At 38.6% G+C, this 144,179-nt stretch overlaps 3 protein-coding genes across 11 annotated transcripts in view; 2 read left to right on the top strand and 1 right to left on the bottom strand.

Moving 5' to 3' along the window:
* SMC1B (structural maintenance of chromosomes 1B) overlaps positions 1–6,319 on the bottom strand; it is a 34,304-nt gene extending 27,985 nt beyond the window's left edge. For all 5 annotated transcript variants that reach the window (XM_065672826.1, XM_065672836.1, XM_065672842.1 and 2 more), the window contains exons 1-6: positions 6,141–6,319; positions 4,229–4,417; positions 3,606–3,718; positions 2,398–2,601; positions 1,793–2,031; positions 1,034–1,289 (exon numbers count right to left, since the gene is read on the bottom strand). In XM_065672826.1, the coding sequence (XP_065528898.1) occupies positions 1,034–1,289; positions 1,793–2,031; positions 2,398–2,601; positions 3,606–3,718; positions 4,229–4,417; positions 6,141–6,249 (1,110 nt within the window). In that variant the 5' untranslated portion in view covers positions 6,250–6,319. The remainder of the gene's footprint in view (positions 1–1,033; positions 1,290–1,792; positions 2,032–2,397; positions 2,602–3,605; positions 3,719–4,228; positions 4,418–6,140) is intronic.
* Positions 6,320–6,369: 50 nt separating this feature from the next.
* RIBC2 (RIB43A domain with coiled-coils 2) lies at positions 6,370–26,163 on the top strand. Its single transcript, XM_065672847.1, has 7 exons — positions 6,370–6,665; positions 10,411–10,492; positions 11,945–12,289; positions 12,951–13,069; positions 20,954–21,181; positions 22,718–22,884; positions 23,844–26,163. Exons 1-7 carry the CDS (start codon positions 6,549–6,551, stop codon positions 23,923–23,925), a joined length of 1,140 nt encoding a protein of 379 aa, XP_065528919.1. The 5' UTR covers positions 6,370–6,548; the 3' UTR covers positions 23,926–26,163.
* A 30,516-nt stretch (positions 26,164–56,679) lies between these two features.
* FBLN1 (fibulin 1) lies at positions 56,680–137,567 on the top strand. Of its 5 annotated transcripts, none has more exons than XM_065672811.1 (18): positions 56,680–56,750; positions 57,417–57,619; positions 73,341–73,440; positions 81,409–81,544; positions 87,442–87,604; positions 89,603–89,662; positions 91,818–91,919; positions 92,789–92,926; positions 94,767–94,904; positions 97,158–97,301; positions 97,863–97,991; positions 98,461–98,586; positions 99,149–99,268; positions 100,131–100,262; positions 100,835–100,958; positions 113,498–113,640; positions 115,630–115,761; positions 136,359–137,567. In XM_065672811.1, exons 2-18 carry the CDS (start codon positions 57,544–57,546, stop codon positions 136,496–136,498), a joined length of 2,103 nt encoding a protein of 700 aa, XP_065528883.1. In that variant the 5' UTR covers positions 56,680–56,750; positions 57,417–57,543; the 3' UTR covers positions 136,499–137,567. The 5 variants fall into 5 exon arrangements, with proteins under 5 accessions (XP_065528883.1, XP_065528878.1, XP_065528887.1 ...); XM_065672806.1 differs by lacking the exon at positions 56,680–56,750 and adding an exon at positions 56,849–57,057; XM_065672802.1 differs by lacking the exon at positions 56,680–56,750 and having other exon boundaries at positions 57,225–57,619.
* The last annotated feature ends 6,612 nt before the right edge of the window (positions 137,568–144,179 follow it).

Here is a 144,179-nt window from a genome sequence, read left to right as displayed (position 1 = left end):
TGGTATTATAAATACCAATTTTCATGTTACATCTAGCTAGCTAGCTAGCTAGCTACTTTTTTTTCTTTTAAGGTAACTATAAATAGTTTAAGCAATCCTGCAAAGATATTTCTAGATAACCAAATATCTCTAAAATTGAAAGTGAGAAGATTAACAAAGACAACCCTGTGGGGTTCTCCCTTGATTGATCAGAAACAATCTTAAGGAAGAGGCAGTGGAAAAAAGCTAGCACTTAGTTTTAAAAGTGTTTCTGGCCACATGGTTGCAAAAACAGCTTTTTCAAATGTGAATGCACTGCAAAGTGATGCAGTCCTTTCCTTCTAAAGTAACTTAAAACAGCTCACTTCTCGATTCTGATTCAGAGTAGATGCTATGTACATTACAAAGTCTTGTTTGCAATTTCGGTGTCTTCTTTTTCCCTAATTGAAGATATATTTCTGTACCCCAGCTGACAAGCCATTACTCAAATATTGCATCAAATATTTCTCTGAAGAAGGGGAAAACAAATCAGACAGAACAACTTAACCACGGATAATCACATGTAGCTACAACCCAAATCCACAGATGACAGTCCCCGCATACAATCCTGAAATTTCCCTCAAACCCTTCTCAACTTCCTGTTCACTAAGAATTCACTACTTCCTCCAATATGGCATCTTCTCACATTGTTTAGCAGACATTCTTCACACCCTAGGAGAGATGCTTACCATTTGCAATCTCACAATGGTGAATTTCTAAATATCTATGCATCTTACATTTACTTCCCAGAAGTGTTCCAGATTTGGAACTTCTGTGAGATCTGACTTCACCTCCCAAAAGGGGACAGCCCACTCCCCCAAGAGGCTGCATCATCATTTCTCTTCCATTGATGAAACAGTCCCTAAATAAAAGTTATCATTTGCTTTTTGTTTGAGCTTAACAACAAAAGGATCATTAGAAATTACAGGTTACTGGTCAAACAACAATTTCTCTGTCTTAAGTAGAGATTTTTGGCCTTCACTAGTAAACAGTACTTTTTGGTCTTCCAATTCACCTGACTTTCTCCTAGCTCAACATCTGCTGCTCTCTGCAATATTTCTTCAGCTTTCTTCTCAAATGCTCTCCACGCCTTCTCAGTATCATTTAATTCTGTCTCTAGTTCTTTTATGTTCTGCTTTTCCTTATCACAGGATTTCTCCTTGTCCCTTAGCAATTTTTTTGACATCTCTACTTTCTTGATTTGGTAGGAAGTGTTTTCCTTTGCTTTTATATAGAGGGGTCTCTGCTGAATCAGCGATGCTTCCAGAGTCCTAAAAAAATAAACAACAAACAAACAACAAACAACAAAACCAACAACTAAACCACAAAACCAGAATAAAAAAAAAAAAAACAACTAACTACCACAAAACACATCCAAACCAACAAAAGCACAATAAAAAAAGAAATGGAATAACCCCCTTCCAACCACACAAACAAATTATCAGTTGTCACTGCAGAGTTACATACCCACAGTTGACTTTTTTTTTTCAATATCCACTGAAAATAGAAATTTAAGTAATGAAATAAAACCTTCTAAAAAGTCAATAGAAAACAAGTATTTATATGATGAAATTACTGACAACCTGGGCATGGTGGTGGAAGAAAAAAATTAAATCAGTGTCTAGATATTACTTTAGTAAACTGCTACAAACTGAATTCCGTAACATTGGGATATCACCCAACTGCTGTAACAGGAAATGCACACCTGTCAAACTATTCCCACTGCAAATTATGCTTTAGCTCAACTGTCAGAGAATCTGATCAGAAAACCTACTTCAGTTCTCTTTCCATGTGCTGCTGATCTCTGTTTAGTACACCAAGCCTTTTCTTCTTGGCTCTAAATGCATCCTCTGCTGTAGAAAGAGACTCTTTTTTGAGACTAGCCTCCATGTTCTTTTCATCCAAACTTTTTTTCAGAAAGTAAATGTTTTTTTCATTGTGATAAAGCCGGAAAAGCTGCAACTCTATCTTTTCTTCATCCAGTTCCTTGATAAGTGTCTGGTAATGCTCTGCCTACCAACATAAAAATTTTATTTGTGGTTTATAAATAGGATTTTTAATCATCAGCAGTTTAATTTCAAGTCTAAAGTAATATAAGATGATGTACCAGTAACTGTATTCCACTAATGTGCACTAATCATAAAAATTACATAAGTCAACAATTAAATTAATTAGACTGGAAAACCTACACTTTCATTTACTTCATATTTTATTTTATATTAATTATATTACCCTACCCTTTCATACCTATTATACCATACTGAAACAAATACTAGCTGAAAAACAACACAGGATTTTTGGTTTTAAGAAAACCTATATTTAAATTCATAAAAGATGTAAAATCCAATAACATGCAAAAAGGGAACAACTTTGAGCTACCTCCTCTTTCTCTATCTTGGCTTGCTTGCGTTCTGCTGCAACGCTTTTCTTCTTGTTGTAATTAAACTGTGCATCCTCTTCTGCTTGCTGCATTTTTTTCTTTTTCCGTTCATAGTCTTCAGCATATTCCCATGAATTACTGATCTGTTCAAAAAGTTGAGTTCTCTCCCTCGGCTTCTTCATCGCAATCGATTCTACTGTTCCCTAAAATCAAATTGAAAAAAAAAAAAAAGCAGCACTGTTTAAAACTGTTTTAGAATGTCACTAGAGGTCTTAGAAGAGGCTGCGGAAGAGAGGCTTTAGAAGGTCTATGAAAAACACCTTAAAACTAAATCAACCTGCACATATCAATATACAGAATGACAAGATTAAATCTTCTTAGACTCTTCTAAAGAACTGAATCTCATTTTCAATGAAAAATAAACTAACACCCTCCCAGTATTTCAAAAGCCAGCTGAAATTAATGCACTATAAGATTACATAACTGTCAAAGTTATAGCGCAGATTTCCCCATGCATGAGCTACTCAAATCTTCACTGATCTGAAGGAGTCACTATTTTCAATGAAGTACAGGAAATAGGGTTTGTGATTTTTATCCTACTTGTACAGTGGGCAAATGCCGTCATCATAGAAACCATTATCACAGTAGGAATCCGTATAGAGGGTTTTCTGTAAAAGCAAAAAAACCCCAGTTCTTCCTTGGGAATTTTCCTCAGCAACTATAAGGAAGACAGTCATGTGAAATATATCCATTTACAGTATATGGCATTTCTGACCTATATTGTTAAATACTTGTGAACTAACCCAGCAGGATTTTCAGTCCTTACGAAAATTACTATAAATTTTCATATATCTTAACTAACAGGAGTGGTTTAAGATACAATTATTTTTTCCTATTTATAATACTCTGAAAATTGAATATACCAAACATTTATAAATAGAGCGCCACATTTTCTTATATACTCTGGATAACATAAGTACTTAATTTCTTCCAGACTAGCTTCTTTCTTACCAGTGTGCTCATGTACACACAAACTCCCATTATTTCCACTTTGTAGTCTTGTAATCTTGGCCAAGGTCAGGAAAAATTGTATTGGCTTGAAATTAGCTAAGGCTGCCCTTTTTTTCTGTCAAAAAGGTAACTGGGTATTCCTATGAAAAAATCTCAGAAGCTTTTCTTTTCTTTACAAAGTACCTTAAATGCTTACCTGAAAAATCAGGCAATTCCTAGCTTTGACAAGTATGCCTATTTTTTCAAGTTCAGATATGTAAGCAGATCGGCTGATAGACTTATTATTGAAAAGAAATTCAGAACAATTACCTAAAGGTGGAAAGAAAAAAAAAAATTACTACAAAATGAATACAACATAAAATCCATAGGAAATGAACTAAACTAGTAAACTAGTACAATTTCCTCAAAGAACAGAAGAGATTTCAGTTACTCTCTTAGTCATGTCAATAAAAAATTCTAATTGCATACTTCCAAAAGTAAGTGCTCGTGCCTCCAGCAAGGTGTCAGATCCCATTTTCTAAAGCCTATACCATCTACATAATTTCAAGTGAATATCAACAGATCAAAGTATGGAGCAAAGAACTAAAATTAATCATTTGTTTAATTTTTTAACCTTGCCTCAGTATGTTTTTTCAATTATAACACTTGGCTATCAAAATGCTATTGAAGGACTATAAGAAGTATCATGATACTCACCGGCTTCATCAACCCAAATACACAACAATATCAGTCATCTGAAATTCGAAGTTGAATATTCTTGGTCTCCATTTCTTATACATCAGACAAAAGAAAATATGTGCAACAGAATCTACTACCTACCACGGATAACTCTTGAAAATGTTTTTTCTTCCCCATCTTCTTCACAATACACCATCTGCACACTAGCAGTAGAAGAAACTGGTCTTCCAACATGTGCTCCATGAATAAGTTCTCGAACACTTTTAACTCGCAAATTAGATATCTTTTCACATATCACAAAACTAACAGCATCCATTATGTTAGATTTACCTAAAAAAATAATAACTAATAAATAAAAATTTAAATTGCTTTGACATGACAGAAATTAAAGCAGACATCTGGTTAACAATCAACTAAAAATCACATACATAAATGCAAAAGTCTTTACTAATTAATGTAATGTTAATATTACACATAATAAAAAATACATTTCTAAGATATAACACACTGGCAGCAGATAAGCCTGACTGTAATAAAAATAATCACAAAACTGATCTGTTATTTGTCCAGCCTTGTTGAACAAACTTTTCTTACACAGGCATCTATCTCTAGAGGTTTTTACTTAAACTGCGTGATCAACATCATAATCCTGATTTTCTATTTTCCTTTATGCAGTGCAGTCACTGAAGTTTGCTGCATAAGCTATCACAACAATTTTTCCAACATAACGCCAGTGTTCTAGAGAACACAAATACTTTCCCAGATCAATTCACCACAGCAACAAAGTTCTCTGATGATACTCCTTGGCAAAAAATTCTCTTCACTGAATTCTCTTTTTGTTTCCCCCCCTTTAGTCTTGAGCATTTCTGTTGAGAACTTATTTCCTGCTTTCAGCCTTGCTACTTGGCAACATTTTCACTTAATTCTCAAAAATGTCATAAAAGGAAGAATACTAAGGGAAAAATACATACATAAAATACACAATTCAGGGATAGCACAACATTCACAATTTTTCACCCAGACTCATCTATGAAACATTTAGATTTACCAGGAAGTGTACCTGGAAAAGTACCTCTAATTTTGAGACTTTCCACTATGGAACAGTGAGAATAGGATGATAAACAATATGATATGAATTCTAAATAACAGTTACATTTATAGGTCTGACTTCAACTAGGTAAGTGAAAAAACAACAGTATCTAGACAGCTAACTCATAAAATAATATTTCATTAACAGACTGGAGAAAGTAAGACCAAATGCTAATCCCATTTCTGCTCTCTGTTAGGAAAATGTTCACCTCCTACTGTACCGCTCTCTGGAAAGCATAATATAAAACCCCGTAACGATCTGGAATGACACGCCGAAACTAGGGCTTTTGTGGGTTAAACTACAAAGCAGCTACCATCTTACAAAGCTATTATCGCTTTCCCAGAGGCATTTACTCACATGGCAAAAACCACAGACTCAAATAAAGCAGCACCTTTCCACTGCTACAGTTTACAACCTAGAGCATTTAAGTAAACCATCTTTAAGGGGCCTTAGTAAGGCAAACTACAATTTGGAGTGGCAAAGGCATGGGGCACTGCTTGCAAACAGCTCAGTCTACAAGGGCTGAAAAGAGAAGACAACTAAAACCTAAAATTCCTGTAACCAAAATTCCTCTAACCACTCCACCTCTGTCCCTCCACGCTGGAATAAAAGTCTGTAATTCCAGTTGAAGAAGCAATGGCAAATCAAAAGCCTTCAAAATTCTGATTGGGCTGCCACCCCCTTGGGTGCATGTGAAGGGATTTTAAGCAGGCCCATGAGCCTTTACTTCTCCTCCACCAAGCCCTGCAACTCCATTCCTCAACAGGCAAGCTGTAACCACCCCCAGCCATTCAGTGCAGCCATGCTGGCCCTATTCCTGTGCCGGCACATGAACTCTTACTGTTTTCTCCCCATGAGGCCTGTGGTATTCACAGAAGGGCCCTGGTAAGAGCCCCAGACTGAAACCTCAGTCCTGACGGCTACAATGGAGAAACAGCCCCCCAGAGAGACACACAGTGCTACCTGATCCATTTGGCCCGATAATGCAGTTGAACTTCATGAAGGGGCCGATAACCTGCTGCCCCCGCCAGGACTTGAAATCCTTCATCACCAGCAGCTTGAGGTAACCCATCCCTGCAGCGGCAGGTGGCGAGGAGCTGACACCCTTAGCTCCAGCACTTTTCTACACCACCCCCAAGACTTAAACACTCAACCAGTGCCTTTTACTGGTTTATCTTCCGGGGGAAGGGAAGGCCCCTCCGCGGGCACTCAGCCCCCAACTCCCGAACCTCCCCTCCCTCAGCCGGCGCCGCCGACGCCGCGCCCTCAGCGCCTCGTGCTCGCAGGCTCGAGGGGGCGGGGCCGCCGTTCCCATCGCGACGCCGTGTGTTGTTCTCCCGGCCGCGCTTCCGTCCTGGCCGTGCGGGCACCATGAGCAAGCTGGTGCTGCAGCGAGAACGGCAGGAGGCCGCTGCCCTAGAGCGGCGGCGGCAGCGGGAGCTGCAGCGGCAGAGCCGCATCTTCAACGCTCGAGTCCGGACCATAGGGGTGAGGGCGCTGTCCCGACCGCGGCACGGCGGGGAGGGATGGCTCTGAGAAGGGCGGTCTAAGGCGGGGGTAAACCCTGGGGCAGGGCAAAGGAGGGGGCAGCATAGGGAGTGGGGACCCCGGCTCCGGCCGGGGGCGCGAAGCGGTCGCCCCAACGGGTGGCGGCAGCGCGCGGCCCCTCAGCGCCTCGGAAGCGTCCCCGAGCACGCGTGGTGCCAGATAGGGAGGAAAACGGGGAGCAAACGGCTCTTTGCGACTTTTAGAGGGCTGAGGTTCTTGTAAAAAGTCGCTGGTGAAAGCGAGATGTTGTCCTCTAGGTGTCGTCGGCAGTTATTTTTGACAGCTGTCGCTGTGTGTGTGAGAGTGCGTGTCTGAATATGTGAAGACAGACCTGGATGAAGGGCTGAAGTGTACCCTCAGCAAGTTTGCTGATCATACAAAGCCGGGAGAAGTGGCTGATACACCTGAGGGCTGTGCTGCCATTTAGCAGGACCTTGTTCGGCTGGAGAATCGGGTGGAGAGAAACCTGAAGAGGTTCAACAAGGGCAGGTGTAGGGTGCTGCACCTGGGGAGGAAGAACCCCAAGAACCAGTACAGGTTGGGGGCTGACCTACTAGAGAGCAGTTCAGCTGAGAAGGACCTGGAGGTATTGGTGGATGATGATAAATTGACTATAAGCCAGCAGTGTGCCTTTGCAGCCAGGAGGGACAATAGCACCCTGGGGTGCACTGGGAGGAGTGGGCCTCAGGTTGAGGGAGCTGATTCTCCCCCTCTACTTGACTCTGGTGATGCCACATCTGGAATGCTGTGTCCAGTGCTGGGCTCCTCAGTACAAGAAAGACAAGGAGCTACTGGAGAGGGTCCAGTGGAGGACTACAAGGATGATCAGGGGTCTGGAGCATCTCTTATGAGGAAAGATTGGGGGAGCTGGGCCTGTTTAGTCTGGAGAAGAGCAAACTGAGAGGGGATCTCATTAGTGCAGATCAATATCTCAAAGGTGGGTGCCAGGAGGATGGTGCAAGACTCTGTTCAGTGGTGCCCAGTGGCAGGATGAGGAGCAATGGCTGTAAAACTAAACCACCAGAAGTTTCTCCTCAGCATGAGGAAGAGCTTCTTTATGTTGAGGCACTGGAACAGGCTGCCCAGGAGGGTTGTCTCCCTCTCTGGAGACATTCAGAACCCCCCTGGATACATTTGTGTGTAACCTGCTCTAGGTGACCCTGCCTTGGCAGAGCTGTTGGACTAGATGCTCTCCAGAGATCCCTTCCAACCCTAATGATTCTGTGATTCTGTCTGTAGAATTAAGTAGCATATAACCAAATGTAGAACTGGTGAAAATTAGTCTGTTGGCTTCTTTGGACTGGTAGAATTACAGCAGATGTCATTTTGATCCATCTTCTCTCAGGTATGGAAATGTGTCTCAAATCAGTGGAAAGATATCTTCACTTATCTCTGACAGCACCTTGGATTTGTACTTGTCATGCTTGTGCTAGCATCGTCGTAGTTTCAGAGCAATATAGCAGTTACTAGTTAACAAATAGGACACGTCCATCTGGTGCAGCGTCCTGACATATGTATATAAACAATAAATGGAAGGAGCTAATAACCTTTCTTTAAGTACTGTGAGAGGAATATAGTAAGATAGTTCAAATATCATCATCAGGAAACACATGTTTCTGGTATTTCTGTTTTTTCTAGAGCTTTAAAAACTAAATTTAAACCATAAAATCTTAGCTAACGGAATAGCTGAGAATGAAATAGTGTATGCTGGTGTATTGAGCAATGCTGAAGTACGCCATCTGAAGACTTTCCTAAAGGTTTTCACAGAACTAATGTATCAGACAGGTTTTGATAGATCCATTTACATGACACAAATATCTGAAATCAAGGAGAGCCCATTGGAAAAAATTAGTAAATATTTTTATTAACATCATTTGATGTACCTTATTCATTGGCTGAACAATGACTGCTGACAGAAGAGCTTATACTTGTTCTTTGAAGTCAGGCCAAGTCCAAAGTATGAAAAGTCAACAAGATCATCTGGAGATATGTTGTTTTAGTATTTCCAGTGTGGTTTTAGCTTCTTTGCTTTCTCTTTCTCACAAGTTTAGCTGAGTGGCTGTCTCTGACAAAATTAAAAAATCGAAAAGATAGTTGACTTTGACACTACAAATCCGTAAGCAAGGATTGAGTAGTTTAAAAGCATGAGATGATATATTGAATGGAAAAGAGAATGGGAACCGGGATATTAGGGTTTTTTTCTTGATTATTGCTAGTTTTATTACCTTGACCTCTGTATCTGTTTCCTCATCTGAGTAATATAAAAGTAAGGCGTCACTTTCAGATTTAATAATTTATCCTCAATCTATCACTCATTTCCTCAAAGAGTTCAGATGAGTAGTCCAAGTGAAAATTTACTTTCCATTTATAGATGAACAATTATACATAAATACAAGTACTCTAGAAATTAGCTGCTTCAATCTGTTCGTAGTAAGGGATTAGTTATTATAATGTTTAAAAGTTAAACCTGTAGATTTATGTGACTAGGAATGGTTGTTTTAGGGTTGTGTTCTTGCTAAGTGAAAGCTGTTCAAATGGGAGAGAGCTGACGACGTAGCTAAACTTGCACACAGAAGTCAATACATTGACTTCCTGCACATTGCCAGAAACTACTAATGAAGTCAGATTGAATTTCTCTTCACGTTTCCTGTAGTTGTACTGAAAGCTTAGTTTCTGAAATTAGACCTCTAAATGAGTTGATACTTAATACCTACTTCACCATTGGTTTGGAACAATGATATTGTGTAGAATTCTTTTCCTAACTGGTATCATCAGTAGTCCTTTACAGCATTAACAATGTGCATTTTCAGCCATAATCTGGTTGGGCCTTACTGTCTTGATCTGAACAGTTTTAGGCAAAGACTATCAAAATAGTTTACCAGATTCTTGGAGAATTGTCATTGTTTGTTGACAAAAGGTGACTTGACCAGTTAAAAAAAAAAAAAAAACCAAAAACTAAAATCCAGGTTTTTGCTTATGAATTTACCACCTTTGTCAAGAAATACAGAACCTGATTCTTTTGCCTAAAATGTAGATGGCTGCTACCATTTGATGATATGATTTAGAGTATTATGCTTTGTTCCAGGTGCAGCTCTCCAGGGATGTGAATATTCTGTACCCTACCTATTGGGTCATTGTAGATGCCTGCATGTATCTGAAATGGCACCCGGTGGTACATTTTGGAAACTACAGGAAACTACATGGCAGTCTATCAAATTAGAAAATTTCTTTTCCGTTCCCCATTATTTTTCCAATGTGCTTTTAGTGAACCACCTGTATTTTTTTCAAATCTGAACTATTACACCTTCCTGTCATCTTGACTGTCAAAATGCTTACCCGCTTTATAATCAAAAGCAGAACAACAAGAAAAAGTAAAAATCCCAGTTATAATGGGGAAAACATATTCTCTGTAATGCAGCTTAAAATGCTTATAGATCTATGTATCATGTAAATATGGTATTTAATTCTCATTTGGTGCAAGAATATGCCTGTCATTGTTAAAGTGAAGCAAGCAAACAGTGTGTTTTCTTTTTGTCACTCACATTAAATAGTGATGTGTATATGCTCCGTTGGTAGTGCCTTTGTATCTGTCTTGTGCAACTGAATCAGTGTAGCTTGACAGTGCTTGTGATTGTTCAATCCCAGTATCTCTTTCAGAGCTGCTTTTTTTTTTTCATTTTAATAGGTTGATAAAGATGCACTGGATACCCAGGTTAAGGAGAGGAAAATTCAAGAAGAAGCTGAAAAAGCACGAAATGAAGAACTTGGTATATTCATAGATACAGTGATATTTCTGTGAATTGATAAATGTAGTATAACATCTGTTTCCTGCCTTCTTTTTGCCTTCATATATTTCCAGCTGCCATATTTATTTACAAATGGAGCCTCTCTCCTTGTATCTTGCTGTATCAATCAAGATAGATAGATATACATATATATATATATATATAAAGGCAATTTTGTGGGCTTTTCTCTAAATTCAGACATACAAAGGGAATTCTATAATGTGTAGTCCTATTTAAGTTCATATATTTGTATTGGTAAAGCATATGTTTTCCTCAGTATCTTGAGATTTATATTGAGATGATTAAACTGGTATATGTTTCCTCATAGGCTGGAATTTTCAGTGTTTTCTTTGCTATTTGACAATCACTAGTATTTTAATTGTTTAGAGACCTGAAGACATGGGAGGATTAAAAAAAAAGCCTTACTACTCTTCTCAGAGCAGTAGTGGCAAATCTGTTTGATTGCTTTCTTGTAGAGTAAGTCTGTGTTCTGTCTGGCCTTTCTTCAGTAGAATATACAGATTCTATAGAATCCTCTATAGATTATTCTTACTAGAAGTCATGTACAACAGAGCTGTACGTAGGAACCTTAGCTAAGTCAGAACACACAGATGTGTCCCCTGACCTCAAAATGCTTTGGGGCCCTCTGTGTTTGGAATGTTTTCCTGGGATATCATGTGAAAAGGTCCCACAGACTGAGGTCTCTGTGGGTTCCAAGAAGAGCTAGAATGGAGCTGCCAATTTCCATGCTGTACTTCAAGGGCTGCTTGTGATTTTCCTGACGGAATACCTGTCAGACAGACTCCTAGGAAACTGCCAGAAGCAATGTGTAGTCTGTCAACAGAGGAAATGATCTTCTCTTGTGAATTATATTTAAATGGCTAAAATGGGTAGTTTGGGGTAGGGTTAGGGTTCGGGTTATGTTGGTTAAATGAGCAAGAGCTATTAAGCTGTTCAAAAACTGTTAGTGCCTGCTAATTATTTTAGTGCTATGTTAGAAAAATGATTTGAACTATGAAACAACTATCTGTATTCCTTTTATTGGGAGCCCAAAAATGTTATCTCAGTTGTGACCATAAACGTAAAGTAAATGGGAAGAATTACTATACAGTCCATTTCATGAGTTACTACAAGTTTTATTCAAATGAAACCTCACGGTTCTAGAAGTACTTATTGTTGTCTTTGCTTCACACACGTATATTTCATTGTAGAATTAATAAGAGAATTGATACCTAAAAAACTGAAAGTATGTTAAAAGTAGATGTTACTAACATGAGAGTGTTTGCTGGGGTGGTACTCATAGATGAAATACTCTTTCCTAAGGTATAAAAGTTTGAAGACTTAGATACTATTTATTCCTCTTCAAAATTTTATTTTCCATTTTACATGTACACTTTGAAGAGTTGTGTTTTCATTGTGTTTGTTATTCTCTAGCTAATGAAATGAAGCAAAATTACAAGATCATGTGTATGTTAGAAGAACGACATAAAAATGATATCAGAAACATAAATAAGGCTGTCAGTGAGTTTCAGAAGAATTTGCAGAAGCCAGAAACGAGGCGTGAATTTGACCTGAATGATCCTCAAGCCCTAAAGAAGGACAGACCTGCTCGAGTTTCAGATGATGATCCTCGATGTACTGTATCTGGCTTGCAGAAGTTTTTGGGTGAAGATTTAAACTATGATCAGAGGATGAAATTTCAAAAGGACCAGTTAAGAGAGTGGTCTCTTCAGCAACAGAAAGACTTGAAGAATGCATTAGCTGATCAAAAATTTGCAGGTAACAAAGGAAGATAATGAGGTTTTAAACTCCTTTTTCTGAAATTCTGATGTAGCTGACAAAAATATCGTATAGCCCATTGTGTCAGTCTGCCATAGCAGTATTTTAGTGTATTCAGTATTTAACTTTTAGAAATACTGCAGCAGTTTTTACTTCACAAGCTGTAATGTATTCAGTTATCTCACTTAAGAAATCTATATTTAATAACATGTGATTGTAATATTACCTGGGTTTCATTTCTGTTTCATGCCTCAAATGATGTGTTGGAGCATGCTGAAAAATCATCTGTATTTTGCATGCTAGATGGTATGTTTACTTCATCAGACCAAATTGTCCAGTCTTTACTGTTCTATATCAGACCAAATAATACCAACTTCTTTTCTAGCTTGTCATGAAACATTTTTTTCTGCAGTACTTACCATACTTTTTCATTTTAACCTCTATACTGTTAAGACAAAAGGGGTTAAATAATGATTTAATGAGTCATCTGAAATTCCAAGATGGAAAGCTTTGGTGGTAGGATTTGGAAATCCTATGTAATTCAGGCTACAATGCCTGGAACTCCCCTGTCTGTCTGTCTCCCCCTCTCTCTTATATTGGCTTACTTCTCAAGCACATTATGTCCAAGAATATTGACTAAATTTAATTCTAATCAATTCAGATGATCTTCATGACAAATACAGGATTGCACTTGACCAAAAGACTATGGAGCAACAACAAAAAGAAGAAGAAAACAGGCGTGCTGTTTGTGCAGCTACTAAAGATTTCAACAGAAGCCAGGTAAATTAGTGTTGGGTTGGCTGGTTTGTTTTGTTGGGGGTTTTTTTAAGTGGAGACAGAAGTAAAATAAGATGTGCAAGAGTACAATGAGTAATGGTGTTTTCACAGAGGTTCTTAGCAGCTAACTACCAAGGTTGTTGCAGTAACTGGAAGATAGATTGTATTTGCTTTGTCCCCTCGAAGGATCTAGCTATTGTCTGTCTACTTACCCTCTGTCAAAATGCACGCTCCAAGGTCTCAGCTTGCTGACTAGAAGGCAGCAGTAACTCCCCAATCTTTCAGGGACTACCAGTCTGTAAACTGAGCAAAAGAGCAAAAGCCTCCCATCTTTCCTTCTCGTTTTATATCAGTTGTCAGATAATCTTAGCTTTGTCTGCCTGCTTTTCTTTCTGCTTGGAACCATTGCTAGCAGTAGGGGATTTGTCTTTATTGAAGTCAATTCACCTCAGTCACTGTTTTTGGCACTTTGATTTCTTCCTTGGTATTTGTGCACATCTCTTGCTTGTTTACCAAGCATGTTTTGGAACCTGTTGAAACAGGACATGAACCTTTATCTGTCTTAGTATCATTACCTGTCATGCCTCAGTTCTTTTCCTTACTGCAAAGACTTATTGTATTTTTTTATGTGCAGCTTATACGCACAGCTCAAAGGGCTACATGGAGGCTATTAATTTGGTTAAACTGTATTCGGTGTGAATTAGCTTTAAATGTATTTGGTCACGTCAAAATAAGCCAATTACCCACATCAACTACAGTATCTTTTTGTTTAAGTATATAAGCATGCAAGTGTGTAAGTGTTGCTTGAGCCTCTCAGGGAACATTTGGCATATGGTAATTGAAAAGGCTTTTGCTGCTTGAAGTCGTGGCTACTGAACAGTATTTTATATGAATAGCCGCAAAAGTACCCTAAGTGGCTGGTACATATAGGGTAACAGTAGTATGCCAAATAATTGTTGTCACATAAATTGATCCCATGGAAAAATTCCTGAATTTGTGATAGGGTCTGGAGATAGGGTGGTAGGTTTGTGTGTGGTATGGGTTTTAATATATGGGCATATACATTCTATACAACTGGTGTGCATTTTAAATATATTCAACAGTCTTGGTCTTGTTTTTTTTCTAGTATGAGGGCATGATAGTGGAGGTTAGGGCAACAGTCTCCTGTTAGTTCTCATTAAAACATGAAAACCAGAGGTTTCAGGTTGCCAGGCCTTTCAGTGATGTGGACTTTAAAAGAAAGCTATGTTACAAAGGGATTTTCTGTGCATCTTTTTCCCATAAGAGGAAACTAAGGCATTCAGCCTGAGGATGCGCTTCACAGGATAAATCTCTGTATCTGACCTCAAATTTGTTGAACGGGAGTCTTCAGCAGTTTCAGCTTTCTGAGCAGCCAGTTTGAAGACCTTAACCTCTTGAGGGTGCAGTCTCAGACTGCATTTTGCTCTACACATATCTGCCTTAGCTGTTGGTGGCTGCCAAGAGAGGAACTCCTTTTTCCTGTTCCCTGAGTTTCATTCATTTTTTTTCTTCTCTGTCTCTTCCAGTTGATCTAAAAAAAGGCAAAACAAACAAAAAATAAACCCCAGCAAGTGATGTACACCAGGAGAAACATGTTTTAGCCAGTCTGCTAGTCAGTTAGTGAAAAATCCCAGCAGATGGGTGAAGTTACCTCAGTTCTTCACAGCCTGCTTCAGTACAAGATTTGATGTTGCTGCCCCCTGTGACAGTGGTTCGGCTTCCATACATAACACCACTGCCAGTGACTTTATTGCTAAGAAGCTTAATGGTTCTTTTTGTTCTTCTTGAATTAATTAGTAGGACTATTAATTGATATGTTTGATGCCGTATTTTCCAGTAGTGAAGGATCCTGTACTGTGAACATTTTAAATGTGTGTGGTTTCTGGAAAATTAATGTTATCCTTCCTCTCAGGTTTTCTGTCATCTAAGTATCTATTAACCAGGACACCAATAATGCTTTTGTCCTTGGTATATGAGACAACTTTTACTAGCTTAAACTGTCAGTTATTCCTGCCGAAATTATTCATAAGATGTAGTAATCATTTTAATTTGGGAAGCCAGGTAACAGAAATGAAGACCACCTGAAGTCCTGACTAGAACACGTATTTTTCACTGCCTTTGATGTGATTCCATAGCAGAATCTTACCACTGCAGAAAGAATTTCTTAAGAAAGGGTAGTAACACTTGGAAATGCCCAGTTTAGCAGTACAGTGATAGATACACTGATTGTGTTCTTGAAATCAGAGTCGTCTTGCTTTATATAGCACAGGATTTGAATCCTTTCCAAGGCACTTTGTAGATAATGCTAAGAAAATGAGAGGATATTATTATAGAGGATCTCTAACTTAATGACCTTGTATTTATAGACTTGTTAACAATCTTACAGACCATATGTCCTTAGAATTTATTCCTGGGCATACCACAATAGCTTAATAGTTTTATCATAATGTTGTTATTACAGGCATTTGATGGGATTATTCTGGTTTCATATATACTCAACATTACGCTGTTACTAACACATTCAGAGCCAGCAGCCACTTCAGGGAAACATTTGTTTTTGGGGGTTTTTTTCAGGCTTTGAGTAAATTATGTATTTGCATTAACTCTAGAGTATTTTTTCAGTTGAAATTGAGTATTTGAATGCCTAAACAGAGAATAAGAATGGGAACTTCTTTTCGTTCTTTGGAGTGTGGTGTGCAAATATCTTTTATCCCTTTTATCCTATTCTTTATAGTCACTGTCTAGAATCATCATTATTTCAACTTTTATCACATTTTCAGGCATGAGGGAACATAATGCACATACTGATTTTTAACAGCAAAATTCCTAGGTTGAATGTGCTGGATGTGCAATTTGCTGCTATGAGATAAGTATCTCATGTAATATGTCTGTGCCATGTATAGTATGTCATGTCTGTGTATAGTAAATACAAAGGAATTGAATTTACTACACAGATTAATAATACTCTTTTACAAGTTCCTAAGATCCTGGAGAGGACACTCTGTTCATCTGTGAGCTTTGTGCTTCTCCTTTCTGGAAATATTCAAAATGTACCTGGACACCGTCCTGTGTAACCTGCTGTAGGTGGCCCTGCCTTGGCAGGGCGCTTGGACTGGATGGTCTCCCGAAGTCCCTTCCAACCCTAATGATTCTGTGAAAAGCACTTCAGAAGCTGTGTGTTCCTTTAGTCCTGCGTTGGCAGCAGTTAATTCTTCACACAATTGGGACTGAGGTTGGGCAGAGAACAGATTCAGAGGAGCCCTGCGAAGAAGGTCTTGGGGGTGTTGGTTGATGAGAAGCTTAACATGAGCCGTCAGTGTGCGCTCACAGCCCACAAAGCCAACCATAACCTGGGCTGCATCAGGAGCGTGACCAGCAGGTCGAGGGAGGTGATTCTGCCCTTCTACTCTGCTCTCATGAGACCTCACTTGGAGTATTGTGTGCAGTTCTGGTGTCCTCAACATAAAAAGGACGTGAAACTGTCAGAACAAGTCCAGAGGAGGGCTATGAGGATGATCAGGGGACTGGAGCACCTCTTGTATGAAGATAGGCTGAGAAAGTTGGGGCTGTTCAGCCTGGAAAAGAGAAGGCTGCATGGAGATCTCATAGCAGCCTTCCAGCATCTGAAGGGGACCTAAAAGGATGCTGAGCAGGGAATCTTCAGTAGTAACTGTAGTGATAGGACAAGGGGTAATGGGTTAAAATTTAAACAGCGGGAGTTTAGAATGGATATAAGGAAGAAGTTCTTTACTGTGAGGGTGCTGAGGCACTGGAATGGGTTGCCCAAGAAGTTGTGAATGCTCCAACCCTGGTGGTGTTCAAGGCCAGACTGGACAGAGCCTTGGGTGACGTGGTTTAGTTTGAGGTGTCCCTGCCCATGGCAGAGGGATTGGAACTAGATGATCTTAAGGTCCTTTCCAACCCCAGCTATTCTATGATTCTATGACTTGGTGTTGTTACAAGCATATGAATTCCTGTCCTCTTAATTCATCTATGTGCATTTCTTCTTTACTTTATGACTTGAATCAACAGCAAAAGGAAGTGTTTAGTAGCGGGGAAGATGTATAATGTTGGGTCATAAATTAAAATAAATAAGGGAGTGTGTATTTGTGCATCTATTTGGTTTTGTTTTGTTTTCTTCCTGTGCTACGCCAATGGATTATATTTTATTAGGGATTTCACTTGGTAAGTGAAATCTGATGCATTTTCTGAGTTTAAAATCTTTTGTTTGTGGTGTCATGGCTATATGTACAGCTGGGAGTTTCCTCCAGTAAGATTCCCAGGCAGTTCAGAAATTTTAGGCTCTTCCTCTTACTGAGAAGGTTAGGCTTACAATGTCTAAATGTTTTTTTTTTGGACCTATTGCTAGATCAAAGTGCAGTGACATTAATGAAGTGATTTAAATAAAAATTATACATTTTTAAGTTTCAGGGTCAGTAATTCTGTAAGGTCCATCCAAAATTACTTTAAGTCTGATTTACTCTGGAGTGTTTTCAGAACTAAAAATAGTTGCTTGATTCATAGTATTAATAAGCTACAAGTACATACCCATATGTTCTGGTTTCATGTTCCCAAAATATTGGACGATTGAAAATCTTTGAGGGTTTTTTGTTTTTTTCTTGGAAGCTGTAATGTTGTAGTTCCTCTCAAGTTATTATCGACTCTTCTGGAGGAAAAACCCAACTTCAGGGAAACACATTTTGGTTTAAAAGTATAGCTTTAAAGTTCTGGTAAAAAAATGTACTCGCTGACTTCAATGACACGAAAACATGGCCTTTAGTTTCCAAGGTATTATTCCATGTTATGATGGCAGAGCCAGTAATTACTAGATCTGAAGTTGATGCTTTGCCACTTGAAATTGTATTTGCTTGTTTTTCCACTTGTCTAGAAGTAGACATTTTATTTTCCTGCTCCAAAGTGTATGTTCCTATTAGATGGCTGTTAAGTATTTTTAAGTATGAGGTTTTCTGCATCATCAAAGTTGCAGTTGTGGTTTAGGTAATTTATACTTCTAAAGATAATAAATGTGTCTTTTATTAGTTTCTTTGTGCATCAAATACTTTTGTTATTTTAATGGAAACCACAAGGCTGTTTTCAGCCATCAAATTTATTAATCTAGGATACAGTTCTTGGTGTTATTTGTTATTTCTTCTTCTGTACGGTCCCTGACAGGTTGGTGTGCATGTTGGCATGGAACAAATAGAAGTCACACTTTGAATCTTCAGGCTTGATGCCTGGGACAACTCGAAGTCCATAAACATAAATGTAGAGAGAAAGCCAGGTCAGCAGTCTCCTCTGGTGGCATAGATCACTGTGCTTGCTGAGAATTCTACTCCATAATGTTTGTTTGTTTCTTCTAGTTACTCTGCCTACTAATTTTCAACTTCATCTATATGCCACAGAACACTATTTTTACCTGCTATGATTTCTTGGTGCCTAAGCCTTAGTTTTTCATTTGTCTTCATCCACTTCCTAAGAGTGTATGCCAAAAAATGAACTACTAATTGGCAAGAAAAGTGGACAGCTGTTGTATTTAACTCATACAGTGAATATTCTCAAGCCAGTGATTTTTTTTTTTTTAACAGAGCATGAGATAATCTTGGGCAAACTTGGAGAGATAGGTATTCACTGATCTGTTGCAGTCAAGGTAAATGCGTAAAGCTACGTATGTGAGACACAGGTCTGGTAACCTGGCTTTTTCAGCCCTAACAAAGAGGAGATTAGCTGTCTGCTGTCCAGATGGAAGCCAGCACCATACATTTTTCCAGATGGTTTAGTTCATGCATTACAGAAGAATGAGACATGATTAGAAATGGATGATGCATATATATTGTCACTGTACTTCAAATTGGTTTGCTTAGTCTAATTCTTCTTTGGAAGGTAATTTAAAGTAAAATCACCATATTTGGTGTCTGGAGTTTTGCCAAGGGGAAAACTTCCTCTGAATAGGAGGCTATGAACTCATAGTGGTCATTAGGGACAGTGTTTTCCATAGGAAGTGCGTATTGTGATTTCTGGTACTACAGATCATCATTCAAGTTTGCATTTTGTATCAGCAAAGAGAACAGATTCAAGGCTGCCTCTTCAGGCTTAACATAGGCACCACTTGTCTGGATGTTGTGAGTGCTTAACCATACTCTTCACATAGATTTTATATCTAATACAGAATCATAGAATAGTTAGGGTGGGAAAGGACCTTAAGATCATCTAGTTCCAATCCCCCTGCCATGGGCAGGGACACCTCAAACTAAACCACGTCACCCAAGGCTCTGTCCAGTCTGGCCTTGAACACCACCAGGGTTGGAGCATTCACAACTTCTTGGGCAACCCATTCCAGTGCCTCAGCACCCTCACAGTAAAGAACTTCTTCCTTATATCCATTCTAAACTCCCGCTGTTTAAATTTTAACCCATTACCCCTTGTCCTATCACTACAGTTACTACTGAAGATTCCCTGCTCAGCTTCCTTTTAGGTCTCCTTCAGATGCTGGAAGGCTGCTATGAGATCTCCATGCAGCCTTCTCTTTTCCATGCTGAACAGCCCCAACTTTCTCAGCCTATCTTCATACAAGAGGTGCTCCAGTCCCCTGATCATCCTCATAGCCCTCCTCTGGACTTGTTCTGACAGTTTCACGTCCTTTTTATGTTGAGGACACCAGAACTGCACACAATACTCCAAGTGAGGTCTCATGAGAGCAGAGTAGAGGGGCAGGATCACCTCCTTTGACCTGCTGGTCACGCTTCTTCTGATGCAGCCCAGGATATGGCTGGCTCTGTGGGCTGTGAGCGCACACTGACGGCTCATGTTAAGCTTCTCATCAACGAACACCCCCAAGTCCTTCTCTGCAGGGCTCCTCTGAATCTCTTCTCTGCCCAACCTGTAGCTGTGCCTGGGATTGCTCTGACCCAGGTGTAGGACCTTGTAGTTGGTGTGGTTAAACTTAATAAGATTGTCATCAGCCCACCTCACAAGCATGTCAAGGTCCCTCTGGATGGCATTTCTTCCCTCCAGCATATCAACCAGACCACAGAGCTTGGTGTCATTGGCAAACTTGCTGAGGGCGCACTCAATCCCACTGTCCATGTCATCGACAAAGATGTTGAACAAGACTGGTCCCGACACCAGTCCCTGAGGGACACCAGTCGTTACTGGTCTCCGTCTGGACATTGAGCCATTGACCACAACTCTTTGCGTGTGGCCATCCAGCCAGTTCTTTGTCCACCAAGTAGTCCGTCTATCAAATTCATGTCTCCCCAATTTAGAGACAAGGATGTCGTGTGGGACAGTGTCACTTGCACAAGTCCAGGTAGATGACATCAACTGCTCTACTCCCGTCCATCGGTTCCTTAGCCCCATCATAGAAGGCCACCACATTGGTCAGGCAGGATTTCCCCTTAGTGAAGCCATGCTGGCTGTCACCAAGCACCTTGTTTCTCATGTGCCTTAGCATGCCTTTCAGGAGAATCTGCTTCAAGATTTTGCCAGGCACAGAGGTGAGACTCTCAAGGCCACTGATTCAAGATTGTAAACTTTTATCATAAATTTCTTCCATATTGTGTCTGGCCTTCAAATATCCAAACTGGTATTTGTTTGTCAATAAATGTGAAATTATTTTTTATCTATCCTGTCTTTTCTTAAAAATCAAAATTATTTCTCCCCAAATTACTTGCTATATGTGATATGACAATACTGAAGAAATGTATGCCATTAGATTTTTTGATCTTAGCCAGTAGTACCATGATCATAGTGATGCTACTGACAACTGTATGCAAGTTGGAAAGAAACCTGTTATGATGTGCTGACTTTGTTGATCCCTTTGTTTTCCTCTTGGAAAAACTCGTAGTTCTCTCCTTTCACTCACTTTAGGCTGCTGAACTAGCTGAGAAAAAGAAGTTGGAAAAGTATCAAAAAATGAAAGATGACATGAATGAAATTTCCAGCCTCCTTCAAGGAGACCTACTTTCTGAAAACCCTGACCAAGCAATCAGTTCCTTTGGTACACATCGTGTGATCACAGATCGATGGAAGGGAATGAATCAGGATCAGCTGAGGGCAATCCGTGATATTCAACAGGAACAAGTTCGGGAGAAACTGGTTGGTATTCAAGCTTACTTGCACATTCTGTATTCCTGGTTGTAATAATAGACAATGTTTGTAGAAGAAAATATTATTGCTTGCCCTGTGTGTCCCATTGTAAGACTATTTTCCTTTGAGCTGAGTTTTACCCAAATGAAACTGAACACAGTGTCTCTGAAGTAGCTGGGAAATGTCATGGAGCATCAGAAGTGGGCTGGAGCCTTGGAGTTGTGCTGGGAGGAAGGTTGCTGTGCAGCCCAGAGTGAAGGTACGGGGATCTTAGGACATGTTCCGTGGTGGCTTAGCTGAGGAGAAAATTCTTGCACAGCCCGAGACTAGGCTTCATGGTGCAGCTCAGGACTTGAGACTGCATGAGCTGCCTACAAGTAATGAGAGGAGTGGGCTGCTCCATAGGTGAAGAGCCATGAGCAGCAGGTGACGGCAGGGCAGACCACAGCAATATTCTCATGCTCAGGGGCTCAGGGGTGCTCAAGCAAGACAAATAGAGCAGGTCCAATGATACTGCTCATGTACGTTTCAGTCTTAAAAGTTCATAAATGGGACAGAACTTCTTTTTTACTGTCCCACACAACTGTGAGCCATTCTCTGGGATATAATTACTATAGAAAAACTAAATATTGCCAAAAAATTGCTGCTCTAAAGGTGAATGGAAGCAGGCAGTCAAAATGGAGAAAGCTATTGTTCCTGTGCAGATATGAGCATACAGGCCTAGGTATTGTGAACTAGGAAGCTACTGCTAGATAAGACATTGAGTGCAGAGGCTGGATTCATAACAGCTAATATGTAGCTGTTGATTTTTGATTTCTTAATTTGTAAAGTGCTCTAGTGCTGTAGTTAAAGCTGAAGATAAGGGAGCTGTTTTCCTGGCTTTCCTGTGACCCTAAAGTAAGCCCATTCAAATAGTTAAGCTGGCAGAAAATGAGCCCCTCCAAGAAAAAGATGTTTTTTGCAGCCTGGTTTCTTGAATCAGTTCAGTATGATGTCAGACAAGAAGTGAGGAAGTGATAGTGTAACAGGGGCAGAGGAAAACAGTTTGGGTCTACTCACCTGGCGTCGGTGGCTCAGTTATTACACCACATTAGATGTATTACAAGCCATACTGATGTCTACTAACTTCTGACCTCAAGAAGTTACAACTCTTGCGAATAAAAACTTAAAAAACCCCACAAACCAACCTGTGTTGCTGCTCTGGGTTTTTCAAGAGACGTAATACATTAGAGAGGAATACTGATTAACTTCTGCTAGGCAGCAGACCCTAATTTTGTTGTGCTGAGGTAGGAGTCTATCTTGCTCCCTAGAAAAGGATGGCTTTCTCATCTGCAGTATCCTACTTCTGCCTAATGTATGAGATCCTGCCTAGTTTGGAAGTGCTTACTTTTTCTCCCTTTTTCTCCCTATTTCAAATGCTACCCTTAGTGTTCAGTAAAGGCAAGCAAGTTTGTAAGGAATTTACCAATCAGCCTTTATATATATTGTTTCATCTTTGAGCAAAGAGAAAATTAAGCTTTTTTTTTTTTTTTTTCATTCCTGAAGAGACAAAACCAGGAAGAACGCCAAGTTGATGCTGAATGGGACAGACAAAGAATACACACTGCAAGAGCGCAGCTGATTTTAGAGCGGCATCTACAACGACAGAATCGGGAACAGCGCCGAGTTTTAGATCACATGAACGCAGACATGTCTCAGGAGCAGAAATCAAAGTAAGTACCAGAGGAGTTTTCTTCTTTTCAAATAAAATTCTTTACGATTAACACTTTACCTTGGCTTTCAAAGAGCTTTTTCACTCGTATTGATTGTAACTTTTTAAATACACTTGTTGCACGTTTATACTTGAAAGAAAAAAAAGAACAATTCAGCTTAAGTGTGGTTTTCAGTACTATTTAAATAATCTTCAAAGAGTAGCTTATGATTTTTACTGACTTACATGTATGAATTAATAGTTGGAATTCTCAAAAGTGTTCCACTGACAACAGACGGTTTATGTAGATAGCAAAATAGAGAATAAATACAGTTATCTATGTAGGAAATTATATTTATCAGGTGTAAAACAGTATATATTTCTTAAATTTGCCTTAGTTTTCTGAAACAAAAAAGGATGGGCATCAGTAGAACTGGCAGTTTTTGATAGCTTGGAACACAAATGGAGCTTTTCCATTTGTGTATGACAAAACTGTGTGATTCTTTAGCTAAGAGCTGGACATGTCTTGGTGGACAGGTCTTGTGTTTGCTGTGATGGGAAAGAAGGAAGATAATATGTGAAGGAAAAAAAAAAACCCAGGTGGTTCAGTGTTCTCTGTTTTTGATTTCGTTTGTGTTTTTTTTTTCCCCATCATGCATGCATACATTGGTTTTACAGAAGAATTTCCAATACCCGCTGCTTTCTTCTTATGAAAGCAAAATTCGTAATTGTGTTAATTTATTTTTTCACTCTGAGATTTTTCAAAGGTTATTTTAGGATTGAAAGAAGAAGTTTCCTATATTAAGATGTGGCATAAATTTTGGAGGGAAAGACCTAGTTTATTGAATTCCGTTATTAATTCTGAATTTTATGAGCATTTATGAGTGTTTATGCATAACATCTTCAGGTTTCTCAGGTTACCTCTATATATCACAATAAGAAAAAATTTACTAACTGCATTTTTTTTTTATTTATTGCCAGGAACATTTATCTTAAAGAAGAAGAATATTCAAATTATCCAACAGACGAGTATTTTGCACAGTTTAATACAAGTAGCCGATGACATTCTGGGTAAATCAACCTGAAATATAGAGAAGTATGTAGACGTATTAAAATTGTTAATTGAGCAATCCCATGTTTTTTTATTTTTAACTGTTTCCTACCCTGTGCAAACAGTGCACTCAAACTAAAGGAGAGTCTGCTAGGCCACATGTGTTCTAAGAAGAGGAAAACACTCATAATTTTTAAACTTGATCGTTTTTCTAACAAAGTGCTAGTACTTCAGTAGTAGGTGGTTTGACTGTTGTGTCTCTGGCTTAACTGTGAGGTTTCCATTATCCATGCCTTTAGAAATCCATTTCTGTAAAGGAATCCCAGTTCAAAATGTGATGCTATGTCATGCACTTGGGCAGAGGGGAATGCTGCCTGACATGGATCACAAGTGGTGCACGCTTAGCAGATTCTATGGGAGGGAAGAAAGATAACCTAGGCAGAAAGTTTTGGGGTTGTTTGCTTGGGGGCTTTTTGTTTTGATTTTCTTTTTAGGTTTTGGTGGGGTTTTTTGGTTTTGGTTGGTTGGTTCATTTGGTTTGGGTTTTGGATTTGTTTTTTTTTAAAGTAAAAAAAAACCCAGCTAGACACAAAAGCAAGCAAAGAGAAAGAAATGGAGAAGTTGGTCAGAAATACTGCTTTTATTTCCTGAATATTAGGAGTAAGAAGAGAAGACTTTGACAATTACCCTGGTGGTTATAGCAGGGGCATGGCACAGAAATGGAATGTGGGTAACAGTAAGTAGGGAAAAGAATGAGGGAAAGTATTGCTGCATACACTGGCACTCATTAGAAGTAACAGAGAAAATTTAAGGGCAGGGTGCCTCTGAGGGAGAGTGTAGGAAGAATTTACATATGTGATGGAAGGGGGTGGGCACGAAAGGAATCAGGCATGCACCAAACAAAATCAAGGAGAAAAATCTCAGCTTGTGCACAGTAATTCAGGGAAAAAGTTTCCTTCCTAACTTCTTGGTTACAGAATTTATTTAGCAATGGAAGAGGCAGTCAATGGTATTTGAAAAATGAGCAAATGAAGCCCATGTGAAGCAAATATGGAGAAGCAATGTAAGAAACTAACTGCACAAAAGAAATGGATGATGGAGATAACCAGAAAATGAAATCCCGAAAGGAAAGCGATGACATACAGGGGACTGGAAGAAAGATTAGAAGACTTAGTGATCTAAAACAGAAAAAAGAATGAGAGAGATGAGAGATTCAGCTAAACATCCAGAACCTCTAGGACTGTCAACCCTTAATAAAAATAGAGAGGCCACATATGAGAATAAATCTTAAAGTAAGTCTGTGTAGCTTTCCAGAATCTGGAATGTAAACTTGGGGTAAAAACATCCTGTTGACCTTGGCATACAGTCTGCTGCTTTTCTTTGCATCAGGATAAGTGGTAACTGAATTTTGGTGAAACAGGTTGAAGATGACTACACCAAGCTAAGTAGAAAAGGCATTTAAAAAAACAGAGGCTGAGGTAAACTCTAATGAGTTATTCTTATCTTTGTGAAAATAATGAAGACCGTATGGTTCTCAAGATTGTTAGGAGGATTTTGAGATGTTTGAAGGAAGAATTCCTTGAAAGGGGGCTGTTCGAACAGGTCTGTTTACTTTCCTTGAAAGGGGGCTCTTTCAAAAGAGGTCTGCTTGCTCAGCTGAAATAGTGGCCCTGTGGGATCAGGCTGATAGGACTAATTACCATTTTGCCAGGTGATAACAACAGGAGTTTGGAAAAGACCATCGTTAATTCCTCTAAATGGAGAGGAGGAAGAAAATCAAGGAAAACATGAAAAGGGATAAAAAAGTGTCTTGGGACAGGATAATCTATAGCAAAAACGTATGTCCCAATTTTACTATATTAATACAACTGGAAGTAATTGCAGTATAGATAGAAATAGGTAGAAAAGCAGCATTGCCGGAGAACAGAAACTGAAGAATGTGCTATTCAGAAAAGCTGGAAGATAAAGCCGAGAGAGGATCACACTTGCATTGTTAATGATGAGCCAGACTACAAAGAAGTAAGAAGGGATCGTATTCAAGAGATGTTAGCATTTGAAGATCCATTTATTTGTCAGACTGGGATTCACAGATGGCTGGATGTGTTTGTAGTATTAACAAATACTGTATTGAATTGGTAATCTCAGTTCAACTACAAGTTGGTTTGTATCTGCATTGAATATTTCAGGCTCTGATTTATTTGGTTTTTTTTTTTAAGTAACAGAAAAACTAATAAAGTGTTGAAAAATTCATGAAGTTGTCTTCGTTTGTCCACCTTTATATGAGTATGTGTTTACAGCTGTACAGTTTATCATACTGCTGGACCTAGTCAGATGACATTTTTATTCCTTAAGGAAGGACTGTATGATTAAAGCCTTTTTATATTTACCTACTTGCTAGCATAAAAGCTTTTTCTATGAAGTTACAAAAATGATAAATTTCTCAGTTGAACTACAAATAGGCCTTAGATAGAAATTCAAGTAAGGAGGCTCTGCCAATTCAATAATTGGGTGGGATCAGCCATCACTAAATTCCTTGGAAAACTTTTAGCATAATCAGTCATATTTGCAAGAATAACCATGCTATATTCTACATGTTTCAGAATGCAAAACCTGAAATTTATTTTTAATGTTAACAAAAAAAACACAGTCAAGTTGTAGAAAACGTGCCTAAAGTAAAGTGAAAAAGGTCAGATTGTTGTTGATATTTTATGCCAACTTGTTTTATTTTGCATGGAAACAATTTGTATTTTCAGTAGACGTATCTCAACATAGTAGGTGATAACAAGGGGGTGCAGGAACTTCTCAAACCTGTATGGTTCTATAGCAACAAAGATGTGGACTGGTATTTTCAGCTTTTGAAATGTCACACTGATGAATACTGAAATAGGTAGACAAGATGTATCAGAGAAGCATTAACAGATAGTAGGTGCTGTTTAGAAATGTTTGTTGGTTTCCATTACTGAGGTATCCCTTTTTTTTTTTTTTTTTTTTTTTGTGGTATCTGTTACATAATCACAAATTTAATTTGCAGATCAACATGGCAAATTACTCATAAAGGGACACATAGATTTTAAAACTGGAAAAAAATAGTTTCTAAATCAGGAAAAAATTCAGTTTCTGAAAGAATAAACTGCACGTTACTAAGTTTTCCTAATTTTCCTGCTGCAAAGACAAATTTTATTTACAGCTATTAGTGAAAAACTACTAGTATTTTCTTCTTATCTAATGTTACTTTAGTAATGCAAATAAACAAAAAGAAAAGCATTTAGTGAAGGGATGTTCATTCCTGGCCCTGTAACACAACAAAACTGTACTTCGCATTCTTGAAGCAAGAAAATAATCTGTATGAATTAGGGAAAAATCTACTGTTCATTCTGTTCCAGTAAATTGTATGTGTGGTTTCTGTCATACAGTGTTGCAGTTATTAATGGAGTGAAATGCTTTTCAGATAACAGCACATGGAAGCAGGAAAAATTGAGTATCTGGTAGACATTCTACTCAATGAAAGGCTGATGATGAGGAGTACTTCAGGTGATTGTTTAATCAGGATAGATACTGCTCTTTGGAAGCAGAATTTTATGTAAATATGAATTTAAAGGTTATTTTAGCTTATTTTTAGTTTATTGAATAGATTATTGCTACTCTTCTGTAAATTTCTGTTGCTACAGATCTATAGCTGTGCCTATTGCATGAATCTTTGAATAATTTTTCAGTACTTTTTTTTTTTATTACTATAGTTATTACATGGGACTTCAATGCACAGCCAGACACCTTACTGATGTACTATGTACTATCCGTGTTCTATGCAGTTGACTTCAGAAAGATACTTTTTATTGCAGTTTAAAGCCATAGCTCTTCTTGATTACCTGTCAGCCAGGAGAATTGATCAAAATATGTACAGGAGACTAGTTACGAAAAGTGAGTACCGTTTGAATGTATATTTGTCCCAGGTCTAGAGAAATATGCACTAATTACTTCACTTACGTATGAGTATGGCAAGAGTATTTGCCAGGCAGGAAAGGAAGAATTACTGTTAGAATTTTTTTTGCTATTGATACTCTTAACTCAGAAATGCAGTGCCGCTTAACAAAATTATAGTGAACTCTCACCCTGAGAAATCCAATTCCTGTGGCTTCTTATTAGCAATCCTCATTCTTCACAGAAGAAACCACAAAAATGTTGCCTGTAAAATAAACCACAGAAAATAAACAGCAGCCAGTAGACGTCATAGTAAAAGTTGCACAATTGCAGTTAACACAGCAAAAAATACTCATGCTAAGCTCTAGAACCTAATAGCACCCTTCTTTCTATCTGTAGAAAAGATGGATAAGGGTAAGTAATTCTTTTGTAATAATATGTGATCTAATCTAATTATGCCATTTTGCAATAACCCAAGAGAGTGGAAATACTGAGGATACAGATACATCACCATCACTGAAACTTGAAAGAAAACAGGACTCCAGTATGTGCTCTGGCTTTCTTAAGAGTATTTGCTGTTACAGTGCTGCTGTTTGAAATATGTTAAAAGAGTACTGTAAGTACTAGCTATCTATGACACAGCATATAAAAAGGAAAAATTGCTTTGAGATTTATCAAATTTTATGTGACCTTTTTCCATCAGTATAATTTAAGAGTTAGTTCCTATCACTTCCTTAATTGAAAATGTTAGGAACGAGGATTGGAAAATACTGTATATACAGGAAAAATTGACAGAAAGAAATGGCCAACTACATAAAGATACTACCATTTTTTTTAAAGCAAAACATTTCTTTGGTAATATTAAAATATTAGTTACAATTTTAATGCCTGTCACTGGCAATTAAATGATATTAAAATAGATGTCATGAAAATCAGTTCAAATACTTAAAAGCAATGACACTGCTTTGGAGTCAGGATGAGCGAGGACATTAGTGAAAAGATAGAGGTGAAAACAGTAAAACTCGTGAACAGTTTAATCACAGAATCACAGAATCCCAAGGGTTGGAAGGGACCTAAAAAGATCATCTAGTCCAACCCCCCTGCAAGAGCAGGGTAACCTACAGTACATCACACAGGAACTTGTCCAGGCGGGCCTTGAATATCTCCAGTGTAGGAGACTCCACAACCCCCCTGGGCAACCTGTTCCAGTGCTCTGTCACTCTTACAGTAAAGAAGTTCTTCCTGATGTTAACGTGGAACTTCCTATGCTCTAGTTTATACCCATTGCCCCTTGTCCTATCACTGGATATCACTGAAAAAAGCCTAGCTCCATCATCCTGACACCTACCCTTTACATATTTGTAAACATTGATGAGGTAATACCGTAGTATATGAGAAAACTCAGGTAAAAGAAACTGTGCAGATACGTAATGATTGGAGTTTGATTATTTTACCCATTTGCCACTCTATTCAGCAGTTTCCAGCAAACCATCTAGCTGGAAAATGCTGTCTGACCTACCACATGCAGAAGGATCTATTGTCATTTCCCAGGTTCATGCTTCTGCTGGGAAGAGTCAAGTCAAGCAATGAACAGTTTGAGTTGTAAGTTCTTGGGAGATTCAGGTCTTCCTGTATCTGTAGTTATCTGAGTCCAGCTGAGAGACGCGAGTACTAAGTCTAGACTCACGATGACTGAAATTGCAGTGGATCAAGGATTTTAGCCTACTACTGTATATATGAGTTTGTAATGTATAAGTGTAGATGCACGCACATACACATAAATGAAAGTGAAATTTTCAAAGCCATCTGTTTAGCTCGTGCTGACTTAAAAAAACCCCAACAAATAAAATACCATGCTTCCAGCAGGATGGCCAGCAACACAGTTCGTTCCAACAAAAATCATAAGCTTTTTTTCTACAAAGAAAATGTTTTTCATTGGAAGCTTAAATGACTGAAGAATGAGATTCTTCCAAGAGTAGCCAAGTGTTAAACAGCTGCTGCAGAGCTGGAAAATAGCTTATTTCAGCTACGAACTGCATTAAGGCATGGTCTAAAGGCTCTTAGGTTTTCTATTTTTGAGACCTTAGTAATGTATAACATTTCTTACAAACCTGAGTGTATTAATCATGTATGACTCAAATAAGTGATCTCTGGCGGCATATACCTATGTATGTTTAAAAAGTATATATAATATGTGAAAACCTAACCTCTGAGTGGAACCAAAATTTCATCCAGTATCTTTTCCTGTTATTTTTCACTTTGTTCCCCCCCTCTCCTCAATAAGCTCTATATAAGGCCTTCAGTAGGTATATTTTATGTAAACAAAAAAGAGATGGCATTGCAAGAACCTCATGTGTTAGATTATCCATATCAAATGATGAAAGAAAATGTGAAGAGTTAAACACACAAACAGAAGAAAAAGGTTGTAGATGCTTTGCTTTCCAGACCTGTGTTGCATTCTAAGATCTAGAAAGAATAGGCAACAGACCTAAACAATCAGCAAATGGCAGTACAGTAAAAATGCAAGAAGCTCTTTTAACAGATTTGAAAAGTAAATGAAAAATCTCCACAGCTTTCAAAAAGCCATTAAATTAACATGAGCACTAATATTGTTAATAGGAAAAAGCTTGTCGTATAATGTATATTTCAATTTTAAAAGCTGAAGAACACTTTGTTCTCATTTAAATATGTTTGCTTGCTGCACGTTTTTAGTTAGCAAAATTGTGTGTGGATGTGAAAATTATAGATAAAGGACTTGTGCTTCCTGAAAAATATTAACACATCTTGTGGAGTTAACAAAACAGCAGGCTTTTTTCATTCCTACTTGCCACTCAGTACTAGCATGGTAAGCCATTGTTAGCATCATATGTAGAATATAACTACAGTTTTCTGTAAGATGATGGGCTAGAATTTCACTGAGACAAGGATTAGTGGCAAGGTTTGTAAAAGACAAGGGAAAACAGATTCCATGCTAGTTAACTAAATCATCTATATATTCAGATATCTAACCAAGAAACAGAATGGAAAAAAAAATAGAAAAATAATTAAGTAAATAATAAATTATGAAAAATCAGAAACAGCAAAGCATGGCTGTGTGAAAGTTGGAGTAAGTTATGAAAGTAAAAATCAATACTTCTAAGTTTGAGCCTCTTCAAATACGACTTACAAGATACAGTTTTTACCCTCTTCAGATATAATTTATGAACAAAATAGACCAGAGATCACTGAGGTTCTGGTTGTGATTATGGACACTGTTGGCTGCAGCCAGGATCTGAGAGAGAAAATGTACAGTACATTTTCATGCGTACAGTAGTTAATACAGTAATGTGCAGTTATGTGACCACTCTCCCAAAGCATGAGAAGCAGCATGTACCAAAGTCAAGGCATTGAAAGGCGGCAGTATCTGTAATTTCTCTTTCACTCTGAAGCGTGTCCCTGTTATTCTGTAGTTTCCAAGGTGCATTGATTCACTAGTATTCTGCAAAGATGTCATGGTTTACCACACACCTCTGTTACTCTTTTCCTTGCTCATTTCTGATTTAGTGGTTTATACCTTGCAGTTTGACAAGAAATTACATGTTCTGCACAGGCTTAACACAGCTAACACAGGAGCAGGCTGGAAAGATTTAATCCTCTTACGATCTGGATACTTTTTTGAGACATTGAACAGAAATCTTCAGGTTTCTTTCTGCACAATTATATTCAAGACCTAGGTTGTGTAGAGATGGAAAAATCACAGGCTATGAAATGGACCTGTATTTCAAATTACATTCCACGTATGAAGCCTTGTGTGGGATGGTTTAGTGTGAGGTGTCCCTGCCCATGGCAGGGGGGTTGGAACTAGATGATCTTGAGGTCCTTTCCAACCCTAACTATTCTATGATTCTATGATTCTATAAATGAAGCACAAAAAATGAATAGTATAGAAAAAGAGAGGATCTCATAGCACTGTTCTCCTGACTTGAATTTTCTTTCCTCCCTTGATGATAAAATTCAAGTTTTGAATTGTATACCTTGAGGAAGCAAAGGATTTTGCATCCTCACTGAAGAAAAAGCCCTTGTTATATTAAGTCTGGAATACATCAGCTTTAAATTTAACCTGTCTATAAATAAGCTACAGAGCTGTAAAATAATTCAGTTTTTGAAGAAATGTATCAGAATGGAGCAGAAAAACCCCGTCAGTCATAAGTAAGGATGAAAAGATTTTAAAGGAAAATTCCCCTTTTTTCTCATCTGGAAATGTGATTTGTGCTAAAGAAAATACATTTTGAATTTCTGTTAGATAAAACTCTTATGCCCTGAAGTTATAATCTGTAGCTCAACATACTGAAGGTTTAGGAAAAAAGAAAGGCCTCAATTTCCTCCTTCAGTGCTATAAGACTCTTTTATTGTTACATTTCAGTATAAAAGAATAGCTTATTAGAAAAAGCTAATGAACACTAAAAACATACCTAGTTTGACCAACACACAAATAAGTTCTCTCTAGTTATTCTAGATTATTTTTTAGTAAAATGGGCTGTTAAGGATGCTCATATAACAATCATTGTCCCAGGGTTTATTGACCTGCCTTACTACAAATTTAAATGTTTGTTTGGTTGCATTGTGCGTATTAATTCATATGCTTCAGTTTAGTGGAAAACTTCGTAGTTTATAACTAGCTATTCTAGAATTAAATACGGGATTGTTGATATTTTCTTGAAGGTAAATATCAAAAGAAAGTATTTGAGTAATGCTCACATCTCCATTTAAAAATCAGTTCTTACAATAGGTCTCCAGCATATGAGACTTCCTGTACTTTGATAGAATGGCACAACAATATAAAAGACTTCACTGATAAATGAAATAATGGGATTTAAATTTATCCTATGATGATGCAATTTTGTGATAAAACTCCTACTTTTCCTCCTATGCCACATAACCACAAGCAGCATGGTTTACTCAGACCTACAAGTGTGCTGGCTACACTGAATTACAAAGCTACACTGAATGGCAGTGTGTAATTTCTGCTGCATCCTTTCTCTAAATGAGACAACTGGCTTTGTTCTTTCTTATTCTCCAAGCTCAACTTGTGAAATTCGAAGGAATTAATGTTTGAAAACTTTACCTCCTTTTATTTTGGTTGAAACTGGCAAGAGATTCAATGTGTTACTGGGAAAAGAAAGCAGGAATGCAAGATAGATGATGTGGGCTCTGTGACTGCACAAGTCTTATTTCCATAGGAAAAAAGCAAGTCATAGAATCATAAGATGGTTTGGGTTGGAAGGGACCTTCGAGATCATCTAGTTCCAATCCATCTACTGTGGGCAGGGACACCTTCCACTAGACCAGGTTGCTCCAAGCCCTGTCCAACATGGCCTTGAACACTGCCAGGGATGAGGCACACACAGCTTCTCTGGGCAACCTGTGCCAGTGCCTCACCACCCTCATAGTGAAGAATTTCTTCCTAATGTCTAATCTAAATCTACCTTCTTCAGCTTAAAGCTATTCTTCTGTAACAGTGATAACATAAATGCTGCATCTTCTCTAGCCCAGGTCTCTGAAAACATAAGATGCATTAGGAGGCACTTTTGTATAATAGTAAATACATAGACCACTTGCTTGATAAAGTCAGTAAGGAGCATGATAATATGTTAAACCTAGTGAAAGACAACAGATGCTATAAATAATGACAACTACCAAGTAGAAATTGTAGCCACTGAAGAAAAAGAGCAGAGAGAAGTATAGACTCATGGGGGAAAGATTATAGCAGTTGACACTGCCCCAAAAATCAGATTAAGAAATTATGTAACTGAGCAACATAGGATTCAATACCTTATGCTTGGTTCTTATTGTCCTCTATCAAAAAATTCAGAGAGGGGAATTTTTGAGATGAGAGAGAGAGAGACTAAAAAAAAAAAAAGTTTTAATCTAATGAGAAAAATAGTTTGTGGAATAATTTAAAACAGTGGAGACCATGATTACATATCCATGGTCTGACACATGTTTTATGTCTGACCACAAAAGCATTCTTCAAGCTTTCTCCACTTTAATTTCCAGCCTGCAAAAGGAGAATAATTCTATAGCAAATAATATAAACAAACAGATTAGATCTACTTTCTGTGCTCACTTGAAATCTGAAAATGCTATTTCACAGCACTACTGTGAAATGATAAAATTAAATAATTGCACCAAACTATAAAGACAACTAAAGCAGAAAACTGACTGTAACAAGATAAATGCACTAGATATTTTGTGTCACCATCAAAAGATATAAATATATGTAAGCTAACTTGATAGGTACAATGGACTTCAGGTTGTAATGGGCAACTGGTAGGCCTAGGTATCTCAGCTAATACACACACTAATTAAGCTATTGCAGGTCTCATATCATTTTGACTTACTAGTTCTGTAGTTCTTGTGAGTATCATCAGGTTTGCAGAGACTTATTAACTGCCTTATGTGCCATGTGATAACACCAACTGCTTCTGAGATGCAGCCGACCTTGAAAATAGAGCAATTGCGTTCATACAGAATTGCAATCTAAATTAGGCCTGGTTTGGGTTAGCTCTGGTGTCTCCAGTCACTCAAGCTTTCTACAAATAGTATAGACAAAGTGAATGAGCCATATTGTTTATTCCCTGATAACAGAATACTATGAAAATGGAAGGCAATAGAGTTAAAAATGTAGAAGGAAATGTTTGAAAGCAACACATAATGTAAGGAAATAGAGTCTTTGAGATGGTTTAATGAAATCTAAAATAGTTTCTTTGTATGGTTAATGAGAATCTATTGAACTCCTTTTGGCATGGTGTGAAAATTATTATGCAAGCAGTCATGTTTTGGGGCTTAAGGCAATTGTTAAGACCAGAATCTGATAAATTACTAACGTATGTTAAAAATATGCATGGTTTCCTTCAAGGTGATGGAGCTATTTATGCTTAAAGATAGTATTCACTTCAGTGCTTTACCTGGCTCAGGAGCCAATAGTTCAGTTGTAGAAAGGTGATATAACTATGGACAGGTTCTTCAGAAGGTGTCTATTATGTCTTTCCTTTATTTTCCCCTAAAACGAATAGTGTTAAGTTACTGTCAAAAGCAGGATATTATGATAGATGGACAACTGGTCTGATCCATTTGGCAGTTCACATTCATGTATTTCCTTGTAACTAGCAAATTTCGGTGCTAGTTTTGATTTTCTTTTTTCTGTGATGTACAGAGGAGAAAAGAATTATGGGCCCTATCTTCTGTATGATCTGTTTGATCTCTAAAAATAGAAGAGGTATATGCACTAGGAAATGTAAATTTCTAGAAATGTGCATACTAAGAACAGACAGTAGAGATTACCTTTTTTAAACTTTATATAGCATCCAGGTTTTTTTAAGTGAATGGGAAAAACATTTAATTCTTCAGCAATGATGTCACTAAGCTTGTATCCCAAATGCTGTTCTCATTCTTGCCAAGTAACATTAAGCAAATGTATGGTTTTCAAATGCTGCTCAGATTCAGTAAAAAGCATTTAGGCAAACAAAAACTGTTGTGTCTAGAAAATGTTGTTTATCTTTAGGATGGAGCCATGTTAATAGTTTTAATCTGCTAAAATATGAGGTCCTAAATGAACAGCATAATCAAATTCTGATCATTTGACTAAATAGCACTGTCATACTATGATCTGAATTAAGACTATGTGCAAGAGAATATTTGAATGCTGAAGCCTCAGGCTCTGTGTAAATTGTACTCAAATTGGATACTATTCAGGTTTTTTATTCTTACTTTCCATGGAAAATATGGTTGTGTTTCTAATTTTTAGCTGTATTTTTTGGTGTAGAGAAAATATGTGTATAATACATGTAATAGTTGTTATGCTACATCAATAGTCAAGTTTACTGATTTGACGAAACTGGTATCTGTCTTTCCTTGAATCTTGAAGGAGATGTACATTGAAGAAACACTGTGAGTTTTGGTTCAAAGGGAGTAGTGTCCACATCTAAAATCATTAAAGTCACTAGTGGGATCTCTGTGCTTTCACTGTCCCCTGTTTTCTGATGGGTGCTTATAATTTTATCAAAGGACATGATGGTATTGAGTATGAATAGAGTTATCTTCCTATCTACTTTAGAGAGAATAAACATGGACTGAAGCTTTTTGAGTATAGTATCTATAATAGTAGACACAAATATACGAACAGATGAAGTAGAACAAGCAGAGTATTCTTGTGATGATTTACGTGACTGCCAACAAGAATTTTCAGGTTTAGTGTTTCTGTTCTTAAATATTTCATTATAAACCAATGTAGAGTGCCATTTTTGCACAGGGCTGTCCTTTCGTACTTGGGATGGAGGACATTCCTGTGAGGATGACAGAATACTGGAACAGCTTGCCCAGAGTGGCAAAAACTTCAATGGAGTAAAATTCTTCTGTGCAAAACTGAAAGTTTTTATCCCTTCTGGGAACAGTTCAGTGTTCCAAAACTTGGTATTGTTTTCAAAATTTATTCAGTAGTTTTCTTGTGGATAGAGTTAATTCTGTCTTCATAATGAATCCACCCATATGCACACATGATGTGAAGGTTTTCCAAAGACTCAGAAATTATATGATCTCATATAGTTTGTTGCAGGGAATCAGAACCAATATTCTTCTATGATTTAAATAGGAAAAGGCACTCCAAGCTGCATAAATAGTACCAATAGACTGCAACTGAAGAAGCCCTTTAAGACAGAGAAGGAAAGGTATGATTTTTTCAGAGACAGAAAGGGTGGTTCTTTGTCCTCTGCTGCTATGAGGCATTGCTCTCTTCTAGTTGAGGTAGAATAGTCCAGGTTATTTTGAATATGAAGAGCAAATCTGTGACTCAGTGAATTCCCGTCTTTTCAATTTGAGACAGTCCTGTAGTTGTGTAGATGCCACACAACTTGCCATTTAAAATTATGGGGGGAAAAAAATGAAAAAAGGTAATTCCATCTTTCTTCCATCTTTTCAAATGACATATTTTTTCTTACTCAATGACATAATCCAAGACCTAGTTGCTTATTTTTAGTTGTTACAGCAGGTCTATTACCTACAGAATTGTATACTTGCCAGTGTCACATTCCAGTCACAGACTCACTCCCAGCGATTAGGGATTAATAAACTTCCCTACAGTGTGATAGAAAATCTGTAATGCATTCTTCCTCACATAAAAGTAAAATTAAGCACTCTATGGATTATATTTTCCATTTTTGAGAGTCTGTGTATGTGTGAGTCTCATGTATGATCATTTTGCAGTTTGCTATGCCAGTTAATAATTTGTCACTAATACTTTCCATAAAATTATGTCCAAAATAACTAATGATGCTTGCTTCATGTGTATTTGTGTTTCAAATTCAGAGTCTAAGAATGTCTAAATGCTGATTTAGCTTTGCCCAGGGTCGAGAAATCTGTACGTACTTTTTGTTATCTCTTACCCCCCATGTAATAATTCTCCAGCATCTACTCAAGCAGTGACCTAGGATCAGATAAGGTCATTCTTTATCCAAGTGCCTATTGTCACAAGCCATAATGGAAGTTAATAAAATTTCACATTTATATGTCTATTGAATATGGCCCAGGCTGTCAAAGTAAAGTACAAGAGACAGAAGTATGAACACACTAGGAAAACATAAGAGCAATTTAATTTAGTTTCTAAAAAGAACTTTAGACAATCTAACCTCCTTTGTGCCTCCATTTCCTTTTTGTTTTAGCATTTGATATTTGCCCTAGAAGACTTATTTACAAAGACTATACCAGCTCAACTAGAAATCACTTGGGAGAGTTGAATGAAAAGGAAATTGCAATAATACAGTTGGAGTAACACAGAGCAAAAATCAGCTTCAGGCAGGAAATTTTAACATACTGAGGTAAAAATAGTTTTGCAAGTTTGCCAGTGTGCTGAATAGGCCAGTCTAATAGATCGTGACCTTATGTTAGCTCCCTAAGATGTAACGCAGCCCAAGTGTACCCAGGGAAGCAGCAGTTCACGGTGGAAAGTATTTGCTATTCATTGGTAAGACAAGCCATGACCATTTATGTAAGCTTTTTTGGTGCTGTATAGAATAGTATTTATCTAACACTGAGGTGCAGTCACAGTGTCTGGGTAGAGAAAGGAGGGATTTTTAATGGGATTCTTTACTTTTACAAATTTTATTCTTAGGAAGATTCTTGTCTTTTGGAAAATTCTTAAATCTCACCTTATGTGATGGACCGAAGCAGCAGGTAAATTGAATTTCAAATGTTAACTGGAGATACACCTCCCTTACAAGGGACAGCTAAGGATTCCTAACAGTTTGGCTAGAATCATAACTATAGGTGCAGAGTTGTAGCTTACACTTTGTGTCCATAGGAGTGTTAAAAGCTAAGGATTTCCTTTCCACCATCCAGTTCATAAACCTAGGATTCTATGATTCTATTCTATTTATCGGATCCTGAATGTCTACTTGCTCTGCAGTAGACTGAGTGAGGAACAGACATCGGCCTGGCTACTTGAATTATTTGAAAGAAGTTGAATGGATGTTGGATTTTGCTGCTATTTTAGACAAAAAAATGTATTTGTGAAAAAGGCGTATTTTGTTTGAGATGCCCTGCAAACAAATCAAAGCCACGGCTCATTGCAGTCTCAAACGACTACAGTGCACTGTAAGTTTGAAAAGTAAAAAACCCCAAACCGCAACAAACCCACAGTTCTTTTTTTTTTTCTATTCAATAGTGTATAATTGTAACTATCATTATTATAACCACTGAAGGTCAAAAAGTTCTTCATGCATAGTTTCTATTGCAGAAGACCCAGCAATTGCCCCTAAAATATTCTGATTTTCCTCGCGTTGCTATAGCTGCCTCTTTCATCCATGACAGCAAAGCTTGCGGTAAGAATGTTGTAACATGCTCCTTGCTGTCTTAAGTAATTTTTACAGCAGTACTGTCAGAGTGTTTGTGAAGCTTACCATATGGTTTCCACACTTCAGTGCTGACTAGACTTTGGCTATAGACATGAACAACACATCTTCAGGAACTCACATTCTTCACTCCTTGCATCTTGCATCAGTTCATTTTTGCAAAAGATCTGTAATAAACTAGTCTTCATTAAAACAGGAGAATCTGAAATGAATTATTCTCTAAATGTAAAGCTGCTTCTCATACATGAGTCACTAATCTGTGGCTGCTTAGCGCTGTTGCTCCTTGTATACCTCTTGAATTTATTTTTTAGTTAATTTAATAAATTACATATTATTGATAAAAGTTAAAAGGCTGAAAATACTGAGGGTGCCAAGCAGGTCAACTATTATCACAAACAAGACAACTAATTAATGTGAACACTGACATCTTCCTATTAGCCTGTTCTCCATTTGTGTGTTCAGCTCTCACTGTAGTTTTCTGCCCTTGGTTTTAATAAGGAATATTTTGGCACACATGTGCTTTTGTTTGACCTCTAAAAAGAATTCTGTTTTCCGTTTTGTCCTTCATGGACATGGAGTTTTCAATATAAAAACTTCAATGGAGTTTTAAATATATTTAGGTGCTAGTTCGTGTTATATTCATACACAATTAAATGCCTTAACAAATACTTTTAGAAATGTAGCCACCCTTAATATAAATATTAATTAAAAGTGTATACACTACCTTGGGAATGTTATGATCCAGACGATTTTTTTTCACTCATCTTTGATTTTGCACTGTAGGGAGTTTTCATTGATGGACCTCAGAGACTAGTCATCCTCCAGACAGTAGAAAAAGAAAATATATCTATTTAGATTGTGCATTCTAAGCATTACAAGTCAATGTGGTATATAGAAGATAGAGGTAGTGTAGCTGGCTGTGGAAAACTGGCTGTGGGGTATCACTTAAAGTAACTTTAGTTAATACAGTTATTTTCATAGTTAAATGCTGAATTTTTCTCTTAAGATTTTCCTATGTACCTTAAGTAACCTTTCATCTGGCTTGAAAGGGTTCAAATAATAACTATGGAAGTTTGTTTCCCAGATAATTTTAGCCTTCCAGGTTTCTATGTTTTCACAATTGGTTGTTTAGTTCTTTTTCTTCTCATGAATTACAGAAAAAGAATTAATCATCTGACTTTACATTTTTTGTAAAACCTGTGATTTGGCTTAGAGAAGGGTACATGCAACCTGATCTAGTTGAAGATGTCCCTGCTCATTGCAGGGTGTTGGACTAGATAACTTTTGAAAGTCCCTTCCAACACAAACCGTTCTGAGAGTCTATGACTCCAGTGAAAGTAAAAGTGAAGTAATCCAGTTTACCATTTATATAAATCAGTACAGCTTCATCAGTTACTGCTTTTGCATACTAACAAATCTATTTTAGCAGCTTAAAGACTAGAAATACCATGGCTACGTCCACTGCTGAGGTTACAGTAGTGTAGACAGAAGATAGCAGAGCCATTTCTCCACCCTGAAAGATGTTAATGTTTCTTGTTTGAGCTAACTCTGCAGGTTCCAGAAGCACAGAATGGCAGGTTCTGGTTTTGTGAACCTTGCTCACTGAGTAACAAGGTCTCTTTCATGTGTTCTCAAACCTGAATGGAGGTTCAGAAGATAACAATTCATCTGCACATCTGTGCAAAGCAGTTAAGAGCAGTAAGACCATTCCACATCTTTCTCAGTTTGGGATTTGACAAGCAAAAGAAAAAGGTGCAACATACTGATTTGCTTTCCTTCCAGACCAGGCAGCCTGGACATAAGTGAGGAGGATTAAGCACAGCTTTGGTGAGCTACTTGAGGAGCTCAGCTACTATTAGTACATGACAATACCAATTTACAGCTAGTATAGCCATAAATCGGTTTGTATTCCTCAGAGGTGCCAAGATAGCAATAAAGAATTTCTGATTTTCTGGACCATAATCATTTCCCCAGCAGTCATTCTGGCAGGACCTCATCCTTATTCGTTGGGCCACTGGAAGGATGTCAAGGATGCATCATCTGACACTCCTTAAGTCACTGCCCTGCTTTCTTTGCCTCATTGCCCCCATATTTGTAAATCCATTACCTGTTTGGCTTTGGAAATACTTTGTTAGCATTTGTAATGTGTAGTCATCTGTTCCATGCAGAATTCTGTTATCAATTCATCGTGAAGATTAAAATGAGTGTAAACCTAACTAAGTATGATCTACATAAGAAACTCAATATGCCTTCTATAAAGAAAAGCTCTGCCTTACAGACCTCTGGGTCATCTTTCAGAGGATCAACACGTTTGTGTACGATATTGTTCCAAACAATATAGTCTGTGTAAATATGTAATGCATTTAATGAAGTCCCTCACTGAAAGCTTTTAATAAAATTAATCAGCCATGCGACTAAAAGGAAGCTCCCTGCATAGCTAAACAGTTGGCTAAAATTTTGGCTAAGCAGGATAAGTGTATAAAAGTCAGGTTTACAATGGACTGGTCATTTGCAAAGTTCAGTAGTGGTCTGTGCCAGGATCTACTTTATTCAGCATATTCATAAATAACCTCAAGCAGAGGTGAACATTTAGATTCAAAATCTGTAGAAGATACTAAGTTATTCAGGGTAGAAAGAAGAAGAGAAGACTGTGAAAAAGAACTTCTAAAACTGAGGGACTGGGCAATAAAATGGCAGTTGAGATTCAGCATAGATAGATGTGAAGTGATACACATGGTGAAATCGAGTTGAGTCATATGTAAAATGGAACCAGCTGTTACCACTCAAGAGCAAAATTCTGAGGTTATGATCTCTGGTTTCATAAAATATTGATTCATTGCTCAGTGACAGCCAAAAAAACAGGTCAACTGTTAGGCATTTTCAGGATTGATAATGATAGAACACCATTATGCCACACCATTATGCAATCATGTACATTTCATTCAAAATGTAGTTCAACTATTCGAATATGGTGCACAATCTGATCCCTTGATCTCAAAAGGAGATTGCAACTGAAAAATGTTCAGAGAAATCAAAAAAAGTAATGAAAGGATGGGGTTTCGATAGAAGGGATGCTAGGCATGCTAGGCATTTTTAACTGAGAAAAGGGTGATTTAGAGGGCTCATGGCAGATCCGCAGAATCCTGGCTTTCATGTGGACAGCTGATGTGGATCAGCTATCCACTGTCTCCTCTCATACAAAAACTAAGGACTGCCAAATGAAGCTGGCTAAGCCAACTTCCAAAAGTATAATATGGTAGTTTTTTATGTGAAAGATATAAGACCCACCAAACTGCTCACCAAAAGGCACTAAAGATGCTAATATTTATGTGTATTTTAGGGGAGAGTGGACAAGCGCTTAGAAAAGAAAACCACTGAAGATTAGTAAACAGAAAGACTCCATTAAGCTCAGGAAATTATGAGAGCTGAATATAACTGCAGACTGAAGGACTATTGAAGGGAAGTCAGGTCTGTTTTTTCTCTGTTGCTGTTTGCTGAGTATCCACTTACAGCTACTATTGGAAAACATACTAGACTAAATGGACCGCTGGTTTGAATTCAAAGATGCAGTTCTGATCTTATATGAGCCTTATTTATTTTGTTCAGCTGCTGATACTGAGCACTCATGCTGAGAATATAAGAAGTGCAAATAATGTGTTTATGTTTTAAAAATGATAAAGACTGAAGTCACCTAGTTAGAGAATGTTGGGCATGTGTTTTCTGTTATTAGGCTATTGAGATATCTAAGTAAGAATTTTGATCTAATATTTTCATAACACATGAAGGGAGTCTGGCTTCCAAATTTGACTGAATTGCAGTCTAGTTTAGATATTTAATTGGTTTTATTCTTGAAAACTGGGACATAACATATAGGCAATATTAGAGAGTAATGATTCTGGTTAAAATTCTGTTGACTTTTGCGCTTTAGTTAAGGATTCATCTCTTATTCTTTAAGATTAAGCTACTATACATACTTTCAATACGTGGTGAGAAGAAACTCATGTTTCTGTTTTTTCATCTCCAAAACAAAAACAAAAAACACCAGAGTTCAAAATCAAGCTGATGTTAATAATGATTTTCTAGGAACATGACTGTTCCATAAATGTATCTGTTGTTCATTCAAGCAGAATACTGCGCTCTGCATTTGCTGATTCACTGAGGCTCCTGTAACACTCCAGAATGTGTAACCCTTTAGAATATCTTCTGAAGAATCAGCTTTTCAGCTAAGACTCAACAAAAAATTATGTGGTTCCTTAATGCATATGTTTCTTAAAACCTCAAACTAAACATTTTAAGATCTAGAAGAATATTGCTGCCCAAGATTATATTAATACTTTCATATATTTCAGCTGAGAATTTATGTATGAATGGAAGTTCCCGAGGCATTTGCATTAGATTAAGATTCAGTCCACCACAGCTACAATGTATAACTTTTTCTTTAATGAATTCCAGGCATTTAAGAAGAGTATATTTTACATTATTAACTTCAGCTTAATGCTATTAACAGCAATTAATCCTGTTATTTGTTCAACTTCATGAGATTTGGGCAAGTTTAGGATTTTTAAAAGAATATATTAGCATAAAACTATTAATGAAAAGATAAATAGTGAAATCACTGTTTATTCACTGTCTACCCAGATGCTACCACACTGTCCATTATTAACATGCCTACTCAGTCTGCAGTTAAGTCTACTAGTTAGCACACTAGGACTCTGAATTCCACCTAAAGACATGGCTGATTAGAAATTTAATATATTTGTGTGTATACTTATATCTCCCTATGTATGGGGATATATATGTGTATACAGTATACCTAGCAATCTATTATAAGATTTCTGATAAAATTGGGACTTTTCTTCCTACATTAAAGCTTTTGCTTATATTATTTGTTGTTTGCAGTGTATATTAACCCTCAATAATTGTAATCTTCTGTAAGGTTAGCATATCACTTTAGTTCTTAATGTCAGGATAATATGCAATAAAACATCAGGTAGTAAACAACATCCTGTTTCTTGGTCTGCAAAGCTAATAAATATTGAAGTGTATCAGTTCCTGTGTGTTGGGCCTTCATTTGGGAAGATGCTTAACGTAGGTTGTCACTTCAAGTACTTAACAGTTCCACTGCTGTTTAAATTCCTTGTTTCATAGGGGATTTGTTTCTTAAAGTAATGTTTGCCATTTTCAACCTAACTAAACAATTTCCATCTTGCCAATACATGATCATGTGTTTAGATTCAGGCAAATTGCAAAAAGGCTCCACTATATTATTTTTCTCATATTGTTAAAAATTGCCACTAGTATATCAGAGGGTCTAGTACAGGCAAATCTGTTTGAAATTCAGATTCTAAAGTGGTTGCAAATGGCTAGTTTAGGAGCAATGAAAATTTTAGTCTACAGCAGCAGTTGCATTACCTGGTTTTCTTTAGATCTTTAGGACAGATCTGAGACCTGTGCCAGTGTGGACTGAATGTAGTCTGAAAATTATAGTTCCAATCAGTATAGCAGATTTATTTTCCTGTTTCTCACAGGGAAGCCAAACTGTTTTTTTCGAAAGGAGACACAGCAGGTATGAGCAAAAATATTTGCTTTTAAATTATCTTGTGTTGTTACAGTCTCTTTCTTCTTCTCTTAGTACTTCTAGAAGATTAAAAGAATTGTAAAAATGCTTTTTATTTTTATTCTCACAGTAATCTTGGTGTTTGTATTTAATTACAGTAGTCAATTTAATGTACAACTCAGAACTAAGTAATTACCAGTAATGCTTTCAGCACACTGTGGACATCATAAAACCAGAAATAGCATTTGTACTTTTTGCCTGCAACTACCATTTTTCATTCTGACCCCTCCAAAGTCCATGATAAAATCATGTTCCACTTCTGCTACTTCTTCAAGTGAGAGCCTGTTAGACCCTTACAGACTTGATACAGCCACAGAGCCAGAAGGTAAGGCCTCAGATTTTAGTGTAGCAGAGCAAGTACTTTAATGAGTTGCTCCTTTGTATGCCTGCATTACTAGTTGTAAGACAGCCTCTGGTTATGATGGATATGTCTCACTATCCCTTCAAACAGCTGTACTTCATGATGTGATTTCTTCTGTCCCAGTCTTGTGTGGAGGTGTATGGCTACATAACATAATACAAGGCAGATATGGTGATTCCTGTCGTCTTCCTTATCTTCCCTCCACCAGCCAAAGTTGCCACTCCTGCCATTTGTTCAGGGCAGATACTGTTTTATTTCCTTACTAAATGTTGAAGATAAGACATTCTGAGCTTGCAAGAGTAGTCTGAATGCTTCCTTCAAGATCTTGAAATATCCTGTAAGACAAATTGTTCATTACTTCCTTGTGGCCTTTACTTGCCTATTTAACACAATTGTTGTAAGAAGAGGACAGTTTTCATTTCCCCATTTCACCTACATGGATAAGCATACTGAGCTCTTCTGTTTGGAGACTTTGTACGAACCCACTGAAGAAACCAGGGATTAAATGATCAGTAAATTACAGAATCTTTTTAATCCAATGGGAAGGTGACTCTGTGTTAGAATTCAGGTGCAGCTGCCAGTTGCACTAAATGAAAAATTTACACCAATTTGCTTTTAAGTGAAAAACTTACTTATTTTTTTGTTGAAATTCAATTTTAAGTTGCATCTCCGCTTTTCCTGAGCTGAAGCTCCCAAAAGGGATACACCTTCCGCAATGTCCAGTGGTTGCCTGGCTCCCGCAGTAGAACACTGTATGTCAAAGACTACTACAGGAAAGGAAGTCAGACTCTCTAGTATTGCATATCAGAGTAATTATAATGAGCTATGAATCCAGCAATGAAAACTAGTCTTGAAAAAGAAAATTGGATCTTGCTATTTAAAACCTTTCTTTTCAGAACCAGTGTATCTCAACTGCAGTATTGAAGTGCAAATCTTAATACTTACAAATTAAGAGTAAAAAGAGTTTATACCTTAATAAATGACAGCCTAGAATAACGAATATATGGCTAATTAGTATATGTGTACATACCAACTGCATGCTATTTTTCATTTTATTTGAAGGACAGAGTATGTCTGAAGTCATCTCCACAATGTAAAATGTTTCACATAACTTGGATTGGATCCTATTTCCTATGAAGTAAAGTAAATTTTGCCATAGGTTTCAATGGACCAAATCGCCCAGATGCTTGTACAGTCATTTGAGATAAAGCAAAGAAAACAAAAAAACTTGAGACACAGGACAATGGATAATCAGGCTCATAAAATACTGCAATTTGGAGCATGCCAGAATTTATATGTTTAATTACATTGTCACACTGTATCATAGGAAAAAGAAGTCATATAAATACTAATTCAATTTTTTAATTGAGCACAAGTGTTAGTATCTCTCTCAGTTAAATAATTAGCAGATAGTAGGCTGTTAAATATCGGCAATCTTAAGTAGTTGGAACTGGTTAATAATTGTTAGCTGACTTCATTAGTCTTTGGACCAAGCTTGCATGTAAATATACAAAACTGTCTTGGTTATTTGCAATTAGATGTTTTTATTTTTTTAAAGACTAGCTTTCAAATAAAGCATGGCATATGTCAACCCTCTGGGCAGTAACTATTTCCATTGATTTGTTTAGTGCAACTGTAGTGTAGTTAGATTGATCCTTCTGCCCTTGAAATTAATAGCAAAATTCCTGCTGATTCCAGCAGCAAAACCAAATCTACACCATAGCTAACCACAATTCCCCTACTCCTCTTTCCCTCACCAAATATCATTAGAGAAAATTAATTTTAAAATGTTCTTTAATAATCTCCTGAAATACATTTACTCTTTCAATTAAAATGTACTTTTTAAGTGTCAGAAGCTAAGAAATAGGTTGCTTGATATGAGAAATAAAATATTTTGAACAATGGATTTCTTTTCAACCTGTGCTTATGCCAAACCTCTGGATAGAAAGGAGACATGTACATGGTATATAGTATATTGCAAGCACTAATAGCATTTAGAAAGATCAGTATTAATGCAATTTTCCTGCTTAAATGTATCCTTTGTGTTTTAAGTGGTACTAGTTAAAGCTTATTATTATGCAAACTAAATGAAAGAGCCTAGTGAAATAGGCTGTTGTCAGATCCCACATGATGTATTGTAACTTCAGGCATCTCTGTTTAAATCTCTCTGCTAACCTGTTCCCAATTAGTGACATCTGGGACCAGATTTTCTTTCATTTGAAGCAGAGGCTTTAGGAAGTTTCAACTCTCGGGGAAAAAAAAAAAAAAAAGAAAAGAGGAAAAAAAAAGAACACATTAAAAAAAGGAGACAGGAAATGTAATAACAGAAAAAACTTTAACTCCAAGTCCTATATATGATTTTACAAGCAGTGTCAGAATATTTTTAAGTATTACAGCTAAGTGTAGTGCTTTATACCATGATGTGTTAAAGTTCTGATTTTACAGTGACTGGTATTTTTCCAAGTCTGTTTCAAAACTTTGGTTAGGATTTTTTTAAAAGCTATTTTTTTTCTTTTTCTACTTTTAAAAATAAAGATATGAATTAGAATATCTTTGAAGAAACACTAGTAAAAATCCTATTCTACATATAGAAATACAGAAATACAAAGGATACTACACCTTCTTATTTTTCCAAGAGTTAGAAATCCTCTTCTGTTGTAAATTAGCATGGTTTTGTTGAAATCAGTGGAGCCATGAGGATTTACACATTTGAGAACTTTGACATATATATATTTACTTCCTTTGCATTTTTGGTTATGACATGACTTCTGTTTTTCTTCATGCCATGGGTGACTTTTTAGATTATGTATCTGTTCAGTCTTTCCCTGAAACTACGGCTAGAGTGCAGGAGTCCTGAGGCAAAACATCTAACTTGCTGAAATGTACAAATGGTCTTTTAAACAAGAATTCTTCATTTTGAGAGACGTTGAACATTAACCTCACATGTATTTCAGCTGGAACTGGGCATGTGTTGATCCAAACCCTAGGCCAGCATAAAAATGCATGCATATATACATAAATACACAAACAAGCAAAGAAATACATACTCAAACTTCATATTTATGTGGTGTCTCACAAATAATTATAAGTGCTTTTCGTATGCATTAGGGTCAAAAGAGAGGGTGGTAATTTAAGTAATTTTTTTGTCTCCCAGAAAATACATATCCTGTTCTCTTGATAACTAAGACTACCTAAACAATTCATTGCACGAATGTGCTATAGTATAAATGTACATAATTCATTGTATAAATGTGCTATAATGACAGCTCCAGTCCCACATTGCAAAGAAAATGTCAGCCCACTGTCCTATGTACAATGGAAAACAGATGGTTTGTTTACTTTTATTTGAGTCCTCTGAAGCACAGAGGAATCTCCAAATAAAATACAACCTGTGTGGTAAATGGGAATGCCAAAGCCAAAAGTAGCACAAACTGAGTAAAATATGAGCCAGACAAACTCACACTGGCTGATGAGCATTTTCTACAAAAAACAAACCAACAAAAAACACCACCACCAAATTTTGAACATTATCACATCAGTCAGAGATAAGACACAAAACATTCTTTGTGCATTCTGGTTCTCAAGTAGTACATAGCCTTTGCAATCATAACGTATAACTTAAAACTGCTGAAGGCTGCTGTACGTGTTGCTCAACTGTGCCTGTTAATAAGAAAGAGATTGTAACAAACCCCTTTTATATTACTCTAAACAGAACAAAGGAACTTTAAAGTGACTTTATTAATCAGTGTGTCACAGAAGCAGAGTACCTGTGGACTACAATGGTTCCAGGACAGCCATAGCGATCATCAGAATAACACTGTTTTTTACTGAAAGTGCATATACCATTTTTGCTAATTTTTTACTGAAAGTACATATACCATTATTACTATTATTAGTTACTGTTTATACCAAGGCAGTATATTAGAGTGTCTTTCCAAATGGGATATCACAGTGCTAATGTCCGTGTAATCAAATAAAAGAGTGATTCTACCATGTATAGCTGTGCCTGAAACAGATTCTATTTAGCTAACACAATGAGCAACACTCACGATGATGTGACAGTATATTTGCCTGTAGTCTACTGAAAGTCCCTACTACTGTGTCGTCACTCCTGATTAAAGTGCATATGGGATATGCTTTCCTGAGATACAAACACACTTTCATGTGTGTTCTTCAAGAAAGTAATTTCTGAAGAAAAATTCAGTAACAATCTATTTAGCTTTTTAAAATGAGAACAGTCATTGCCTCTTTCACAGAAGAAATATACTCAGTATATAGGAGAAGCAGACTGTTCCACTTTTTCAACAACTATGGTTAATTTTAGATGTAAAAAAGCAATGCTGATGTTATTGTTCATGTCCATTTCCCCAATATTGAGTTGAGCAGAAAACCAGCAGTGAAAACTGTAGGAGCTCCAGCATGAATTTTGTTACTAGAAGCGGAACAGCAAAACAGAGGAGAATTTATGAACATTTCTTGTATGGTGGCTTTTCTAAAAAAGGAAATATAAACATTGTACCAACATTGTAATAACATTTGTGACAACAAATTAGGGCAAAAGGACCTCAAACTGTGTGAGCTGTCAGAATATACAGAAGGAGGCAGGAGTAGCATGTATGTGAAAAAGATTCTTTGACCCATGATAGAGTCTGGCACAGGTTAGCTTTTAAATAGCACTTGAGAAATGGTAGTGAAAGACTACAATTCCCAACATATGCTTTGTAAAATGAAAAGCATGAGTGAGCTTTTCTGTTTAGGACACTATATATAACACAGTTCAGCAAAGAATTTAAGGGCATTAAGGTGTGTGAGTAATCCCACTGATTAATGAGTCTATTAAAAAATGATGAACTGTTCTGCTATATTGAAATCAGACTACATACCATCTCATGGGATCAAGGCTCACAGCACTCCAATAGAAATATTACCATCTCCTTCAGTGGCAGTTACTTGCAAAGTTAAAGCTATTATTAGCTTTGCTGGTTCAGAGCAAACAGTCAAATTTCTTTCACTTAGGAATAGAACAACGGTAGTTTAACATGCATTGCAAATTTTCCCAGAGTTCAAAAGAAAAATGCTTCTAAATGGCTAGAGATACTTACCAAGGGGACATAGAAATATAATCAGTGACCACTAACATGTATCTGCATTCAGCATGTTTATCAAAGCACTTTAAATGTGGAAGATTATCAGTGTATCATAGAGAACTTCCTATGGTTGGATTTTTAGAGGTTTTCTTGCACTATGACAATGTTGCTGAACTTTCTGTTACATATTGAAGGCAGTTTCTTGTGACACTTCAAGACCTGGCTTTCAATACTTTTGTAGTGGTCAGGAAATGGGCAGAATTAAGTTACACACAATGCATCATATAAAATAAAATAAAACCAAACCGCTCATGATTGCAATGTATAACTAAGCAGTAGACTATGCAATATAAGGTCGAATTATGATTGATATTAATGAAACAAACAAAACAGTGCTGGCTTTTGGTATTGTTACTGCTAGGTGGAATAGATTGGAGGAGCAAGGCACATTATTACTAAATGAGTGTAGAAAAGTCAGTAGATTACTAAAGTAGATTGCTTAGTGTTTGATGGAAAGTGCAGAAGTGTTATCTGTGTGTCTACGTACTTCTTTGTGCATATATCTCCTTTACGTTTAATTTGGTTTTTTCTACTCATAAAGTCATCTTTATCTTTTGATGGGAACAAGCAATCTGAACAGTCTGCTGTAATGAATGCCATGCTGTAAACGTATCTTTAAATGATCGTTAATTCTGATAGCTTCAGGACATGGATACAGAATAATATAGTAATATTTCACGTAATTTTGTATATTTTAGTGCATTTATAGTGTAATGTCAGACCTGAAGGTAAAACATTTCACCAGTGTTCATTTAAGAAACATGAGTTTCTTTCCAAAACTGAGAATGAATTTTTTTAATTTCTATAAAAGCAAAACTGTCAGTGAAACCATTGGAAGATGTAAGTCTGCATAGGTGCTTTTGTTTATAAAGTGAGGAGGTTTGTTTCACTGCAGGGTAAAAGTTTGGGGCTAATTTATGGTGCTAGCTTTGTCTTAAGGTTTTGGCAAATTTTCAAGAACAACAGCCTTAGTAATTGTGCAAGGTCAGTTCAACTTGTACGCAGTCCAGATCACAGTCATAACAGAGGCAGGCCAGTTTCTTAGGCAATCTGGATTTTCCTTGTAGGGAAGAGTTAACAGCAGAATTGGCCCCACTGAAGTCAGTGGGACTTTTGCCAGTGATTTCCATAGAGCCAAGATTTCGCTCGTCTTTAGCAAAGCTATTAAATGCAGTATATTGCATAAATGGAGGGAAAAAGTGAAAGCTACAGATAAAGAAACTTCTTATTCTGGATTCATGTTAATGATTCTGCAAATGCTTTTCTTACTAGCTGTCTGAATATACAGAGAATATACTCCTGAATATACAGAGAATATACCTATTTAATGGGAAATCTGAAATCTTGAAAGAATCCTGTTTTCTGGCTGGGAATGAAGCTAATAGTTACATGCACAAGTTAGATCCTCATAATGACTAGCCTGTATGTTTGTGGAAAGTTTCAAAAATAAAGTACGAATTATGGAATAACTATCAAAGCAAATGTATAGGTCTACTATTCAGCTGGAAATTTGCCTGTCTATACATTTCTAAGTATATAGAAAGTTATATGAGAGCTATTCTGAATACTAACGTTATTTTAATGTAGACGATTATATAGGATGCTGCTTTTAAATGGGTGAAATAGAAGTTGAGCTAAAATTGCCTCAAATTACTTCATGCCACATTCATGAAAAGTTAATGGCTCAAGGTTGCTAGTTTATAACTACTAACTCTTATGTATGTAGCTTGTTTAATTTTATGGAGCTCAAACCACTTTACAAATCAGGTTATTCTTATAGATAAAATGAGGCACAGAGAGGTAAAGTATCTTGCCAAAAAATATCTCATAAGCCAGAGGGAGAGCTGGAAACAGACCCTCTCTTAAAGTCTCTCAAACTTGCTGTTTAGCAGGCCACATTTCTCACAGATAATCAATTCCTAAATAATTAGAACTTGCATTAAGTCGGGGGGTCATTTCTGAGAGCAGACTGAACGTTTTTTCTCCCTCCTGTTGGTACGACTTTCTGCTGTCTCTATGTCACATCCTCTTTTTTATGCATTGCACTAGTGACTATTCTTCCCTCTCATAAGAATATCTCATTGACCCAGTCCCAAACTCTATAACCAAAGAACAGTTGTGAAATCACAGTTGAAAGAAATAAGAGTGGGAAGAAAGGGTTTTCTGGAGTAAAATTGGCAGTACAGGGTGGTTGGTTTGATTTTTTTTATATGGAACCTAAATTCTGTTGCTAGCTCTGCTTCCTAAGCTCAGCCAGGAGCTAAGAGTAGTCCCCGACAGGCAGAAAGCTCAATTATTATGCAAAACTGGAAGTACACTACAGCTTTTCTCCAAAGACTCTGAGCTAGTCGCTTCATCTATGTAGTCTGTGGCTAATGATGTAGTATATAAAAATGAAAATGTCTGCCCTGAGACCCAGGAGCCACAGGGTACATGCAGCATGGAACAGCTTAACCCATTAAGTTCATTTAATATGGCTAATCTGTTTACTTTTCCTTTTGCAGCTGTTCAAAGATATTCTGATCCATTCACTCATCCAGTTAAAAGCCAGTGTCCATCAACTTTGCATATGCCACACATCAGCCAGTTTCTATAGAACTGTGCCAGAAAATATGGTAAGTTTATAATATTTTTCTTCCCAACAGCTTGCTACACAATAACTTTTCAGTTAATTTGTATTAGGTGCCCTCCCATAGCCACCACTCAGAACTGTGTAAGCATTGTGTAAATGCAAGGCCCACTCCCTGTGTATATTATTAACATGTGTTTGTAGAATCAGGCCACCAAGGATGATCTTGGGTTCCTGGGACAAAGATATTACAGCCAAAGGCTGTAAAGTCTAAAAGATGTGGTACATCAAATAATGTTTGGGAACCTCTTTAAAAGAAACTAAGACTGAGGAAAAGAAGCAGAAGCTGTCTATGAGGCTGAGGGAAAAGGAGGAAACCCAGTATACATGAATTTGTTGTAGAGCTTTATCAGTGTTCATACTCCTTCCACTGACTGTCTGCTTATACTGTGTTTAAACTGCAGTTTCTATTGGTAAAGTTAATTTTTTTTTCTGCAGGCTGGGAATGTTTGTAGATGGATAGGATGGCTTCTTTCTTTATTAGTCTTGTGAAAAACTTTTGTAAATAATACAGCAAATTCATTAAACAATTATGAAATAGCTGAATGAAGCAGATTTTAAGTGATCATAAGGGAATGCAGAAGACTGTGTGCTCCTGATTTTAAGCTGGTAGATAGAACAAACTCTGGAATTTTATTTATGCAAACCTGTAATGTCTTATATTCACTTGTGTATTTTCTGTTTCCCAAAAATCATTTGGTCACATACTTGGATATTATTTTTGTTTGACAGGGATGGAGCTCAGATTTATCAGGGATGTCAGGAATTGAAATGGTGTTTTGCCAGAATTGCCATTTACTTTATTGATGGCTTTTCCCCACCCTTCATAATGAGATTTTATGTTTGTTTGAACACTGAAAATAGCCATTGCTACAGATGCTGATTAACAAAATTAAGTCACCCTCTGTGTGGTTGCAGCTAAAGTATTGACTGATCCCTGCTATTGTTTGTTAGATTTGTGAAGGCCCCAAGCAAAGTCTAAGGCATATGCCATTGTCCCCTCCAAACCGTGTGTATATGACTCAGACTGTCTCCAGCTTATCCAAAAGGAGGTCAGCCTTCCTAGGCCTTGGATCCTGGAAAATGCCTTGCCTATTCACACATAAGACTAGCTCTGCCTGCAGCAACATGAGTCTAGAAGGGGAAAGAAAATTTATGGGAAGGGGGAGATCTGAGAGACTGGGAGGATGTATCTCTACAAGGAGAGGCAGGAAATGCCCCATGAATGTCAGATTGAGTTATTCCTGATTTCTACAACTAATGCCACAAGGGAAATGACATGGATCATCAAAGCATTCCTTTATACCCCAATAAACTCCTTCTTGTCTTAGAAGCAGACCCTACACATATTAATAGAAAACTAGTGTGTGTTTCGAGTATCCAAGATAACTACATAAATTTTGCTTCATCAGACAAGAAAGAAAATGTATGCAACACTTATAGAATAGATACAAACTCTAAAATGGGTAAAAACTCAAAATGCTTAGAAGCAGTGCTGTTGAATAGGGCTCAGGGTTATGAGTCCCAGCCTGGAATATTTAACTGATTCATGCAAAGAGGAAAAAAAAATTGTTCAGAAATTAATCTAGCAGTGAAGGGTTTGTCTGTACAAGAAAAGCTCTATGAAGTAAGCCAAGCCTCTTCTAACAGTCTTTAGGTATTTGAAACATAGAGCACAAATAGCCTGGTTTGGATACAAGCATCTGTATTGCTACCCATATGGTAGCAATATGGTACCCATATGGTATATGTGGCTTGGGCTCTTGGCATCCACATAAGTATATATATGCATATATGTAATATTACTTATATAGGTACTACATATATAAGTAGGTATTATATAGGTGTTATACATAGTAAGTATTATCATATAGGTATAAATATTATATTATGTATATAAAGAACAGTCCAAATTTTGGATGATTATAAATGTCATCAGACATTGCAATTATTCTGGAAGAAGTCCTGAACCAGTCCTGCCTGACTTTAGAGATGCCATCATAAGCCATATAGCATAAATGTGGTGGCTATGTCAGCCTTCTTGGCTAGACTTGGAGGCATAGTTTCATCCATGGTAGGGAAACAGGAGGGTCTTGAGTCCTCCCACCTTCCTTTGCTTACCTAGAGCCTGTAAGTAAGCAAAGGACTCAGGCTGGTATCCATTTGGTGTGGATAGTCAGCAGTTTGAGATTTGAGAATGAAGATTCTCAGTAAATCATCTTGCATGCATCTGTAGCACTCAGTGATGTATCCTTCCTATTAAGGAAAAGAGGCCTTTTTATGCATCTTTAGTGTGGCACATTTCCATAACAAGAATCAGTACTTTTTATGCCATAGGGCCCAAGAAGAGAAACTTCTTGAGCCCTATGGCAATGGAAATTAAATCTAACTACAGTTAGATTTCATTTCTCTTTTCTCCCTTGCAACATTCTTCCTGAAAACAGAGAAGACACAGCAATTTCCTTTCCTCTCTTTTGCTCAACTTCTGGGACAGATGGGTGGAGGAGAAAAAATCAGGATATATTTTACTCTACAGTAAGAGAGAGGAACTGGAAGACAGAACAGCTGGGACAAGGCAGAGGTTGATGTCCTTACATAGGCTTATTCAGGCCATCTCAAGAATTCCTGTTCCTATGAAACTAAGTAGCCAAATGACAACTGTGAACTTGCTACCATAGATGGTTAGATTTGTTAGAGTAGTTATAAATTCTTTGTCAGGCTACTTGTATGTATCTACTCCCAACAAGACCCTTGGAAATGACTTGCGCAATAATTTGTTACGCTGTCATTACTCATTAATCTGAGCTTCTGCAAATGATTTTTATTCTTCTGAAGTAAAAATAAAATCCTCATTAAAGAATTTGTTTGTTTTAAAAGCTACACAAAGGATTACAGGGCTTTTGCAAACAGATGTCAGAAAAAATGTGGTTATGCAAAATGTTCTCTCACATAGGCCCTTACTTTCTACTTACTTCCAGGACTTTTGAATTGACGCCCGAAGTGCATGGCTTAGCTCTCTACAAAGCCTGGGGTCAGTAATTGGAGTCACATGTACTCAAGGCCACTAAATCTGATTGTAGGTGAGAGTGACAATTTATACTGGAAATGTGTATTAATATTATGCAAAAAATCCCACCCCAAATCAAGGAAAAACCTACTATCAGATCTGCAGATGACCATAGCCATGATGGTTTCTAGAAATATTTCTTAAACTGTTCCTTGAATTTGCTTTATTTCTGGTAAACAGGTTGTGGTGGCAAACTAAACAGGAGCAAGGACTTCACTCTCGAGTAAGAATGTCCACACATGGTGTTAATCAGGGTAACTTGTGTGGACAAGCTATTATGTGTGACTTCACACGGTTTTTATCAGTTGAGTTGGAAGGCACCATGAGAGGGTTAGTGAAACCAGGTTCAAAAGCAACAAAAGGAAATGGCCCCTCACACAGTCACTGGTCTATCATTGCAACCTGTTGCAAAGCATATTTTGGATGATAAAAGTTTTCAAGAGCTCATGGGGATACAGGATAAATAAGTGGAAGAGGAATCCACTGGAGGCTCCTAAGTACACAGAAACCACATGCCACTGAGGAAATGCTCCAAACTCAAAGCAGCTGAAGGCTGGGACAGCAGTTGGGAGAATTATCATGTGTGTTTCCCTTGTTCATACTCTTCCTTTGGAGACCATTTAGGATCATTGCTGAAAACGGGCTATTGGGATAGTTGAATGCTTGGCCGTATGGCTATTTTTATCACAGAATAGTAAAAAGATCTGGGCCAGAAAAGACCTTACAGATCATGTAGTTCCAACCCCCCCAGCCATGAGCAGGGACACCTTCCACTAAACCACATTGCTCAAAGTCCCATCCAGCCCCATTTATGCTCTTGAGTAAGAAAAGGGAAGAGCAAGTAACCTGGTGGTGAACAAAACATGCACACTTTCAACTCTTACTGCCTTAAATACTTTTCCCAGTTGGACATTTTGAAAAGAGATACTCAAAAATTGCATTACTGAGCAGCTGCAAGAGGAACAGTCTAACCAGAGTCCATGTGTCACAACGACCAAACACACACTGATTTCCAACTGTTTGAGTAAAACTGAGGGCAAAGTATAAAAGGTGATGAACTCTCCATTTGTTTCCATGCACGTTTGCCTGTAAATATTATCCCCCTCATTATCTTACAAGATCTTTGCAACAGCATAGCCAACTGGGCGCTTTCAACTCCAGCTCTTCCTTTGACCGCTATCAATGTTTGTGTTCCTGTTTAAATAAGATAAGGAGGTTTGTTTGGTTTGTGGGTTTTTTTTTTTTTTTGTTTTTTTTTAAAGGGGGGGCTAAGATGGGGGAGGGAGGAGAGAGTAGCGCTGACTGCCGCATTTGGGTTGAAATTCTCATCCTGACTTTTTAAGGAACGGGGAAGGAGGGATTTCCCCACCCCCCAATGAATTTCATTGAAAGATTCTAGAATATCCCTCCTTTATAAAATCCTTTTTTATTGACAAAAGTTGTGTTGGAGCAAAATCCACGGAAAGACCAAGAATGGCGATTGAAAATCTCTCCAGAGGTTAAACCTTTCCTTCTCTGCTAGGTGGCTTCTTTTGTTTTGTTTTGCCTTTGTTTGTGGCTTTCTCCTCCTTGGCACCGAGAGAAGTCGCTGCGCTTCTCCTTCACAGAACCAGTCACGCCGGCCCTAGACTCACGCTGAGGATCTGTAAAGTTTTCCGAGCTAAAGGGAGTCACTTTTACAGCGGGGGGTGTGTGCGTGGGGTGGCGGGGAAGAGAGGTAGGGTATCAGCAGCAACGGGGCTCTGCCGCCGAGTTGTAGTGGCAGCTCTGTTCTGCTGAGCACTTGCAGGCGGTATAATTAACCAGGCAGGCAGTGAATTAAATCTTTGTAAAGCCCACCGAGTGGGGGGTTCCTGCAAACTCTTTTCCAACCGGTCTCAGGCGGCTGGGATAACATCAGAAACAGCAGGAGCAACAAGCGAAAAGGAAGGAGCCCGCTGGACGCTGCAGGAGAGCCAAGTCAAGCTCGGTGTGAGTGCTCCCGCTGACGGGCAGCTGCGGGCGGCCGATGGACAACCTCCGCGGGGCCCGGCAGCTGCGGCTGCTCTTGCTCCTGGCGCTGGTGCCTTCGCTCCGGAGCCAAGGTAAGTGCGGGGATCGGCACGAAGCCCAGCCGCGGGCGTCCGCCGGACTGCTCTGCGCTTAGCTCCCCCTTCTCTCGCCGCCTCCCCGGTGCCCGTGGGCCCGGCTCTGGAGCCGGGGCTAGCGGCGGGGGAGACTGTGGGCGACTGTGGGCGACGGGACGCCTCACTGCCCCAGTGGTACCCGCTCCGGTGGGAGCGGGCGGCCGCGCCCCGGACAGCGAGCTGTGAGCTGCGGATTCGTAGGGCAGTTGGTCCTCTGATCTTCCCCTGGTGTTCCCCTCCACCCCCACCTTTCCCGTACCCTTGGGCGTCCAGGGCAGGCTTTAAAGCGCCTCTGCCACGTTCAAGTGAGCTGAAAGGCGTGGCGTGCACCGGTTCCGCTGCAGCTACCCACTGCTGTCGGCTCCTGCTGCCCCCCGGGATCGCCGCCCCCGGAGCGCTTTAGTTGTGCTCTGGAGGGTCGATGCGAGGCTGCGCCGAGACGGACTTGGCCAGCAGGAATTGGTGAGTGGGTCCTTTGCGAGGCCGAACAGCGCTGTCCTCCCGGAGAACCAGCCGGCCGGGCACCCGCGGGCGGCCACGGGGCTCTTGCAAGCCGATGTTCCAATAGCGTCACAAATGTCCCATGTCGGAGTGCTGGCGCTGTCGCACGGTGCCCCTCTGCAACGAAAGGTGCCCGGTGCATATGGGGTTCGGGTGAAATTGCGCACCGTGATGTCTCCCAAAACGGGTGGTCAAGGGAAGTGTCAGATCTGATCTGCAGGGGACCAAATTACATCCCCCCAAAAATGGAAACAGGAGCAGGAGTTACTTGAAATCTCAGTGGAGCAGGAGGAACAAAGGATGCAGACTTTTTGAAGATAAAATGTGAAACATTTATGAATTACGGTGTGTGATGTAGCTGCTTTTGAAAGCAGGGATCTGTGTCCAGGCCATGGCTCCCTTCCCATACTACACACTTTCCCCCTGTTGTCTCAATACTGTATAAAAAAAGGATATTCAGTTAATTTAATTCAGTGTAGCAATCCAGTGCAAATAGAACTGGTAAGATATGACAAAGAAACTACTTCTCATATGGTGATAATGCATTTATCATAGCTAACAGGTAAGTGACTTTTTCTATTAGAGGAAGCCCGAGGGGGCCATTCAGACTTGAGGCTTGATTGTGCTGTAGTCCAGGCAAACATTTAGAAACATATGGTCTCTGGCATAGGCCTAACAATGGCAGACAAAAGACAGTGAAGTAAGTTGTTACTATCATAGTGTTTTGGCTCTTCAATTTTCATATAGAAGATATCACAGATATCCTTCAGAATATTTGCTTTTTGATAGGAAGATGTTAGCCACTCCTTTTAAAGAAGGAGGGAAAAATAAAGGTTGGAAAAGCAACATTTAGAGCCAGAATCCTCAGATCACTCCTAATTTCTCTCAGACAACAGTACATCACCAAAAATGTGGCTTTGATGTATCACAGTGATCAGACATAGTAATTTTAAGCATTCTGCGTTATGGTAAAACGTGGAAGAATTTAATCTTGTAATCTCTGCACATTTAACCTTAATTACTGGACTACTTCTTAGAAAAAGGGTAAGTAAGTAGATATATAAGTTCAGGTTTTCACAGTTTTGTTTTTTCTTAACACAAAATATATCCAAATTTGTCTGTAAAAGGTATACCAGGATTTTATTTTCCAATAGAAATCAGTACTCTAATTTGCTGAGAATTTCTACATCTATAGAATTTTGAATGCAATACACTAGATGAAATTAGATTTAAGTGTCTAAAACCAGATGACAGTCCTTGCTTAGGACACTACATTTTGAAGGGTAGATTTCACTCAGGTGAAATAGTTGTTGGTAATTGTAATTGCTGTAAGAAAGATGCTTTTTTTTCTGCATTATTTCACATGGCCGTCTGTGTTTTGCAGGCAAATGAAGTAATTACCTTCTGAGATCATGTTGTTTAAGTGCAGGCTCTTTGGGAGAGTGCCTCCATTCCTCTGTGTGAAGAGAATAAGGGGTTTGGGGCAAAGACAAGCTCCTTAGTGCTTTAGTAATACAATTGCCAAGTTACTAGGGCAATATATTTCTGAAACAGCTTCCTCCTAAGCTTTTTACCATCAGGTTTCTTGATTGCTTTTCATTACTAATGAATCACCAAATCATCAGTATCTATTACTTAAAGTCCTCATTCTGAAAAAAAACTCCAAGGGACTGCTGCCTTCAGTGGAACTGTCCAGTGCATGTGAATATGAATACACACATCATTCTTTGCAAGCGTGAGGGTCTTAAAAACCTTCTAAATTTTATAATGCAAACTTATTTTATTGCAAAATTTGCATTTTTTAAAACCATTTTGTTTGTTGTTGTTGTTTTCCTTATAATATAAACTGCCATCTACTGAAGAATATGAATTGTTCACATCATGTCCAGTCACTGTCTGAATAGTTCATCCTCAAGCTGCACCTTTGGCACGTCTTGGTACTACAGGCACAGACAGTTTAACTCACTAAACATCTGGAAACATGTCGATTCAGGGTGAGCTTAGAGTTTGTAATAAAAAAAATGTTCCACTGACTTTGTGGAATGAGTTTTATTTTAAGATTATGATTTTTACATGTGCATTTATAGCAATAAATTTGTAAGAAGTGTATGGGTGGAGGCAGAACTTACAAAAGGCTAAATCTGTGCTTTCTTGCCTTCTATCATAGATAAAATCTCCTCCCACAATCACATAGTACCAAAAAAATACAATTCTAAAACATGACTGCTATCTCTGAATTAGTTTTAAGTTGAGGTTTTTTGTAATAGTCCATTTTCAGACATGACATTTTACTGCAGTTGGGGAAGAGCAAAATGTTAAAACTCTTGGTTTTCATCTGTGTAATTGAAAGCAGACTTGTTAGTGAAATCCAAGATGAAAATCCATAAACTAGCTTATCAAGTTACTGCAGTATACTTATACCATTCTGTCAGATTTCAGGCACTACCTGATAGCAGGTCAATGCATTTTCGAAAGTTATTTATTTATTGTTGCACTTTAGCCCATTCTGCAAGTTTCATATCAACTTTACATGTGTTTTTAATAGATAGTTGTATTGAGACCAACTTGTTCTATAATACTTTTATTAACATTTTCTGAAGGATGTGTGTTAGCCCTCTGGGAGTTGACAGAAATAGAATTACCTGGGACCATGAAAGAATTTAAGTTTGGTTTTGTGAGTTATGGATAGATCTAAAGAAGTAGGTGACAAAATCAATTCAGTAAACAGAGGACATGGATTTACTAGATCTAGTAAAATATCTGTAGAGAATAAAAGGGGATGAGACAGAGAAGATCAAGAAAGAGAGCTGAAATCCAAATAAAAAACCATCAGAGCATAGTCAGGAATTTTAATGGTAGCATAGAGTGGTTTAGGATGAAAGAGATAAATGAACAAAAGCTTTTCTGAAAAAGGTAGCAAAAAGTGATGGTTGGCAGTGACAGGGAGTAAGGAAAATGAGCAAAGTTAAGAAAGAACAAATTAAGAAGGTCATTTTAGCCAGAATGGGCAAAAGTTCTTGTAAAGCACTCAGAAAATATCAGGCACATGTATTTATGTGTCTATTTGATGGAAAGAAGTAGGCCAGCTGTTGAGATTTCAATAGTCATCACATATAATTAAACTGGGAGGGTGGATAACAGTGCTCCAAGCTATAGAGGTGAGGGTGCAGTATTGAGAAGATTGCAGGCTGAGAAAGGATGGGAAAGTTGTCCACAAAGAAGTCCATGAAGGAGTTGTCAGGAGAAAAGGGAATACAGAGGAATAGGGCACAAGAAACAAAACAAGAATATATAGGAGAGAAAGGGTCATTACAGATCAGTGAAGAGCCCTAGAAAAATGTAAAGAATTTCTGGCCATAATATTTTGCGAGTACAAATTAGTTTAAAAATGCTCTGAATAATGTCAAGCAAGTGGAGGAGTAATCAAAGTAGTACTTACAAAGATGATGTGCTGGGTAATTTACAGTGACAGGGAGAGCGTGTACAGTAACTGTGACAGAAAACTGCCTGTTTATACACTTGGTGAGGATTTTTATCCTGCTGAATTAATTTCTGGCAAGTCACTGGAACAGTCCAGTAAAAGTTGGAAAAGTCTTTTCTGATCAACTGCATTCACCAGTCCTAAAGAAGGATCTCCAGTGCTAATGCTTTCCTGAATTCATAGATTTGTATTTGTAATAGACCAGGTTGGATGTGGCTTTGAGCAACCTGGTCTAGTGGCAGGTGTCCCTGCCTGTGGCAGGGGGTTTGGAACTAGATTATCTTCAGGGTCCCTTCCAATCCAAACCATTCCATGATTATATTTGACTAGATATTTAATTAAGTGTCTTGCCTTCACTTATTTAAACAAGTAGCACTTTTTTCCCCCCAGCTCTCATGAATACTTTTTGTCTGCTTTGTGCTTGTATAACCTACTTAAAAGTTTTGACAAATTGCCCTTTTGATTTCATGTGCTGTTGGATCTTAAGAAGATACCGGATTTCTAGATTCTCACAAATTCTCATTAGAATTCTTTTCACTAAATCAAATTAGTGGAAAATTTTCATTCAAAAGTAGCTGAATGATATCTGGGATGAGGTTTTGAGTATGTACTACACAAGTCTAGGAAGTATGTTGTTTTCTGGATTATGGTAGCACCCATAAGTGACCCATGCTAGACAAGGATGTAAGATGTTCCCTGCTAAAGGGTTCACTTCTGAGTCTAGTCAAAATCTGGATTGAGACCTTAAGCTTAGTAATAAAGCAGTACCTAAAAAAATCTTCTGTATCAATGCCAAAGTAAGGGTATGGATATTGAAATACTTTGCCAGATATATTCCAGCTTTTCAAGGTATTTCCAAGGATTTAGTAAACACTGGAAGGATATACTGTACAAATGCTACCAGCAGTACATCAGTTCAAAATACTACAATCCTCCAGCTTTGAAGTTCTTATCACTGAATAAATTTCAAGTATTGAGTACTTCTAATATCAATACTTTGGCAGAAAATCTGGAAGAGCTAGATACCAGTTTGCAGCTCAGTATACATAATTTAAAAAATGAGGAAAATCTCATGTAGGAAAAAGTTTTAGTAATGTTTTCTCCAAAACAAAACCTTCTCCAAATCATTGCATATAATTACGTGCAAAAATTGGATCTTTTGTTTTCTTCATGCTGTCTAAAGTTTGTGGTTCCCTCCATACTTGAACCTTGTCCCACTGTGGGTAAAGTTTATCCCATCTACTTAATGTTTCCAGACTATTCTTTAAATATGGCAGTAGTAGAATATAAGAATCCTTCATCATTGTCCATTATTTTTTTTAAATATATATATTCAGCAATAAACATGCCTACAGAGTAGATCTATTTCACTTAAGCAGTATATAAAAGGATAGTTATTCTTGCTCATTTTCTGATTAGATGAACATAGAGAAATCCCAGTGTGAAAATGTTTTCCCTGTGACCATTTTTCATGAGAAAATACAGGAGTGCTTAAGCATATGTATGTTTGATACTCTGAAACGTGCTGCTTTGTCATATTCTCAGATCCTTCCTATTTCAGTTGCTTTAATTTGAAAATATATGTATATATATTTGGGCTTAATTCAAAGCTCTTTAAGATTTATCTAAAGTCTGTCGCTTACTTCAGTATGTTTTGGATTAAGCTCGTTATACAAATGAAAGGGACTAACAACAGCTTAATTGTTACCTCTTATATAAAACTTTCTAAACACATGTTTTTTCAAGATTTGAAATGAAAAATCAAGAGAAGATGGAAAGTTTTTCTTAAATGAGAAAGAAAATGCTTCTTCAAGGTATCAACATTTTGTGAAGTAATTTCATTATTTGCATGATATTTTTCATACAGGGAAGAGTGAAGAACAAAATTTAGCATGTGCTTGTCCAAAAGAGCAGTTGCTGTTGTTCTTCCAATTATGAATCTTTTTCATAGATTCACCTTGTCATCTTGGTGAGACTGGGTTCTTTAGGCCACCTGTGTCTGTCAGAGCTGTAAATGCACTCTTTTTTCATGTTTTTGTGGATATGTAAAGTCTAGGATAGACATTATACTAAGCTGTTTACATGATGCTGACTTGGTGGGCTGTAGTGTTAAGTTTCTCTCAATATCTTCATGTCTTCTAGAAGTCTTCAGAACATACGTCAGTCTTCTACTTTCAGTATCTTTCGAACTCCAGCATCCTCACAGAAGTCCCCAGAATAATCTACCTGGAAAGATGAAAAAATTCAAGTCAATTTCTTTACAGAAAAGTCATCCATCCACATGAAGTAGCAATCTTCAGACACATAGAAAGCTGTTGAAGTGTGTAGGAGCCTGTGTGTAAGAAATAGTAACAAAAAAAATAGGTTTCAATAGGCTTTTGAAGTGGACAGTGAGGTAATGTATTATTAAAAATTCTCTGTCACTGCCTAGAGCAGCCTAGAGAGGGGATCAGCCCCACTTGATATTGTTTTGAACAACTAGATAAGAATCTGCCTAAAACTGACCATATTTTATCAGTTTTGCCTGAGATTAGTGGGTAAGAGAAGACAACCTCTTGAGGGCTCCGACATCCCTATCTTTTATGGTATTTTGATATATATTCAAAATGCCTTATAGTCTTCCTGCAATGGATGGAGTCACCTTTTCTAGTTTTTTAGTAGCCAGTTGTCTACTTTATTGAAAAAAATTCTTACTAGGGCTGAAACAAAATAAAAAAAGCCACAGAAAAGAACTTACTTTCCCCACCAGCAAAAATATAAGGCATGATGCAACATAACATTGCCTCCCTTAGGACTGCCCTTATCACCAAACACAGCAGCTACCTCATCACCAGCTATTGCCATGAATGATTTTAAGAGCTGCTTTTATAAATCGCAAACAGACATCTCAAAAGGAGGTTTGGTCATATCTGAAAAATCCCCCTAATTGTGTGATGGCCACTGCTGGTGCTACCAGAGCCACATTCCCCATAAATGAGTGTTCTCCAGACCTAAGAAAATTTCCAGTAAAATGTTGGCTGTTTTAAAACCAACCACAAAACACACTAACATACCAGGCATTTCCTTTAGGATGCTGCTGCTTTAGTTTAGTGTGCTAACTGGGTTTCTTCAATGATTTCAGCTATTCTGAAATAATCACACTTAGCTGGGAATACATCTGAAGTTAAAGGTTCAAACACTTAAAGCCTATTCAGGTCGTATTTCTTAGCACATGAACTGTAAGCGATTGCCAGTCCTTAAAGATCCAGTATGACCTCCACACTTGGAAGAGAGAAGCGCTATTATAATAGGATCTCTTTGAGGGCACACAGTAGAGAGACAGCTTTGTGGGCTGCAACAGATGCACTAGAAATGGCTTCCTGGCTTGTGCTGTTGTGTGTATTACAAGAAAGGGCATCTTGGCTCCAAGTTTTGTGTTAGGAAAGTTTAGATTGGTATATTCTTTAAGGGAATATGTAAGAACAATCTAGTGTGGAAGGACTAAGAACAGCTTACTGTTGAAAGGTGACTAATGCCACAGCTCAGCTGTGTCTATTCGTCTTACCCTATTGGTGTATTGGCATATTTGATGTGCAGTCTTGAGGTAAACTAGAACATCTCTGAAGAAAAAGAGAAGCTCCTATTCATTTTAGTTCTTTCTCTGCATATGAAATGGAGGAGATACATTTTCATGCCAACTCCAGCCTGAAGAGATGCAGCAAATATATCATCTCAGATGGAGAATGGTAATGGTTTCCTGTATCACATCATTACTCCAATTCAAACCATTTGTTTCAGGGAATCATGAGGCCCGATTTTCTGGTTTTTGTCTTTCTCTTTCACAGTTTCAGGTGTCCTTCACCCTTTCCGCTACTCTGTGTGCCTAATCCCTAGGTTTATACATAAGATCAAGATGTAACAAGGCTGTACTTATCCTGTTAGTCTATTACCAGTTGGACCTTTGAAGTCAGCTGGCTTCTCTCTTGTCTAAACATATCTTTGGGTCTATTTGATGCTTTCAGTGACCAGCCAGAGTGGTTTTTGCATTGCCAGAAACAGCATTTCCACAATTTGTTGTAAGGACAGCCAAAAACTCGAGATTACAAATCCCAGCTGGCAGCACTTGACTGTCGTCCCTGCTACAAAAGCAACTGCCTTGTCCACCTAATATTAGCCAGGTGTCATTGTTCCAAGGATGATTGCTTTGGCATACCAGATCAGGTCAAGTACTCTTTGTCTGCCCTGAACCTATAGCACAGTTGAGCCTTGGCCAAAGGGGTGTGCAGTCACTCTGGGCTTTTTTGTCAGGAGACTACAGATGTAAAGCGAGATTGTAAAACAATGTGACTCTGAATAATACAGGTGACCAATGAGTTATTTTGAGGATCAAAATCCATATGTAGACTTGAGGGTTTTTTCAGCTGACAGATGGATGAGCATCACTAGTAAGAGATTTCCTCGACAGGACAAGAAAAGTTTCCTCAGAAAGGTATGCTGTGAAAGTTGTAAGTATTTTTCGTACTGGAAATCTAAACGAATGCATGCCTGTTGTAATCATGAGTTCCAAAAATTCTGGATGACATACTGTTACTGAAGCATGTTGGAATAGTGCTGAACTTTCACAGAGTCCATCTGCTGCCTGTGTCTGCGTATGCTGAGAAGTGATAATCATGTTCTGTTTTCTCACATTCCATAGTGCTGAGACCCTGACAGAGTAAATTGAGTGAAGCGAAAAACCTACACCACATTTGCAAATGTTATCAATTTATGTCCTTAAAAGATTAAAAACATCTAAATAAGGAGGTGTGACTTTGACCCCTTGACCTGCGCTCACTTCCAAATCCATACCCAGCTATAGCTGGTTATGTGAGCTGGGAAGTTGATGGTCACATCACTTATTGCACTGAAGAACTGGAAAGCTTTATTAACACTAGCTTGTTAAACCCACCTAGGCTCAGGTGTAGCATTCGTTTGGTGTTATCATTAGCTTTATAAATGTTCCATAGTTCAACACCGAGTAATGAACAGCTGTCTAATCCTGGACTGTACATAGGATTTTCCATCAGCATCTGCTGTACAGAATAGCTGCTGTTACAGATTGTTACTTTAAAAATCTGTCCCTTTTTGATCTAGATGGAATGCTACTGCCATGAAAATTATCCAGTCCTTTTTACTTCTGCTTATTTTTTTTGCACAATTCCCAGAAACTATTCAGGGTTTCGCATTCCAGGAATCATGCTTTTGGGTAGCATTCTTCAGCTTATCTTTCTTTTGCAGAAAATATTCACTGTAGCAGCTGAATAAGCAATTATTACATCATAGAAGTCTAAGGTTATACAGATTTTAACCACATTCCTTGCTTTGAACTCCCACGCAGTATGGCAATCCTGTTAAGATTAGCAGACTACCCTTTTTTAAAACCAGCCATATGCCTGTACGCATTTTGCTGATGCAAGCATAGTTCATTGCTAGCTCATGGATGCATCATCTACGCAAGAAAAGATTTGAAAGTATTTGAATTTGTGTGACCTCTAATCACTTCTTATCTGATAGGTCTTCTTTGTCACAGGTTTTGTAAAAATAGAGGTTGGAGTTCCAGATGTTTCTACTGTCCTCTTGAGAGACTCCTGAAATCTCTCTCACAGTACTACATGTAGCACCTTGACATGAGGACAGGCATCCTCATTTTTTACCATACTAACACAACTCAAATTCTTTTGGATGGCCTGCTGCACATACTTATTTACAGGGACGAAGTAGTGACAAAGCTGCATTTGATTTTACCTAATATAGACTTGGATTTTCTCAAATAGTCAATTATCATGCACAGTTACTGTATCTGAGTGGAAAGGAAGTAAACATGCTACCATCTTAGCAGACCTCTGTTTTATCTTCATACTTCTTTGTCTTGTGATGCCAGAAAGCTGAACAGTTTCTTCACAAACTCACAAAATGTACCAGGTAGTGTATTCCCACACTTTACAACTTTCCTGTGGGGTTTCTCCCTCCAGATAAAAGGGCACATTTCAGCTGAACACTGACAATATCATCAGCCTTTCCTAGAAGTGTTTCGTCTCTCAGATGCCTGAGATTTCCCTGGCTCATTTGCAAGAAACGTTATGCACTTGGCAAAACAATAAGGAGCACCAGGTTCAGCAGAACAGTACTGTAATTTCTGTTTGATCATCTTTAGCACTCCAGCTCTGAGGGGTGCCATGAGCAATAAAAGACACATGGTCACATTCAGAGAAAAGAAACCACATCACTTTCTGCACAGTAAGTGACATTCTCTGAGATGTCGTAATCAGTGTAGTTTCTACCATCTGCTTCCTGCCTCCCTTTCCTTTCAGATATCCTGCATTACAAACCTCTAGTTATGAGAAACTGAAGAGAGGCCATGACCCCCCATGCTGTTGGTCCCCTGAAGAGGGTGTAAGGAGGCACAAATGGCCTCAGTATGAACTGCTTGCCCAAAGGCTTCCAACTGGGAGCCACATGAATATGCACATGTAAGGTTGAATCCACAACAGTGGAAAAATACAGTTACAAGACGGTAAGCCTGTCCTGGTTCTGAATACTCATTAACAACTCTTCATGCCAAAGTAGTCACAGTCGATTCCAATGCAATCAGGAATTGACACCTGAAGTGTGAGACATGCACTTTCTCAGATTTTGAAAGAGTAGAGATTTGTCCACAAATGACCATTTCTAAAAGCAAACTTCAAGGCCAGCATAGAGAAAATGTTTTTCACTGGTTTATTGTTATGTTTTAGAAGAATGGCCTTGAGGGTGGAGTCCTTTTTTTACTGCTTGTTTTTCACTTCCCTCTATTCTCAAGAGATTTTTGGCAGAATCTTTGAAGGATATGAATTGTGATGTCACCAAAACAATGAGTCTGGACCACAGTTCTTCCTCAGAAAACTAACTGAAATCCTTCTTTGCCTGGATGCAGTCCTACAGGCGAGCTTAGCTTGGTCTGCTTTGAATTCTTGAGTTATTTGGTTGCAGTAGAGGTGTGTTGCCAGAGCTGGGAAGGAAGAACTGGTGTCCAGAGCCAGGGATTGTCCTTCTGGGGAGGAACTTGGCTAAAGACCCATTTGTACAAAGCCTTGCAAAAACCTGCAGCCAGCTCTGCACTTGAGTTAAATGTGTATCATTTTTCAACACAGTTAAGATTGATTGCAGACAACAGCACTAAAAATATGGTTATTTATAACACATTGTATGAAATTTGGTGCATATAGCATTTGTTAGCAATACACTGGCAGACCGAGCACATGAGACAGTGTCCCTATTCCCAGAGAAGAGATCAGACACAAATTCACATCTTTCAGCACAGGCAGATATTTATTAACAAGACTAATTTTCTCTGTGTCATTATGAACTGCAGTTGGCTTTCAGACACTGGCATGAATTCTGGACACACTGAGGAATTCAAGAGAAATATTGCTTTGACTTTGTAATGACAGAATTGTGACCATTATTTTGGGTATGCAAGTAAGACTAGAAGGGTGACCTGGGTCATGGAGTACAGAACTCTGTTATATACTGACATTAAAAGTAATTTTGTTTGTAAGTATAATGATTTTCTTATTAAAACACATTTGGTTTATTTGATCCCATAATTCTGATTATTGTTTACTACTGTAATATTTGTTGACAGGAACCACATCCTTTAATAAGGTTCACTTATCTAGGCTTAAAATGGTCTATTTCTTCCAATTTTTCCTCGTAGAATAGGTCTTTGATTCCTCTGACCATCTTTCTTGTCTTTCTTTACACATTTTTCCATTTTGATGTAATCTTTTCTGAAGAGGGATGGCCATAATTCTGCTTAATACTGCAGAGCTTTGTACTGTAGATCAGATAATTACCTTACAAGTACCTACCTCAAGATGAATGATGCATCCTAAAATCTCATTTAACTCTTTCCATTTTGCTTTGAATTGTTGGATTATAATCACTAGTCAGGATATATATGTTGTTCCCTGCAAGCAACTGAGTTACCTGAGGGAATTATCTCTACTTGCTTGTTTGTCCTTTCCCACATATGAAGGTCTGCCCTTTGAAGTACTCATGTAAACTCTGATGTGTGTCAAAGCAAGTGTGATCATGAACAGATTTAATATTTCCGCTTATTTTGATAACTGCAACAGGTTAGTGTTAGGGTACATGAAGAGATGGAAAGAGGCTGTAAAACTCATTCTACATCAGGAGCACCAGGGAATGATGGTTTTGTAACTGGTGTAGGGAGAGTCAGAGGACACAGATGCTTGTCCTTACTAGGCTCTGCAGGAAGTAATTTGTGAAGATGGATAGTCTTGAATATAATGCTTCTGCTTACTGAATTTTGCTCCTTTTAGATATGCTTGGAGCAAAACTAAGAATGACACAATCATGTGAGGCATTTTATGATCCAGTAGAGAGATGGTCTGGGAATGACCCATTGTGCACTCCCCGTTTTGCCACCCACTTGCTGTGTAATGTGGCCAAGTAATTTCATCAATCTTTACTTCAGCTTCTCCATCAAAAAGAAGTGAGATTTGCCTTTCTCTGTGCAGCACAGCAACCTACAGATGAATGGGTCTTACTTATTTTTCGTTAAGTAATTAGTCAAAAATCATTGAGGTTGGAAGAGACCTCTTGAGATCATACAGTGTCTGAACTCTCACAGTAAAGAAGAGTTTTGTTGTATTCAGATGGAACTTCATATGGTATAATTTGTGTCAATTGCCTCTTGTCCTGTCAGTGGACATTTTAGAGAATTCTGGCTCCATTTTCTTCATCTGCTCCTGGCAGGTATTTATAAACATCGATCAGATTTCTCCTGAACCATTTTTTTCTCCAGGCTTAACAGTTCCAGCTCTCTGTCTCTCTTCATGTGAAAGATACTTCAGTGCATAAATCATCTTGGTGGCCCTGCACTGGACTCACTCCAGTAAGTCCATATCTTTGTTGAAATAGGGAACCCAGGACTGGACACAGCACTCCAGATGATGCTGAGTCCAGTCAGCATCATGATGCTCCAGATGATGCTGAGCACACAGCACTTCATTGATGCTGAGCAAAGGAGAAGAATAACCTCCCTCAACTCACTGCGAATGTGCTGTCTAATGCAGCCCAAGATGGTGCTGGAAAAGAGAGAATTTGTGTCTGATCTCTACTCTGCCAATAGGGACACTGTCTCATGTACTCTGCCAGTCTATATGCATCAAATTTCATACAATGTGTTACGAGTCACCATATTTTTAGTGCTGTTGTCTGCAGTCAGTCTTAACTGTGTTGAAAAATGTACACATTTAACTCAAGTGCAGAGCTGGTTGCAGGTTGCTGGCTTTGTGAGTGTGTGTTGCTGGCAGTGACCACCAGGACACCTAAGTCCTTCTTTGAAGAGCTGCTTTTCAGCTGGTCAGTCCTCAGTGCGTACTGGTGCATAGGGCTTATTCCTCCTCAGATGCAGGACTTTGCATTTCCCTTTGCTGAACTTTGTGAGTTTCCTGCCAGCCCATTTTTCCAGTCTGTTGAAGTCCCTCTGGATGGCAGCACAACTCCCTGGTGCATCAACATCATGGATTTGTATCAGCTGTGAACTTGTTGAGGGTGTACTCCTTCCCAGTGTCCATTTCACTGTCCACTTACCTAACTTTGTCAGCTTGTCTTTGACAATGTTATGGGAGACAGGGGTAAAACCCATACTTGTGTCAAGGTAAACAACATCCACTGCTCTCCCCTCATCGACCAAGCTAGACACCTCATTGTAGAAGGTCGTTAGCTAAGCATGGTATACCTTTCATAAATCTAAGCTGACTTCTCCTGATCACCTTCTTGTCTTTCACGTGTGTGGGCATTGTTATCAGGAGGACTTTTTCCATCACCTTCACAGACAATGAGGAGAGGTTGGCCAGCCTGTAGCTTCCCAGATCTTCCCTCTTGAAGATAAGGGAAACTATGTCTTCCTTGAAAATGGTGGGAAATTTGTTCTCTTCCATTCTTCAGGAACTTCTCTTGTTCACCATGACCTCTCAAAGATAGTTGCGAGTAGCCTGGCAGTGACATCAGCCAACTTCCTCAGCACTCAAAGGTGCATTCTGTCAGGGCCATCAAGTAAAAAACTTATGAAAAAAGAGAAAACATTAGAAAGCTGTCCCTCTTGATAATCAGATTTAATTTTTTTTAATTTTACACAGAGCGCATATTTGTTATACAAGGAACTGTTCAGTATCTGCACTACAAGATAATTAATAGGAAAATGTGACTCATGTTTATTCCAAGTTTTGATACACCTGCTGTGCAGTGAACTTTTGCACTTGGAATATGAAGCAAATCTGTAGTGCTTGTCAGTTCATTAACAGTATTTAGATTTATTAAATTAGAGACTTTTGCAAAAATATCCTCTGAACAAATAATTACCTTCATTATGCTTTCCCTTAGTTTCAGGGTTGTTATAAGTTGGTATCTGTATTAATTTTTCTTTCATATGTTATCAAAATACTGTCTCTCCGTACGATACTCCTGCATTTACAGGCATGCTTTTGAGTAAAACATTAATTGAAAAATAACCTCAGGAAAAAAATAGTTCTGCAAACTAACTTGTCATGAGATTAATCTATCTTCCATATCAGATAGTTACTTGATCTCATGGAATCATAGGATGGTTTGCATCTGAAGGGACCTTAAAGATCATCTAGTTCCAACCCCAATAACATCATTAATACTGTATTTTTCAGAATTTCAAAAGATTGCTTATTGCTACTGATGTTTTTGTTAATAAAGGAGTGCAATCTGACAGATCCTTTTATTTTGCAGTACTCTTATCTATATGAACTTTTTTCTGCTAGAGTATCAGACTCTAGGCTGTGTCTTTACGTGGCAGGTAAAGAGAAACTGCAATTTGCATTACCAAGGAAGGAATACCTCCAGCATCTGGGCTTATTGCAAGGTGCTAACAGATGCTTCATTTGGCCATGGCTGCCTTATGGATGGGTGCACTATTGTGTGTGTAGATTAGTGTCCTGGGTTCAGCAGTAGCAGTCATTTTTCTCCTTCTTAGTAGCTAGTGCAGTGCTATGTTTTGCTTTTTTGGCCTGGGAACAGTGCTGATAACGCCGATGTTTTCAGTTGCTGCTCAAATGTTTGGTCTGGCCAAGGACTTTCTGAGCCTCATGCTCTGCCAGGGAGGAGGGGAAGCTGGGAGGAAGCAGAGACAGGACACCTGACCCAAACTGACCAAAGAGGTATTCCATACCACAGCACGTCATGCCCAGGATGTAACGGAGAGTTACCCCGGAAGGGTTGGGGACTGCAGGGTTGGACGAGGTATTGGTCGGTGCTCGGCTGGGGGGAGTGGGGCGAGTTATTGGTCGGATGGTGTTGAGGTGTTGTATTCTTTCCTCTTGTTATTTCCTTTATCATTATTATCATTGGTGGTAGCAGCAGTGGTTTGTGTTATACCTTAGTTACTAAACTGTTCTTATCTCAACCTGTGGGAGTTGCATTCTTTTCGATTCTCCTCTCTGTCCCTCCAGGAGCAGGGGGAGGGCAAGAAGGAGGGGGGGGGGGGTGAGTGAATGAGGTTTCTGGTTGGGTTTAAACCATGACAATTAGGGAAAATGAATGGATTCTTGTTTTGTTGGTTTGTTTTTAACTGGCAGATGCAGTACCATTTACTAAGGTTATATTAAATATATTGTCTTTTTCTTTCTTTCTTCATTTCTGCAGATCTTTCAATGGAAGAATGCTGTGACAAGGGCATTGAATGGGCAAATAAAAACAGAATATGTGCTTCTCTACCCTTAATATCTGAGTCCAGAGAATGCAGGTATATAGTTAAGTATTGTATGTTAAACTACAGTTTGTATTTGCATATAAAACCATGGTAATGGCAGGTATGAAAGCTGATTTAGAAGATAAAGCACCCAGCTCCTAAATTCAAGTTTTTCAAATCCACCTTTAGCCTTGGGGAGTACCTACTGAGTCCCTACTTTTCTTCCATTATGTCCTTTAAATTTTTGCTGTTCTAGTATAGAGTCATCCAGCTCTATCTGTTTGACATGTACTGTCTCTTGGGCAGAAGAGTACTATACTCAGAGGGCTTGGATTTTGCCTACAGTCAAGACATCTCAGTGTGACACCACTAACGTCAGCAAAGCTTCTTCAGTTTATAAGGATTGTGGATCTAGCTCAGCAATGGTCCAAATTCTTGAACAAAATTGTATCAAGAAACGTGACAGATCCTGTGTACATGAATAATCTATGGATTGAATACATACATATGTATTTATGTAAGACAGCCTTTTAAAACTGTTTCTTCTGTGTAGTGCCACACAGGTAATTATCCTGCAGGTCTTAGCTGAATTGCTGTGTGTGGCAACTTACAGCTTAAGTCAAGGAGATCAGTGGTTATGTAGAGTGTCTGACTTTGGTCAAATGTATTTGACCACAGACAATAGTAACCTTTAGTTTATAAATACGTTTCTTAAACCTACTGACATTTAATATGATCCTAATTTTTATTATGTAATCTAACAAATGAAATAATCAAAAGGTTAAAATTATTTGAACAGTAATATTTTGTTTATACTGAATATCTTATATGGTTGGGAAATTCTTATTTTTTATGTCAGTGATAGTTTATGTTATTTTTGCTGTTAAATGCACCTGTTGCATATAATTTGTGGAGTAAACAGTTTGTGATCAGTAATCTGAGGGGCAGCTTCACAGAGGACTTTGTATTTAAGACATGTTGCATTGCTCCCATCTTTTCAAATGCATTGCAAAGTGATTTAACCTCAGTAACTGTAGATGTGTTGGATTGATCTTTATTATGGAAAGAATGTGTCTTGCAGGCAAGTCTGTCCATGTTCTCTGACTTTTGCATTTATCTTGGCATTGAAAGCAGTCTCTTACGCAGAAGAATTGACAGATAGGACTTAAATCCCAATTTAGAAAATACCTTGAAGAGTCAGAAGAGTTAGAGACAAAACAGAGGCAGCAAAACCAGGAAACCAAGTTTACTGAACAATCTGGGAGTGAGAATCTCGATGATTTAATGTTAATTTGATTAATGTGGGTTGTGATTCTGCTGTAAATGTAATGTATTCTTTTAAAGACTGCCATTTTAGAGAGACTTTAGGACTTAATAGGAACTGAAAAAGGCTTACTAACACTTCATCTAGCTTTTGTGCATAATTTATATGTAATTAAGAAAATCATAGTGATGTAGTGGTGATTCAGAAATGGCTAGGGTCACGTATTCTGTGAGAGGCATGAACACTTATTGACAAACAAGAAAAATATGGATAAATGCAATTCAGTTGCATTCATTCATGACTGCATGATAAAGAAACATATTTATGTTTGAGTGAAGCTTGGCTTCACTCTAAAAATGTGAACCTTTGGCACCTTTGATTATTTTCTCTAATGGCAATATTATTTTACTCCAGTTACGATTGCAAACTGGCCTATCTGTGAGAGTTACAGAAAAATGCCTTTACGATGCCTTTTCAGACAGAAAAGTAAGGGACAAATACTACTTCTACTTGCTGGTGTAACTGGAGCCAGAATGAGCAGTGAGGGAGCATGATTCCCTTTGCAGGCACGTGAGGGTAATGGCACTGATTTTGTACATTTATACCTACCGCACAGAGGTGTGGGCAGAACCAGGTTCATTGCACTTGCTGAGGTCTAGGCAGGTGAGAATACGGCACAGGATGCCTTATTGGTTACAGATTTTCCAAAGAACTTCCTTCCTATTTAAACACCTGCATTTAAATGAACATTAATAAATGTTTATTTAAACACCTGGCATTTATGCGGTTGTTTAAACTCCAGCTGGGATGTTTTGACTGTCCAGTGCAGCACAGTGTTGAACAGCATAGATCATCTGACTTGGAGGGCTCTAAAAGAACATGGCCTCTTGCGTGTACAAGCCCATATTACTTCATACCAGATGGAGCTATTTGCCCTGCCTATTTTAGCTTAGGTTTGCAAGGTTAGCAAGGGTAAAATACATTGTGAAATGAGCAGTTTTGATGAAGAAAAAATGATTTTGTGCAGTTACTTTACAAAGACCATGCAACACAGAACAGATTGGATGTGAGTGCTTTCCCCAGCACGCATTACAAGAATTTACATGCTGGTTTTGAATCCTCTGCTTAGGATAATAATAACATAATGGCATCTCAGATTCAAGTCCTTCCCTCAAAGCAAGGTAGTTTATTTTGCTTTTCTTTTGTTCATGTGAGGAACAAGCTGCCTTAGTGAATTAGAATTGACCTTTTTCCCAACAATTTAAAGCACATTCCTAGTAATCAAGAAGGGGTTCCACATAAGTGCTGAAATTCGCACACCTGCCATGTGTGAAACAAGCTGACAGATCTGGGTTTCAACATCTTTTTAGGATCCTTCCCCCTAATCTTGTGTGGCTTCTGCGGGCCTTGCCATCCATGTGTGTGGCACTTGCTGAATATGACACAGGTCAAACTGCAGATATGCTCACTTTCTTGTCAGCACAGGTGAGCCAGGCCCTTTCTGAAGTTCAGGTGAATTCACAAGATCTACTTGGCTTCTGTTACTCAGTTGCATTTAAGTTGAAACCAGGCTCTGTGCTCAATGTCCAGTCATGTCTGCAATCTCTTACTGTGGTTGCTTATGCCACAAATGAGTATACCTCACCGTATTATCACTCTGGACAACAATGATATTTTTCTGTGTCTTCATGATTCAGTAAATATGAGTGTAGAGTTATAATGAAAAATAACTTTGGCTGTCATAACAGCAGCTTTTTGCCCATTCATCCATTTTCTTGTGATGTGGTTAAACTCACAGCAGAGGGAAAAAGCACAGCTGCCTTTTTTGGTTTGGTTTGGTTGGTTTTGTTCATTTTTTTTGGAACTCAACCTGCCCAATAAATCTTCTTCCTTTAAAAATGAAGAGTTTCACCTGCCAGAGCTTTTAGCAAGTGAGCTTAATTCCTGGGCCAGAAACAGTCTATCTCCATATGAGAATTGCATGCCTTTAGCACTGAGTAAAGTCTTTGGAGTTACATTATTTATTATTAGTGTTTCAAGAATGCATCAAAGGAGAACCTACAGAACATTCTGCTAGGTACAGTGCAAGAACAGAACAAAAAAGTCGTCTGTTTTCCCAAGTAGAGACAAGTGGCAGCACTTGGATACAGACTCATTCGGGAACACAAGGAAGTAATGAGACAAGAGTGTTTGGAGTGATAGACACCAGACGCTGATTGCTGATAGATGCTTATTGATTTGTGCCATTGTAAGTCTGGAAGAGCTTTTGATTTTGGACCTCAAAGTTGTGACAGTTTTATGTATGAAAAAGCTGTTTAAAGTGACTTTTGGAGAAGTTGTCTTTATTAATTATTATCTCTTCTCTGTAGTCTGCTAAGTGTGCCTCACAGTCACTAAGATTTTTTGGCTTCACAGTGAGAGGGGTAGAACAGTCTGCTATGATGTGGTGAGGGTTTTATTGCCACTTATTTAGGATGATTTGCTTACTTCACTTTGTGAATAGAGCCAAACTTCATCCTTCTCTGTCACATGATCAGTGTTGTTTCTCTACATAATATATAAGATCAATATAATTTTACCCTTTACCTTCAAGAAAACTTTTATTATATAATCTATAAAGTTTTTATGAATTGCAGCTGATTAATTTTGAGATTTGTTGAATCAATTATTTTTACTTGAATCCTTTGCTAATTTATAAAACATGATCAAATATATGTATTTCCATTGTTGAAGCACTCTTTATTATTTTCATTTGTCATGCTGTGTCACACATAATACCAGATCTTGCTCTTAATTTTCTTAAATCCATTTCTATTGCGCGCTAAACTGCAAACTGAAAGGACTAAGAGTGGAAACCCCAGCTTGTCTTTGCAAAATAATTCTGGCGTGGAATCAATCTCTTTTTAATTTGAATATTTTTTGTCCAAGAACTTCCACTGTGCACATGAATAGCACTGACATAGTTTGAAGACAGGCTAATAAGTAAAAGGAGAGAGGGAGAGGGTAATGAAATGAAATGGGCAACAGAGACGTTTCAGAGAAAAGTTAAATTTTAATGCTTTTATGGAAAGAAATGAAAGGAAAACCAGGTGATTACAAAATCTGTGCTGGTTTAGGACTGCATCCTCTGGGAAGGAGAATAATAAATATGAAGGGGTTGTGGAGATAAATAGGCATGTAGATTTTCAGCTGGAAATTTATTCCATGAAAATCAGTAGCATCAGTTAAACAGAAAGTAAAAGCAAAAATATAAACCATTATTTTTTATCTTGATTTATTATCAGATTACCTAGTAATGAAATAACTTTTAGATCAGCATCTGCAACAAAGAATAACGATTTTTTAAATGTCCAAGTGTTTTCTGTTCACTTGTGAGCCATGGATGAAACTTATTTCAAAGGTACATGATTTTACCTGTAATACTCTGCATGAATGTCAGTTATGAGGCCCCATGCTCCTAGATATTTCATATTTAGTGTCTTAATTTTTCAGCCATATTGCAAATAACCATTTATTTCAATAAGGTTCTGCTGCACTATTTTAACTGAAAATCAGAATATGGCAGATAAGGTAGAAGTAGCCTTTTAATTATTAGGAGTGACTGAAAAAAATACAGCCAAAACCGCAGGAAAGTAACCCTCTACTTTCTCTTTTTTTAGAGACCAATATTGTATGCTGTTTGTAGACATAAAGAATAGGAATGCTACACAAAGCTTTTTCACAATGGGACAAATCAGTAGCCTCTACTGGCTAATCATAGAATCAGCTGGGTTACAAAAGACCTTTTAAGACCACCAAGTCCAACCTTTAGCCCAGCACTGCTATGACCACCACTAAACCATGTCATCAAGGGCCTCATCTACATGGTTTGTGAACAGTTCAGGGACGTTGATTCCGCCACTGCCCTGGGCAGCCTGTTCCGATGCCTGAGCACCCTCCCTGTGAATAAATTTTTTCTAATACCCAGTCTAAACCTCCCCTGGTGCAGCTTGAGGCCATTTCCTCTTGTCCTATTGCTTGTTACATGGGAGAGGAGACTGACCCACACCTCAGTGCAACCTCCTTTCAGTCCTTCTGCTGTGAAGTAGAAAGTGGGTATATATTATATTAGGGTCTGAGCCAGGGAGACACATATAACCTAGCAAAGATAGGGATGGATACTCATAATCTCAAAAGTATCAGTCTGAAGAGCGTGTGGTGGCATGCTCTAGCAACCATCAGCAAAGGGAAAAGGATAGTCAGCTGGGCAGGCTAAGTTGCAGTCGGAAGACCAGTACTATGCAGACCTTTTAGCATTTTTCTTTGTCATATTACAAGTATTTCTACCTCTGTTACAGACATACAAGCATTTACAGTCTCAAGCAATATTTGCTACCAGTGCAACTTCACTGTAGGATTTGGGCAATGAAGTGTAATTTTATTGTTGTTCTGAGAGAGCAAATGGTATTTTAATCTAGTATTCAGTTGATGTTTAATTCCTTATTACAGTTGGGGTGGGCCACATGACTTACGAATACAGCTGTGGGAAACATTTTAAGAAACTGTTTTGTTTTGGTTGAAATTGCCAATTTCTCAGAGATTTCAAAGAGCTTATTTGTATTTGGGGGGAAAAAAAGGCCACACTGGAAATCAAACAGATCTACTGAAAGACTGCTGTTGTTTGTCTGTTTATTTGTCTGTGGCTAACAAATCTAGCTCCTCAACAGGACTTGGAGGGCTAAAGGAGCTGGAAAGTCTCAGCTCCCACACTGTGGAGCTTGAAGTTCAGGTTTTAAAGGCTCCCAAAGTCCTAACAGTCAGACCACCCCAGAGCTGGGCAGGGAATGGAAATTCTTCTTCAGAGGGAATTTCAGCAACAAAAAGGCTACATATTCTTCCAAGCTGGAACTAAATCAAATATCAAAACCTTCAAATATTCTGCCATATAAAGTTACTGTCCTGGGCTTAACTTCTTGCTGTGACTTTAGAGTCTATTTTTTAAGACTTTGTTCATGAATTTATCCTGGTTTTTGTTCCTATGCATTGAAATCTCATAGCTGTTTTTGTCCAAGGGAGAACTGCACAATCGGACCATTGCAAAATCCAGTAAATAAGAATTGGGGATCTTCAGGATGGTAGCTTAGCAACCTTGCCTTACGATTGTAGCTTAAAAAACAGTATGCACAGAGATGCAGAATCTAAGCCTAATATCCATATAGCCTCTGCTTTTGGTGGGCTGGACTGGATGACCTGGCCTTAGAGCCGAGGTTGTCCCTCACACCACTTGGGAACTGAAAGCTCATCTTATGGTCATCGAGAGCAGGGGGGCTACTCCAGAGGTGATGTATGGGAATCCACTTATCTCAGGTGACAGTAGAAACCTGTGGCTCATTGGTGCAACTAGCTCACCCCTCTTCCTTAAACTTCCAAAATATCTAATGGTGTAAATGAAGGATTTTTAAGAGTAAAGTGTAATAGTGTGCTGAATATCTATACATGGCTTTATGTATTTCTAAGCAACCCTTTAAAAGATTTTACTCATCAGTTCACATAACTAGAGATGAGGAGAAAAAAAAAAAAGGTGAATACTCATAACGGCAAACAGAATGTGTTCAGTGTTGTTGGTCTGTAAGATATAAAAGATTTCCCATGCTGCTGGGTGTAGAAGGGCATTTAGAGGGCTTTTCTGTGCACTTCTTATAGAGCTCTAACATATCAGGGCATGACTGATTGTACTGTAAACAGAATTTATCAGCTTGGATTGCCTTTGGGATAGTTTCCCCCTGGCAAACTCAGGTTCTATCATTCTTAGTGAAACTGGGTTATCACAAAACACATGGGTATGTTTATACCCTTGTATGTGTAATCTGATTCACTACCATTCTTTTTAACTTTCTTCTCCATTTCCCAGTGTCTGTTACAGGAGGTAGCAGTGGAAAAGCTTTAAATTGCAAGCTCCACCCATGGTGCTACCCAGCAAAGCCAAGTTATGCTAAAAACAGTATGGAGAAAAGGAAGATATCTCCTTCAATGGGCTTTGCATTCAAGTGGCAGTAACAACAAGAGAGGAGGAGTTTAAAACCTGCTCACATACATTATTTTGCCACGGGAAGGAGTTTTCAATTTATTCACTGAAACGGAGATAAAATAGAATGATTTTATGAGCAGGGGAAGTACCAAAGAGATGAGTTTCTGCAGATTTTTATCCTTTCTCCTCTGCACATTTTGCCCTGTAATACTGTTCTCTCCCCTGTCTTTCTTCAGTTCTTGCTTGCAATACTCTTCTCACTATGATTTTCCTTGTTATCTTCACTTCCCTTTATTTCCATTTGCCTCATAGAGCAGCACTCTGAGCTTCTTTCAGCATGCTGTGTCTGTTCATTTGCGCAAGGGGCAGCAGGTGTGAGGGTAGCCTGGCTGCAGGATTGCAGACTCTCACTTCCATCAGAGCACTGAGTTGGATGCCATCTTGTCTTCAGCCATCAGTTATTACAAAACATGCAAGAATGCAAGTCCTAAAGACCTTGAGCCCTGTGGCAAATGTGGTTGAAGTTACCCATTTGCATAAAAAAGTGTTAGGGCATTCTGCAAGGTAGACAGGCTGTTAAACTGTATTAAACGTATCACCTAGACATTCTGCCTACTCCTAAGAATATTTGGCATTGTAACTAAAATGTAAACATCTTTCCATAAGATGAATGCTAATTATTGAAACTTGCATTATCTGTTCTTGACCTATGTATGACATTTTTCTCCTATTGCTCCCGTCCTTTCGTCAGCATGACTCAGGTACAGTGCTGCCGCAGCCAACTGGAGAAACAGTACTGTTCAGATGGGATTGAGTTTGCCAATGTACGTGAAGAGTGTGACTCGCATATTGGTGAAAACTCCACCTGTGAAGCTGACTACTTCAAGGTGAGACATAAGAGATACTCCTGCTCATCTTTAAGAAATGGTATTGACTGTCTAGATTACTATTAAGGGTTGACCCTGAAGGTCATGATACTCAGTTTGATGCACATAAACAGGTTTTTTCCCCTCCTAAACTTCCTGTCTCTGTTAAGGGTGTCCACTTTGTGCTTCTTTGAGATAAACAGTTCCTTGTTGAGTGAAGCAGACTGTTTCATTACATTTTTAGCACAAGCAGAGGGTAGAATGCAAAAGGGTGGAAAGTCTTGAATGGGCAATTGGCTATGAAACTAATTTTGCATAAAGACATAAACGCTGTAGGATGGGTGAGAAACTTAGACATGTTTCAGACTTTAGCTTTCATTAGAGCTTCATGAATTACGGTCAAACTCAGTGATTCTTGGTGTTGGTGGTCCAAAGGGGTAGGACTGAAGTTAATCCTCTTAGTGTGCTTATTATTCTAGCTTGTGTATGTGTCCTTAGTTAACACCACTTTGATTTACAATTGAATGGAGACATGTAAGCTTGCGATAATAGTATTTGATATTAGAGTAGAAATGCCTACTGTTGGCATCTTTAGTTAATCTATGCCCTGCCTTCTGCGTTTACTACTGTCTTTGCCTCTCAGTTCTTGAAAGGGAGCCTATTCATAGCACTCTGGAGAGTGCTTTTGGAAGAAAGTTCTATCAGCAAGATCTTGACCTTGACCATGACCCAGTCATTAACAGCTCTGGTCCTGTTACAGATTTCTTTCAGTGGTGATGAAAATAGATGAGAATGATTTTAATTTTCTCCACTGCTCAAAAATGCTGAGTGTTTTTGGTCATTCAGTTAAAAAAAAAATCAACTATATATAAGATGGCAGATAATGTCTGACTCACAAGTTTCATGTCTCTTCAAAATGACATCTTGATCATGTTCCTGGCAGTAGGATGTCGCTGGTGCCAGGGCTGTGAAGTGATCTATGTTCTCACTGTGAGCGTAAGAAAGGCAACACATGCTGATGAGGCTGGCATTGTTGGGTTGTCACAAACTTGTCTACATTTGCAGCCTGATTCTGTCCACGGTGGAGTGTGTCCCCTAGAGGAGCCATGTCCAGGGTATGCCCTCCTCCTGGCTTAGAGATTCCTCTGTGCAGCCTTTGCTATTAGGAAGTGTGTCCATCCCAATGTGCATGTGGCATGAAAAAATATTTAGCCCTATGTGTCAGTACTTTGAAGGGCTATGAACAGATGAACAAAGACCGTGATGGCTACTACTCTGCAGATTCGAGTGCTTGCAAACAGAGACAGGTTTATAACAGCAGCACTATTTTAAACACATGCCATGGGACAACTCTAAACCAGAATAGAACTGTTCAAGGAAACCCACTTTCCCATCAATTGACTGATGTTTCCCTTTATGGGCTTGTCAGCATGAGGAAGAGTTAATGGTGTTTTTCAAAATGGCCCGACTTCTTTAAAGATGTCAGGTTTTCGTGGTGACAGCTGTATTATTAAACAAAATGAACTTGGCCTTGGTCTCTGGCCCTGAGAATAAACTGCTCAGCACAGCTCATGTCACGTAATTGAAATCTTTCGCCTGCAAAACACAGTGCATAAGGGCTGTTGGGAACACTCGCTGGCCTGTGCTAACCCCAAAATATGCTTCAGCATTGTGTGAGAGGATGTTAGTTGCCATTAGAGCTTCCTAATATTTAAACATTGCAGATGATTGAAGGACAAAGCCCATATTCTGTCCCTATTTAATTTACTTGTATAAACACGGTCAGTGTTATTTAATCGTCGTCAGCCACATTCTACCTCCCCCTTCCCCCACAGTAGGAATGTCTTACACTTAATAACTCTACGGACTTGGCTGTAGGTATGTCTTTGTAGATAGTCTGTTTGATCCATGATGGACATAGATGATTTATGATCTAATATAAGTGACCAATTCATTATTTCTTTTGTTGAATAGTTTGAACCTGATGACCTTGCAAGATAATGTATCTTGCAGTTGTGCTGTGCAGTAGCAAACAAGCTTTAATACTAAGCTCATCTGACATGGGCTTGAATCTCATTTTGCCTGAGTTGCTCAGTTTCTGTTTAGCTTAGGTAGCATAGGAAATCTTTTGTATCTTCTTTGTCTCCTTCAAGGAAGCAGAAAGAGTGATTTAGTAATTCAGTCAGTAGGATTAATCACAGTAGTTTGCAGCAAATGAGGCAGCAAATCTTTCTTTTGAATCTAAAACTTGTGATTGGAAAGAAGATAAAAGGACCATATTTTGAAAACACTTGCCTCGGCTTTTATACGCAAAGGCAGTAGGCGTAGGTAATGATGGGCATAATTTTACTCCTCCGTTTTTTTTGAAGCATAACTTCTTGAAAAAAAAGATGCAAAAATTAATCTTTAAATCTTGATCAAAAACCACTAATCAGTTGCAGATTTGTTTCTGGTACAGGCAAAGTAGAAATGGATTTATAAAAGACTTTCTTTTCCCCAAAATCAACATACAGCCTTATCTCCCCAGTTTTGGCAAGAATACTGTGTTTGTGTATATTGGGTGAGCATAAAAGTTTTATTGCTTTGGACTGTTGAACTTATTTTTAATTTTTGTTTAGATCTTCAAAAGTCCCGAAAAATTCCACTGGCTGACTTGAATTTTTTTTCAGTCTTGTTTTTCATAGCATCTACTACTCTGGATTTCAGCAAGTGAGAGACCTCTTGTGGACAGATAGACAAAAGCAATGTTAATACATGGTTCAGCCAGATCTAGTAATTTAAAAAATATGTCTCTTAAACTCTGGTAACATAAATAATAAAGCACTACTATACATTTTAACTAATTAAAGAGCTTATTGATGGTAGAAATTTCGGTGCTTTCTAATTACAGCAAAATTTAATCTTCAAGCTTCTCACATGTAACTATTCCCTTATTCCTTTCCATCTTTATTCCTTTCTCTGAGAAGGCAAAGCATAAGAGCAGGCAAGGGATCATAGGACTTCAAGTAGGACACAGGTTTCTAATCAAACATGAATATCAAGGCATGGCTCTGAAACTGCATGGACTTTTGCTAATAACAGGGGAGAGGCAAAGGGAAGATGTTTATTATTGGGATCACTTAAGCAGCAAAGGCAAGCTTATGAGCAGTGAAAGTGTGTAGTAGCAACTCCACCATTAGGTTGTATTATCCATGAAGGCAGTGATGGTCTAGCGAATGGGTGAATGGTCATTGAAACATGCCTCCAGGTTGCTGGCAACCTTTGGAAAATGGCTGCAAACTCATCAAGAGCTGAACTGATATGGAGTCTACAACTGCAGTCTGGACTAAAGCATCAAAGTCTTTCAGAAAACTCTAAACAACCCTGGAAAAATTTGTGTGAAAAAAGAAATGTTGAGATTAATCTTATCAATAGTGATAGTTATAATAATAGTTATAATAATAGTGATAGTTATAATAATACCAGAGTGCTCTGTGAACATAAGTTAAACTAGCCTTATCCCTGCTATATTACTACCATTCCACAGTGGGATAACGGAAAGAAAAGGTGACTTTCTATGTTTAGAGGTAAAATATGTGGAGTTCTGGGTGTGCTCTGAACACAAAGCCATTCAACAGCTTATTCTTATGTTTTCTTTAGTTGAACAAGAAATGTTAACCCTTAGGACTGCCAGTGCAAAATCTTCTAGGGTCAACATTAAAAGTTAGTTACCATGAACATCAGTTAAGAAAACATTTGACACTTTCCATCTTTAGATTGTTTTGGCTGTGGTATATGCATCATGCACACTTAGAATAAATATAGGTTGGAACAAATGGTTCAATGCCTTCAATTATGGTAAATGAAAATGCAGTTTCTTACAGACTTTGCAAGACATAGCAAGCTCTGTAATTGAAGATTCGCGTTAGCTGGAGACAGAGGTCTTTCAAGTGGTGACTCAACCTGGACAAAATAATGAACATAAGTCTATTCAGCACTTTCAAAATTGGCAAGATTAATGATTACTCTTTAAAAAGTCTAAACACTGTAAATCCCAATTCGAGCATTCTGCAACAAAACAAAGGACTAGACTGAGTCACTTCATATGGCTAAAAGTAGAAGACAGTGAGGACATCCAGAAGTATGTGATGTCAAAATCTGGCAAGGCATCAGCTCTATTCAGTAACTTAAATAAGGTTTGTTATCAAAAATACACAAGCTTCAGTCAAACAATGAATCTGTAGCATAGTTTTCATTTCTGTCTTCTAATTTATGATTGCGAAAATTGGAAATCTTAACAAAACTATACACAGATGTTAAAAACTTTGAGAAGGATGCCTTAGGAAAATGTTAGACATCTCGGACAGAATACCTATTCAGAAATGTTGCAATTCTTGGAAGAGATCATCAAGTATTTATTTCCAAAGTCATCTGAAAAAGCCAGAAAAGATGGAAATATCCCAGTCATATTAGTGGTGAAACCAAAGTATCCACCACTAAATGCAAGTAGCTGGAGAACCAAGTAACAGAAATGGGTAGTGAGGAACCATCCCATGAAACAATAGTTAATAAGGGAAAACATGTATTTTAATATTAGAGTGAGCATAAATACTACCGCACAGCATTGGCTAGGAGGGGAGAGCTCCTGCTGTATAGCAGTCTGCAGCAGGGAGAGAATTTGTCTATGTATTGAAAGACAAAGTACAAAATAGCATGCTTAGGAACTTCACAATGCTGTAAAGTGAAAGAAGATTGAAGAAACACAGAAAAATTGTTTTATTATTTTATTATTTTACTTTCAGTCTGCTTGAGATGTTAGAAGAACCTTTCCCTGCAGTACAGAGGGAGAAACATACATAACACCTTGTAGAATATAGGCAGGGGTATACACCTGAGAGTAATGAAAGAAATGTCACAGTTGCCTTCTATTTGATAGTTGTAGTGCTTAAAGCACCAAATTACAGACATTTAGTTCAATGTTCAGTTACTTGATATTCATCTGTTCTGTTTCATGGCGCAGGCTATTTTTATCAAGCAATAAAAAAGTCTGAAAGAATAACTAAGAATAAAAGCTTAAATCTGCTTTTACATGACAGTAGCAGTAGCAGACCAGTTCTAGAGAACTAAACATCTTTGCTGATTTCTAACAGCAAGGAAGAAAACTGAATTAGTCAGCAATGTCCCCTCAAGTTGAACTAAAAGGAAGCCTCCATAGGATTAACTTGCTGTGTATTCACTTCTGTGGTGTATTCCAGGCCGTAGTTCAGCAGGTCTGAAAGAGGCAGACCAGGTTTCATTGCTGGAAGCCGTGTCAGGACTGTGATGCTTTTAAATAATGTTTGACTATGTAGTCTGTTTTTCAGAGCAGAACTGCTTCTCTTTATGACCTGTTAACCCTAACCTTGGATGAATTATGTTTGTTGGCTTGTTTGTCTGTTAGTTCAAAGAGGGGTATTTTTTGCTGGGAAGTTGACTAGGCAGTTTAAGTATAAACTGAGTCATGCATTTCGTTGATTGTGTCCTGTTTTAATTGAACTGGACATAAGCGAAGCAGAGGTCTTAAGAGGTTCCACCGTTTGCTGGTGTGTGAAACTGGACTATGCAGGCAGGGAACCATTCTGGTCCTCCACATCACCTTGCACACACATTCACACAGACACAATTTTTGTGAGAACTGGATCCAGGTTCTGTGCTTGGCTGTATGTAGGCCAGACACAAAGCTCACTGAACTCAACTACAAATCAAAATGTCTGAGACTAAGTATACCAGGACTTCTTAAAGAGTTTGCAGAATATATTCCATGAGTTTGCCAAGGTGAGATAACACTGTTGACACTACTGACAAAATTCGCATTGATTAGTTCACGGCTAGGATTTGCCTCTCTTTAAATAATTTATTTATTTATTTATTTGTTTGTTTGTTTGTTTGTTTATTAACAGGTATGCTGCTACTGTTGTTTGCTGGGAAAGACTGCCCAAGTTCAAGGACAGAGCTGTGAACCCAACCCAAAGATAGGATACCAGTGTGGAATTGTCTTCAGAGCTTGCTGTGTGAAGGGTCAAGATCTGTCCATCAGCGATGATGCTCCTAAAAAGGAGCAAGGTATTTTATGTTGCAAATATAAGAAGGGAAATATAAAATGATATGAGGTACAAGGAGTACTTGTACTTTAAATTGTTTCTGTTGGAATTATGTGTGGACATCCTGACCCCCACAGACATGATGTTGGTGGGTTTTTTTTCCTTTTTCACTTAGCAGACAGCCCTAAAATTGCAGAAAAGTCGTGCTGTGTAGTGTTGCCTCCTTAGTGGGCAGTTGAGCACTGAAAACATGCAGTCTGGCTTGCAGATCACCAGTGACAGATTTTGAAGACATCATCCTAAGCAAACACTTAAAGTGAAGCCCAGACCCTACCACAAAAACTTGCTTTGGTCAGCTTGAGCCAGTGTGTTATCAGACTTGTTTCAGGTCTTTCAAACCTGGCTTATGTCAGTGTCTGCCCTTATCAAGTAGCATTTAGAAATGCCCTTCCAGTTTCTTTGTGTGCCACTGTTTCTGCAGGGGAAGTCCCCTTGTCCATAGCTCTGGCTGAAGTGACAGGACTAGTAGATACCTTGTACTTAGACCACTCTGCTAATAAGAAAAACTTTTAGACTCAATGTACCTGCATGACATGAAAACGTTATCAGCACCTGAAAATCTAGATTGTGAGCACAGCGTACAGGATTTCCATACTTACCCTTGGAGGCAAGTGGTGTGCATAATAACCACTAGGCATATGGTTAATATGGTTTTAGTATGGTTATTGTGCCAAACATTGTGCATCGCAAAAATGAGTCTGTGTCAGCAAGCAGGGCAGGACAATGTTCTCATCATTAAACTAAGAAACAAGCAGGTAGTTCAACATATGTCAAATATCCCTGTTGACAATAAAAATTGCCTATAGAAAGGCAGAGCAAACAATATTAATAAACACTTTTGCTAGTCATTAAGAGATCAGTCTCCATTTTGCAAGACAGCTTCTTGGACTAGCACCTTTTGTTTGTGTTATGCAATAGAAAGACATTCAAGGCATTCTACTGCAGAGGGTAACGCAAGCTGATTTCTTGTATGACACTTTTTTGGTAATGTAATGAATATTCTCTGGTATTGTGTCCCCAGAGACCTCTATAAAATCAAACCAGATTTGGGCAAATTGATTTCCTTAGCTTCCTTATGACCAGAATGTCCCTACAGTGTGAGGATTCAGTGTACCAACCCAGCCTTGTGCCACTGCACAAATCTTGCTTTCACATCCGTGATTTATTAGTAATTTGTAAGAGACTGGTGGTTGAATAGGCTTATAGACAACTGTATGAAATGAGACCAAGCTTCCTGTTCAATAACCAGATTTTGAGATTTTGTTTTTACACATCTCACTACCAACCTATCATTTCGCTTGTGTTCAAAGTGGCAGGATTAGAGGAAGTCCATTAGCTAGTCCTTTGGGCAAGCAATGGGTTCAGACAGTGAACCCATTTCAGCCGTTTTATGTTTTCCTTGTAGAGAGAAAGAACTCTCAGGACACATGCATGTAGCAGAAGTACCTCTGATCAAAACTCCAAGTTAAGGTATATAAAGTACATATGAAAGAATGCCATAAGTAGGTACCCAAAAATTGGGTGTGAAGTTCTTTTTGGAATGAAGTCTAAATAAATAACTGAGATTAATCTGATTTTCATTATAACTGTGAGTACCCCAAGCTACTATAAAGTTAGTAGAAGCCAAGCATGCCTCAGCCACATGTCTTATGAAAATGAGGTTAAGCACTGGTTAAAAGCCTAATGTTAAGAACCTGCATCTGAAAATCTCAGCCCAAATTAAATCTGTGATCACAGCATGACTTTCATATTGAATCAGTCAGATGGAAAATGCCCGGTGGCCATGTACATTTGAATGGCAAATTTAAGTATGAATTAGCTGTAAAATATGTAAATAATGTTCTTTAATTTTGTCCTGGTTTATCCAAAACCCTAGTCTGAGTCCCATGCCAAGCAGGCAGCTTTTTACTGTGAGAAGAAAAGTGCTTTCTCCTCTAATGCCTATCTCTCCTCTTTTTAGTCGAAATTTCAAAGGAAGAACTAGACCAAGAAGATCCCTATCTGCATGATGGCTGTAGAGGTAAGTCAGGTGACTAGTCCTGTTAGCCAGCTCTTTTGTGATTGCCTCCAATAAAAGTGAAGCAAACTGAGATCTAGAGATTAGTCAAAACCTTTTGCCCAGGCTAGTTATGGGTAAAAATAACAGAATGAAGACCCTTTCTAAGAAATAGTAGGCCATTATATGTGATGCCTCAATAGTTCTTAAATACAAGGGAGGCATTGTCCTCCATAGTGGAGTTCATTTTATCTACCTGAAACTTAGACTATGCATTTAGCTTTTTTTTTTAACTTCTAGTGTGTAGTACCTCAGAGGTGTTACCTATTGAACCTGTGGAGTACTCTGGATTCTTCAGGATATGGGGATCCTGTATTAAATATGTGCATTCTTTTATTCTCCTCTTGGGATGATCAGGGTGATTGAATAAGAAATGAAACATGTCTTCTTTTCCGTACACTGCCTGAAAAAAGGGAAGAAAAGTTCTATTGTTCTCACTAGTCAGACTGTTCTGCTTCCTCGGAAGAATGTGTTGTTGGGATATTGTTCTGCAAAGTATTCTGATTTATTGCTTCTCACATGTGGTTTACATGTCTATAAACTTAAACCAGCAGTGACTTATTATTTTCTACAAGCATCTCAGAACTATGTAATGTGTTTAGGATAAAATCAGTCATATACTCTACTTGAGAGATGATTTACTGTGTGGCATGTTGCATAGCTATTACACTCTAGAGAGGATGGAAATGTCTACTAGGTCATTAGCTAGTCAAAGCAAATGCTGGCTGTCCTTGTTTCCAGCTGCTAATTATAAGAGATGACATAGAAGAATGTGTTACATATTTTCCTAGCATTTTTTCTTTATGTACTCAGCTGTTGCATTTGTCAGTTAATCAGGTGCCTGCAAGAGATGGGTTGGTATGACTAATTACAAATTAAAGTTTCTTTTTACAGTATGTTTTCTTATAAACTTGGTATGCCAAAATTGCTTTGTGATCTTCCGAACTTCACCAGGGGAAACGTAAATTTCTTAGGCAATGGAACTTCCAGCAGTTTGGTTTGGAGCACCTTTGTGGTATATGAGGAAATTAATTCTATTCTTCCAACAGCTTCATGATAGGTCTTACTGCGGGTGACAGGAGCTCAAGTATTAGCAAAGGTTCAGAAAGCTGTAGCTGTCCATTTCAACCACAAGATTTCTAATGTAATTCTTTGCCAGTACTGTGTACAGACCTAATTTTCTGTGGTGTAATAATGGCCCTGTCCTCATTGGAAATCTTTACACTTACAAAAAAAATTTAATTCACTCAAAAGTTTAAAGTATTCCAGCTGCATTGCCAGCATTGATTATGGTTATCTTAAACCTTTTGTTATTTTCTGAAAAACAGAAGAGGACAGGTTCTATTTGTAATAAAAGTGTCAATACTCTTATAACAAATGGTTGGAAGTACCTAACCTTTTCTCTATTGTGAGAATATGAAATGTTTTTAATATTAAAATTATCTTTTAACAAGCTCAGAAAAAAAGGTTGTCTTAATGATGAGCTAAATTTTGTGTGAATGTCCTATTATATTCTCTCTTTATATTTGCCAGAATAACCCCAGCTTTCTTTCTCATCCTTTGTGACTCCTGCACCACACACCTCACTACATTCTTAGTTCCCCAGTACTAAGTCTTCAGGTTCTCTGAAGCCTTTGTCATTCACAATAGCCTCTTCTCCCTTTCATGTTTCCTGCCTACTAAGTAGGAAAAGAATGAACACAATAGCTAATTCAGACGTATGGTCCTAATAATGATGGGCTAAAAATATAACCTAATGCAGCTAATAGTGAAAATGTTTCATTAACTTATGATGATGCATTTTGTCTTCCTTGTTTTACAGTAATCACCATTACAAAGTTTTAACTTCCAGCCAAAACCTGAGGAGGTGTTTGAGCTCATCAGCATTTTTCCTTCAACTGCTAATAATGATGGGCAATGACTGACTTCTTAATATACTTCTTGTATTGACTTTTGGAGCTAAAAGAATCCAGTGACTACAAACACTTCTTTTGTATATGTGCATGTTAAGTTATCTGTTTCCTAAATAAATCAGAAAACATCCTGTAAATTAATGGTTTGTTTCAGTTCCTGTGAAGGGCCTCTTAATTATATAAGACTTATTAAAATATCCTATTAGGTGGTGGTCCATGCTCTCAGCAGTGCAGAGACACAGGATCCAGTTACGTCTGCTCCTGCTTTGTTGGGTATCAGCTTCAAGCAGATGGTGTCAATTGCGAAGGTAAAAGAAATAATTGTCTTGGTTATCAGCATTGTTGTTTTAAAGGAGCAAGACTAGATTAAAAAAGATGCAGACAGAAGAGATCAGAATATGCTTATGCCAGCTGGCAAAAGAGGTGACATCATAAAAAGTCGATATAAATGGAGGGTCGGAATGAGAATTGTGGGAAGATGGAATTAAGAAAGAATCAGAAGAGATACAGGAGTTAGAGAGAAGAGGCAGAAGACCTTGAGTTTATTGTTATGAATAAAACCAAAATAAAATACCTGTTCTCTTTTGTAATAGTAGATAGTAATTGATAAGGCAGATGAAGTAGAGTAGGATTCTTCACCTTGTTAAGGACACAACTGACAGAAAGGATGAAAGTTTTGGATATCATGTGTGGCATAGGAAGAGTCAAGGGTAAGGATTAAGTGTCTCCCAGAAGAACTGAAGGCATACGAAGTTAAATGGGCTGGGATAGGGGTCATTGCATTTGACTTCAGACATGTGCACTGTAGATATTTGCTTCTGAGCAAATATCAGCCTAGTCTCCTTTTGTTGCTAACTGAGAGTGAAGCACTTGCAGAGCACAGTTCATCTTGCCTGTTCTGCATAGCTATTCTAGGATGACAAGCATTATTTATCAGGAGTGCCTTTTTCTGTCATTGACTGAAAAGGGAGTCTAGGTAAGTAGATCAGATACAAACTCCAGAATATAAAACAGGTATTGATGATTGATCAGGTCAGGTATTAAAGATTAATTTACTGTGAAATATAAAAAGGAAAACTTTTACATTTGATATATGTGGATGCCAAATGATTTAGTGTTTCTTATTCACACTTCTTTGCCCTCTCCCTCCCACCCCCAATAATTTTTCCTATTCTAGATATTAATGAGTGTATCACTGGGACGCACAGTTGTGGGATTGGACAAACCTGTGTCAATACGTTAGGATCCTTTCGCTGTCAGCGGGACACGAGCTGTGGAACTGGCTATGAACTAACAGATGACAGTCGTTGCAAAGGTACGCCCTGTGCAGAGAAACCGAAATTTTCCAGACTTTGGTAAAAAAATAAGTGCATCATCATGTCATGCTCTTTTGTTTTTGGTAAATAGGTGTGAGCCATAGTTACACAGGGACACACAGGCAGTGCTAGTTCCTCTGAACAGTAGTTTTCCACCTGTCGCCTTGCAGGTACCACATCAGGCTGTCTGTGGACTACTACAGAGACTTCCAGGAGAGATAATTAGATTTCTTTTACACTGGCAATTTGTGTTGTGCAATAGGAACTGGTCTGAGAGTGGAAACACTCGATTTTGAAGGCACAGCACTCACGCTATACATGTTTTTCTGGTGTATACTTCTGGCTAGCTCTAGTCATGTCCTGTGAATTAGTTTCTTGTTAGTGAGTGGAGCGTCTAAGTCCTGCTTCTGGAGCATGTCTAATAGTTTAGTTTCACCTGAAAGAATCAAGTTTGCACACTTTGGAGTGTTAAATGAAGTGTGGCAAGTGGAGTGACAAGGTGATTCAATTTGAAAAGCTAGATGCATCTGTTAGAAAAAAGTAAGCCTTTACCCTCAGAAGGTTTAAATCTGTTACAAAGGGATCAATTTCTTAATCATAACATTTTTAAGGATTTAAAAATTAAAAAGGGTTACAAATACTGTTCTTGACTAGTTACTTTTGAACACGAGAGTAATAGTCTTTTTTTTTTTTTTTTTACTTAAGAAATGACTGATTTCAAGTTGCGTCTAGCTCAAAGTGTGCTGTTACATTCATTCATAACTTCACCTGACTTTGCAGAAATTATTATTAAATTAGCAGCAAACTCCATTTGATGTGGAATAGGTTTACACTATGGGAAAGTCTGTTCCCCCAGAGCCTAGAACTGTTTATAAACAGACAAATTTCATTCCACTGAGTAAATTAGCTCAAGCAAAATTATCAATGAGGTTATATTGTAGGAACTGGCCAGTGATGAATAATAGATGGACTAAAAAAAGCTTACTCCAATGAGAAACCTGCAGAATATATAGGCAATGTTTTTCAAAGTATCAGGGTCTCACTTTGATCCTTTTGAAGTAAAATTTTGAAGTAAAATTTTGCATCTGCTGTTATGTCAACTGCATGAGTGGGAAAGCTGAGGTATCCTATTTGTGGAAAGTTTCTGTATTTTAATAGCTTTAGGAGATTTCATTCTATTGCTAGGTGGCAAATATTAAATTTTAGTAGCTTTTATGTGGATAGTGTTACATTCACTAGCCCTTGTCTTCATTATCTGAACCATATTTTATTCACAAATATTTAATGTCAATTCTGAACTGGAATATTAAATTGAAAATAGTATTTATGTGCATTTAAAAGCACAATAACACAAGGATATTGCAAGCCTTAATATGGATGAGAAAGAAGGCCAATTAATTTGCTTATGAAAGAAATTAACATCTGCATTGGATCTGAGGTTAAAATTTAAATTGCATTTGGACATATTATTAAATCTTGCTGACTTAAGCTGAGCACACTGCTGAATCAAGGCTGAACACTGCTGAATATGACACTTCTAGTGCTCTGTAACAATTTTGAATCATTTAGTTGTGAGAACTATGCTTGTGAAGTTTAATAAGCACACAGACCCTCCCTATATGTAATGTTAATAATGAAATAATAAAAAATCTTAACTTGGTTTTATTGTGATTCTGCTTGAGGTAGTAGGTCAGGTTAATCTTGGGTCACTGCATTGAACTGCATGGAGGTATGCTGAGGGTAAATCTATTTGACGTTTTAACTATGTCTTATGTTTCAAATGTGATGAAAAAGCTTCTGTCAAACTCCTGCTAACAATTTTTTTTTGTGATGTACCAGATATTGACGAATGTGAGACTGGTACTCATAACTGCCCCCCCGATTTTATCTGTCAGAATACTCCAGGATCTTTCCGTTGCCGACCCAAGCTACAGTGCATGAATGGGTTTATACAAGATGCACTAGGCAACTGTATTGGTAAGGTATTCTTATCTCGGTGAATACTTAAGTGTTGCCTATGAGTTAAGTGTAGTTTCAGCAAGTTCTGAGCTTCTCAAGTCATTCTTCGTGCATGTATGCATTGCACTATGTGTTTTTTCTGCTACTTTAAAGGAAGGCTTGGTCTTACATGTAAGATTTACAGATGAAAGTAATTTAAATAAAAGACTTCAGTACTAGATCTCTATTTTTAATGAGATTTGGTTACCTAAGGCACTTACCTACACTTGAACATTTTCCTCAAGTTCCTGGGTATTTTATCTGAAACAAAAATTTGCAATATGCTTTACCTCTATCCAAAAGGTTTTAACAAAAGCTTAGTATACAAAGCTGTAATTTATGATATCCTCTGTAACACACTTTGTTGATATTAGTATGCTTGGTTTTACAGGTATGTAGGTCTTTCCAGACCTGTCCTCCATTAGTTGCAGCTTATCAAGAACCTCACTTTGTATGAGAATGATGGGCCAGTTACGACACACTGGGGAGGAGTTTTATTTCAAAGACTGATTGCAATCTGTCAAGTTAATGCCTTGTTTCCAAGACTCCTACAAAACAGGATTATAAAACATGGTTTCCAGCAGACTCTAAATGGAATTGTCTAATGTGACCTGCAAATCTATCAGTTATTCCCTTGAGTAGTATTTTCAAGTCTCAACTTAACTTTAAATTCCCCCATCGGCATAGCGTGTCTTGGACTTGTGGAACTGGCTGAGCGGCAGCAGCTGCCAAGTCTAGCTCATTGTCAACCCCTCGTTCTCCTGACCATATCATACCCTGTAGTGCAGAAATCTGACACTGGAAACACTGAAACTGAAAACAAAATTGCAGCCTTTAAACTGAAGTGCTTGTGCATAACAAATCCTTTGGAAAAATATATCTGCCATAGCTAGCACCGGGTCCATGGCAATTAGTAGTTAGTTTGCCTTCACAGACATGCCAGTTTGCAGCAGCAAAAGTTATGTCTCCTAAAACGCATGTGCTCAAAATGTATAACAAAACAATTTCAGAGGCTGATTCAAATGTGAATCAAATGCTACCCTATGTGGTACTGAAGGGGAAAAGTATGAAAACTTTCCTGTCTTTTCAGTGTCTTTGTAATTTTAAAGTTTTACACTCTAGTGAGCTGGGATAGGCTTGGCTCAAATGTTTCTCATTATACCAGGTTGCCTTCTCCATGTCTGGCAGCCAACGTTTTGCAAGCTGGATGCTGTACTTAATACTTTACCATGCCAACTAGAAAGCAGTAGCTCTTCAACAGTTAACAGTACCACTGTGTAAAATTATGATAATATCCCAGTGAAAAAGGAAAATTTTAGGTACAGAAGTATTTGCATGAAGCTGGACGTTGCTGAAGGTCATGGGATGCAAACCCAAACACTCACAAGCACTGCTGCTCCTACAAACTGTCAGGTCTCAGTTACATTAACATTTCCAGATATCCTCAGTATCTCCTGCAGCCACTGATTCCTGCCTCTGAAACTCTTTTCCCCCAAACTAATAGCATGTGCTAACCTTGCGTACCAATGGGTTCCTTACCATCTTGGCTGAATACACAACACAGATTATACTCTAACACAGCTTAGTCTTATTACATTTTCTGAGATTTTATTTTACAGTGGGTTCTTACCAGGCAAAAGTTTTCTTTGTGACAAAGTGACACAATGTCCAGTTAGTAAAAAAACAGGCATATATTTGAGAGATGGAAGACAGTTTCATAGTCTTGTAGTAACATAAATAAGCTATTCACATTCTTACATGTTTACATGGACAACTTATCCTAAGACAAAGTAAGGTATTCATGGTGAATACCTGTGAGCAATAGTTTATCTCTCTGGAAAAATAGAGCCAGCTACTACCTATATGAGCACATACTACCAAATAGCTCATTCACTGGGAGCCACAACCCACAAACTGCAGCATAACTAGTTGAGCTGGTGAACTGAATTGCTGGTTATCTCTTCATATTGTTTAGGGGAAACCTTCAAAGGCTTTTAAACAAATAAAAATTCTATACGCAATTTCCACTGCTTTTTAGTGGGATTTGGGCCTCCCATACCTCTCCTGATTTTCACCCTGGAAGCCTTATATCAGTGAAGCTAAATTACATGAATAGTTGTATTCTCCCATGGGCAGAACTTTTAAAAATCTGAGGAATTATGTAAGGAAAGCATCTTAACTTAAACATCTTCAGACAGCAGATAGTTACAATAACTTATTGTGCTCTTTTAGATATCAATGAATGCCTGAGCACCAACATGCCATGCCCAGCTGGACAGATATGTATTAACACTGATGGCTCATACACCTGCCAGCGAATGTCACCCAGCTGTGGCCGAGGTTATCATCTCAATGAAGATGGAACAAGATGCGTAGGTAAGTAACAGTTAGGAAGAAAACACAGTTTGAAGAAAATAAATAAATCTGTCATTTATGTTTACCAGTTTCTTGAACTTTGGCCAAATTTTTCACATTCCCACAGTCAGTTCTTGATCCAGTCCTTTCCCTCATGGAAGTCCTAACAAGTGAAGAATGACAAGTATCTACTTTCTGTCCTTCAAATAACTCATGAAACTCTATATTCTGAGAAGAGGAGAAATAATAATCACCCCCCAAGTTATGTTATTGTCTGTGACTATATTAATGTATTGGAACAATGCTGTGTGGTCTTCTCAATACATAGAAGTATAACACAAGGCCCACCTGATGTCTCATAGAAGCCATTTAAGTAGTGTTGAAAGGGATATATTATATGCCTTTGGGTGGCTTTTAACTAAGGTGACTTTTGCAAAGTGAGGTATTTTTGCATGTTTTCAATTTTTGTAAATGGCTTATATCAAAGCACTGCAAGGATAACAAAAATATCTAAACATGTTGCTCTTCTCTCAACTTGCATGCTCAGAAGAGTACTTTCAATCACTTCTCTCATTTTTTTAGATGTGGATGAGTGCTCATCCTCTAATCAGCCTTGTGGAGAAGGACATGTTTGTATAAATGCCCCAGGCAATTATCGTTGTGAGTGCAAAACTGGCTACTCTTTTGATGTCATCAGTAGAACTTGCATTGGTAAGTTGCACATATCTACTTAAATAAATGCAGCCATGGCATTTTAAAAAATTATCCTGTGTAAAGAATGTTGCTGCTCTCTGCATAACCTCTTTCATCAAAATGCAAAATTGACTACTATATTATTTGTATAAATCTAATACCATATTAAAGAGCTGCTGATACTTCAAAGGAAGGTGCATTAGTATTGTCAACATGTTATCTGTTATCCTATTAAAAGGTAAGATTATGAGAATGTGTGTAATTGCTTTCTGTGATATTTTTATATGCACCTACAGCGAAACATTCCTTTGGAAGATCAAAGCAACTATCTTCTTTATAGATCTAATTCAATTATGCACGGGGGTGCTTCTAAATGAAATTTAGATCTGGAAAATAAAAATCAAGCTTTTATGACCACATTCTTGTCCAGACTACTACTGCAGTGAAGCCACCCAATATATATCTAGACTTCTGTATATAATTGCAGATATCAATGAATGCAGACGCTATCCAGGCCGCCTTTGTGCTCACAAGTGTGAGAATACTCCTGGTTCTTATTACTGCACTTGCACCATGGGATTCAAACTTTCAGCTGATGGCAGGTCATGTGAAGGTATGGCTGTCATATGCTCTGGCTACACAGTGTGAGATACAACTTACTTCTCTTTAGCTATTTCCGAATGATTTTAGCTTGGAGGACTGCACTGGAATGGCATGAGAAATCAACCCAGTGTGTTATCTCCAATTACATGAATGTTGCAAGTCAAGGCCACTGTAGCCCACAGTTCAAATACATTGCCCTTAGGCTGGATCATGCAGAGATGTGTGGGATCTGCATTTACTGCATTTTGAAGGGTGATCCAACTAGGTTGGATTCAAGACCTTTAAAACCAGCCTTGCTGATATCCAGATAGAAAAATGGAAGTGTGGTCTTGAAGACTTCCTCCAAGTCATACACCTTGAATAGCAAAGTGCAGATGAGCCTATACTGCAAGACCCTGTTGAGCATAATACATCCAAAGCCTCCTATTTCCAGCTTACTCAGTGACATGCATCCCATCCTTTTTGATTGAAAAAAGAGAAAATTGTCATCAAAACTTTTGTCTTATTCCTGTAATAGAAATGAAGAATACAGCAAGATGTTTGTGGTTCAGGTATATAATTTTGCATTTCAGATTTAAATGAGTGTGAAAGCAGCCCCTGTAGTCAAGAGTGTGCCAACGTGTATGGCTCCTATCAGTGTTACTGTCGCCGTGGCTTTCAACTCAGTGACATAGATGGGATTTCATGTGAAGGTTAGTATTACTGTTTTGCAGATAGAAGATGAGTGACCATTTCTTATTCTAACCATAACATACATGAACAATTCCAGGTATCTGTAATTGTTTCATTTTAACATTTGACTCTCTTTGGTATTTTCCTGTGAAACTATGAAACTGTATTTAATGTGTTAGTTTAGAAATATTTCTGCTTGTGTGGTGTCAGTTTGTTGTTTACACTGATTTGTAGCTTGCATAATTTTGTAAGTTGTCAAAAATGTAGTGTTCGGTTTTGTTTTGGTTTGGTTTGGGGTTTTTTTCCCTTTGGATCTAACAGAATTTTTAGTCTTCAGCAAATGAAGATGCAAACACATATCTTACCTATGTTATATATAATATTACTGGGTTGTATTTTATATATCCTCTTTTTGTGGCTGGTTCTGAACTGATGTGTAAGTAGGTTCTCCTCAAATACAAGGAGGATGTGGGTGTGACCTCCTGGACAAGATCCTGAATTTGGACTTAGGTCTATAGGACTTACTAGACAGTAAGACCAAGGGCAGATCACCTCATCTCAATTTTCTTTTTGTAAGAACAAGGATAAAACTATTCCTCTCCCTCCCTTTTGTAAAGTACTACGATATACCTCACTGTGAAGTGCTTTGCTTGTATGCATTTAGCTTACTTCTTGGGCCCTTATATTGCTTTTAATTTTCTTCACACTTCCATTTATTCCTGACAGCCTTATATTGACTAGAGCCACATTTATCTGATGATCTTTCACCTTGCTCAGCAATTAAAATAATGAACTTGCTTTTGAAGCTTGCAGCAGGAACACTGTACATGTGCACTTGGTTGAATGTCATGAATCCATAATAAAGTAGTTTTCTTTTTACAGATATTGATGAATGTGCGTTACCTACTGGAGGGCATATTTGTTCCTATCGATGTATTAATATTCCCGGGAGCTTTCAATGTACTTGTCCCTCCACTGGCTACAGGTTGGCCCCCAATGCACGCAGCTGCCAAGGTGAGTTCAGTAACTGCAGGAAGACCTAATTGGGTTGTGGACTTCTGAAAAGTCTGTCAAGTTTTTATGTTTAAAAAGTTGTCTTTACCTACAACATTATCAGTAAAGCAGTAAACATCAGCTTGAAATCTGAATAAAACAATATTTTATAATAAATATACTGGAAATTTCTGTTGTAAACTATAGAATGGACTAGAAAATACTTTTTATAATATTATTAAAGAATTACATAATATTCTGGAGATTAAGGTTCCCCCTGTGAATGCTATGAAAAGTTCATACACTTTGCTACAGTTCAGCCATTAAAAGAAAGTATTATGTTGTAATCATTTCAGCAAATATTTAGGTCTTGTCCACTTAGTGGCACTGCTGCTCTTCCTTTTCCTGTTCTTGCCTGTTTGTTGTTTTCTTCTTTTTGGTTCTTCTGCCCTCTTCTTCCAATCCTGTAATAACGTTTCATTGCACCTCATGTTCTCTAGTACCTAATGTGATACTTTCATCACCTGACACCTGCAGATGTAGAGGAAAGTAGAAGAAAAGCATGTGTTTAATTCACCTTTTTCCGTTTGCAGATATTGATGAGTGTGTTGCAGAAAGCCATAACTGCTCTTTCAATGAGACCTGCTTTAACATCCAGGGGGGTTTTCGCTGTCTGTCTTTGGAATGTCCAGAAAATTACCGCAAGTCAGGAGATACGTAAGTACTTTCTTTTTCAAGGTTGTACAGTTTTTTGGTGACATGATCTCTCATGCCACTGCCGACTGAATACAGAGCATGTATACATACAAGTATGTGTTTTGTTGGTAGGCCTACCCTATGTTTTGCAAACACAGGATTGATCCCTTTCTCATGCTCCTGTTTGAGTCTAAGGTATCCCCTTAAAAAAGGCCAAATGCCAGTGGTTTGCATTGTGATGATATCTAGAGCCATGAGCAGATGTCCTCTTTCTGGCTACCTTGCAGGCAACCTGTTTGGAGCATGATACTCAGCTTCAGATTCTGACTCCTATTCTCTTTCACACGTAGTCCTTCTTTATTATTACACTCTTTCACTAGCACACAGTGAAAGAGTTCTTTTTAGGTCCCTCTCTGAAATCTTACAGGTGCTGTTGTAAAGTATTGCAAGAATGTCTTATTTTTAGTCCCATTTTACCTCTGTTAAAAAAGCTGGAAACCCTAGGAAGGGTGGTATGTTAGGTTCAGCTCATGTTTGTGTCTCTTAACCTAGCTCAAAGAAAGTCTATGCATTCTGGTGTTGAACATATGTGACAGCTCTGGGAGGAGGCACAGCTGGCAGCTCATTTATACTTGTCAAATGGTGCTAAGTTGAGAAGTTGTTTCAAAATTTCAGTCGTGTAGCTAGAGTTTATGCTGATGAAGATGGCTGATTTTCCTCCCACCCTGTGGCTTTATGGCCACCCTTTATAGCCACCCTGTACTCCAGCAATTCTTCCAAGGGTTGCTCCATGGTCCCACACATGTGGCCCATGCTGAGGTAAGTGTTTCCTTCACCACCTAGGGAGGAAAGCTGATAAATCACATTTGTCATCAGCTTGCTATTGCTTTTCACAGTCAGTGTTCATATATCCACCATCTTTTAGATAAAATCAAGTGCTCTCTGGCACCCCTGTAGAATGAAGCTAATGCTGATCATCAGAGGGACTTTGTGGGGGTTAGTTAGTTTCCATTTACACCTTAATCTGTGAAACACCATAGAAGTGTCAAAACGGATGTATTTGATCAGAACGCTATAGAGTGAGTTCGTGGTATAAACCCAGACATTTATAAAATATGCTTGTATTTTTACAAATGTTAATAGTAATTGAATTTTAGATCAGTTTGTCATATCACTAAACAAGCGGTGCCTCGTGATGCAGATGTTCTCTTTATTTGTAATATTGTATGCCCATTTATATCCTAATTCAAAAGAAGTCATTTACAATGGGCTACTGAGCAGAATTAGCAGATTTCTACTCTTATGAACATCCTTGAGTTACAGAGTTCAGTTTATAAAGCACTCACCGTACACACACATTCCATTTCATCTTCTATCTGACCTGTATTTTTATGGATATGTTGAAATTAATGGCTATTTGAGATGTTAAGGCTCTTTTGGTGAAATAGTAGAATGTGTGAATTGTTTTTCTGTGTCTGGGTTTTTGGGGCCCTGTAATGGCTTACTCTGCCAAACTCAAACAGACTCATAGGGAGAGATTCTTCTGATGTGCTAGGGCTATAATTAGGTTATGAGTCAGACACAAACCCCATAGCTGCTCAGTGAATTTCTAATTACTTTAATTCCTCGAGTTACTATCTTGCTGGATTTATTAGGTTTTTCCCTCTCAACAGTTACAGACAGTTACTAAATTTATTGTAAAAAATGTGTTTGCATAAGCCAAAGAGAATATGAGTTCATTATCTTTATTGCAAAATGTTCAAGTTAGTTCAATGGGGAGATGGGTACTCTCATGCTTAGCCAGTATATGAGTATTATACCAACATGGTATAAATTTAAACATTGTTAAACTTAAACATGGGTTTAAACTTAAACAGGAGAAGTTTAGATTAGCTATAAGGAAGAAGTTCTTTACTGTGAGAGTGCTGAGGCACTGGAACAGGCTGCCCAAAGAAGTGGTGAGTGCTCCATCTCTGGCAGGGGTCAAGGACAGGTTGGACAGAGCCTCGGATGACATGGTCTAGTGTGAGGCGCCCCTGCCAATGGCAGGGAGGTTGGAATTTGATGATATGAAGGTCCTTTCCAACCCAAACCATTTATTATCCTATGATTCTATGCCAGAATCAGGGCTTACGTATTGTGTTACCTTGTGCCCACTGAGGAACAGTTTGATAAGACAGCTCTTTAGCACCCTTTTAACATCCAAATGAATTTATATATTCTTGAATTTTACTTTTTTTTTTCTTTTTTTGGCATATATAACCCACCATAGCTGATAGAGGGCATATCTTCAATAGGTTTTGCATGATAATGACAATAATCACTATTTACCCAACCTTGTGCCAAGAATCTGAAATCAAAATACTTGGCTTCTCGTAACATCGTATCTAACACAGGTACCATTTCCCTCTCCTTTTTATTCAAAACACGTTTCAGTTTCACCAACTTGGCACATCATAAGAAAGACAACACATATTCCATTCCATCCAGTTGGCACCTCATAGGATTTTTTACCCTATTCTCCAATATTTTCTTTGGAACAGTTATCATTTAATAGGCCTCAGTCCTACAAACCCAAGTTTATTCATTCTTATTTTTCCTGAAGACTCTTATACAGAGGCGACAGTCCTCAGTGATCCAGAAGTTTCCTTACCTAATACCTTTAAAGCAGAGATTTTTGCATGGTGTCTGTTGCAGTGGTGATTGTCTTCAAGTGAAGTAATTGCAGAATGATCCTGTGTCAAAGGCTGAAAGCTCAGGATGCTGTATAGATACCCTGAGCTTCAGGAGGAAACAGCCTGTGTAACCTTCCCCAGAGGCCAGCAAAGTGCCTGGCATGGCCTGATTCTTAGTGGTAACAATTTTATTGAAGGTCTTATCTCTTCTGCTTAAATTCTGCTCCTTTTTTTTTTTTTTGCCCTGATCAGCCTTTAGGCTTGGTGTTTTTCCAGGGATAATTAAGATCTACTCACAATAGAACTTAACTTGCTCTACTGCCTTGCCAAACGCTTTTTGTTTTCAAATTGCATAACAATTAAATTCTCTTTATTTGACACTGAAGTCTTAACATTTATAATATTTAAGCCAAGAAAAATAGCAGAAAAGATAAAGAAGTGGTTATGGCGGCGTGTCAGAAAAGTGTGCTGCAGTGAGCCAGATTGGGAAATATCTTTATATTCTAGACATGTCTGTGTATTATTAAGATTACCTGTCACTTTCCATTACTGGGACCTGGTTTTAACTGCTTACAATTTTTCCAGAACGTAACCAATGGCTAAAATTTTACATGCCAAGTGTCTGATTCAAGCTCAAGTTTTGGCAAATTTTGGCAAAAGTGGTTCACTCATTTCCAAGAACAAGCATAGGGAGCAGCGCATTGTTTTGTTCATTTAAGAAAAAAGCAGAAGCAATTGCCTCCTGATTCAGCAGATCTGAGCTTCTGTCTCTTCTATGGCTTGAAAACTCCTTGAGACTTTCCAGCTCCAAACAGGAAGGACACGTAAGGTTGTCCATCCTGTCTGCTGTACTGCTGAATACTGTATTCCTGTGTCGGCCTGAAGTGGAACTCCAGATTCTCCTCTGCTTAAGAAATGTCTGTGAAAACCAGCTATCAGCTGGTTTCATTCCCTGTAAGTTCTAGTCTAAGACAAAATCCCCCTTCTCCACATAGCTGCTCTATTAACATCAATGTAGGGATCCATGATGTGGTGATGCAGCCTGGCTGATAGCTCACCTGGGCCTCAAGGTGTGGTGCAACTTGCTGAAAAGAAGTACAGACTAACAATAGCAGGAGTGAAGGCCATTGTAATGGAGTATATTCTAGGAGGTCTGGAAGGTTATTACAGCCCTGGAAATCCATAAGGTTAAATTTCAGAGATATGTAGTGTATACTTCAGTAATAAGACTTGCTTAGTTGTTCAGCATGTTGAAATGTTTTCCATGTATGAAGTAAATTACAAAGTCATAAATCCTGCTAATAAAAGTTCTTGTCTCTTCAGCACACAAGGAGTTGTTGCATACCACTCAACTCTTTTGGGCATAAAGGAGTTAAAATGAGGCTCAGAAATTAGCAGGAGTGAAGGCAGAAAAGATTTTCTCCTCATTTCTCCATTAGGAGATGTTGTATTCATTATCTAAAATGGAATCTCTCTAGCTCTGGTAGTTTTCCTTTACGAGTAACCAGTGTTTTGTATATGAAACTCACACTATAAGAAATTGTTCAAAACCAGTATTTCAGCCACAAAATCAGATGTAGGAGAACAGAGTAGTGAGTGAGCTAAAATAATCGGGAACAAATTCAGGAAAAAGTGTTTAGCAGCAGCATGTGCTTATTTTTCTAGCTCATGTGCCTAATTGCAAACATCTGCAAAGATGTATATAATCCCGCCTCGCTGCAAAGCAGTGCGTGTTTTACTTAGGCCCTGGGTTGGATTCCTCTGGTAGCATCTTGCTACCTCCTCAGCACTCCCCTTCTGTCGCTGGGTCCCCTGTGCTCTCTCCCACAGCGACACAGCGTGGTGGCAGGGTACGGTGGCTGCACGGCCAGCTCATGCATCCTGAGATGCCACAGAGCTGGAGCAGCATCCCGAATCTTGGGCTGCTTACTCACTAATGGTAGGTTGTTGGATACCCTTGCCTTATGATTTTCTTCTGCCCACTGAAGGGAAGCATTTAAATAAGGTCTAAAGAGTACACTGGGATTTAAATGCTCGTTGCTTATTGCCTTTGTGGTGCATGACCCCAGAATGAACTCCAGTTCTTGAAAGCAATAATATTTGCTCTCTCCTTTGTGGTTATTTGATGAAACAATTAGTGAATAGTAACTAAACCTATAGTGAAGTGTGTAGTGTGCGCCACCAAAGAATATGATAAAAGATAATGAATTCTGAATAATTCTAGCTTCTAGCTGCAGGCACATCTGTCTCCACAATTGAATCAGGAAAATGTCCTGGTTGAGAAAGTTGTTATGAGGAAACTGGAAGCTTTAGGGTTCTGTTCTCTTAAAAAAAAATAGCTATTATTATAAAATGTATTTTATTTATAAAAGAATAAATCAGGGCATTTTTATGAGCATGTAAATGCTCATGAGCAGGTACATGATTCCAAAAGGATTTACACGAAGAAAAATTTCCAACTAAGAAATTAACTGTCTTGACTTGTTTCGTGATTTCAGCAAAACTAAGTAATTCTTTTTAGTGGAGTTATTGATGACATTTCAGAAAAGAACGCAGAACTTGCTATACCTGAAAATATTCCAGGAGTATCCACACCTAATTAGCTGGTCATCCTGTGAAGACTTGTGCGTGTTCTTTACACAGATTAACAAAATTAAGAATGCATTTAAGTCTTCAAAGAATTGCTTTGTACTTTCATTTGCAAGTGGTATTAAAAGAAAACATAGAACACATTAACTGAAGAACTGAGGGTGCTTTTTAACTGCTCTTCTTGAAAGAGCATATAATGAATGCTTATTTTGCATATAATGAAAAGTTCCTGGAATTCAGGTCACGATGCATTGGCAACAAAGTGGGGTTTGCTTATGAGCTACAGTTCTGTTGATACCAGATACTCCTGATAGGAGCTCAATTTCATACGTCAAAACAAAATAAATGAAATTGGCACTCATATGTCCTTGAGGTAGTAAGAAACAAGCCAGGCTTTCATGCTGGAGCATTTGTTAGTAAAGGAGTGAGTAAATAGTTTAGGTTCTACAGCCTCAGCCTGTGAACTTAATATTGCTTTTGAGTGGAGAGGCTCTTGTACATAATATAATTGAGTCATAGTTGTGCATGAGGCAAGTTTGGAGCTAAATGCACAATCTCATCATCCCCAAATTTTGTGAAGTCAATATCCAAGTGAGATCATGATGTCTATCTCTGCTTCCATGCACCTGTCTTGAGAGGATGCTCACCACAACTTGAATATGGTGCTGGGCATCTTTAATCTGAAATTCATATAAACTCTCCTTGTATGCAATTCTTCAAACACTTCTCAAAACCATCAGGTATCATGACATGTCAGATCTCCATTAATGTGCTGGTAGACTACAACATTCTTTAATAGCAGTGACTTTCATGCTCATACCTGTCTGTGCTATAGTCTACTGGATAAACTTCACAGTTCTCAGTAACAGAAAGGGAGGAGATTTCTCTCTCCATGCAAATCATGATTTCTAGTGCCAATATTCATTGTTCACTTTCAGCCTGTATGGGAGATTTCTTCTTAGTCCTCTTGACCTTTTCACTGTAATATAACGTCTCGTGATAAGGGAAAGAAACAGCAAAGGGCAACTTTCTTACTCACCAGCATCATGCTGGAGACATCAAGCTGTTGGATCTTGCTTTCAGTGCTTTCCTAGATGGGTGTTATGACTGACTCATGTTGGCTGTCCTGGTAGCACAGAGGAATACTGTGCCAGATCAAGAGGAGTAAGGTTTTCCTTCAAAATCAATAAAACTTAACGTACAGGCAGTGTTGGAAATAAGTTTTACATTCCTCTGTATGCTGTCAGATGATGAACATACGTAGTGCAGTATCTAAAGTGCCTCTTCGGCCTCAGAAAGACTGACTCCTTGTATATTTGTGGGTTTCAGGATACTTTTCTCAATCTTAAAATCCAGCTGGACATGCCAAGTAGGCCACAGGCAACTCAGTAACCACTTAGGATCTCTTCCTTTATTTAATATTATGTCCAATCAACAGAATAATAAAACTGAGGGAGGGGGGAGGCAGCGTTCTTCCTGGGAAGAGCTTAGCTGATCTAGATGCAAACAAACTCTCACTCGCACTGAGGTGCCAGTCTCAGTCCATCTGTGCGTGCAAAGAAAGGCAGCACTTCTGAAAATGGCAGTGCTCCTTCAAAAGCACCTGCTACAGAAAAGTTCGTCCTTATTTGATAAATGCCCATTTGCAATAAGAGTGAGGTGCCAGGCTGAAGAATGGATACAGTATGCAAATCAAGATATCTTTTCCCACCCCCACTGCCCTTGCTCTCCTATCACGCTTGCTAAATGTACACTAATCTTCCTCTTGTCTTGTGTTCTCACTTTTCTTGCAGTCGCTGTGAGCGCTTGCCTTGTAATGAAAATAAGGAGTGCCAGAGCCTGCCTCTGAGAATAACCTACTATCACCTCTCTTTTCCTACCAACATTCAAGTACCCACCGACATTTTCCGCATGGGCCCTTCCAATGCTGTCCCTGGGGATAAAATTCTGCTGTCCATCATCAGCGGGAACCAGGAGGGGTTTTTCACCACAAAAAAAGTGAACAACCACAGTGGCATTGTGGTCATGCAGCGGCAAATCACAGAGCCCAGAGACCTTCTTCTGACAATTCAAATGCAACTTTTCCGCCATGGAACTGTCAACACATTTATTGCCAAACTTTTTATCTTTGTCTCTGCACAGCTTTGATCCCTAACCTACAGACATCATTGGCTACCTTTTCTCTTTAAAAAGCTTTAAAAGTAGCTTTTATTTCTCAGTTTTAATAAAGTTTTAGTTCATCTGTTGCATGCTGCACTTGCATTTTATTTGCCATCATCGTTACAGTTCTCTACTTTCCCCCATAACTGAACATCTCAATTTAGGGAGATTCTTACATGTACTCTGTGTCATTATAAAAAGCAGAAACAGGTGTTCAAGAGCTTATTGCCTGAGTATACTGAGGACTGAAAACAATTCATTTACGTCACACAGTAGTGGAGTTGGTTTCATTTGATGATACACAGCTGCGTATGTTTAGGTCTACATTTTTTAAACAAAATAGGTATATAATTTGACCTATCTCAACTGAGACATCTTTAGAGACTTTCATCACTTCAGGGGCAAATTCTGTGTGTTTTCTGAAAATCTATTAAAAGGGTGTAACAGGCCCTTAGGACATCACAGTGCTCCAACACACAAGTGGCTTTGAAAATGGGGAGCCATATTTTCAAGCTGCACTACTTATCATTGCTCTGTTGTAGCCCGTGAGCTTGTTCTGGTTTCTGGTACAGATCCCAGTTCTAACTTTTAAAGATGGTACAAAAGAGAATCTCTTCTAAAGAACATTAATTTTTGAGATTTTTCATCTTCTTTTCTGTGGAATTTCCACTGAACTGAAAAACTAATGATGGGAAAACAGCAATGAAATTCCTAACAGCATTCAGCTACTAGCAGAGAGCTCTTTTCTGTTTCACAGGCAATATCCTGAGACATGTCTATAGGAACATTTGAAAAAGATATTTAGTTGGTCTCTCTCCAACTTCCATATCAAAGCCGATAAATATTTAATTTTAAAGACTTTACCCACCACTACTACCCAAAAAATCCCAACCAAACTCTACCAGCCCTGAAGTATAAGCTAGAATTCCAATATCCAAATCTTTCTTCCTTTACTTCTACAAGTTTCTTCATTCACCCCTATGCAATCAAGAAAAATGTAGAAAATACAGCTGGAATTTCTTCAGAGTTTTGTGAGCTGGAAAAGGATTTATTTTGCTCTTCAGTCTTTGGACTGATAAATGTGAAAAGCTTGGTCCCAGAGGTATGATCTAAAAATCAGTGTTCTTCACATGATCCTAGGCTCAGGTATCTCTGCTGCCTGGTACGTAGGCAGAATAGTCAGCCCATAGATGAAGAATAATCCACGTGAATGCACATACGAAAAAATAAAAGAATGTTTCACCAAATAAATGCAGAAGACACAGGAAAGGTACAAGGTTAGAAACTGCAAACATTCTAAGCCAAGATCACAAGCCTTAATCACCTGAACACAAGGAATTACTCTATTAGCTGTAAGCTGCAGGCTCTTGGGCTCATATTCAGCCAAGGACTAGATTGGGGCATGATTGCAGCACTCTGCCAGAGTATTACATGTTGCCTAAGGCAAAGTTTATCCCAGCTGGCTGACAGGAGTTCAAGTCTCATGAGGAATGCCAATGTTTAATAAGTCTGTTGACACATACTTATAAAGCTGCCAGAAGTTGCCAGTGGGGATAGAGTCCCAGTTTTAAATATTGAAAGCACAAGCCCGTGCTGCTTGAACTAATGGGGTTTCTTACCGCCACAGAAGATGCTCGTATATAAATGCCTTCTGGCTACCAGTTCATTATGAGGCTGTAATTAAGTAGGATAAAGATTCAAAAATAAACTTAATTTTTGCAAGCATTAATATCTATTTGTTTGGCAGGAAAAGAAGGCAGTGTGAGAATTTGGCCCTCAGTATTGTAAAATATTACTATATTAATTGCATTCAGCAAGTAACTCAAGAACATGGAGCTCAGCTTCTCCTGTATTAGATGCTTTAATGCTGCAATGTGGCTGGAACTTTCAAGAACATGTATGGAATGATGTAGTGCCATTTTTGTGCATGGTTCTTTCCAAATGGAAATGAAATCACAGTTCCTGAACCAAAGAACTTACTAATTGAATCTAAGAGAGAATATGAAAATAAATTACACCAGGACCCAAGAAGAAATGAAAAATTATATTCAGGAAAAGATTATTTGCAAAATAATCAGAGCAACTGAGCTGTTTCTTAACTTTTTTCTCTTTTAAATGAAAAAGGCCCCAAAGAGGCCCCAGCTCCAGAACTACAGTTTTTGTTAGAGGGGAAAACTTGAAGGAAAGATTTGAATAAAGACATATTTCAGCACTTAGGAAGAAACTTTTGTCACTCACTGTCCCTACTATAGAAGGACATGAGCAGAAAGGAAAACATCAGTTAATCAGAAGATCAAATGTAAAGATGATGTGTAAGGATAAAATTGAAAAGTATGTTAAGATCAGAGCACATCATTAATAAAAAATAACAGGATTTTAAATAGATGCTAGTTGTCAAAGAAATTACTCCAGGAGTTGTCTAAAAATGGGATGTTGAAGCAGTGAGAGAACAAAGTGTTACTTTGGATATGCTGAAGCAATTAGCAGGGATATCAAAAGAAAGGTGATAAGAGAATGAATATTTGGGCAGGAGAAAATGAAAGCATAAACTCAAATTTAGTAGTATGGACAGAGCATGCAAGAAAGCAAAAAAGTTGTGGGATCTATAAGAGGAGAGAAAAATGATGCAAAAAGTAGAGCTGGCAAACATTTGTCTGTAACATGTATGGGTACAAGCTGGATTGATCTAGAAACCAGTTTTAGCCAGGAACTAACACAAATCACTTGTGATTGTTGTGATCCTCAGTTTCTGTATGCAGGATACCTAATTCATGTCAGAATGCTTTACTCCAGTGAATCAAAAGTGAGAATTATGAATGCAAGTCTTAGAACTTCATCTTAAATTCCTGACTTTTTGGATGAGAATTTCAGAAATGTTTCTGTTTGCCAAATTCTGTTCCAGCTAAAGGCAAGAGTAAAGCTCCTTTTTCTTTCTAGGAAGGAGCAAAGGCAGACCAATGCTGACTGCTTCAGACACTCCCACCAGTGTTTCTGCACATAAATCCTATTGTCTAAATGCAGCTATGAAAATGTAGGATGCTGTACGTATTGTACTGATAGTACTTAATGAGTAATAATGTTCCAATGTGAGTTATGCAAGTTACTGTTTATTGGTGTCCCTAAAACCTTTAGAGGATGCTATAGTTATTATTTGCATTATGTAATGCAAAGAGAAAAATATTAAAGAACTTTTCCAGCATTTTGAAGCATGTTGTTGGAAATAAAACCAGTCTAACTTGGCTCTTGTGACCCCAGCTCAGCAGGATCCTGAGGAAAGATGCAGTGTTTGTTTGCATGGCTGTATAGATGTAAATGTTTGTTAAACTCCTTTATATACAGCCAGGGGAAAAAAAAAGCGGGGGGGGGGGGGGGGGGAAGAGAGGGAAATGAATATGAATGATGCACATTTTGCTTCAATTCTATTTATTATGTATTTTGAAATAGACTATATTAAGCTGGAGCTAGCCTGTGTAATTTAGCTAATCCTTATTTCACAGACATGAGGGTCAGCTAGCTGGAAGTCCTTTCTTAAATTGGCAGCTGAGGTTTAAGGGGATGGAATCTGTTGGTGTAGGTCAGACTATTATGTCCATATATCCATAATTAATTTGTTCTGAAATGACCAGCATGAAGCATTTCAGCAGAAAGCCGTATTCTGTTCTCTGTGAGATGTCTAGGAAATGACGAAATTTTGTACCCAGGTAACAGTAGGAAGTAAAAGGTCTCTCCTGGCCTCCATCTCCTGGCCAGTCTCAAAACATCAACCACAGAGTGAAAATCACAAGCCAGGCTCAGCTGCTGTAAATTAAGGCAGCTTCATTGCCTTCCTGTGGACTATGCCCGTTCACATCTGTTAAAGCATGATTTCCTTACTGTTGATTCATGTTTTCTCTTTTATCTTTATTTTAGCTTCATGCAATATCAGCTTGTTTGGCTTTGTTTTCTTTGGTGAGCAAATGTGGGTAGCATGTAATAAGAAGTCACTGATGTACTTGGTATTAATAGAGCCATAAAGTCCCTTTGAACATCTGAAAAAAGATGGCTTGTAGGTGTGGACTTGGGCAACACATTTTGAAAAGAGCAAGATCCATTTGTTTCTGGAGGTATCTGGCAAACTAAAGCTTCCATTTTTTTTCCCTTTTACTCAGTGATTTTTTCTTCCTTTTAATCTTTGAATCCTCCCCCCTCTGACACTGCAGTCTTTTCTTTTTTCCACTTAGAAATATGAAGAAATGGGCAGGTCAAAGTTGAGATCATTTGCGGGGCTTAGTCACATTGTAAGTCCCAGCATAGCCCTTTCATCTCTCATGAACACAGACTGGGTATTGTGCGAAGTTCTTGAACTGTAAGTGACTTTAAATTCACTCTAGTGGACAAGGGTGAGAAGTTGCCATTTAACTTTTAATAGACTTTCAGGGACGAATGAGCAGCTGGTTGAGATCGAATATGAAATGACCCTTACCATTTCCCCAAACTCAGAATTCAATCTTTGAGGTTTTAAATAATGTGATTAACTTTTTTCCTCTTCCAGTTTCCATTCCTCTCTGTTTTCCCAGTTTAAATGGAAAAGGGGCATGTGAGAAAAAACAAAACCACAAAAACCAAAACAAAACAAAACCCCAAAAAAAAACTTCAGAGAGGCTTTTCTGGCTCTTTTTGCACTGAAAATCGTGAAAGAAAGTTGGTCCTTCAGATTTCCAGAGTGGGAATTGTTTCTTGTTTATATGGCTGATATCACATGGAGTGCAAAAACGCTTGTGCAAATAAGTGCATCTTCACTGAAATTAGTGAGACCATGCCAGTGCACTGCAGCTGAAGATCTGGGCCTAGTTGTTTGGTCTTGTTTGTACTTTGGAAGAGATTTTACATGACACCTTGGCATCTCATGCTGTACAGTTCTCCCTATTTTCACATGTCTGGCTTGAAGAACTGGATTTAACGGGCTTTTGACCGCAACTCAGCTGAGCCAAGTTTTTCAGTGGTCTAGCAGTTCTGATGATCTGCATTTGTCTCAGCTTTTGAGGTGAAGAATGAACACTTCTATCAATTATAGTTTCTAGCTCCCCAGATTGCAAAACACAAAGAATTAATTAATTTTCAGAATATATATGCATATTTCTCTCCCGTTTCTCTTAGTGTCAGACTTGAAAAGACAGATACTATCCGTTGCATTAAGTCTTGTCGACCTAATGATGTCAACTGTGTGTTGGATCCAGTCCACACAATTTCCCACACTGTCATTTCACTGCCTACGTTCAGAGAATTTACGAGACCTGAAGGTAAGTGGTTTGCTCCTTGTTCCATTTAATAGACTACAACATATAAAACCTCCACCGGAAATCCTTGCCTAAAGCCAGACTTGCTACCGGTGCAGTAAAATGTTTGCACAGTTCCAAATTATAGTGTACTATTCATTTAATTAAAACCTTCGATATCCAGGAGTTTTAATTTTATGGGGCAGAGAAAGTCATTCAGAGCCCTAACTCACATAGCTTCCTAGGAAATAAATGTTGAGTCTGAATTCCCAGGTACCACATTTACCCACATAATAGCCGTGTGCCCCATGACATTTTTTTCCCCTTCTTGCAGATTTTGCCATAGGAAGTAGGTACTCATTATATTCCTCTCATCTTTTTGTGGTCTGTTGTTTTCTATTGACAGGTGACTTGTTCCAAAAATATAGCCTTTGTCTGTATGCAAACATTAATCACAAAATACATTCTATTGAATATGCTATCTAGTACTGTGATTTGCTAATTCTTGACCTATGAAATAAATGTGTTTTCTAAAATATAGAATAAAGGAAGGGAAATTTCAAGGGCTGGACAGAAAGTTTCTAAGCTAGGATTCTCAAAAAGTATACAAGTGAGCATCTGTCCAGTCATCTGAAGTGAATTTTCCAGCCCCAGATGCTGCACTCTCATGGGCACTTCTGTATTTCTTTAGTTCCTTCAGCCTCTGCAGCACCTGCAAGTTTTGAAGTCCTGCAGTTTCATAAGGATTGCACTCACTTTGCTTAGTTCACATACATACATACAGATCAAGAGCCAAATTTTGCTGCTTGGCGTTTGTATTCACTTTCTGGCAGCTTCACTGGGGATTGTGTACACATCCATGGGTGGGATGACTGCCTTCAGCCCTGCTTCTCTGTAGGATGAACCTACTCAACAACTTGCTGTAAGGCACAGACACAGAGAGAGAAGTGGTAGAGGAAGGAAGATTATTTTAGAGGGGATTTTAAAGCGCCTAAATCTCCATTTCTGACGCATGCAGAGTCTCAGCCTTGCTGTGTCATAAATTTGTCCTAAATGAAAGCCAAAGTTATTTCTTTACTTCTGTACCAGGTGAAAGAAGTAGGGCAAGAGACGTCCCTGTCCTTGTTCATATAGGAACAATTTAACCACCAATAGCTTAGCTGTGTAGAGCTGCCGTAGATTGCGTCAGGCCTGTTTCAGGCCTTGGCTGGCCCTACTTCACAGGAAGCAGAGGAATGCCCCATAGCCACTTCTACTCCCATACACGCCCCTTCAGCTTCACCAGGTGTACTGGCAGCAGAGCTAAGGATTTGGCCCAGGATGCTTCCCAAACTGTTCTCTCGTTAGTCCACCCTTACGATTTAATAAAAGGAAATGAGACCTAGCAATCTGAGAGTATGACTGAAGCCCAGAACATGTTCCTAAACTGTAATTCAGTGCATGGCTTTGGGTGAATTCTTACAGCTCCATGATTTATTTTCATCATCTGTAGAGCAAGGATAATAATGAGAGTAATAATACTTACCCACCCCCGCCCCCAAGGGGGTAAGATGCTCTTACTGTTTTTAAACCTACAGCCTTTTTCCAATACTCAGAAGGGCTCTAATTTGTAATGACAATATTTTAACTGCCTAATGGAATCAGAGTTCAGGGGTTTATATGTTTGGTCCCCCTCCCTTGCCCACCTTGTGGATCCTCAGTGTTGTCCTCTTTGGGACTTTGTCTGGAAGTCTGCCTGGTTTCCAAGAGTTGTCTTTCTGGACTCTAGAAGTAATAGTGTTTTGGCTTCAGGGCTTCTTGGATGGTGCAGGAGGAGAAAATAAATCCGTCTAAATCCTCCCTTTTCCCAGATCTTCCTTCTTTTCATTTTAAAGGACAAACTGAGAGTGGTGGGGGAGGTGGTTGTCCTCCACCAGCTTTGAGGGCAAGTCATTATGGATCACATTCTGTCAGGTTCCTCAGTGATGTTTTCAAATACTTCTCAGTACATTCTGTGATCCTCTTTCTTTGCAGAGATTATTTTTCTTCGTGCCATCACACCTACGTATCCGGCCAACCAGGCAGATATCATATTTGACATAACAGAAGGAAATTTAAGAGATTCCTTTGATATCATCAAGCGTTACATGGATGGTATGACAGTGGGTGAGTAGTGTTTTCTGTTTACTTTCTTCTCTCAATAATATTGTAGAACAAGGTCAAGGAAATTAACTCAAGTAATTAACTCCCACCTTGATTTTCAAGCCTGTACGGATTTATTATTCTCCAATCCAAGCTATGTAATTTAAACTAATATCACAATTATTTTTTTATTAAACATAGTAGAGGCCTAAACTTCAATATGAGAAATGTTCTAAGTTCTTTCAGAATTGGTGCTAATTACAAATGCAAATGGCTTCATTTTAAAATTATGAGCTTTGCCCATTATAATCAAACCTAATACAATAATACAGCATGTTAGCGAAGAGACTGTAAGATTAATTAAGGGTTCTTGCTTAAACAGCATTGCACCAATTTTTGGATAATAGTTTTTTCAAAGCAGGGCTGAATGTACTGAAACTGTTACCTGATTTAATACTTAATGACAGGCTGGTTCAGTTTTGAATAAATACCAAACCTTTGTTGAAGGTAAAAGGGATCTGACAAGAAAGAAACTTCAGAATGGAGCATACACATTTGATTTACAGTCTCAGCTTTGCAGGGAGGAGACATGGCAGGAAGTATACCTGTGTATACGGATCATGTTGTAGACCTGCCTCTATGTATATAGCAGGGAGGGTCTGCAGCACAACCTGGAGTCATTCTTTCTGGTGGGCTGCTCTCAGAGCAGGGCTCTTTTGGGGGATATAGGGCATAATGTATGCAGTATGTAATGTGTATAGTGTATCTAGCATACATATATATGTACACATGCACACAGATATATATTTACAGCGTTATGCTGCTTGGCTTTCACTCTGGGACCCAGCATACCCAGGAGTAGGTGGTAAATCATGTGAGGGTTGCAGAGCAGAAGCAGGTCCCAGTTGATGCACTGCTCTGCCTGATGCAAGTTGCTAGTGCTGTAGCAAGGGAATATGCTGTGATTCTCACACTTAAAGAATGAATATGCCAGGTATTAGAACGTAATATTTGATTGCTCTTTATTAATGTCTATTTATGAAAATAGAGGACTACTGTTCCCACTGACCATTTATGCTTCAACATGTGAATGTGCAGGTTCTGCTCAAGTTTACACATGTGTGACTTTATCAGTTTTCAGGAGTCAAAAAACACAGCAGAAACTGGGCAGAAATATTTTACAGTGAAAATAGTGTATTCCTCTGTGATTATTTGTAGTGCTCTAATAGTGAAACAATGCTTGGTGCAAGGTTTGGTTAGGGATTTTTTCTTTTAATCCATTGCATATCATACAGTTCATAATCCAGACCATGTTACTAGAGTGTAAGTTAGCTGGAAGTACTTGTGTTTCTCAGTTTAAAAAACTTGAAGATGTGGCAATTCGGGACATGGCTTAGTGGTGGGCTTAGCAGTGCTGGGTTAATGGTTAAACTTGATGATCTTAAAGGTCTTTTTCAGCTAAAACGATTCTATAAATCTATGTGCTTCTGGGTTTTCTAGCAGGACTCTGGATGAATAGGGAAATTGCTGCTGTGCTTCGTCCACGATGATGGTTTGTGAAAAAGTCATACTTAGTATGATCTGAAGGTGGCACTGTTGCATTTCAGAAGCTTGATATTACAGCCTGAGTTGTGCAAAGGTTTTATGAACTGTAGATAAAAATCATCACTCATTAGGTTTATATTTCTTTCTTTATCAAACAGAAGTATACATGTGAATGCTGAGAAAGAGGGAGAGTCTGTTAAAGTGGGACGATAAGATTACAGATTTCAGGTATTGGGTTGATTCTTTAGAAGAGTATAAATGTTATCAGATCCCACAGTAGTTACAGTAGTTTGCTTTTCGTGCTGTGTGCTTCTTTCTGTCTGAAATAAGAAAGAAGGATGTGTTTAGAAATTTGGCTGGCCAAGGTATTCGCCTGAGGGAAGCTTTTCCATTTTGAATAACAGGACTGCTTGTTGATGGTATTTTACTTGGTAAATTGGATGTCTGCCTCACAGCGTTAGGAGAAAAAGGATATTCTTATACAGCAGGTTGAGAGGACATGATATATGCTTAAGTACATTCCCAGTTCTGCAAAAGAATTGAGCAACTCTTTCTTCACCTCAGTTCCCCCATGTGCAACACGGAGATGATAAAACATGCCTACTACTGTCTTAATTAATTCTTGTATGTAAGATTCTTAATTAATTCCTCTGCGTAAAACTACTTTGAGATTAATGGATGGAAGCTGCAAAGTAAACTGCCTGCAGCAGAACTGGAAAAGAGAAAACAAAACAAAACCCCAGCTGATACTTACCTAAAGGGGCAGAGGTTCAGGGCAGCATGTTGTATGTGTGAAATCAGGATTACAGGTAATTCTGTCAGCAGCAGTTCTGCTGCTCTCATCAGAATATAATTTTTTTCTTGTTAATAATCAGAATGTTAGGTGTTTCCATGAAAGTGCTGAATAGTGTTCAAGACAATAAATAAGATGGGATCCTAGTCCTCCGGAGTTCATAAAGTGAGTCCTTCTTGTAAAGAAAGAAGAAGGGCTTGCATAAAGTTGGAATAAGACAAAGGGCATAAACAATAACAGAAAGCTTCATTGGTTATCCCATTAAGTTACACGAACATAAGAACTGTGGGGATGTAACATAGGGACTCTAGCAAAACAAATGCCCAACTAACTCAGTAACCATTGTCCAACATACGAGCCAGTAACAGAGAGGTATATAGGATTCTTTTTGCAAAAGTAATGTTCCAACTTGCTGTAATCAGCAGTTTATGTGCTTCTGGGAAAGTGCACGTGGGCCACCATGCTTGATGACCACTGATGGACATATGCCTCTTAAGTCTGGGTAACCTATTTTTAATTATTATTAATTTTTGCTGTCTAAATTGTAGAGGAAAGAACACATTTACCCTCTAAATCATAGATGCATGGGTAAAAGGAATAATAAGCATGTTTCATTCTGTGTAGTATTTCAGGAGAAACGATCAGAGTATCAAAGCTATTTAATCTGCTAATGGAAATTAGATCACCAAATACCTTTGTCTACAAGACAGACTTTCTCTACAAGAGAAAAGGTAGAAACCTTCTACAGGAGTTCTGTGGGTATATTTTCTTTAAAGAAAAGACATGGACTAGCTCAGAGAAAGATAAAATACGTAAGAGCATACAAAAAAAAAAAAGCAGGAAAACGATTACTAGTGTTACTGAAAGGGCTGAGCATAATATACCTTGACTACATGTCAGAGCAGAGGAAACTGAAGAAGGCATTCAAAGAAAAGAGGGAGCACTGGGAAAAGAGGGGGAGAAAGGACAGATTAATGAAGATGCCCTTGCAGGAAATCCTTCATTAGTAAAACAGGTTTTTGCTAGGTTGTCACAAACACGAGAGATGACACCTTAAGAAGGGGCTGTGTTTGTGTGAGTGGAAAGGAACAAGATGCTCTCAAAATTGTAGCACTAAAAAAAAAGTAAAAAGGTACAGGTTCCTTTTGGTAAAGGCTTAGAGAGTGGGAGGAGCTGTTAGAGAAGGAGTTACAGAAGAAAAGTGAGGACTTCAATACTGACAAAGAACTGTGGAATGAAGAATCAGGTCATCAGTTTTAGCCATTATCTATATAAGTTGACACTGAGACATCAAGGAGATGTTAGTGAAGCTGAGAAATATGTAGGGTTGGATGGGGAGTGGCTTGTCAGACTGTTTTGTGATTTGTTGATGGAAAGACAGAAGCTGAGGGCATAGGGAGAGATGAGAGTGTGTAGCAGAAGTTTGTGAGGAGGGAAAGAAATGACACTAGAAGCAGTGGAAATAGTTGCTCCAGGAAATGTTAGAAAAAGAAAGAGCACAGTCTCCCAAAGGAGATGCAGGAAAAGCAGGCACAAATGTGAAGAAGAAAGAGGTAAGGACAGTATTGCAAGATCAAGGAAAGATAGTATATCAAATGGGAATCAGTGATCAGCCGTATCAGACATGGAGGAGCCAAAAGAAGTAAGAACAGATTCCAGAGCTAGGTATGCTGACCTACAGGAAGTATCTTCCAGTGGAAGAGAAGGAATGAAAGTCAGTCTGCTGGAGTTACAGTGCACAGACTTCTTGCAAGCTGAAGAAAAATAGTTGTGTAAAATGTTGTCTCCAATATTTCTACATTATTGTATTAAAAAGAGATGTGAAACCCCTTTCTTTCCTGGTTCAAGAAGTGCTGTAGAGTCTTTGCTGCCTGGTGTGGTTACAGTTCAAGGTGGCACTGTTAACAACTGCACATCACTTCTTAGCACGGGTGGGAGGAAAACAGAAGTGCAGACCTATCCAGTTGTGGATTTTTTTGTAAAAAAAAAGCTTTTATAGACTTCTCAGTGCATTCCTCCTTCAACCAGCTGTCAGTGAAAAATGAAGAATGCATTTTCAACCTGTACAAAAATGTCCTATCAATGCCTAAGGTATTATCAGATACTATGAAACATTTCCCCCCTCAGCTATGCATTCATTTCCTTATGTGACTGTAATACCACCTTGTAGTCTGGTAACCTTCAGGAAGATTGTAAAATTTTGTCATACAGCAAAAAGTAGCCTGATAGGCTGAAATCTTTCGTGTTGCATTCAATACTAACTTAAGCAGATACTCATGCCTATTAAGCGGAATTGTACTATTCTGATCAAAAACATCCAGAGTCAATACAATTATAAAATTTCACTTGTACCTATAGAGCTTCTCAGGGGTGTTGTGCTGGTGCTAGAATACGCTGATATCAATGTTGCTTATAATTTTACAGATATGTACTGCTGTTCTCCATTGCTATGGCAAGGATTTCACTGCTATCTCTGTGCTGGCTTTCCAGCCACATGTACACGTGTGAGAGTTCGTATTACCCTTGAATTACTACAGAAAGTGTCTCAGCTACTGATAGCACAACAGTAGATTTAGTAGTAGTCTAATATTTACTATGGTGTCATGATCATTTAGTATGTTCCAGAGGCTGGGAAGACACATTTAAAAAATTATCATAGGGTAAACAAAACCAGATACCATAAGAAAGTGTGTTTGTGTAATCCATATTGGTTGGGGGCAGGAGAAGGAGACTGGAGGTTTGACTTTGAGGAAACCTCTCCTTAACACAGGGTAGTAGTTCTGTGTCTTGTAAGTAGTTTGGGCATTCCCAGTGTGGCAAGGTCTTTTCACAGTCTGCCATGCTGTGGTCTGACATTTGTGTGGTCTGGCATTTGTATGATCTGACATTACATTCAGAGGCACTAGATTACAAAAGATTCGGTTCTGAACTTTGTCCCTGGACCCACTCTGCAGTGCTGAGCAAGTACTTTCACATTCCTCTCTGCTTTTCCCTTATCCTCTCTTGCTTTAGACTTTATCTTTGGGCCAGAGGCTGGCTGGCTCTTACCATGCATTTGTTACCGTGTTTAGCATAATGAGATCCCTGGACTGATTTGGGCTTCTTGGCACAGCTCTAATGCTGAAGGTAGCAGTTCACCTGCAGTTGCTTCTCTGTGGGGAAATGGAGGCTAGGTGTAGGGAGTCAGGGTGTCCAGGAGAGCTCTGCTGTTCTTGGGTGAGGATTTCAGCACATACATTATCTCCCCTTGTGGGTACTCTTACTAGAAAGTAAGCAACAATAGCCACCTTTTGTCATGACTATAATGTCATTAGCATGCAATGACAATGGTGTCTGGCAATACAAAACTGATGCTGTCCAGTCATTCACAGTAAGCACAGAGAGCAGGGACATAATTCAGCAGGTTTTTCGACAGGCTCTTGCAGCCTTACATTTAAAAGACACAGCCCCTTTCAGTATCTTTGTTCTGGTTTCATCTAGGCTTGCCCTTCACAAGAGGACTCCCTCAGCAAAGAATATTTTGTGAGTTTTTCTCTATGCCATGATGCCCTGTTGAAATTAGTAGCTATGCATTTGAGATGAGAGTGCCCAGAAGCCATTTGGTAAATTGGACTAGATTTATTGCCTGAACCTGCCCTTTTGGGATGCTGATGAGTGCGCTGTTCAGTAGTCAAATCTCTCAATACCCTCCCTCCCCTCCAGAAAAAATGTCAGGCTGGAGAGCTCTTCTGGAGGCAAACAGGCAACTTGAGCAGGAGGTGAATTTCCATTTCATATCTGAGAAATGCTGAAGGTGCTTTTCTGGTGAGAATGAGTCTCATGCTCGAGTGGAACAACCTTCCTAATGCCAAATTTCACTCTAGCACATTGCAAGTATCTGGTTAATCAAACACTCCTCCTTGACCAATGTTCATCTCACCCATCAAGTAGGAAGGTATAATATATCACAAAAACACTCATACAGACCACCTTTGGTTACAGCTTCCATAAAGCAGACAAATAAATCACACTGCAGCTCTGACAGAGTTTTGTGAACTGTGGCATGAAGTATAAAGCCTGCCAGCTTGGGAAAGAAATAGACTGAGTCAGGGAACAGCTAAGGGGACTGTCAAAGGTCCTTGGTTCAGATTACATAGCATGCATTTTTTGGTATTAATTTTAAACACTGGGCTGAGATATTACATAAATGAGCCAATAAAGCCATATTTGGAATTCAGTACACTGAGAAACATCCTACAGCAATTCCTCTGAGGGAGTTCTGTGTGAATTCAGCTTTCTGAGGTTCTTTGCCCTGGTTTAGAGTGGTCAGAGACCTCCTTTTCTGAGGATCTCCAAGAGCGAAATATTTGTGTGACCGATTCAGCTGCTTCTGCTGCTGCTCCCAAGTTCGTGTGTTGATAGCAAGTGTCTTATTCCTGCAGTAGCACCTACACACCCTATAAAAATGGAGAGAGAAGATAAAAGACTCAAAGCGTATCATAAATCTTTCCCAGTATGATGCACAGATGCATGGATGACTTAAAAAACTTATATTTTTAAAGGGGTCAAATGTGGTGAAGTGACCCCTTATTTTAGCCTTGTTTTGAGAATTTGGTCAGGGATTAACACGCATTAAGATTCAGAGAGCTTCCCTCATCAGAAGTTCTGCTAACAATACCCGCAGAGCTGTCGCCTCTAGGTGATGACTGAGCAGCTACAGAAGGGCTTTCATGTCAAATCCTCAGGATTAGGTACTTTTCTTCCATGGTAAATTGAATCACAGAGCCATATTGTGCTGTGTGCCACAGTGTGGCTTTTTGCCAAGAAATGCTTAGGGTGACAATGATTAATTGCCCAGGTGTCATGGATATGCTACAGTATCCAAGCTTGGCTGAAACAGAATAATGTGGTTGCAGGACAGGTAGGGTAAACAAAGCCACTCTTGCTAAATGGAGAGATTGCATGTATGTGATGATGTACCACAGTGGACACTAAACCCCCTATAATAAGGTAGTAGGCATAAAATCAGGAAGCTGACATATATGATTTTTGCCTCTTTTGGACATTCAGCCCTTAAGTTTTTTCCACCTGTTTTTGTAATATGTGAGGTTCTTGTACTACATAAAGCATGACACGTTCTCAAAGGTGGAAAAAGAAGGATTAAAAAATGTATGGTGGAAACTATTTTTTAATGAGGCTACTTTAAGTACAGTTATTGCATTTTAGGCATGAGTGATTTCACAGCATTGTCAACATTAAAACCTATTGCGAGGTTTGGCTAGAAGGCAAACCAGAGATCTAAAAGCACTTCAAGTTTGCCAAACCAAGATAAGAGCACATCTCTCTGAAGTTATTTGGTATCCTTAATAAAGATCATAGTATTTGTAAACTAGCCAAACCTCAGTAAAATCAAAGGTTGTTTTTAATTCTTTCATAATAGCAAGGCTCCATATGATCCAACATGACAGATAATAGCTTTGAAAATATTTACCATTTGTTTCTGGCCAAAAAATGTATTAATACCATGAGGCCTCTTTATTGCCTCTTTATTTGATGCATTTCAGCAACCAAAGCTTTCTAGAGAAGCCCAAGTGTTAATGAAATTAAACTTCATTGAGTGGTTGAAGGATAGCTTTTCTAATAAATTGAATCCCAAATTTCTGATCTCTTGAACGAGGCAGAAAGATGCCTTTTCATGCTGAAATGCAGTTCCTGTACTTTAATGTCCTTTTTTCTTCAGAGGTAAAATTAAAGGCAAAAAGAGAAGCAGATTCCATTTTAGTTTAACTTAAACTGAGATCTGTACAGTAGGTGGAAGACTATGAGTACCTGGAGAGTTTTTAGATACAATTGTTTGGATGGTCTTTAAAGGAGGGCCTTGTCTTTACATAGTTTAAAAATGATTACTGCGGTCAATAGATGCTCTCTCCGTGGAGAGATATGAGCAATAGATGTTGCTTATGGTCACAGGCTTGGGCCCACCTTGTTACACACTACACTGTTTTTTTTGAGGGATGTCTTGCCCTTCCCCTGATCCTCTTTTACACCTCTCAGAGAAGGAAACAGTACAGCTTTCAGCTGCAGTGTTGGGCAGTGGTTACTGAATTGCTCCAGGAACACAGGCATTTTTGTCTGTTCCTACGATAACATGCTCAGCAATGCACCAACTGGCCTAAGTCATTAGGAGTCCTGTTTATGCCACTGGGGTGATACCATTATGGTCCCTAATAGGGAACACTGGGATTGTATTATGTGATCTGGAGCTTTGTGGGTGCTCAAAAGGGAAACCCCTGTCCTGTTGACCTCTGAGCTAACACTCCAGCCCTTTCCCTGTTGTCAGAATTAGTGCTTGTGTGGAAAGCCACGTTTTTGGTTCTTTTCTTTCAGGTGTTAATCCAAGGGAAGGGGTGGAGAATATAGCAGGTCCACTATTTTTGGTCAGCTTAAACCAACAGTGAAATAGCCCTGAGTGTATGTACCTTATGAAAATATGATTTTATGTTCAGACTGACTTCTGAAGCAGTTTATAAGTACTTGGTTTCTCAATAGTTGAAAATCAGGCCTCAAATTCTCTTACGAATTTGAATAAAGATCTGGGAGATCCATGTTTGAAAAGCACATGTTTCTGAAACTCTTGTCCCCAGATACTTCAGCAAAGATATGTATAGCCAGCCACATTCCTATGAAGCAGTTCTCCATCAGCTTGGAAACCTTGTTAACATCCAACTCTAAACTGATTCTCAAAATCTATTGTTTTGTGAAGTGTTCACCATCAAACTTGAATGAAGGTCTAATTCACAATGTTATGAGGGCAATATACTTCAAAGCAAGAGGAAATCTATTTCAGTACTTGTATTTTGATTAATGAGTTTTCTGAATCCTGTAACCATGTTTGTTTGTCAGCTGTGGCAGCTCAAGGATTAATGATATCTTCAGAGCTATTTTTCTGTATATGATTTGATGCCTGCAGTGATGATTACCAAGAAATATTTCATTTTCTAAAGAGCAGCCACTTATTAATAAAAACAGATTGTATCAGAAACTATCAGAGCACCACACAGCAGGAGCCTACATTGTTATTGTCACAAATAATTGAGAGAAATATTGATAGCTTTCAGGAAAATTAAAAAAAAGGAAATGAAAAGGATTATTTAGCTTTTGAGAGATGGAGGAATCTAAGGTGTACATTAACTGTCTGAAGTCAGCGGACATCTGGTGGTCTGGGAAATGCCTGTCATTTGACAGCTAGATTGCGCCTTTAGGCACAGTCATGAACTAAGGAGGACTGGAGGAACATAATGCCTGTGAGACTGCTTACAGAGGCACAGCCCACTTCTGTGAAGCACGACAAGAAGGGCTTCTGCAAGTACATCAACAGCAAGAGGAAGACTAGGAAAAATGTGCCTATGAATGCGGCAGGAAACCTGGTGAGTAAAGACATAGAGAAAGCTGAACTGAATGCCACCTTTACCTCATTCTTTCACTGATAAGACTGGCCTTCATGAGTCCTGGAGCCCTCATAGCAATAGGAGTATGGAGCAAGAAATACTAACCCTCGGTGGAGGAGAATCAGGTTAGGGAACATTTCATAGAATCATAGAATCATAGAATGACCTAGATCATCAAGTCCAACCTTCATCCCATCACTGCCAAGTCTACCACTAAACCATGTCACTAAATGCCACATCTGCAGATCTTTTAACTATCTCCAGGGATGGTGATTCCACCACTGGACTGGGCAGCCTGTTCCAATGCCTGAGCACCCTTTCGGTGAAGAAATGTTTCCTAATACCCAATCTAAACCTCCCCTGGTGCAGCTTGAGGCCATTTCCTCTTGTCCTGTCGCTTGTTACATGGCAGAAGAGACCGACCAGCACGTCACTACAACCTCCTTTCAGGCAGTTGTAGAGAGCGATAAGGTCCCCCCTGAGCCTTCTCTTCTCCAGACTAAACAACCCCAGGTTCCTCAGTTGTTCCCAACCATCTCTAATACAAGGCAGGCTATCATTTGCCTTCTCAGCTGCCTCAGTGCACACACTGGCTTATGTTCAGCTTCATCAATCAGCACCCCCAAACAAAAAAACTGGACATATCCAAGTCCATGAGATCTGATGGGATGCCTCCACAAGTGCTGAAGGAACTGGCCAATGTCATTGTGGGGCCACTCTCAATTATTTTTGAAAGACTGTGGTGATCAGAAGTTCCTGTGGACTGGAAGAAGGCAAATGTCACTGCAGTCTTCAAGAAGGAGGATGTAAGGAACCACAGACCCGTCAGCCTCGCCTCAGTCCCTGGGAAGGTGATGGACCAAATCCATCTGGAGAATATTTCCAAATGTACTGAGGACAAGAAGGTGGCTGGGAGTAGCCAACAAAGGTTTATGAAGAGGAAATCGTGCCTGACCAACCTGACAGCCTTCTACAAAACAATTACTGGATTAGCAGATGAGAGAAGAGTGAATGTTGCTTATTTTGACTTCAGTAAGATACAGGGGCATTAAGGTTCTCAACACTGTCTCCCTTAGTATACTCATAGGCAACCTGAGGAAATGTAGACTTGATAAGTGGACAGTGAGGTAGACTGAAAAACATCTAAACTGTCACACTCAAAGGTTTGTGATCAGCAGCACAGCTAGCAGCTAGTCACCAATGGTATAACTGAAGGTCCAGTACTGGGGCCAATTTCTTCATTAATGGCCTGGATGATGGGACTGAGTAATGGGCTGCCAAGAACCTCATGAAGTTTAGCAAAAGGAAATGCACAGTCCTACCCCAGGGGACCAATAGCCCTGTGTACTAATACGTACTGGGGCTTACCAGCTGGAAAACAGTTTTACAGAGAAAGACCTGGGTGTCCTGGGGGACATCAAGTAGATCCTGAGCTAATGACGTGCCCTTGTGCCAAAAGCAGCCAACGGGCTCCGTGAGGAAGAACATGGGCAGTAGGCTGAACTAGGTCATCCTTCCCCTCTATTCAGCACTGGTGAAGTCACCACTGGAGTGCTGTGTCCACTTCTGGAGTTCCTGGTATGAGACATAGTGGACATAGTGGAGAGAGTCTAGAACACAATTAAGGCACTGAAGCATCCATAATATGAGTAGAGGCTAGGAGAGCTGGGGCTGTTCAGCCTGGAGGATAGGAGGCTCAAAGGGAATCTGATCAATGTAATGGTAGGAAATAAAGAAAAACTCTTCTCAGTGGCGTGGAAAGGACAAAAGTCAATGAGCACAAGTTGAAATACAGGACATTCCATTTAAACATGTGGAAACACTTCTTTACTGTAAAGGTGGTTGAACACTGGAGCGGGTTGCCTAGAGCTGAGGAGTTTCCGTCCATTTAGATATTCAAAACCAGACTGAACATAGCCTAGAGCAAGATGCTCTAGGTGACTATGCTTTGAGCAAGGGATTGGTCTTCAGAGGTGCTTCCTGTCTCAACTGTTCCATGATTTTGATTCTGGATTGCAGTGATGTTGAAAATGCAACAGGACTGGACTTCGTAGCTTTCACTCTACCAAAGGTAGTAAAAGATTCTCTATAATGTGCAATGGTTGAAGCATTATATTTTCAAAACTAAGATACATTAAGCAATTACTCAACAGTTGATTCACTTCCCTTCTCCCCTGGGTCAGTAAGTACTCTAGTAACTGTGTTGGCAGAGCAATTTAAGCACCAAAAATCATTACTTTGGCATAACCTTTCGGAATAAAGAGCAGCCTTTAGGAAAGGAATTTAATTAAACTTTAATGTGTGCAGAGCCCCAGAGCTTTTTGCAGGGGAAAAAAAAAAACCAACCCTAGATAAAATACCCTAAAATATGTATTTTCTGTTTGTGATCAGGATGTGAATTATTTGTCAACCTTATTGATGAACTTCATATATTTGTAGTGAATACTGAATGAGAAATAGTGTTTTTCTTACAAATCTTAACATGACTTCTTTGAGTTGTCTACAGATCCAAAAACCAATTTGGCTATATGGTTTTGGCTCCACACTATAGATAAGTATTTACATGTTTTAGGTTGAGAGAGTCTGGTATTCAAGTCTAACCAGCAACTCATTGTCTGTGGTTTGATCCAAGGAAGCATCCAGCATGGCTGGATTTTTACTTTTGCTCACTTCTGGAATGATCCTATCAACTTTGCCTTTTAAAATAGCCACTGCAACGATCATTACTCTAGTCCTAAACTTCCTAATTGCCTGCACATCTTCTTTGAAACTATAACTAGGCTCTTAAGTAACACTGATGCATCTGAGATGTTTACTCTTAATTTTGAAAATCTTGGCCAGCAGTATAAAGCAAGAGGCCTAGAGGAGAAAAGCGAACTTGAAATTATAGTCCAGGATCTTGCATTAACATGAGGAGATTGGTCTTCTTACATTGCTTAAGGGAAACTCATAAACATGCTTTTCCCCTACAAAAACTTGTTCTCCACATGTTACACGAGCATGCTGGTGTTCAGAGCTGTTTTTCTTTTAATAGCTATGCACTGGCTTTAGGTTCCAAGAGGCTGAGGTGATCACCTCTGCTTCATTACTTCAACATCCCCATGGGATTAAAGAAGTTCACTAACATCAGGGGAGAGCCTATGTCCATCCTTTGTATATTATCATATGTACCTGTGGCCTGACACACACTAGCAGACTATTTGAAGGCTGTTTTTGTGATTCCAAAAGGTCTACTGTTTAAATAAGCACAGTTACTGTTGTATTGTGGCAGCTAGGACTGTTCATCTCTGGCAAGGATGTAAAGAGGACTGAAGTGTTTTTGTGGGGAAACAGATCCAGGAACAGCCAAATGTAGGACTTCAGGACATATGCTGAGATTAACTGGAAGTTAATATAAAGTCCAATAAATGACCTAAGTTTCAGTTGAGCTTAGGCTCCAGCTCCACAGCTCTCACCACATTCTCTGGTGGTTCGATTTTTCCAAATTAATCATTTCATGTTCCAAGTATCCATTTAAAGCACAAGGAAAATAGCTAGAGGAAAATTTATAAAGTGTCTTTTTGTGTCATTGAAATCTCTCTCTTGTATTTGTCACCAGCAGCTCATCCTATAAGCTCCATCTGAAAAGAGGCGGCACTATCTCTCATCATGTAATAGCACATTCCCTTGACAAGCCTTCCTGTGTTGTTTTTTTTAAAAGGAGTACATTTTGTGATGGATATTTTTTAGCTTTCCTCAGCTCTTAGACCTGTTGCTGTCTATGACTGTATTGTACAGTGGAGCTGATTTTAGCATTCTTATGCAGTCATATTCCACACAATAATTCATATATTTCATATACTGAGTTGCTGTTAATTCTACCTAATGCAAAATAGTCTTTTTTTATATATATATGACCAGTAGTTCCACTTGCAGTAGAGTGAATGAAGACCAGTTCTCAGTTGTCCTATTAGATTCTTTTAATATTGCGTGGCCAGGATGCAAACACAAGTTCCCTCCCCAGTGCAGTGTATGCTTACTCTGAAGGAAAAGCAAACAATGACCTATGCTCAGACTTGTTTGTCTGCCTGTGGTATTTCAAATATATATCCCGTTCTTATTCTTTTAGACATTTTTTACAAAGTGCTTCATTTTAAAGAGGTTTCTGAATTAATAAAAAGATGTGTTTTGTTCTATTTAAGACTGGATTGATACGTTAACTATAGAGTAATGATTCAGAAAAGTGGATTGTTCTTTTCACCACCTTATGCTCTTTTCATCATTTCATAACTCCTCGCCATCCATCCTAAGTTTAGTCAGTTTGTGGTCATTTTTTATCGGATCACAGTTCATACAATAAAAGAATGTAAAGAAGAAAGGGGGAAATAAAGAGAAAATTTTCCTAAATAAATTGTTTGTTCCTAGAAAAACTTACCAAATGAGTATTTGCAAGTAATGGCAAATGTGAAGTCTTGCACTAACGAAAATGGGGCAAGACTTTTGGATTCAACTGATATTAAAAAGCCACATCTCTTTGCTAACTTGCCACCAGAGAAGAATCACAGAAAGGAGATTGCATGCTTGCTGTAAGCAAAAAGAAAAACAAAAAAATTGTTGGTTTTGTTGTGATGACCAGAACAAAATATAGCTGTAACCGTGTGTATAGGGGAAAAGATGGGAAGGGGGTAAGAGTAAAAGATCTCTTGTTCTTGCTACTTAACACAAAGCTTGAAATGTGGTTGAGGGAATTGATCACATCTTTGATAACTGTGTTTATTATATTTTCCTAAGCATAGCCCATGGGCTATCTGGAAGAACAGCTTTTGATTTGGCAGTAGTTTGGATTGTTTATATATCCACAAAGGCATATGCCTGCATACACAGGTAAGGCAAGAGGAGGTTTACTTCAGCACATCCCCTCTTTCAACAATCATCTGATACAGCTCCACAGTTATCAGCAGTCCTTGCTGGCCCTCTCTTGAGCCTCTGATTCCTTGCCTGCTCTCCTAATACTTCTCAGCTTTTTTTGGGGGGGTCCTTAGAATTTAGGTTATCTGAGGCTCTCTTTTTGAGGAACGCATGCAGTTCATGTCTGTACCGTGTTCTTATGATGATACAGATTTAAATACTTGACTAGACTCAAGAATCAATCCCTATGGAAAATACTGCCACCTTCACTTCTGGAACAGAAAACACAAAACCACATATCTTCACTGCTAACCCCAAACAGCCTTATCTAGTGGCAGTGTGGAAATAAGCTTCTTTAGTTCTGCTTTGCTTTCAGGCAAACTGTGGCCATCCCTGTTTAGAGGAACTTTCTCTAGAGAAAACGCAAATGCAGTATTCAGCAAGAGGTGTACGGAACACAATGACCCACATTCATTGCAAGTGTAATTGCTGCAAACTTTGTGGTTAGCACTGAAAAGAAAAAAAAGGAAGAAAGAAAAAAAAGAAAATTAGAAAAGTCTTGGGGTTTTTTAAGTATTTAAAGAGCTTATTATTTAACTATATAAAGAGCTTTGCAAGTGTTCCTTCAGTGTACTGAGCACTGATCTTAGCACAGAAGTCAGAATTAGGAGTCTGGATTTCTGGAGACAAGATATTAACGCATGATAATGCAGGGACTTGTCATCCAGAATGGGTTAGTATGGTATGGTAACAAAACAGCGTGTTTCTCCTAAGTTCAAAATAGAGCTTCTTAGCAAATCAACTGCCTAACACAAAAATACAAGCAGAAACCAGACACAGAGGTGAATTGCCTGAGGGTCTGACATATTTCAAAGCAGAGAAATGTAATGATATCTTAAAGAGGTACAGACAAGCCAAAGAATACCTGTGGCATATCAAGAACAACTCTTATGAGGAATGACTGAGGGAACTCGGTTTGTTCAGCCTGGAGAAAAGGAGGCTCAAGGGGGGACCTTATCACTCTCTACAACTATCTGAAAGGAGGTTGCAGTGAAGTGGGGGTCAGGCTCTTCTCCCAAATAAGAAGTAATAGAACAAGAGGAAATGGCCTCAAGTCGCACCAGGAAAGGTTTAGATTGGATATTAGGAAAAGTTTCTTCACCAAGAAGGACTATCAAGCACTGGAACAGCCTGCCCAGGGAAGTAGTTGAGTCCCCATCCCTGGAGGTATTTAAAAGATGTGTAGATGTGGCTTTTAGGGACATGGTTTAGTGCTGGACTTGGCAGTGCCAGGTTAAAGGTTGAGGCTGATGATCTTAAGGGTCTTTCCCAACCTAAACTATTCTACGATTCTATCTGATTACAATACCAGAAATTCTGCTGAAAGGCTTAAGAAGATTAACAATATTAGCCTTGATGTCTTATTTATCCCATCTCCTTTGATAAGCAAAGCCTCAGTAATCCAGTGACAGCAACTCTTAAGACTGTTGGCTGTTGTCATTATTCTCACTTGTAAATAAGTATTATATATTATTTAGGTTAATGCCTTCACCTGATATTGTACATACTTTTACCTTAGACAAAATCAAAATATGAAACATGAAAGAAGAAGAGACAGAGCAAGAGGGCAGCTCAGAGTATTCATCACAGAGCTTTAAAAGTTCCGGGCCATGGTCTGACTATCACTGCAGAAATAACTGTGACATCCAAAAACTCACTGCCTATCAAGCCAAGGCTGTTTGCTTACATAGATCAGCAGATGGAAAGGATTGGTGTAGATCCTGTTTACAATAAGGGCAAAGTGTGGAAGAAAAAGAAGTCTTATCATTGTTTTTTGAAAGGAGGTCAGCAAACCATGAAGATACCCAAGCAGATTTGGGACGTGTAATAACATCTGTTCTTGGTTAACAAAAAGCAAAACAAAACAAAGGGGAGCTGATGGAAAGTAGTCTGCTTGGCCTGCGACACATAGGGTTTTCTCTAGGTTGAGTCTGTGTTTGGCTCACAGATTATGAACTGAAGAGTATAAACAGCAACAGAAGCACATGAGAGTGGAGGGTAAAAGCACTTGCTTGCATAAATGTGCCTGTAGGCAAGACAACAGAGAGGCTCAGTATTGCCTGAGATTCAGCAGCAGTACGAATTTCCTTGTACAGTTATCAGTGATTCACCCTACTTTAATATAGCTAAATATTCCCCTGTTTGGTTGGGGGGGATGGGGTGGAGGGGTGGGTGTTGGGTGGTGTTTGTGCAAAATGCTGACCTAGCTGAAATCTAATTTTATTGGAAAAGGATGTGAGTGAACTTGCTTTAATAAACTCAGCCCATTTACCAACTGCAGAGTCTGGAGCTCTGGTCCCAGGGAAGACTAGCTGCTGGTAGTATTTGAGAGCCCTCTATTTTAAGGTAATTTAATGAGTAACACCACTGTTCTCCTGGCCTCTTTCAGAGACTGACTCACAGGACAGTGTGTAATGCTACAGTGATCCAGGACTAAGTCCCAGCCTGCAGTTATCCCCATGTCAAATCTAAGTGGCTCCATCCAGCTACTTTGGATTTAGACTGGTATAACAGAGATCAAAAAGCAGTCAGTGATTCTGTTTAGTACATTTAAAAATGGTAACCTTCCTATTACCATAAAGTATGCTTTTATACTTGCTATTCAGCTATAAATGCTGAAGGATGCCAGACCACAAATCTGGACCCAGCAGCAATCTGCCAAAAGGCATAGTGGAACAACATGTTTAGGAAAATGTTGCAGTAACTGATAAATCCACATTGCTTAAAAACATCCAGAATTATTCCACATGGCATCTTCAAATGTGTCCTATGCTAAATGCTCTCGAGATATCGACTGATGCATTCAACCATGTATGTGAATTATATGTTCCAGGCATGAGTCTCAGGCTTTATTTAAAGACATCTGTTTGTGGAAGTAGGCACAAGGTACTGCTTTGTCTGGGTCTGGATTAGCTGCATTTTCCCTCATCCCTGACATGAATGGCACAAGACATTAAAGAATTAGACACAGGTAGCATCAAAAGGCAGTGACACATTATAGCAGGAAGTCTTTAACGCTGTTTCTGAGACAAATCCTAGGACTGCTGCAACAGGAGCGCTGGATAAACATGGAGCCACGTTTCAGGCTCTGGGCAGTTTTGCTATTGCATGGTTTCCACCCTCATTTGTCCTTGAGTTTGGTGGAGAAAAAACTCAGATTTTCCATTTTAGCCCTTTTCATTAAATGGAAAAAAAAGCTCGCGATGAGTAAATCTGCCAGGAACTGAAAACCTGCCACATGCTTTTGTCCAGTAGAACATTTCATGGTTTTATTCTTACTCTTTTTTCACTCTTCCGCACATTTAGAATGACTGCATTCTGATACACACAGATAAGCACAAAGCCATCTGAGTTATCTTATTTAATAGGAGAGGAAGAAAAGTAGTTCTTTTGCACTGGTGGTCATTTCAGCATCATCTAGGACATTGACACGGCAAACTGGATAAATAAATATCATAAGAGTATTGTTTCTTTGTGCATTCATTCAATTTCTTGCTTTGATGTATGTGTCTTAACATGTGCAGCATTCACTTCTCAGACGATTATTAGGCTATATTTTAAAACTGCAGCAAGAGAACTGTGTGGAAAAGTACTGCCACATGGATCACAGTGTGTTTGCCTGTTCTACCTTGAAAATAACTGTTACATTAGCAGAATGCATCCAAACAAGGATAAGAAAGTTACCAACTGCTTTGAACACCGTGTCAATAATGTATAGATAGATGCCATACTATGGCATAAACTACCTTGAGTAGAATGGCATCATGTCAGAAAAAAACAAGATTTGCAATTCCCTTTGTAGGCTAGAGTAGACTCCACTGGAGTAAAGCAAGAAAGTGTAGAGCACTATAAAAAGACTGGTAAATGGAAACAGCAGCATTTGCCATCTGAGGCTTGGTGATCACTGCATGAGCTCTAACAGGTTGGGTTAAACAGCTTGCCAGTACTGAGTGATTCCAATGTCGTGTGTTTCCGTGGTTGTCAGTTAAAGCAGCGCCTGCAATAATGCGATGTGCTGTTAGCAAAATGCTTTAAATGCTACCCTAAAGGGAGGGCAATTTTAGCAAGGCTTTTCTTTTTCAATATATCATCTGCCAAGCCAAACCATTTTTATAAGGTGCAAGAGAGTAGCCAAGAAAACTACAATAAAATAAATAAATAAGTATATATATATGTATGTACGTACATATAAATTGTAGGGGGAAGGGTGCTTGAAAATGTATTCCTCAAATATGGCAAGCAAAGCAAATGTGGTGAAAAGTTTGCAATTTTACTGCATGCTGAAGATATTAGTTAGTATTTAGGAAAAAACTGTAATGTCATCATTGCCTTAGGAGAAGGTGCTGACAGCCTGCATAAGCAAGCGTTTATCTCTCCCATCAGATCTAAAGCCAATGTGTTCGTAGGGGACTGCTGTAGGAGTTCATCTGGGATTCTGGGAAGGCACTGGTGTGCTGCCTGTTTGCGAAGCATGCAGAAGGAATACATCTTAAATAATCCTTTCTTGAACTGTGTATTTCTTTCTGAATCGAACACCCTGTCAGATAAGTCAGTTGTCAGAAGGAGGTACCTGAGGAAGGGGGTTTCCACCAGACTGCCTCTGCTTGCTGGCTGACCTCAGGTTTATGTGATTTTGACCTTTTGGATACGACCTTTCAGATGAGAGACGTTTGGTAGCTCCCTGCTCTGTGACACCAGACCTAGAAAATGACCTTGAAGTGAGAACATGTTTATGATCTGATCTTGATCCTTTGGAGTCAATGGCAAAGCTCCTGCAGACTTTCTTTCGCATAGGTCTGAAACTGTAACAGTATTCTGTTTAGCCACCTTGTGCCAAGGCACGGGTAAGAACTTATGGGCCAACCCCAAGTCCTCTCCCGCACCATGCCCAGAGGCCAGGAGCCCCATTTCAGCCTCAGTCCTTGCCTGAGCAGTGCTGGAAGAGGGCTTGTCTCCAGCTCCATCACAGCTATATGTCCTCTTGCTCTGGACTCTGACCCACACATTTCCTCTGCAGTTTGACTTTGGCCCAGTGTCATCACTATGAACTTGGCCAGTGATGTGGGCCCTTGGATGAACCTGTCTGCCTCTTGGCCTGCCCTGCTGCCTGCCTGGAGTGGTGGGACAAGCCTGGTCTGGAGAAACCCTGCCCTGCCACCCTCCTGAGGACCTCACCACTATCAGCCCCCAACAGTCCTCATCCTGCTACATCCCAGCACTGGGGCTCCTCTGTGTAAAGCAAGCAAAAGGACTAAAGCCCTAAAAGACATAGCTCACTTCTTCCTTGCCAGTTCCTTCCTCATTATCAAGCCCTGAAGTTGGTGAAGGAATGGCCACCATCCATGTGAGGAATGACACAGGAACAGATGCCGTGATAGTCTCACTTTCCTCATTAAACTCCCCAGCTGGGATTGTCTACACTAACGATTGACAGATGAGCGTTATCTGATGTTTATAGGGAAAATGTTGGTTTTACTGCTGCATCAAGACTAATTTCTACTGTTCCAAGTGAAATGTGGTTTTCAATACAGTCTCAGGTGTGTGTGCTTAGGTAGTTCTCAGGGCAATGTGTGTGCTGCCTTACCTAGGGAAAGTCTGCTTATGTCCTACTTAAAAGCAGACTGCTTACCGAATTTATCTCTCTGAATAAAATGTAAAAAAAAAAAAAAAAATACTGAATTCAGAATATGTAGGTTTTCTGCATTAGAAGCATTTTAGTGTTCTTTCTAGATCTTCCTTAAGGTATTTGGATTTAAAAATTGTGTTTTATTCTGATTTTGCAAGCTTTCTTGCAAGCTCTTTGTGGATCCAACTTTCCATCAGCTATATTGAAAATGAAAGGGAGTGTAGCTCATCCAAACCCATCTGATTCTCCTGTTAATCTCAGCAACCTATTTCTACCCCAACAGGTGTAGTTCGCCAGGTAAGGCCCATTGTTGGACCTTTCCATGCCATCCTGAAGCTGGAGATGAACTACGTCATGGGTGGAGTGGTTTCTCATCGTAACATCGTCAATGTTCACATCTTTGTCTCCGAGTACTGGTTCTGAGCGAGTGTTTAAATTGCCAGACAAGTGAGCCGCTCCAACCTAAATCATTACCACAAACTATTATGTCATATACTTGTTTGTAAAACCCCATAGCATTTTGTTTTGTTTTGTTTTGTTTAAATATTTGGTTTATAGTTTTAAGACAAATAACAAGGTATTATGTTGATTAGACATAAGGTGGAGCAATTTAAGTGAGCCTGATGTAGTTGTCTGTATAAATAAGTAGTGTGTAAAAGTGCTCGGCTGCCTAGTGAAATTTAAAACTTTCCTAAATGTTCAGGCAGATCTTAACCATTGCTCCTTGGCCAGAAAACTAGAGCGACTGAAGATGTGGAACAAAACGGATATCAGAGTTCATTGGAATGAATATATGACGTCTTTGGATGGAAGAAGTTTGGTAAATATTAGTAATTTCACCTCAGTATTAACTACTTTGAAGGAGTCAGGTTGTCAGAAAGTGCTAAATGCTAGCTGTCAGGCTCCAATAGGATAACCCTGAATAGTCACCCAGAATTGCTAATCGTTTCTGAGAAGTTTAGCCTAGATATTTAATAAATGCCATCCAGCTATGGCTACAAGAGGAAATGCCAAACAGAATCAGAAATAGCAAGAGGCTAGCAGGCTATTGCACATATTAAAAAATACTCTTTTTTTTACTTATTATTTGATTGTAAGATTATATTTGGTTCTAATTAAACAAGTACCTCTCACCGAAAGTAACCTGTTACAAGGATAAGGCATACTGCTTAAATTCCAATCTCATCTGTACTCAACAATACATGGAAATCTCAGACCTGTACCTCCTGTCTATTATTGAGTAAAGCTCCATACCTTTTAAAAATTGGTAATAAAGTTAGCATGTTAAGCTGTACACTTCCTATGCACCCAAGCAAGGCATATGTAATAATATAATGAAACTCTCGCAAATAAATGAATGTTTAATGTAATTTCTGGGCATCAAAGTAATGTATCTTTTTTATCACAGAATGGAAAATAAATAGCTCCATGTTTCAGTTTGTTGTGTTTGTTAAGATATGAGGAAATAAAGTCAGAGGGGAAATACTCAGAAGTATGTTATGGTTTCTGCTTACTGGAAAAAAATAGATATCTCCCATAAGCAAATTAATTCAATGTGTATATACAGATTCCTCACTCAAAACAGGCTTCTGTTTTATTGGTCATTATTGGCCCTACGCATTTGTCTCTTCCTTTTATACAAAAGCCCCTGAAGCTGAAGGGAATCTTTCAATTGACCTGAATGATCCTTGAAGAAGAATGATAAGGATCATCCTCTCTGATCCATTGCAAATAAAAGACCATAGCAACTTTGCTGTGTACATACAGAATTCTTCATTCCATTCTCTGTGGCAAGGAAGCTTCTCTGCCTGCAGCATTCTCACTCCGTAAAATAAGATTTTATAACACATTCTCATAAATAAAATTTGACTGAACGATACCTTCTTTACAGTATTTGTTCCCCCCACACTTACAGAGCATCCTGACCCCATACATAACCTGGTTCTTAGGATGCCATCAGTTTAAAATGTGTCCAGTGTTGTCTGTGGCTACCTCTACAGTCCTTATGATTTCAATAAATAGTTAACATATTTCTGTAGACAAATCATGTGAAGCAGATATATTTATAGCAGGTGACCATAATTCAGCTAACTGATGGAGATGTTGGAGAACTCCAGATTCGAAGAGCTGCTGTTGACTTCAGGGATTACTAGCCAATGTAATTCTGATCTAGATTGGAAAGTAAAATGTTTTATTATGCTAACAGAGTCCAAGAAAAGACTGAAAAGCTCCCTTTATACCGCTGAGTTTTTTTCTTGCTGGTGTAAGAAAAGTAAGTACCCTAATACCAAAAATACAGAAACTGTTTCCATCTGATTCTCTAGACTGCAATTTTTGATCCTTTATTTCCTTCTTAAGCGGTATTTAATTGCAGTGGAAAGAACTTTGGGACAGAAATCTAATTTTAGGGTCAAACTGATGAACAAACTAATTTACAAATTTCTCCTTTCTCTAAAGGAGAAACCACACACACCACAGACACACACCTCTCCCCTTCTTCTGTCTGCATTTCTGAGTAAAAATAGGATAAATGAAGGATTATCACTACTTCCTGGAGACCTGCTTTCCTACATTGTCCCAAGTAATCTTTGAAAATTGCAAACAGCTTTTTAAATAGTCCTGATGTCATATGAGAACACTGATCTGGTAAATGATTCTATGCTTTATATATAATAAAATTAAAGAGTGTTTAGTGCCATGGTCACTGTGATATATCTGAACTTTTAATAGATCTACATAGAAAAACTAGGTAATTCAGTAATGATAGGAAAGATTAAATATTTCTCTCATCCAAAGCTGTCACAATAAAGTTTAATTTGTTGTAAATGGGGCAGAGTACAACTATTTGTAGTTTTTACTGGCAAAACATTAAAGCTGTTCAAGTGGCAGAATGTGCTTATGAAATTGTCACTGAGATGCATGCACTTTGAGGGCTTTTCCTTTGCTGCGCTCTCTTTGGACTGATTAGATCTAAGTTCGAATCATTTTAATTGTAGGGAAACAGAATCACTAGTGAATGAGTATTTAGAAGAAGACAATGAGAACAAGTATAGGCTGCTGGGTGCTCATTAGTCTGCTTTTTAAGAGTCATCTGCTCAGTCATACACAGAACTATTATCGCGTGCCTTGGAAAACCAATTGCACACCATTAAAAGAGTGGATAATAATAAGACACAATTACAGATACTACATAGGCTCAGTTTACACTATCTCATTTGACACTAGATGAGTATGGAGAGGCAAAAATTGAATGAGCAAAGGCTCATAGGTGCCAGCAAGATTCCCAATGGGAGGAACAACAGCTCTCCGGTTGTTCTGCCACAAGTCAGGCAACCTGCATAGATGGGAAAACTTCCTGTGTGTCACGGGGACTGCTTCTAGGACAAGTATTCTGGCAGGAAAAATTGCCTTAGAGTTATTTCTAGTGGGATTAATTGCCTTAGTAAGCATTCAGTGTACATAGACGGTTCTGAGTAATTTAGTCAAGTGAAATAATTAAAACCAGGAATATTTCAGATCAAGTTTCTGATAGACTGAACTACTTCTTCAGTTTAAAACCACTTCTTGATGGATCTGTAATGTGTTAGCAGATCGAGAAAGCAAGATAGCATAGTGCATGCAATCCTAGCATAGTTACTCCTTTTACAGGGCACAGCAGCCAAGGACAATAGCAATGAAAACCAAACAAGTTTCATAACAGTGTTTGAATCAGTACATTCCACACATGATAAGTTGGTGCAGTGATGACAAATGTTATTACATGATTTGGAAAGAAATGCTGTGTGCCTTTCCAGGTTAGCTGTCCTAACTAGTGTATGGTAAGTGTTGGAAGCTGCTGGAGACTGACTGTAACACCCCAACATGGCAAATTGCTTGTCAGCACTGTGAGTAATTCCATTAATTTGGAGCTTTTGTAGCATTAATGTGTTCCTGTCTCAGCCAGAAACTCAAACTATGCCTGAATTTGGCCCACAAAAAAATATCGTTGCATCTGCTTTGCCTGTCCAGTTCATGACTGCTTCTGTGCCTGAACACATGCAATCAGTCAGTGCTGCAAGCCTGGCCCCGGTGAAATCTCCTGCCTCATACATTGTGGGCTAGAATGAAAAGCATAGCCCCAGATGGTTTCTGGGGCACAGCTCACTACAACCAGTGTCCCCAACATGTGACAGACTGCACTTTGGAAAGCAGGCGCAGTGCAGTTTTGTTCTTACATCCATGCCGGTATAATAGAATTAAAACGGAGACAGTTTCCAGATTAAATACAGTGCTTCTTTGTAATGATACATAATTTAACTAGCAAGTGTATGTGGATGACAGCCCATATTTCAAGCATACTGGTAACTGAAGTGAATGCAATTATTATTTAATATCTAATTCTGAAGAGTGGCATAAGGTCACCAACTGAACACCACCAGCCTTACATCAGGTGGTGTGTAGGTATACCACTGTGAAGACGACTCCTTCCAGGAGTGAGTGTCAGTAGAAATATGCTGTTTGTTCCACTGAACACAGAGAATATGCTCTGCTCATCAGTCAGTGTGATCTTGGTATCTTTATTTTCTAAAGGAGTATATTTTTGGTCTGTTTGTGAAACTGTTGTTGATGCAGAAAATAGTAGGTGCCAGCTGTGGCAGAAAAAGAGAGTACGGGCTCTTAAAAACATCTTCTGTGAATTATAGTCTCTGGTGAGCCTCTTGCAATGTTTCAGCAGCTTAGATTTCGTATTCTATGAAAGGCTTTTACAGGGATGCTGACATGTGACTTTTCTCTATCCTGCAGTGGTGTTAATCCATATTGCATGAGAAAATAGTGTATACATATGTATCAGGTGTGGCTTGCTAGATAGGCTGTTTAGAATAAGAAATCCTGATGCCTGAGGAGCAGTTCACACCTGCTGGAATGGGGAAGGTGTTCATGCCATAATCATATTGCCTTTACCTTACCCATCTGAGTTTGACAGCTCATCTCCCAAGTTTCTCATTCTTGATACTAGCGAGATCACTAATACAACTGGACAAGAAACCCATCCCAGGATGCTATCTATCTGTGGGATGGCCGTTCCTAGGTAGGTAGTCCTTCGTAGAAGTTAAACAGCAGCCTGTGTATGTACCAAGCTCAGGTGCAGCTGTGCTATACGTGTCAGAGGAGCACAGATTCCTCCACATCCTCTCTGGTTGTAATTCCTCTTACATCATCTCACTGCGTTGTTTCACTGAGCTTTTGTGAATGTAAAACACTGCTTGCTCCTCCTCCACAGAAATGGCAGAATGACTGAGGGATGTCAGCTTGCTTGAAGTAAGTGCCTTGGCTGCATTTTGTCTTGTCTAAATGAGACCACTGGAGAACGATCTTGCCTTTTGTATATGATCTGTGTGTGGTATCAGCACAAAAGTAAGAGTTAATGTAGAAAATATTTGGAAGTTTCCTCCCCCTTCTCCCAAAATCTGTTTCATTTAACTTTTTTTGCTAGTGAATTGTGAGGATACTATTTGTAAAAACAGCAGGAAAAATATCCACACAGTGGAAAAACTGCACTTTTATCTACTTTTTGTGTGATATGAGGGGTTCAAAATTAATCCATGGTAGTTCCAAGAAGAATTTGAGGCAAGGCTGTTGGAATTCAGTAGAACTGGAGTAAATACAGGTGATCCTTAGTATTAGACATTCAAGCCCAGTCTGGTTGTGGTTCTGGGCAACCTGGTCTAGTGGAAGGTGTCCTTGCCCATGGCAGAAGGATTGGAACTAGATGAGCTTTAAGGTCCCTTCTAACCCAAACCATTCTATGGTTCTATTTTTATTCTTTTGAGTTTTTGAGGTTTTGTGAAAATAAAAATCTGTGTATAACAGCATTCTGCCGTCTTTTCCTACTGTGGGCATACCTACTCTCTTGATATTCTGTCTTCTCCTTTGAAAGGTATAGCGAGTTTCAAGTTTAGGTGCATCGGCTGCTGCTTCACTTTAGTTTTTTTAGTACGTTTAACACCCAGTCAGAACTAATTAGACACATTCCTTTGGATTTGTGGAAAAGGCATTCTCTCTGACAGGAAAAAAAAAATTCCTTCCCTTCCCTTACTTGGGATTTTTGCTGGCTCTTTAAAAGATGTCAGCTGAGGTCTCCTAGAGATGCTTACTCCAAGGCACTGGAAATAAGTCGCACTCAAAAATAGCACTTGATTGTCCTCTCCTGGCCACAGTTTTAATAAAAATGCCAGAGCCGCTTCTGTTTGTCCAGCATGTGCTTAGCCATTAGTTAAGCAATACCGTTTCTCCTAAGGAAAGCGAGAGGGACCAGAATCTGATTTATATCTCAGGGCCTTGAGTTTGGCTGAGGTTCCAAACCTGCCTGCACGCAGTCCCACACCCTTGCCTGCCCTCTGCGCACCTCAGCTCCTTCCCTTCCCACCAGGGCTCCCCGCTTGCCTGTGGAGGACGCCCTTCCCTCAAATTACCTGCCTGGTGTGATCCAAGGGGTCCTCCCTGCTCTGCAACAGCAAGGAATGCCAGAGCCCTTCCCAACAGCACTCCTGCTTTCTGAGCATCTTTGTTCCCTGCTGCCTGCGGTGAGCGCAGGAGGTGTGAGGCTGTGTGGAAATTGCTGCTACTAGACAAGAGAGACATAAAGTACACCCACCAAGGCTCCAAAGCCATTGATTTGATGAAAGATTTTTCATTCCAGCTGTGGCTAAGAATGCACTATCTGTTCTGTAATGAGCCCTTTTTTTTTTTTTTTTGCTTTCACCTTATCCTATTTCATCCTTTTTTTTCCTCTCCCCTTACTTTTATTGGATTCTCTTTTCCGTCTCCTTATTTTCTCTCCCTGCATCCCTCTTTTTCTTTTCTTCTGTCCCTGAGTGTTTACTTGTTAACTGAGCAACTGAAATTAAACATGTCCACCAGACCCAAAAGGGACATCTTGAAGAGCTGCAGAAGGAAAACCTGTCCTGGGGTCACTGCAGACAGACAAAGACACGCTGTGCTTTCACACCCCAAATGTTTTACCATGACACTCTGAATCACATCTAGAGCGCATCAGGATGGACATCTTCATGGGACAGCTTATGGCCACCCTCTTTTAAACTTACTACTAAATCCATGTACCTCATCACTTCAAAGTACAATAGCCAGTGTGAAGCACAGGGCAATAAAGAAGACTGAGACCCCTTCTTTTGTAAGATATTCCCATTTGGGATGGTGCTTTGTCAGTCCCTATGGGAAGAGAGGCCACACAGGAGGTCCACAAACTCATGTTACAATTGTGTTCTTGGTCCGTTACAAGACATTTAGGGTCTGCCAGTGTTAAAAGGCTAGCTCGTCCCATCAGAAGACCTGGGACTTTGAATCAAAGCAAGCCTTGGTTACAAGCTTTCCTTCCCGTCCTGCAAGGGAGATCCTACAAGAGCAAAGCATGGCTATTTTATGATCACGGCTAGCTTAAGTAAGTCTGGTGTTGGTATTTCTCTGAGGTAAATGGATTCCCTTACGTCATTGAAATTAGAAAAATAATTTAAAAAATCAAATGAAATGAAAGAAAACCAGTTTTATCATGTCTGACACCACAGATGATCAGCATCTTGACCCGGCAATTCTTGCAGAATGACCTGTGCAGGCTGACTGCTGAGATGGTGATTAGCTCTTTTGTTTTGCCATTAGCTGATGGTTCTCACATGAGTGAGATCTGGTGCAGGTCATGCAGTGGTGGTGGGGGAGAGCTGGTAACAGAGGAATGGTTTTGGGTTTCCTTACTTGGGCTGACCCTGGCAAAGGCAAGAGCAACTTTCTCTGAACCTGCCCCACCAGTGACCTCAGACCTGATCAGAGGGACCACCCTCAACTCTGGATGTGAGGTAAGTTAAATTACATGCTGCTGAATTGTCCTAATACTGCCAACATTTTGGGCAGAAGTTGTAATAACGATAAAAAAGCATCAGTGTAATGGATACCATCATAACTCCGTAACTGCAGTTTAGGTTTTGAAAATTACAAATATGTGTTTAACTAAGGCTAACCAGAAAGTACTAGATGGTGCTGTAACTGTGGCCAGCTGTCTAGTATTTAGAAATTAGAAGAGAATGGTTCTTCCAAAGTGGAAAAATTGCTGTAC

The sequence above is a fragment of the Lathamus discolor genome, chromosome 1, assembly GCF_037157495.1.
Source record: "Lathamus discolor isolate bLatDis1 chromosome 1, bLatDis1.hap1, whole genome shotgun sequence".
NCBI classification, from domain to species: Eukaryota; Metazoa; Chordata; class Aves; order Psittaciformes; family Psittacidae; genus Lathamus; species Lathamus discolor.
The sequence above is the reverse complement of the archived record's forward strand: the minus strand, read 5'-3'. Positions and strand labels throughout refer to the sequence as shown.

Excerpts from the sequence above, each read along its gene's own strand:
- RIBC2 (XM_065672847.1), top strand. The coding sequence starts at position 6,549 with ATGAGCAAGCTGGTGCTGCAGCGAGAACGGCAGGAGGCCGCTGCCCTA. Across the intron at positions 13,070-20,953 it reads AAGATTTCAACAGAAGCCAG|GCTGCTGAACTAGCTGAGAA; the intron begins GTAAATTAGTGT and ends CACTCACTTTAG. Across the intron at positions 21,182-22,717 it reads AACAAGTTCGGGAGAAACTG|AGACAAAACCAGGAAGAACG; the intron begins GTTGGTATTCAA and ends TCATTCCTGAAG.
- FBLN1 (XM_065672811.1), top strand. The coding sequence starts at position 57,544 with ATGGACAACCTCCGCGGGGCCCGGCAGCTGCGGCTGCTCTTGCTCCTG. Across the intron at positions 73,441-81,408 it reads TCTGAGTCCAGAGAATGCAG|CATGACTCAGGTACAGTGCT; the intron begins GTATATAGTTAA and ends TCCTTTCGTCAG. Across the intron at positions 97,992-98,460 it reads CATCAGTAGAACTTGCATTG|ATATCAATGAATGCAGACGC; the intron begins GTAAGTTGCACA and ends ATATAATTGCAG.